Source organism: Elephas maximus, chromosome 3 (genome assembly GCF_024166365.1).
Source record: "Elephas maximus indicus isolate mEleMax1 chromosome 3, mEleMax1 primary haplotype, whole genome shotgun sequence".
Taxonomy (NCBI): domain Eukaryota; kingdom Metazoa; phylum Chordata; class Mammalia; order Proboscidea; family Elephantidae; genus Elephas; species Elephas maximus.
Window position 1 is genome coordinate 163,826,437 of NC_064821.1, and position 144,179 is coordinate 163,970,615.

Consider the following 144,179-nt stretch of genomic DNA (forward strand, 5'->3'; position numbering starts at 1 on the left):
TTCCTTTTTGGTTTTCTATCTCCAGGTCTTTGCACATGTCGTTATAATACTTTACTTTGTCTTCTCGATCTGCCCTTTGAAATCTATTCAGCTCACTTGTTTCATCATTTCTTCCATTCACTTTAGTTACTTGATGTTCAAGAGCAAGTTTTAGAGTCTCTTCTGACATCAATTTTGGTCTTTTTTTTTTTTTAATGACCCCTTGCTTTCTTCATGTATGATATCCTTGATGTCATTCCACAACTCATCTGGTCTTTGGTCATTAGTGTTCAACATGTCAAATCTGTTCTTGAGATGGTCTCTGAATTCAGGTGGGATGTACTCAAGGTCATACTTTGACTCTCATGGACTTGTTCTAATTTTCTTCAGCTTCAACTGGAAGTTGCATATGAGCAATTCATGGTCTGTTCCACAGTCTGCCCCTGGCCTTGTTCTGACTGATGGTACTGAGGTTTTTGTCTTTCCACAAATGTAGTTGATTTGATTCCTATGTATTCCATCTGGTGAGGTCCACGTATGTAGTTGCTGTTTATGTTGTTGAGAAAAGGTATTTGCAATGAAGAAATCTTGGTCTTGCAAAATTCTTTCATGCTATCTCTGGCATCATTTCTATCACCAAGGCTATATATTCCAACTGCCAATCCTTCTTTGTTTCCAACTTTTGCATTCCAATCACCAGTAATTATCAACGCATCCTGACTGTATGTTCAATCAATTTCAGACTGCAGAAGTTGTCTGTCAGTTTGTCGTACTGTGGAGGCTTTCGTGTTGATGTGATGCTGGGAGCTATGCCACTGGTATTCAAATATCAGCAGGGTCACCAATGGCAGACAGGTTTCAGCTGAGCTTCCAGACTCCTCCATGTGTATGTCATGTCTGACCTTGGATTAGGCAATTGTTTCTTATATTTGACACCAATGACAATGTAATAGGACAAAGACTTTGATCTTTCCCACAAGTAATAAAACAAATAACAACAAAAATCTCCAGCAGGTAGACACAGCAGAAACATGTGCAGGTGGACAGAACGCAACAGCAGAGACTGATGAAGAAAAGTAGCCTGAGAGGAGTAAGATAGGAAAATTTACTCTTTTGAGCTCCACTCCCTCCACTATCACCCCCTTCTTGGTGCTGTGATTTTGCAAACTCACTGGAGAAACTTATATATGGAGACAAAAAAAATTAAAAACTATGATGCTTCCAAGGATACCATCAGGAAAATGAAAAGACAACCCTCAGAATGGTGTAAAATATTTGCAACTTATGTATTTGATAAAGGACTTGTATCTACAATATATAAAGAACTCTAACAGCTCAACAATAAGAAGTCAACTAAATTTAAAAATGGGCAAAGGACTTGAATAGATATTTCTCCAAAGAAAATTTCCCAATAAGCACATCAAAAGATGCTCAGCATCATTAGACATCAAGGAAATGCATATCAAAACCACAATGAGATACTACTTCACACCCAGTAGGATGGCTGTAATCAAAAAGATATTAACAAATGTTGGCAAGGATATGGAGAAATTAGAACTCTCATGCACTGCTGATGGGATTATAAAATGTTGCAGCCAGTTTGGAAATAGAGTAAAGAATAAAGTAACAAAGTGAACAAAGAACTGTTCTAGTCAGGCAGTTCCTCAGAAAGTTAAACATTAAGTCACCACGTGACTAAGCAATTCTACTTACAGGTATATACCCAAGAGAAATGAAAACATGTATCCAAACAAAAATTTACATCCAAACATTCATATCAGCATTATTCATAATAGCCAAAAGATGGTAACAGGCCAAATATCCATTAACTGATAAATGAGTAAATGAAATGTGATATATCCATATAAACCCAACCAAACCCGCCGTTGTCGAGTCGATTCCAACTCATAGTGACCCTATAGGACAAGGTAGAACTGCCCCATATAGTGCAATATTATTTTGCCATAGAACGAATGAAATAGTAATACATGCTACAACATAAATAAATCTTGAAAACGTACAAAGTGAAAGAAGCCAGACACAAAAGTCCACATAGTGTGTGATTTCCCTTGTATGAAATGTCCAGAAGAGGCAAATCCAAAGAGGCAGACTGGATTAGTGATTGTCAGGGCTTGGGGGATCTGGAATGGGGAGTAATTTTTAATGCTATGGGGTTTCTTTCTGTGGTGATGAAGATGTTCTGAAATTAGATAGTTGTAATGGTTGCAAAAAGGAGCCTTGGTGGCGCAGTGGTTAAGTGCTTAGCTGCTAAAGGAAAGGTTGGTGGTTTGAACCCACCAGCTATTCCATGGGAGAAAGATGTGGCAGTCTGCTTTCATGGAGATTACAGCCTTGGAAACCCTATGGGCAGTCTACTCTGTCCATAGGGTCCCTATGAATTGGAATCAACTCGTTGGCAACAGGTTTGGTTTGTTATTTTTAATGGTTACAAAACTTTGCGAATATACTAAGCATTAATGAATTGTATGTTTTAAGAGTGTGAATTTTATGGAATGTGAATCATATCCCAATAAAGCTGTTTTTAAATGCAGGGTGTTGTTGCTTATATCATAAATATCATCTTCTGTGCCCCTTCAAGCTATCTTCCAGCCTTGGCATCAAAATCTATACTTTATAGGAGTCTAGAAGTTTGCTTTCAAGGAGCTTCAATCTCAGCCCCATCTAATTTGGACTGTGGACAATTTATCTCACTTCTCTGAGTCTCACCATCCTTTTCAGAAATTACACATGACCCTGGCCCTACATGCTTCACAGAGATGCAAGTGACAGAGAATAATATCCTGCAAAAGAGAATGTTTACCAAATTATAAGCACCACACAAATATTAGTCTTTGTGACTGGGGTCTCCAGACCTTACTGTCAGGATGTATGGGTTGTGAGGGGAGATATTCCCAGCATGCCAGAAGGCTTTAGTCACAAAATCTTATGGAAGAACTGCTGGATTTTAAGTCTTATAGATGTTGCTTTCTGCTGCCTGGGGCCAATGGTGATATTCTCCAGTACCCTAGAGTTGTCTGTTATTATTGTTTATTTAGATTATCTTCCTTTTAAGGATTTTCGCTTGTCTGACCTACTGTTTGGAAACCCTGCAGGCATAGTGGGTAAGTGCTATGGCTGCCAACTAAAAGGTCGGCAGTTCAAATCCACCAGGTGCTCCTTAGAAACTCTGTGGGGGCAGTTCTACTCTGTCCTATGAGTCAGAATTGACTGAACAGCAATGAGTTTTAATGGGTAGCCTATGTTCTGCCTTTTTGTTTTTGTTTATTTTGGTGTTTAAAGGCATTGTTTATTATAGCAGGGCATTCTTGAGTTTTGGTGAAATGTTGATACTTATGGATTAAAGGTTTACCCAACAGTGATGTCTGTCTTCATAGAAGCAGCACAGCGCACAGCATACCTATTGATGTCAGTCACCTTATTGTTGTTAGGTGGTGTCAAGTCAAGTTTCTTACTCATAGTGACCCTATATACAACAGAAAAAGCACTGCCCAGTCCTGCACCATCTTTACAATCCTTGCTATGTTTGGGCCCATTGTTGCAGCCACTGTGTCATTCCTTCTCGTTGAGGGTCTTCCTCTTCTTCTCTGACCCTCTATTTACGAAGCATGATGTCCTTCTCCAGGGACTAGTCCCTCCTGATAACACATCCAAAGTATGGAGATGTAGGCTCTCCATCCTTGCTTCTAAGAAGCATTCTAGCTGTACTTCTTCCAAGACCTGGATTTAAATTCTAGTTCTATTATTTCTTAGCTGTGAGACCTTAGGCAAATTACTTTAATTAATTCTCTGAGCCTTAGTTTCTCCATCTGTAAAATAGAGATTTCCAACTTTCGTAGGGTTGCTATGAGGATGAAAAGAGACAACGCATCTTAAATGTTAAGCATAGGGCCCAGCACAGAGTAAGAAGTTAATAAATCTAGCTATTGTTACTGGACCTGGACAATGAGTGATCAAAGTTAGGTTTACAGTTTAAGGAAGAGGTGGCAGAGCTGGCTTTGTGCAAACCGAAAGGAAGGGGAGCTGACAGTTATGAATTGCTTACTTAGTGCCAAGTACTTTCCCATATGCTTTATCACTTGATCGTCACAAACCTCAAATGCAGGTATTAATCCATATTGCACGTGAAAAAATGGAGCCTCAGAGAGATAAAATAATTTGTCTAAGGTCACTCAAGTGATTTGTTTTCCATTGGAGGGTGATACCTAGGTCTGAATGATTCCCAAGTCCAGGGCCCTTCTTTTATTTTGTGCGGCCTCAGCCCATGGGCCCTGGTGGTCTTGCTTTTCCTTCTCTTCATCTTGCTTTCCATTGTCCCCATAAATATACAAGTCTGCCCTTTGCCGAGTGATTTCATCTGTCAAGTTCCTTTCCTCCCCTCCACTCCCTTCCAACTCCAGCCAGCCTGTGTATGCATGGCTCCAGTTTCCACTGCTTCAGGCAGAGCTGGACCCCCATGTGATGGAATACCAAGGGTCTCCCTTACCTTATTCATTTTTGAAGTCAGGTCAAAGGTCACCTGTAGCCTTCTCTAAATCCTCTAGAAAGAATTAGTTCTTCTTTTCTTTGTTCTCCCGTAGTACCTCATCCTGACCTCTTATGTACTTACCATTATATTTAGATTATATGTTTGTCTGTCTGTCTTCCAAGCTGAGTATTTATATCTTTCCCATCTCCGAATCTCCAACTCAATTAAAAATTATTTAATTCAGAGCTTCTTAACATTTTCATGCGTATATCCATTTGACAGTTTGATTAAACCCATGGGACCTTCTCATTTTTAAATACATAGTTAATAAAAAACAAACAAATTTGGATATAATAGTATATTGATTATGTGTTAACATATTAAGTAACAAGATCTAGTTGTTGGTCTAATGACTGCCATGATTTTGAAGTAATGATGAGCAGAAATAATCTCCATAAGATCCATAATTTTAATATAATAAACATAATAGTATTAAAATATCTGTGATTTTTATGATGACAAATTCACATTTATTGTGAACACTACTGTGGTTTGTTTCTTACTCTCTTCGTTGAAAGGAATGTGAAATTTCACTTTCAGTTATTAAAAATAAAGACATAATATTTTTCTTATCTAAATTCCCATCCCATGAATTCTGTCTGAAGACCCTAGGTTGAGAATCCTGGATTTAATGAATCATCTGAAAGTCTAAGGTGATCAAGACTACCCTCTCTCCCTTCCTTGTGCTTCCATAATGCTTGTAGCTATACTTGCTACACTGAATTAAAAACACTGATACTTATGTGTCTTTCTTATCCCCTAGACTGTGAACACCTTAAAGGGGAGGAATTGTCTTATTTATCTTTGTTGCCCAACAGAGTACCTGGCATAGGGCAGGTCCTTGGTAAATGGTTGTGGAACTATAGTGAATGACTGATAAGGTTTACTTTATTATTGAATGACAAAAGGTTCAGCACTGCAGCAGTGGATTTCCTTGTACATCTACAGCCTATGTCCTTCAAGGAGCATCACAGAGCAGCCTCTCTTTAAGGTACTCCTGACTTTTCCTGGCCCCATTGCTTTCTCTTCTAAGTAAGTCCCACTATGTTAGGACTCACTTTAGCACTTAATTAAGAACCAAAGTATTCTCTTCCCAATTTATTCCATGTTTACAATTATTTTCTTCCTAACTCTGTTATAAAGGCTTGAAGATGGAGAATGGCTTATAGACTCTCAGGGTAGGAAGTATGTCCATTCAATTAATAATTATAAAGAAAATGTATGCAATGATATATACACCAAACTATATTCACCTCACAGCAGCAGGATTATGGGGATGAGGAAGTTTTATTTAACATATTTGTGGATTATTTGAAATTGTTGCAATAAGCATATAATTCACACACTGAGTGCTTACTATGTGTTAAACTTTGTGTTAAATATGGGTCTTACCCTCAGGGAGCTCAGAGGTCAGTGGGAGATACTGACAGACAAAAGGCAATTACATCATATATGAGGAATGTTATGGGAGATGGCGTATAGAGCACTATGGTAACACATAAGAGGGATAACTTATCTAGTCTTGAGAGGGTGGGTGGGCCAGAACAGACTTCCAGGAGTAAGTCATGTCTAATCTGGGGCTTGAAAGATGAATAAGAATTAGTCAAATGAGGGATTTGGTGGCTTGGAGAGAGGTGGGATAGAAGTGCTTCTGGTTGAGGGAACAGCGTGTGCAAAATTAAGCAAAAGGTCCCAGGCCCAAGGATGGATTCTGACAAACATTTAAAGAATAATTAATACCAATTCTTCAAAAGTTTTTCACAAATAGAAAATGAGGGACCACTTCCCAACTCATTCTAACCTTACCTTGTTAACAAAACCAGACAAAGACATACAGGAAAATTTCTGGCCAATATCTCATTAATATAGACAAAAAAATCTTTATAATATAAAAGGGATTATACATCATGTGTAAGTGGGCTTTATCCCAGGAATACAAGATTGGTTTGACATCAAAAATCATTTAATGTAATAGAATACAATGTAATTAGTGTAATCTAATATCAATAAGGGGCCAAAACCATATGATTATCTCATTAGATGCCTAAAAACTATTTCACAAATACAACATCTCTTCATGATAAAAAAAGCTAATAAACTAAGAAAAGCAGAAAACTTTCTTAATCTGATACAGGCCCTTGTCTTAGTTACCTAATGCTACTGTAACACAAATGCCACAAATGGGTTGCTTTAAAGAACAGAAATTTATTTTCTCACACTTCTGGAGACTGGAAGGCCAAACCAGGGTTTCGGCCATGTCGATTCCTTCCTCGTTGGTAGCCCTAGGCATTACTTGGTTCCTTGACAATCTTCACATGCCATCTGTCTTCTCCCATGTGTTCATTTCTCTTTCTCTAATCTGCTCTTTTTATAACTTAGAAGTGAATGGATTTAGAACTCATCCTACCTGGGTATGATCTAATTAACATAACAAAAAACCAAACCCTATTTCCAAACAAGATTACATCCACAAGTACAGGGGTTGGGACTCCAACACATATTTCTGAGGGACACAATTCAATCCATAATAGTCATCTATGGAAAACCCGCAGCTAATATAATTTGTAACGGTGAAAGACTGTTTCCCCCTAAGATAAAGAACAAGATAAGGATGTCTGCTCTTGCCACTGCTATCAACATTGTACTGGAAGTTCTAGCCAGAGCAATTAGAAAAAAGAAATAAATAAAAGGCATCTGGATTGGAAAGGAAGAGGTAAAAGCATCTGTTTGCAGATGACATGATCTTTTATGTGGAAAACCCTGAGGAATTCACACACAAAGACATTTTTTTAGAACTAATAAATGAGTTCAGCAAAGTTATAGATATGAGATCAATACACAAAAATCAACTGTATTTCTATAACTAGGATTGGATTGAATTACCTAAATATGAAATTAAGAAAACAATTCCACTTACAATAGCATCAAAAAGAATACAATACTTAGGAATAAATTTAACAAAAGTGCAAGACTTGTACACTGAAAACTACAAAATATCATTGAAAGAAATTAAAGACCTAAACAAGTGGAAAGGCATCACAGGTTCATGGATGGAAACATTTAATATTGGCAGTGTTCCCAATGTCCCCCAAAAGGCAGCAATCTCACTTAAAATCCAAATGCCTTTTTTTTTTTTTTTTTGCAGAAAATGACAACCTTATCTTAAAATTCATAGAGAAATGCAAGGGAAATGCAATCTTGAAAGAAAAGAACAGACTTGGAGGACTCATGCTTCCTGATTTCCAAACTTACTACAAAAATGCAGTAATCAAGACAGTGTGGTGCTGTCATAAGGATGAAAATATAGATAAATGGAATAGAATAGAGAGTTCAGAAATCATCCTTTACATTTGTGGTCAATTGATTTTTGACAGGGCTGTCAAGACAATCCAATGGTGTAAGGAATAGTCTTTTCAACAAATAGTTCTGGGACAACTGAATATCTACAAGCAAAAAAATGAAATTGCGGACCCCTACCTCAGATCACATAAAAAAAATTACCTTTAAAAAGGGATCATAGACCTAAATGTGAGAGCTAAAACTATAAAACTCTAGAAGAAAATAAAAGCATAAATCACTGTGACCAAATGAAGTACAGCAGTTACTTCCTGAAATGGTTGAACATCGACGAATTCTTTTTGTTATAGTGACTGTGTATTCCTTCCATATTCTTTTGATGCTTCTCGTGTCATTTAATATATAATATATAGTGCAATTATATGTTATATATAAGATATATATTATGTTATATATTACATGACACAGGAATTAAATATGTAAGCTAGGCAAATTTACAGACAGAACATAGCTTAGTGGTTGCATAGCGTTGAAGAAAGGGGAGTGAATGCTAAAGGGTATAAGGTTTGCTTTGGAGGTGATGAAAACATTCTGAAATTGAATGTGCTGATGGGTGTGGAACTCTGCAACTACACTACAAACCACACAATCATACACTTTAAATGGGTGGACTCTATGGTATAGGAGCCCTGGTGGCAAAGTGGTTAAGAGCTCAGCTACTAACCAAAATGTAGGCAGTTTGAACCCACCAGCCACTCCTTGGAAACCCTGTATGGCAGTTCTTCTCTGTCCTATAGGGTAGCTATGAGTTGGAATCAACTCGATGGCAATGGGTTTGGGTATGGTATATGAACTATATACCAATAAAGCTTTTTTTTTTTTTTTTTTTGAGTTAAATAAGAACATGTAGCTTATTCAAGGAATTGAAGGAAGTCTCGCATGATTGGGCATTGAACATCAGGGAAAGGCTGTTGAGAGATGAATGAAGTTGGAGAGGTAGGTAGATTCAGAACTTGAAGGACTTTGCTAAGCATACTAGGGAGTTTTGGTTTGATTCTGAGGGTTTAGAGAAAGTCATCAAAAGGTTTTACGTAGAGGGATGACATGTTCAGATTCACAGTTTAAAAAGGTCTCTAAGGATGTGGGAAAGACAGGTCTGGGAAAAGCCAGCCTGGAGGTGTGTTGGAGGACGTTGTAAGAGTCCAGGTAAGAGATGATGGTGGGAGGGATCAAGGTGGTGACAGTGGAAGCAGAACTATTACAGGGACTAAGGGGAATGAGGGGAACAAAGGCTCAGTTTTAGCAAGAAAGAGTAGTTGAAGGTGTTGAGTTTCAGGTGCAGTCTAAGTAGGCTAATTGGCAGTGTTAACACAGATCTAAAGACGAAGAGAGAGAACCAGGATCTCGGCAGTGAGCTAACTCCTTGACAGACAGAGCAGAGCTTTGGAGGAAGGGCCGAATAAGGAACAGAGACAGGAAATGTTCCTATCTGAAGATGGCCATATTATCACCCTCAAGATGGTTCTTTGAGGAGTTTGGTGTTGAAGGAATAGTCACAAAGAAGAGAAAAAAAGGGCTTTTTGTGATTTACAGATTTCATTTCAAGTGTTGGCTCCAAATTTCATGACCTTTCTTTAGAACTTGGCTTGCTTCCTTTCCAGCCTTTGAATCCTCCCCTTTATTTCCTTTGTTTTCTTTGAATCTCTCTCCATTTTTTCAACAACCACTGAAGATGGCTAAGAACCTCTTATGGGGAAAGTGTATGAGTATTTAATCTGGAGAGGAGAGCCTGGGAAACTGAGCCCCATGTTCTTCCCAGCAGGTTCTTGGAGTGCTCAACTCAAGTGACTCCTCAAAATGCTTCCAGGTTCACTGACGATGGTTCATTTAAAAAGAAACATCCATTTCATGACTTTCTCTAGGAGCCTGTTACTTCACTCAGTGTTAAGGGACTGAGATTTAGAATGGATAGTGCCATTTTGTGTGTGTGTGTGTGTGTGTGGTAAAAATATATATAATAAAATATTGATCAATTCAACAATATTTACATGTATAATTCAATGGCATTCATTGCATTCATAATGCTGTAAACCATTACTATTAGACTTTTCCAAATTATTCCATAGTTATTAATGAAAACTCCCTGCTGCCTAAGCAATGATTCCCCTTTTCTCCTCCCCTCCACCCCTATTTACTACTAATGAGCTTTGGTCTCTATACATTTGCCTGTTTTATATAAGTGGGATCATACAGTATTTTTTGTTTTGTGACTGATTTATTTCACTCAGCATAATGTTTTCAAGGTTCGTCCACGTTGTAGCATATGTCAGGACTTAATTTCACTTTGTGGCTGAGTAATTTTCCATTGTTCATATATACTGTATTTTGTTTATTCATTCATCCATTGATGGGCATTTAGGTTGTTTCCACCTTTAGGCTATTGTGAATAGTGCTGCAATGAACACTGGTGTACAGATTCCTATTTCTCTTCCTGCTTTCAATTCCTTTGGGTATATACCTATGGATGGAATTTCTGGGTCATATGGTAGTTTTATGTTTACTGTATTTTTTGCAAATAACACACCCATGTAAATAATGCGCCCACATACATAACATGCATACTATGCCTAAGAAAATAATGTACAAGGGGGTTGCATGGTTGGCAAAAAATGTATAATGTGCACGTTACATGCGTAAAGATAAGGTAACTTTTTGAGGACCCAGGAAACTGTTTTCCACAGTGGTTGTACCATTTTGCATTCCCACCAACAATGAACAAGGGCTCCAATTTCTCCACATCCTTGCCAACACCTGTTATTTTCTGTTTTTTGCTTGTTTGTTTTTAAATTATAGCTATTTAAGTGGGGGTGAGGTGGTACCTCATTGTAGTTTTGATTTGCATCTTCCGAATGACTATGAGTGAGAACAGACTCAACAGCGGTGGGTTTGGTTTTTTTAGTTTCATGACTAATTGATAGTGCAATTCTTAACATAAATCTTTTCAAAAGCACTTTTGAAACTGTTTGGCAGTATCTGCTAAGCTGAACACATTTCCCATGACCCAGCAATTCCACTCCTAGGTATATACCCAACAGAAATGTGTACATATATTCACCAGAAGACACGTGCTAGGATATTCATAGCTTTACTATTGATGTTGTTGTTAGGTGCCAAAGAGGTGGTTCCTACTCATAGGTACCCTGGGTACAACAGAACAAAACACTTCCTGGTCCTGCGCCATCTTCACAATTGTTGCTATGTTCGAGCCGATTGCTGCAGCCACTGTGTCAATCCATCTTATTGAAGGTCTTCCTCCTTTTCACTGACCCTCTACTTTACGAAGCATGATGTCCTTCTCCAGGGACTGGTCCCTGCTGCCTGATAACATGTCCAAAGTATTTGAGATGAAGTCTCACTATCCTAGCTTCTAAGGAGCATTCTGGCTGTACCACTTCCAAGGCAGATTTGTTCGTTCTTCTGATAGTCCATAGAACATTCAATATTCTTCACCAACGCCAAAATTCAAAGGCATCAATTCTTCTTTGGTCTTCCTTATTCATTGTTCAGCTTTCACACGCATATGAGGTGATTGAAAATATAAAGGCTTGGATCAGGAGCACCTTAGTCCCCAAAGTGATATTTTTGCTTTTTAACACTTTAAAGAGGCCTTTTACAGCAGATTTGCCCAATGCAATATGTCGTTTGATTTCCTGACTGCTGCTTCCATGGGCATTGATTGTGGATTCAAGTAAAATGAAATCCTTGACAACTTCATTATTTTCTCCATTTATCATGATGTTGCTTATTGGTCCGGTTGTGAGGATTTTATTTTCTTTATGTTGAGGTATAATCCATACTGAAGGCTGTATAGTCTTTGCTCTTCATTATGAAGCAATTCAAGTCCTCTTCATTTTCAGCAAGCAAGGTTGTGCCATCTGCATAACGCAGGTTGTTAATGAGTCTTCTTCTAATCCTAATTCCCCATTCTTCTTCATCAGGTTTTGGATTATCTGCTTAACATACGGATTGAATAAGTACGGTGAAAGGATACATCCCTGATGCACACGTTTTCTGATTTTAAACCACACATTATCCCCTTGTTCTGTGCAAAAGACTGTCTCTTGGTCTATGTTTAGGCTCCAAATGAGCACAGCTAATTGTTTTGAAATTCCAGTTCTTTGCAATGTTAACCACAATTTGTTATGATCCACACAGTCGAATGCCTTTGCAACATCAGTAAAACACAGGTAAACATCTTTCTGGTATTCTCTGCTTTCAGCCAAGATCCATCTGACATCAGCAATGATATCCCTTGTTCTACATCCTCTTCTGAATCCAGCTTGAATTTCTGGCAGTTCCCTGTCAATGTACCGCTACAACTGTTTTTAAATTATCTTAGCAAAATTTTACTTGCGTGTGATATTAGTGATATTGTTCAACAATTTCCACATTCTGTTGGATCACCTTTCTTCAAAATAGGCACAAATTTAGATCTCTTCCTGTCATTGGCCAGATAGCCAACTATTGATAATAACCCAAATATCCATTGACAGTCGAATGGATAAATAGATGGTGGAATCGTCATACAATGAAGTGCTATGCAACAATGAGAATGAACCACCTATAAACACACACAAAAGGTGGAATCATTTCACACACGTAATGTTCAGTGAAAGACACCAGACACAGAAGGGTTCTTACCATAAGAATCCTGAAGGGAACTTCTGGGTGTTGGCAATGTTCTACTTCTGGTCTGGGCTCTGATACCCTGGGTATGTGCTGCTTGTGAAAATTCAGTAAGCTGTATGATATGTGTGCTTTCCTTTATGTTTATTATTCTTCAACAAACATTTTTAAAAATTGGGAAAACCTCTAATTTTTTAAAAATTAGGTTGACTAAGATGTTTGCTGTTATCTAATGAAGCGTATTGATTTCATTGGCAGACTCTAAAGGGAGTTAGAACAGTGCCAACTTATTCTGATGAACCCAAACCCACTGCCCTGGCATAAATTCTGATTCATAGCAACCTCATAGGGTTTCCAAGGCTGTAAATCTCTATGGAAGCTGACTGCCACGTCTTTCTCCTGCGGAGCTGCTGGTGGTTTCAAATCCCGATCTTTTGGTTAGCAGACGATCACTTTAACCACTGTGCCATCAGGGCTCCTTTTATTCTGATTACCGCCCGAATATTTTGGCACAAATGTGTGCTTCCGTTCTTACCAAGGACAGGGCGGTAGGAGCAGTCAGTCCCAGGTGTCGGCAGTAAGGGGATACATTGTCTGCAGGGAATTTACAAAAAAAATTAACTAAAAGTTGGTTTGCTTTTCATTATTGTCATGCACTGGCAATTTTAAATGATGTTGGGAATGAAATATTTCCTCTATACCCCACACCCCCCTAGTAAATAATCTGCCAATCTAAGTTCTAAACAATTGCTGAGGCTACTACTGAGCTGGGCTTGGCCGCTCCCACTGTCCCTCCCTGAGTAGTTCAATAATGGAAATAATCAATATGATTTAGTAGTTGTGCTCATTGTATCAGATACTGGGCATGGTCCTTTTTTGTATATTATCTTATCTAAATAAGATAATATCTGTGTGGGTTAGGTATTATTGTTCCCATTTTAAAGATGAGAAAACCGAGGCCCAAGAAGGTTAAGTGACTTGCCCAAATTCACTCAGGTAGTGCAGATAAGAGTGAGGATGTAAATCCGAGCCTTCTAACTCACACTGAACTTTCCTACTAAACTCATTGTGGTAGAGTTGATTCCAACTCAGCGACCCTGGAGGACAGAGTAGAACTAAAAGTAGAACTAAGCTCTACTAACTCTTGGAACTGACTGGCACGTAGAGGGTCCTTGATATGTATTTGCCGAACGAATGAATGAATGAATGAGCAAGTGGATCAAAGAATCAATCACTGCTTTAGTCATTTCAAGGAGTTGATTGAAACTTCCCTGAGTTGATTCAGGCAAGAAGACTTTCCTTCTGTCCAAGGCAACTAACAACAATAACTTCAAAAACATCAAAGTCAAGAAACAGAAAGAAAGGCTGAGTTGCTGCAACAAACTAAGGAGTCTAAAGAGACATGGCAAGTGAAAGCAAAGTGTGATTGAATCTTGGACTAGGGGAAATAGCTAAAAAGGACGTTATTTGGACAATAGCTGAAATTTGAAAATGGATTCTAGAGTAGATAACAGTATTGCATCCATGTTAAATTTTCCAATTCTGATATAATACTATGGTCATGTAAGAAAATGTCATTGGTCATAGGGAATTACACACTTGAAAAACTCAGAAGAGCTGAATAAACATATAGACCCAGAAAAACAAAAACAAAAACTTTCCATCTGTCTCTTTATTTCAAATTTTAAGGGTAATCCCTTTGGAAAGCATGGCTACCATTTTCTCTGCTCATTGCTTCCTGTACATCATTGAATTTCACTAATTTGAATCTTATTTTAAGTAGGTTTTATTATCCCCATTTTACAGATGGGGAAACTTCAGCCTCAGCGCTCAGCGATGAAGCAATGGTCACAAAGCTAGTAAGTAGGTAAGTGTGCAGAGTTTAACTATGGTAAAAAAAAAAAAAAAAAAAAAAAACCCTGGGCTTTGGAGTATGAAAAAGCAGGCTTGGCTCTTTTTCTTGCTAGCGGTGTGAACCTGATAAAGGTCATAACATTTCTGGGCCTCAGTCTTATCACCCATAAAATACTCATCATAATAGTGTCTACCTCAGAGATTATAAACTCAAATGTCTGCAGGTTCCAGGTGTAGGGAGCTCTACACTGCTGTCAAGCAGAGTCTTGGCACTCTCCCAAGGTGCCACTGAGGGGTACACTATGGGGGTTGGAGGCTGTGCTGGACTCTACTCTTTGGGCCATGATCACTCACTTACTCATTCATTTTGTGTTTCTAGAGCACCCATGATGATCTAGCATGATGCTAAACTCAAGAGATGTAAAGACAAATAGTGCTCAGGCCCTTTCTGCTCTTGAGGGAGACAAACATGGAAACAACCAATGAAGACATAGCATCATATCATGGCATCTTCAAGTTGTAGAAATCTCATCTCAGCAATTCTAAGGTCAAAGAGGCTATTTGGGAGCTCAAGTAGCACATCTTCTGTCATTAAGTAAGACAACACCAAAACCGTTTCAGCCAGGTGAGGAGCTCTGTTTCAGTAAAATCCAAGAGAAAGTGTATTTTATGATATTGCTCTGAAATTCATTGGGCATTTAAAGACACTCATGGTCTGAGAGTCGGGTCATTTAGCCAGTGAACAAACCCATGAACACAACATCATTGCCCACAGTTGTCATTACCATCAGTAGGCCTTTATGTGTCTGATGGATCACAGGGCAGTACCAGGTATGGGCCCACTCCTGTCCTGGAAAGGTTTGTAGTGTAAGTAGTGTAAGATACACAAATCTATATGAACACACACCTAACGACCAGAATAAAAATATCGACCAAACAATATCCTTCTGGGGTCTCTTCCCTGATCACTTATGTCATGGAGGGTTTAATCTTAGAAAATTGGGAGATACTCAGGTTTGTCATGCATAAACTTGTTTAGTTTATCGTAAGGTAGTCACGGCAAGGCACACAACGAAGAACTCACAACATCCATTTAGAACTCGAGAGTCAGAATTAATAATTACAATTACAATGGTAGTTCAATGGTTAGAGTTCAAATCTTTAGACTTGAGCCTTTTACTTTTAATGAGAGATCTCAGGAAGAAAGCTTTACCACAACTCGAACTTGGCAGAAGTCTCTCGTAGCTAGGGTTCAAGGTCAGCAGCCTCAGGCAGTCTCAGCAGTTTCTTGGTGTTTGCTGCTGCCTTCTCTCAGGGTTGAGTAGGAATGTAGGGTTTATATGTGAATTTGTCACCTTAGCAGGGACAGACTACCCAATAAGCAAGGTATACACAGGCTTACTTGTGCTTACTTACTAATCTGTAGTGCACAATTTCACATGGGTAACCCAAACAAACCCATTGCCATCGAGTCAATTCCAACTCATAGTGACCTAATAGGACAGAGTAGAACTGCCCCATAGGGTTTCCAAAGAGCAGCTGATGGATTTGAACTGCCAAACTTTTGCTTAGCAGCCAAGCTTCTTAACCACTGTGTCACCAAGAGTAAAGGGGACCCATTTGAAATTGTACACTATAGATTAGAAAGTAATCCTGTGTATACTTAGCTTACTGGTTAATCTGCTCCTGCGTCTTGGCTCCATATGTCAAGGGCCAGTGTGATGTCAAAGACCAGTATGTTATGAGTTTTCTCCCAGGTTAGAGATTAGCGGAAAGAGGCATCTTTTCTTCAAGATTAGAAATTGGGGAGGTTGTTTAGAGTAATGTCTCAAGGCTAGTTTACAACAGGGCTTCAAATTGGTTCATTCTAGTATGAACCCCTGCTAAGAATTTCATTTCTACCCCAGATATGCTGAATCAGAATCTATGTTTTAACAAGATCCCTATGTGATCATATGTATAATAAATTTTGAGAATCACTGCTCTACTAGTGGTCCTCAGAGTTGGTCACTAACCAGCAGCATTAGCACCTCCTGGAAACTTGTGAGAAATGCAAATTCTCAGCAGGGATTAGAACCCGAATGAACTGGTTAGAAGCCCTGGATACAAAGATTAACCATGTTACATTTTCTTTGTCATAGTGTGTCAGGTCAAAGTCAATTTAACTTAAAGGTTGTTTACGTTCTTTACATGTTTCACAAGCTTCTATGTTTTTATGTCTAATTTCAGAAACTTTCTAAACAGCTTTCTCATGACTTACAGATTTCTAATGGCTTACAGTTAATGTTAGAGAACCTCATGAAGGTAGATACATTTCTAAGTTCTTATCATGAGTGCTTATACACGTGTATTTTGAAAGTGTCTTCAATAGCGTCTTATACCTTGTGGGATTTGAGATCATTATAGAAACATATGGAGCAAGTTAGAATTTCTAATACCTACTAGACCTCTCCGGTCACCTCCCTCCCTCTTTTTCTGACTCAGCCCTCACCTCTATCCCACTCACCCTCCTTCAGGAGAGCATGCTCTAGGAACCCTCTCACCCAGTGTTCTGAATGGACATGTACGTGTCAGTATGCTTATCCTCAACTCCCCTGAATGAACACCTCAGGCTTTTTGTGGACACAGACCATATTTTGTGCCTCCAGCTGCTCATTGGTGTATGTACTTGGTTGTTTGGGGGACATTTGCCTTTATTTGGATGAGTGGGAGCAGAGGAAGGAGAATAGGTAAGTAGTAGTGATTAACACCCATCTTGTTCCAGAAATGACTCTGGTGGAGGGTATTAAAAAAATAAATTAGTATGGGCTAAAAGTTGTTATTGTTAGCTGCCATCAAGTGGACTCTGATTCACGGTGACCTTATGTACAGCAAAACCAAAGGAGGCCCGGTTCTGTATCATCCTCACAATCACTGGCGTATTTGAGTCCATTGTTGTGGCTAGCGTGTCAATCTATCTGCCAAGGTTCTCCCTTTCCTCATTGGCCCTCTACTTCACCAAGTATGAGGTCCTCCTCCAGCAACTGATCCCTCCTGAGCACGTGTCTGAAGCAAGTGAGTTGGAAAATAGAAAGAAGGAAGCCAAAAACTCAAAGAAGAAATTAGTCTACAGAGCCGATAGTCTACACGAACAATGGCGTCACCTATCTTGAGACCAGAAGGACTAGATGGTGCACATTTACCACTACGGACTATTCCAATCAGGGACTCAATAGATGATCCCAGATAGAATGGAAGAAAAATGTAGAACAAAACTGAAATTCCAAAAAAAATTTCAGACTTATTGGACTGGTAGAGACTAGATGAACCCCTGAGACTATCGCCCTGAGATACTTTTTAAACTTGGAACTCAAACCACTCCCAGAGATTGCCTTTTAGCCAAATGACAGATTGACCCATAAAATAAATAATACACCTGTGAGTACTGTGCTCCTCAAAATAATCATCTAGATGAGACCAAATGGCAAACATTTACCCTAGACCAAAGATGAGAATGCAAGTGGGGATGTGGAAGCTAGATTAATGGAAACAGAATAACCACGATGGAAATAACGAGAATGCTGATGTATTGTAGAATGTAACCAATGTCATTGAACAGTATGTATAGAAATTATTAAATAAGAGCCTAATTTCCTGTGTAAACTTCACCAAAAACACACACACAAAATATTTTTTTTTTAAAAAAAGACAAAAACAAAAGCCAATGTTCTGTCATCATCTACAGGTTTTTCATTGGCTAAGTTTTAGAAGTAGGTCACAGGCCTTTCTTCCTAGTCTGCCTTAGTCTAGAAGCTCCACTGAAACCTGTCCACCATGGGTGACTCTGCTGGTATTTGAAATACCGTTGGTATAGCTTCTAGCATCATAACAACATGCAGGCCACCATAGTATGACAAACTGACAGGTGGTGGCCTAATAAGTGGGGAGAAATAAATAAGAAAATCAAAGGTTGTGGGCCAGGTGGGGTAGGAATCAGGCAAAAAAAAAAAAAAAAGCCACATTCTATAATGACCTCTCACTTACTCAGTAAATAAATGTATGTGAATATAAAGGTGGGGATTTCAACCTAGGGGTATTCCAGATACTTGGACCCTGATTCTTGCCCTCCCAGGGTTCACTAAGTTGTCTGGCTCAGTCCCCAATAGTCTTGCTTGGGTGGGAGATGAAGGTGGAGAGATGTCACCCTCTCCTTCCTAGTGATCTTGTCTCCTTCCACACCTCACTCTCCCCACACACACACCCACCTTTTTTCTCCAATGCTGGTCTGGCTTCTTTCCAGCTAAATGTGTTTTTGGAGCAGAGACTGAAAGATCAGCCATAGTGGAGTGGTGACACTAGGCCTCCTCTCACTTGCCCAGGAAAGCCTCAGAGAAAAGAAGGTTTTGAGGAGATGACACATTTATTGTGTTTTTGGTGAAAGTTTATGCAGGAAACCATAGGGTTTCTAAGCTTGTAATCTTTACGGAGGCAGACTATCAGGTCTTTTCTCCTGCAGAGAAGCTGGTGGGTTCAACCACCTACCTTTTGGTTAGCAGCCAAGAGCTTAACCACACTGCACCACCAGGGCTCTGTAGAAGAAGAAACATACATGGCAGAGAATAGGAAAGCAGAAGACTGGTCAGGCGACTTGGGAGAAGAGTTAGAGGTGAGCGAGGGACAGAAAGCACCAAGCCAATGGGGGAACAGGTGAAACCCTTGAAAAAAAAAAACAAAAACCCTTGAAGCAGAGGAGAACTCCAGGGCATAATCTGGAGTGTTGTAGAGAGACTGAGGCTGGCTTGGCACAATGAGGGCTGCTGGTCAACGTGCCATCACTGGTTTTAGGGTGAGAATGCCAGAAAAGGGCAGGAAGGGGCTTGGTTATTCAGAGAGGACTAGTAACCAGTTGCCAGGGAGTCAGCTCCAACTCATGGCAACCCTGTGTGTGTCAGAGTAGAACTGTGCTCCATAAGGTTCTCAATGGTTGATTTCTCGGAGGTAGATCGACAGGCCTTTCTTCCAGGGCGACTCTGGGTGGACTTGAACCTCCAGCCTTTCAGCTAGCAGCTGAGAGTGTTAACCATATGCACCACAAAAAATGAGGGCAAATCCTTGTGGAGGCGGTGGCAGGGGAAGTTGATCTTACCTAGATCAAATATGACTTTAGTCAAGATAAGCAGAGCAAAGCATTCAGATTCATGGGTGTGGATATTCATCAAGAACAAGTAGAGACTCCATGCCTTGTGTACTGAAGAGGCCAGCCCTGTTCTAGGCATAGTGTCACCTACAGAAAGGCTGTGTTAATTTCATGAGGCTTTTGTACAAAAGATTACAGGAGGTCTCTGTAGAATTTAGCAGTCTCATATACTGTTGTTGTTAACTAAATCCTCTAGACTTATATGGGAGCCTTCTACCTCCTGAAGAAAAGCCACCTTCTCGTTAAGGTTCATAATGCCCTTGACCCTGATCTACATTAAGACAATTCAAAGGGTGACCAAGAAACAGTTGAGTCAAAGGGAAGGATCCAGAGAGTTTGCCAACTCTCTTTCTTGTCCCTCTTCACCCAGATGAATACTGCCTATGTTGTCACTACACTGCAGGCAAACCAAGGATTTGTTTCTTTTTCAATCAATGACAAGGAATTTCCAGATTGGGGATCGCCCATGTTTTTGGCTAAGTCACTGTGTAATACTGAATGTAAGATACCTCAAAGCTTAACTGTTTGAGAGAAAGGAGTGAGTCCAATATGAGGATGGGAAGAGACACAGGAGGAGAATGAGGTAGATTATAAATTCAGGCATGACAATGGAACTGGGAACTACTCCAGACCTTCTCACTCAGAGTTCCTACCATACTCCATCACTTGTCAAGCTCTTACACTCGAAGAATCATTCCTCATATGATTTGGAATTTGGATGTTTATGGGAGCGCTTTGGGCATGCATTATGCTTTCCGGAAGGCTGTACCGAAATGTTGGAGCTACCAGTGGGACACAAAAATTTGTGGCTATCTTGGAAGGTGGTTGGTGGTGGGCGGCAGTCTGGTAGCTGATGCTTATGGGTTGGAGGTTAAAGAGAAGAACTTCAGAGACAGAAAACTCTGCATTTCTCTCTGCATATAGGTTGCTCAGGAGGGTGGATTACCATACAGTGTCCTGGACCCTGGTGTGTATATAAGCAGGAAAAAAACATGAAGGCATGAAAGCATGCGTTATGCCTCTTCAATTTTCCTTTTGATTAAACCTCTAGTCTTGGGAATACACACAGCAGATTCTCAGACCCCAGAGATACCCATAACTGAATTCTACATGGTAAAGATGAGCCGTTCTTAACAAGTGCTGTGGTTTGAGGGCTAGAGATTGGGGTTCATTCAACACATGTAGATAAGAAAAAGGGACCAACTTCCAGGTGTCCTTCTCACTACAAAATTGCACTTGCCAGCACAGTCTCTAAGAGTTCTGGTAATTGTCGCATTTTTTTCCACCATGAGTGAGGAAAACTGATGTACTGATATATTGGAAACAGGCCTGTGAGGTAATTTGCAAAGCCTCAGAATCAGGGAAGCTATAAACACAGGCTTTTTCAGTCCTTGGTTACAACATGTTTGTGACTCAGCCTCCTGCCAGTGTGGATTTGCATCTTCCTTTTGTTTTTGGCTTAACCTAGGGAATTGGAGGGCTTGGAGACTTCTGCCAGAACACCTAGGGCATGTTAAGGGTTCCTGCATGGGACAGAAGTGTGGGTGAATTACCACCACCCACAAAATAAAGGGACCACTCTCGCACTGTTCAAGAAAACACTTCCTTCTTAAAGAACTCAACTGTCACCTGGTAAATAGGGCCAAGGGGAGTCTCTCTAGGGTTCTAAGCCCTAAAGAAAGAGTTCCCAAGGGCTCCCATGGCCTCAGGCTGTATGTACATCCCTAACCCCAGCCAGTTTTATGCAGCTGGTCATGGGGGGAGCGAGGTGAGAGAATATAGATGGATCAGTATTTTTAACTATTGGGAAAAAACAAATCAAAACCCGACACCTGAAAGTCTAAAAAACCCAGACCCAGAAGACCTATAGCTGATTAAATCTTGCCTATTCATTCACTACCTTTAAGATCGTCTTATGTAAATTGCTGACCAGTAGCTTTCTACAAGTCTGAATGTTGAGCTGCTTAGTAGATCATCTCTGAACTTGCCCTTTCCCCTCCTTGTATGGAGACCTTTGGTGTGGTGGTAAACCTTTTGGAGCCTTCTGACTGCCAAATCCCACTTCCATAGAGTCCAAATCTGTCTATATGAACCTCTCTCACCAAAGACTCTTCAAAGTCATTAATAACTAACCTGTTGCCATAGAGTCAATTCTGACTCATGGCGACTCCATGTGTTACGGGATAGAACTGCTCCATAGGGTTTCCTTGGCTGCAATCTTAATGGAAGTGGATTGCCATGCTTTTCTTCTGTGGTGCCACTAGGTGAATTCAAACCGCCAACCTTTAAGCTAGTAGTTGAGCACAAACTGTTTGCATCACCCAGGGACCTCATTAATAACAAGTCAAAAACCTCACCTATTGCTATCGAGTCAATTCCGACTCAGAGCAATCCTACAGACAGAGTAGAACTGCCTGCAAGGGTTTCCAAGGAGCAGCTGGTGGATTCAAAACGCTGACCTTTTAGTTAGCAGCCAAATATTTAACCACTGCAATAATAACAAGGTAGCGTTTATTCAGCAGTTACTTATGCCAGTCTCTGTGCTTTCTGTAGAGTAGGTGATTTGATTCTTCATCATAAATAGACTAATCAATAAATAGCTAGTATTATTTCTGTTTTACAAACGAGGCCAAATAATTTGCCAAAGATCCCAACACTTGTAGATGGTGGAGCCAGGACTCCAGTCCAGGTCTGCTCAATTCTGAATCCCATGCCCACATCCTCTATACCTCTACAACTTCTCCCTCCAAACCAAGCATACAGTACTTCTGTGACGCCAGCAGAGAAAGTGGTTCATTTATTCATCCAATATTTATTGAGCATCTGCTGGGATATAGGCCATGTTCTAGGCCAGGGATTGTCAAAGTTGTTCTGTAAAGGGCCAGACAGTAAACATCTTAGGCTTTGTGGGCCAGATGGTCAGTCACAAGTACTCAACTCTGTCGTAGCAGCCACAGACAGTATGTAAATAAACAAGCATAGTTGTGTCCCAATAAAACTTTATCTACCAAAGCAGGCTGTGGGCTGCTCTAGGCAACGGGTCTATAACCAGTTAACCAGTTGCCACCGAGTTGACTCCATGTGTATCAGAGTAGAAGTGTGCTCCAAAAAGGTTTTTTTTTTTTTAATATTTTATTGTGTTTAAGGTGAGAGTTTACATGGCAAATTAGGTTCCCATTTAACAATTTCTGCCCTACTTATTTGGTGATACTGGTTACATTTTTCACACTGTATCATCATTCTCATTCATTTTGTTCTGGTTGTATCATTTCTGGTACTCTAGCTTCCCTGCCCCCTTACATTCTTCCCTTTGCTTTAGAGTAATTGTTGACCATTTGGTCTCCTAGAGTTGATTTTTTATTTTTTTAAAACCATAAGTTTTTATATAGCAGTGAACAACAATGAAAAAAACAACAAACAAACAAACAATAAAAAACCCTGCCTTGTAGAGTTTACATTCTAGAAAACAATCATATTTCCTAGACTGTTTATCATGCAGAAATGGTCATAGACTCTTGGAGTTGCTGAGACCTTAGCGGTGATCTAACTGAATAATCTCCTGCCAGGGCAGGTCCCCCTTCCCAGCCTCCTGACTAGCCCTTTATGTCTCTGCCCCTTACATCAACTATACATTCTGTGTGAACAGATCCAGTGTCACGGGAACTCACCAAGCCCTCAGAGGACACTTTCTATGGCAGGACAATAATCCTGGTAACACTGTCCTTCCTTATCTCTATTCCTGTCAGTTTGAGCCACTGGTGCTAAGTGTGTCCTCTTGGACAATGCTCCTCAAACTTTAGCACAACAGAATCTCCTGGGAAACTTGTTGAAACGCAGTTTGCTGGCCCCACACTGAGAGCTTCTGGTTGAGTGGGTCTGGATCGAGTTTCCAACTCTAATAAGTTCCCAGGTGATGCTGATGCTGCTGGTCTAGTACGAGAAATAGCTTAGATGGCAAGCTCTGTCGCCACCACTCAGGCCGAATAACTAGGAACAATGCAGGTAGCCACCAAGACAGCCTCTGCATTTACGTGTAAACACTGAGAAATGGTGTAACGGGTTCTCAGGGCCAAAGGGAGAGAACTGCTGAGACCATGAGAGGAAGTGGAAAAAAGCATTGGAACAGCAGTCAGGAAGACTGGATCCCATCCCCTCATCTGCTGTGTATCCTTGGGCAAGTCATTTCCCTCTCTGGGCCTCAGCTTTCTCATCAGCAACATGAGAGTTGGCTGAGGCCTCTTTTCTTCTGGCGGTGGCAATTCTAATTTTCTTTAGCAGGTAGGAAAGTCTCAACAGATATCCCTTCCAGGGATATCCTAAAAAGTCACAACAAATTCGTTGCCATCAAGTTAATTCTGACTCACAATGACCCTACGGGACAGATTGGAACTGCCTCAAAGGGTTTCCAAGGATTGGCTGGTAGATTCAAGCTGCCAACCTTGTGGTTAGCAGCCAAGCTCTTAACCACTATACCACTAGGACTCCAGGGCTATCCTCCAAAAGCCAAACCAAACCCACTGCTGTTGAGGCAATTCTGACTCATAGTGACTCTATTTTAGGGAACACTTAATCCAGATTTCTCTGCTCTTTGAGCAGTCTATAAGATCTGCCCCTATGTCAGCTATGCATTCAATTCTATTATTTTCTCTAAAAAGTTGTTTGCAATCATTGACTTTGTACTAGAGTCTGATGCTTTACCTGTGACCTCCACCAGCTTGCATCAATCAAGTTCCTTTCCTTTGCTCCAGGTCAGTGAGCAGAACGTTGCTTTGGGACCTCAGATAAGTGGTTTGTAAACCCGAGACGCTAAGCCAGACCTCTCTCCTTCTCTTCCTGCCACTTGGCCCTGGGAGGTAACACTGCTGGTTCCAGGACTTCTGTGGGACCAGTGGCAGGCAGTGCTGGGGCCACCCAGGTGGCTTAAGAGCTTACTTCCACCCTGGAGTCCAGGTCTCAGCCACAGAGAAACAACTCCCTGGTTGGTGGCACATGGACCTCTGGAAGGTGCCAACTCAACGGCAACAAATGGAAATGACAATACCTGTCATCTATCCCTTTATCTGATCAAGCAGCTCAGCAGCCCCTGAGTTTAAGTAGCAACCACAAAACAAACACCGCTGAGGGCTGTTAGCAAGGTTTCTTTAGCACAGCGGAACGTGATATCCAAATTCTGGGCGATGTTGTCACATGGGTCCGTTTCCCTTCCTGTGAAAAGCTGCTCATGACTGTTTCCATAAAGAGAGTGAATCTGGCATAAGGAGTGTGGGCAAACAGGGCCGTTAGGTGGGTCAGCACAAGTGTTGGTCCTTGCGAGTTTGTGTAGCAGGAATCTATAGAGCGACTGAGTCAGGAGCTGGCAGCAGGAAGCTCGTTTCATTGGAAAATAAAACTGGTAAGAGAGGAGAAAGCACCGCTTAGATCAGCAGCCATTTTGTTATGCTCAGTTCACGTAACAATTATTTACTCTTTCTAAACTGCCCATAATTATTTCCAGAAAAGGCAGTAACTCTTAGTCAAGTATTCAAGTTCTGGAGTTAGACTACCATGGGGTTTTATCTTAGCTCTGCCATTTACTCATGGTATGCCCTTGGCCAAGTTTCTTAATCTCTCCCAGCGTCTGTTTTCTCTTTGTAAATGGGATGGCCACCACCTGTCTGTTTGTCATGTTGTAGTAGCTTTCGTGTCGCTGTGATTGCAGGACCAGGCAACGTTTCATTCTGTTATACTTAAGACCCCATGAGTCAGTGCCGAATCGATGGCAACTAACAACAACAAATGGAAATGACAGTACCTACCTCCTCAGAGCCGAGGGTAAAGGGAGCAAATACACCAATGTTGTTTAACGTGTTGGTGTTAATATTATTTACACAAGTTGTTCCAAAACATTAACGCGATTGTCTAACACGTCATAGAGAAATGTGGTGTGATCGAGTTAGAAACTACAGGGGAGGTGTTCCAATTATTTCTTACAAAATACCTGATGAGATGTGAAAGATGTATTTGCTAAATTGCCTTCCTTTAAAAAATTAGCAAACCTTTATTCTCTCTGGGTAACCTATAGTGCTTCTAGAAGTGTTTAACACACATGAAGTTTAGAATCTATAGAAAATATTTACGCAGAAGGCATCTCAAGTGTTATATATTTAGCATGACCTGCAGAGAGAGCAGTTACCTGCCCGAAGTCACACAGCAGGTGAATAGCAGAGCAGGGATTAGATGCTGTCCCGTCCCCCTGTGGCTGCCTCTTGTGCCCATGTTTTCACTGTTGCTTCACACCCTGCCTCAGCTGATCTCCAGAGCCAGAGCCGTGTTGTTGAAACCAGTCAGACTGTTGGTGCCAAAGACACAGTGACCTTCATGCTTCAGAGGCCAGGGGAGAGCAGAGAGGGGTAAGGGGTGGAGGTAGAATAGGAAGTAGCTCAAGAAAGTAGAGTAGCGGGTCTGAAGCTTTTCCCAACTCAACCTCACACACACCCCCCATTCCTTACCCCTGACCCAGCCTCCGCCCATAGCACCTGTTTGTAAGGTACAGATGTCTCAGGACCTCAGACTTCCGACTGGTCCGATCCATGTACTGTATGCCTTCCCTTTATGGGAGAACTAAATCCCCACATAATTGCCAGAAAACCACGTCAAGGGCAGCCACAAAGCTGTCGTTGACTCTATGCCTTTTGCCTCTTTGGCCTTGAAACTTTTGACTCTATCCTGATCAGCTGTTCCTTTTCCCCCTCCAGGGTGGTCTCCTTCCCAGGAAGCCCATTTGTGCCCACAGATTCTTTGCAGCAGCATCTTCTAGTGCCCCTGGCATCTTCTAACTCTCCCTCAGCTCCCCCTGGGCATTCCCTCGGAAGGGATAGAAAGTTCACCATAGGTGAAGCTGTGTCTTGATTTGGACATCACCAGGCTTTGGGCCCCCTAATGGGCAATGATTTTTTTCCTCTCTACTTCTGCTCCAATTTTGCTTCTTTCTCCAACTCCCTCTTCTCCAATGAGACTAGGTCCTTGAGGGCAAGGACATAGTTTTGTTTGCTTATGTGACTCCTCCAGCTGGCTCAGTGCCTGGCACACGGCAAGTGCTCAGTACGTGAATGAATAAACTACTAAATCCCTTTCTCTTCCAAGACTTGGCCACCTTGCTAGGGCTGCTCTGGCTTTTGGGATGGGCTTGGGGACAGAAGCCAAAACAGCCTGAGGGAGCAAGAGATACTCAAAAAGGGGCTGCTCAATCTGGGAGTGATTTTCTTTTTCTTTTCTTTTCTTTTGGTGCTGGAACCAGTTGCTAGTGGGTGAGCAGCTCTCTTTAGTCAAATATTCAGCTTTGCAATTAGTACTATTCTCTTCTTATGTGAGAATATAAAGTGGCCGTCATCAAAGGATTTAAGAAAGAGGTTTTATCATAACTTTTCAGACAAAGCTATCTTTTTCCCCAACCTCTACCTATGCAACATTTATTGAGAGTCCCCCATGTGAGAGGGGAGCCCTGGTGGTGCAGTAGTTAAGACCCATGGCTGCTAACCAAGAGGTCTGCAGTTCAAATCCATCAGTTGCTCCTTGGAAAGCCTATAAGGCAGTTCTACTCTGTCCGATAGAGTCGCTATGAGTCGGAATCGACTTGGTGACAACAGGTTTTTTGGTTTTTTTTCATATGAGAAGCACTGTGCTCAGGGCTGGGGCCAAAAAGACGAGGGAAGCACAATCCCGCCCTAAGGAACTCTGACATCTGCGCCCTCCCAAACAAATGTAACCCCCCCAGGACACCGCAGATGTGCGTGGGCAGATACGTGCAGAGGGCACTGTGGGAGCCCTGCTGCGGGCACTCGCCTAGCCTTACGAACAGGGAGAGTGGAGGGACCAGACGGCAGGAGCTGGGGCAGGTGTGTGGGGAACTGCTCACTGTTGGCGTTGCTGGAGCATCAAGTGAGAAGCAGGGTGCAGCCGGGAGGGAGGCTGAGAGGTAGACAGGGTGACCTTGGAGATCCTGGGCAGCTACTACAAAACACATGCACTCTTATTTATACTCTGAAATAAAATCAATACGTGCACACAAGAAAATCAAACAGAAAGCTAGGTACTGAAATCTAAAATTATCCCTCCTTGCCTACTTCTCTGCCCCAGTCTTTCTCCCCAAGGAAATTATCAACAGCTTCTAAGGTACTCTTCCAGGAAAAAAAAAAAAAAAAGTGTATACTAGAATATTTGAATATGTATGCATACATGTATTTTATTTCTAGCAGTAATCACATACAATGCTTATTGTTCTGTGTTGGTGTTTTTATTCACCTTATGTATTAGAAATTGTCTTGATTGGTTTTAACATTGCAGAATTCTCTATTGAAAGGGTGTACAGTAATTTGTTTAAATTCTCCCCTGTTGCTTTACATGTGGGTTGTTTGCAGTTTTGGTCTATTACAAACATTGCTGCGATGAAGGTTTTGGTTCACGTGTTCAGTGGACAAATAGTTTTTGAGCACCTGCTGAGTACCAGGCACAGTTCTAGAAACTGGGAACACAGTCATGAAATACATGGCTTTTCTTTTGTGAGGACAGCTGTAAACAGGAGGGAAATTGCTGGATCAAAGAAATGCACATTTTTAGTTCCGACAAAATTTTTTACAGAATATCTGCTGAAATGCCTGCAGACATCTTTACTCCCATCATAGGAATATATAAATGGTTAGTTTTCCCAACTGCGGATTTAATAGCCCCAGGTGTTATTAAACTTTTTGCCCAATCTGATAGGCAAAAAATATGAGCTCTTCTCGCTGCTTTTACTTGCATAATTATGCGTGAAATTAGGTGTCTTTTCTTGCTTATCAGGCACTTGTATTACTTTTTCTGTGAACTACCTGTTCATATCCCCTGGGTGCTTTTCTGTTGACTTGTTGTCTTCTTATAGATTTGTATTTGTTCTCCATAAATTAAGGAAATTGGTCCTTTGTCATACGTGCCACAGGTATCTTTTCTGGGTAATTTTTGTCTTTTGATTTTGTTCATGGTCTTTTTTGCAATGCTTCCTGGTGGAGATAATGTTTAAGTCGAGTCTTGAAGAATAAGTAATAATAGTAATTACTAACTTTTGTCTCGCACTTCCTAAATGCTGGGCACGCTTCTAAGTGCTTCGTATGTATTAACTCATTTCATTTTCACAGCAACCCCAGGAGGTGAAACTGTTATTACCCCCTTTTTAAGATGAAGACGCTGGTACAGAACAGTTAGGTCACTTGCCCAGGGCCTCATAGCTGGTGAGGGGCACAGACAGGAATCAAAGCCATGAACAGCTGTTTGCCAGGTGGCCTGGGAGAGGTAGCAAAGGCATGGGGATGTGAACCAACACAAAATATGAGGGGGATTATAAAACTTCAGCATGTTTGGCACAAAGATAGGCTGCTTCTGGGGAGAGAAGGAAGATGAAGCTAGAAAGATGTTCTTTGGGGCAGATTGTGGTGGGCATTGCATGCCTTGGTAAGAGGTATGTTAGTCATGTCTCCCAAACTGGGCCGGAGTTCAGTTGAACTCAGGGCCCATGTTTAGTTGTTGTTGTCAGCTGCCGTAGGTTCAGCCCCTGATTCATGACAACCCCATGCGCAACAGGATGGAATGCTGCCCAGTCCTTTGCCATCCCCGTGATCAGTTGCAGATTGTTGTGATCCATAGGGTTTTCATTGACTGATTTTTAGTAGTAGATCACCAGGCCTTTATTCCTAGTTCATCTTAGTCTGGAAGCTCCATTGAAACCTGTTCGGCATCATAGCAACAAGTTAGCCTCCACTGACGGGTGGATAGTGGCTATGCATGAGGTGCTTTGGGCGGGAATCATATCCAGGTCTCCTATATGGAAGGAGAGAATTCTACCACCGGGCCACCAATGAAGCCCCTATTATGTAGCACCCTGCAGAGCATGTCCAGGCAAAAGGGAGAAAGTGGAAATCCCTAGTATTATTCCTGTGTGGGGCACGTGTGATATGAGGCAGTTTACAGGCCTTGCTCATGATGCAATAATCCTTAGTGGGCTCACTGATTTGACTCCAAGAGTCCCAGCCATGGTGTGGCCAGGCCCTGTAAACACGGGCCATGTTCCATTCTGTGCAGATGGAAGCTCAGCTTCGTGGATAATTGGCATCAAATATTTCTCTAGGTAGCTGTCTCCAGTTCTGCGATCACATAGCACATATTTCAGGCCACTCTTATCTGCTTTAGGTGTGGACTCTGGGAAGATATGTGTACAAGGTACTTGGGATAACCCAAGTCACATAACCCCAGTATACATGGTTATGAAGATGAGTCTGCTGCCAAAAGATCATGTCATGCCGTTCAGAACAGATCATTAATTTTGAAGTATCTGTCTCCCTGTCACTAACATACTGATATACTTCCTACTTGCAAGTGATACTGAGCAGTGTGTGATTGACGAAAGATTCTGGAATGACCAATTGTGCATTTAATTCCTTTCTAACAGCGCTCTGCTTACCTCCAACTTGGCAGTGCTTATCAACTTTGTCATAAGCCTTCTCATTCTTGAGGCAGGAACTCTAGGACTACTAGAGTTTAGAAGCAGTGTGGTGAGAGAGAAAGAGTCCAGGATGAGAAGCCTAATATTGCAATGTCACCTACTCCTAGGGTTGGCAGAACCCTGCCATTCCCTCCTCCTGCACCTGTGGCAGACATCACCAATCAATCATGCACTCTTGCCTACTGAACCTAGATGCAGCCTCAGATTCCTCCTCAAAATGGTGGCCCTAGGGAGCATCCTCAAGTAATTAGAGTTGGCTCTTGAGATGAAATGTATTTTTCATCCACAGACCTTCTGTTAGCCCAAGGCAGGAACCATTCCCAAAGCCAACTCTTCAGATAGGGATTGGACTGGACTATACGATAGAAGATGATACTGGTGAGGGAGTGAGCTTCTTGGCTCAAGTAGACACATGAGGCTATGTGGGCAGCTCCTGTCTGGAGGGCAGATAAGAAGGCAGAGGGGGATAGAAGCTGGCTGAATGGACATGGAAATAGAGGATGGAGAGAAGGAGCGTGCTGTCTCATTAGGGGGAGAGCAACTAGGAGTATATAGCAAGGTGTATATAAATTTTTGTATGAGATACTGACTAGATTTGTAAACTTTCACTCAAAGCACAATAAAAAAAAAAAAAAGCAGCAGCTTTGGAATCAGGCAAACCTGAGTTGAAATTCTGGCTGTGCAATCCCGAGTACTTTACTCAGCCTCCTGAAGCCTCAGTTTTCATCATCATGACTGTGTGGAAAGGTCAGATAGGGTCAGGGTGCCTTGAAAGCTCCTTGAAAGATACAAAATCCAGCTCCAGGGTCAAGTTTGAGAAGTCTCTTAGAGTCTCTGGACCACTCCCAGTCTCCTCATATGAAAATTAGATGGAAATACTGGGCCATCTCTGAAGTCCCTTCAAGCTCATTCAATGGAACTGGGCATTTCTCTGCCCTCCCCCGCCATTCACTTATCCATTCAATGACTTTTTTCCAGTAACTACTTTAGAAACTCTGGTGGCGTAGTGGTTAAGTGCTACAGCTGCTAACCAAAGGGTCAGCAGCTCAAATCCACCAGGTGCTCCTTGGAAACTCTATGGGGGCAGTTCTACACTGTCCTTCAGGGTCGCTATGAGTCAGAATCGACTCTATGGCACTGGGTTTTACTTTGGGTCAGGCAAGCACTGTTCTAGGGTCTGGAGCAAAGACCCTGACTTCTAAGAGCTTGCATTCTGGCAGGGAGATAGGCAACAAAGAAATCATGTAATGTCAGGAGGTGGAAGTGCCCTGGAGAAAAATAAAAGGGGATGAAAGGAAAGAGAGTGCCCAGGGCAGAATCAGGCTGCTGATTCTGAGGTGAGAAGGGAGCAGAGTGGCCCTGTGGAGAGTCGAAGCTGGAGGTCAGTCCTTTGCCCTATCCCAACAACTATAAGAAGATTGCTCCCACTGCGACTCTTCTTGCCCTCAATCTCCTGGGAAATGGGCTCTTTAGTTCTGAAAGAGCCCCAGGGCAGCCCTGTTAATTCAGGGTTGGACCATAGCTGCACAGAAGAAATATGTCCAGCATTCTTTCCCTGGTTGGGCCTGGGGGCTTTGGTTTACAGTCTCTCTCTAGGTTGCTCTTCAGGGTGGGATGGGTGGGGTGATCCACCTGGCCTCCACCCCTGTAGCCTGGGGACTCTTGCTCAGCAGGCTGAGAGGAAACAGCTCCTGGGCTTGGAAAGAGCAGAGACTCTCTGGGCCTGCTCCATTGTCCCTTTGATCCTGGCATTTACAGCATGTGGCTGTGGTTGGTTACCATGCAGTCCTCAGAATCCCCCTCTGGCAGGAGGGCCAGGTGTCATGATAGGCAGCCTTTCTGAAGCAACCTAGCCATGGAAATCAAAGGAGGAGGAAGGGAGGGGTGGAGGTGAGGGGAGTGGAAAGTGGGAGCGCCTGAGAGAACAGGCAGACAACGGCAGTGGTCAAGGGCTGGGGGCGAGGGCACACTTTGCATTGTGTAGGGAGGAAGGCGTGTGGAGGAACTGATTGTTGCCAGGCAGGAATGCTGGCCCAGCACTGCCCAGTCTTTGCAGGCGGTTGAGAAGTCGGCTGACATTCAGATTGTCAGAAAGCAACCTAAATTTCCAGGCATTTGGCATAAAAAGATGGCTGGCCTCGGGACTGAGTTAAACTCCATTTTAAGAGTCCAACTTTTTTTCTTTCCCTCTTTAGCTTGCTGAATGTTGAAAGATAAGCAAGAAAGCCCATTTAAAATTAGGTATTTGTTGAAGATGGTTGCACAACCTGTTCTAATAGTTAACATTTGAAACAATGTGATTAAGATGTTTATCAAGAATGCTTGTACAGTATGCTCCAGGAGGAAAGTTTAGAATAAGATTACTGATGTTAAGAAAGCCAGTGATCAGGTGACTGACTGCCTTGTGACTGTGGTCAGGAGCCCCTTCCCCGTTTTACTGTATAAAAACCCCTTGTGCCGTCTGAACTTCAGAGCACCTTGTGAGTTCCTCACCGAGTGCTGCCCAATTTGCAAATATCGTTCCCTCAGTAAAACTCTTTGTTTTCACTTTCAACAAACTCAGAGAGTTTACTCTTGGACAAGATGCAGACCCTGACCTAAAGCAGCCAAGACAGGAAGACAGATCAGCAAGAGCTATAAAAGCACTGGTCTTTGTGTCAGCATGCCTCAAATTGCCACCCAGACCACCTGCACTGGCAAGAAACCTCATCATTGTAATGTCCCCATTCAGGCAGGTCCCATCTGGGTGAAGAACAGGATGAGGAAGCCCAGGCTACCGTCTTCCTTCAGCATGACCTCTACACAGTCATGTTGAGAGACACCTCAAGGACATGTCCAGGACTGATAACAGGGATGTCCAAATTCATGACATGGTCACAGGAGAGTCAGCTTCTGAGTAACGAAGACCATCTGCTGCTTCTAGATGTCGAAAGGATCAAAGCTACTGGCACCAGGAAGTACTTCAAGCCTCAAGTGACCTCGAACCCCTTAATAATTTTTTTTTAACCCCAAAACATGACTCAATTTAACAGTTGCTATTGAGTTGATTCTGACTCATGGTGGCACGAGGTGTGTCAGAGTAGAATTGCACCCCATAGGGTTTTCAGTGGCTGATTTTTTGAAAGGTGATTGCCATGCCTTTCTTTTGAGGCACTTCTGGGTGGACCAGAACCTCCAACCTTTCAGTTAGTAGCCGAGTGAGTTAACCATTTGCACTATCCAGGGACTCCTGGATTAATAAAACACATCCGTAGGCTGCAATGGGCTGCTACTGTGAACTGACATTTCTGCAGGAACCAAATCTGAAAGTGAGGTCTGCTAGGCTGCAGTCTTTGGCCTCAGCTAGCCCTGGAAAGCACTGGGAAGCAAGGTGAAATGGATTGAATAGTGTCCCCTCAAAATCCAGACCAGTAAAATAATACACCACAACCAAGTGGGATTTATACCAGGTATGCAGGAATGGTTCAACATTAGAAAAACAATCAAAGTAACCCATCACATGAATAAAACAAAAGAACAGAACCACATAATCTTATAAACTGATGCAGAAAAGGCATTTGACAAAGTCCAACACCCGTTCATGATAAAAACTCTCAGCAAAATAGCAATAGAAGGAAAACACCTCAACATAATAAAGGGCATTTATACAAAGCCACCAGCCAACATCATCCTAAATGGAGAGAGTCTGAAAGCATTCCCCTTGAGAACGGGAACCAGGCAAGGATGCCCTTTATCACCACTCTTATTCAACATTGTGCTGGAGGTCCAAGCCAGAGCAATTAGGCTAGATAAAGAAATAAAGTGCAACCAGATTGGTGAGGAAGAGTAAAAGTACCTCTATTTGCAGATGATATGATCCTATACGCAGAAAACCCTGAAGAAGCCTCAGGAAAACTACTGGAACTAATAGAAGAGTTCAGCAAAGTATCAGGATACAAGATAAACATAAATCATTTGGATTCCTCTACACCAACAAAGAACATCAAAGAGGAAATCACTAAATCAATACCATTTACAATAGCCCCAAAGAAGATAAAATACTTAGAAATAAATCTAACCAGGGACATAAAAGACCTATACAAAGAAAACTACAAGACACTACTGTAAGAAACCAAAAGAGACCTACGTAAATGGAAAACATACCTTGAACATGGATAGGAAGACTCAACATTGTGACAATGTCTATTCTACCCAAAGCGATCTATAGATACAATGCAATCCCGATCCAAATTCCAAAGACATTTTTTAAGGAGATGGTGAAACAAATCACCAACTTCATATGGAAAGAGAAGAAGCCCCGGGAAAGTAAAGCATTACTGAAAAAGGAGAACGAAGTGGAAGGTCTCACACTACCTGATTTTAGAACCTATTATACCGCCACAGTAGGCAAAACAGCCTGGTATTGGTACAACAACAGATACACAGACCAATGGAACAGAATTGAGAATCCAGACATAAATTCATCCACATATGAGCAGCTGATATTTGACAAAGGCCCAAAGTCTGTTAAATGGGGAAAAGACAGTCTCTTTAACAAATAGTGCTAGCAAAATGGGATATCCATCTGCAAAAAAACTGAAACAAGACCCATAACTCACACCATGCACAAAAACTAAGTAAAATGGATCAAAGACCTAAATATAAAATCTAAAATGATAACAATGATGGAAGAAAAAATAGCAACAATGCTAGGAGCCGTAATACATGGCATAAACAGTATACAAAACATTACTAACAATGCACAAACACCAGAAGAGAAACTAGATAACTGGGAGCTCCTAAAAATCAAACACTTATGCTCATCCAAAGACTTCACCAAAAGAGTAAAAAGACAACCTACAGACTGGGAAAAAGTTTTGACTCTGACAAATCTGATCAGTGTCTAATCTGTAAAATCTGCAAGATTTTAGAAAAACGCCTCAACAATAAAAAGACAAATAACCCAGTTAAAAAATGGGCAAAAGATATGAACAGGCACTTCACCAAAGAAGACATTCATGTAGCTAACGGATACATGAGGAAATGCTCACGATCATTAGCCATTAGAGAAATGCAAATCAAAACTAAAATGAGATACCATCTCACCCCAACGAGGCTGGCATTAAGGCAAAAAACACAAAATAGTAATTGTTGCAGAGGCTGTGGAGAGACTGGAACACTTATACACTGCTGGTAGGAATGTAAAGTGGTACAACCACTTTGAAAATCAATTTGGTGCTTCCTTAAAAGGCTAAAAATAGAACTACCATACAATTCAGCAATCCCACTCCTTGGAATATATCCTAGAGAAATAAGAGCCTTCACACAAACAGATATGCACACCTATAATCTATGCACGCCTATATTCATTGCAGCACTGTTTACAACAGCAAAAAGATAGAAACAACCAAGGCACCCATCAATGGATGAATGGATAAACAAATTATTGTATACTCACACAGTGGAATACTATGCAATGATATAGAACAAGGATGAATCAGTGAAACATCTCATAACATGGAGGAATCTGGAAGGCATTATGCTGAGTAAAATTAGTCAGTTGCAAAAGGATAGATATTGTACGAAACCATTATTAAAAGAACTCAAGAAAAGGTTTAAACACAGAAGAAAATATTCTTTGGTGGTTAGGAGGGTGGGGAGGGAGGGAGATGGATAGTCACTAATTAGATAAATTCTATGTGAAAGGAAGGACAAGACACAGTACAGGGGAAGTCAGCATAACTGGACTAAACTCAAAGCTAAGAAGTTTCCCAAATATAACCAAACACTTCGAGGGACAGAGTGGCAGGGGCGGGGGTATGGAGACCATGGTTTCAGGGGACATCTATATCAATTGGCATAACAAAGTATATTAAGAAAACACTGTGCATCCCACCTTTGTGAGTGGTGTCTGGGGTCTTAAAAGCTAGCAAGCAGCCATCTAAGGTGCATTAATTGGTCTCAACCTACCTGGAGCAAAGGAGAATGAAGGACACCAAAGGCGCAAGGAAAATATGAGCCCAGGAGACAGAAAGGGACATATAAACCAGAGACTCCATCAGCCTGAGACCAAAAGAACTAGATGGTGCCTTGCTACCACCAATGACTGCCCTGACAGGGAACACAACAGAGAATCCCTGATGGAGCAGGAGAAAAGTGGGATACAGACCTCGAATTCATGTAAAAAGTCCAGACTTACTGGTCTGACTGAGACTGGAGGGACCCCAGAGGTTATGGCACCCGGACTCTCTGTTAGACCCAGAATAAAACCATTCCTGAAGCCAACTCTTCAGACAAAGATTAGACTGGATTGTAAGACAGAAAATGATACTGATGAGGAGTGTGCTTCTTAGCTCAGGTAGACACAGGAGACTATGTGGGCAGGTCCTGTCTGGAGATGAGATGAGAAGGCAGAGGGGGACAGAAGCTGGATGAATGGGCACACGAAAAACAGGGTGGAGAGAAGTGTGCTGTCATGTTGTAGGGAGAGCAACTAGGGTCACATAATAATGTGTTTAGAAGATTTTGTATGAGAAACTTACTTGAATTGTGAACATTCACTTAAAGCACAATTAAAAAAAAAAAATTCAGACCAATGTTTTTGTAGTCCACCTGGAACCTCAGAATGTGAGATTTAGGGTCTTTGCAGATAAATTAAGATAAAGTAATCCAATGATTGGTAGCCTTGAAAGAAGAGGACACTCAGACACATAGAGGAAGACAGCCACGTGAAGACAGAGGCAGAGACTGGTGTGGTACAGCTATAAACCAAGGAATGCCAAGGATTGCCAACAACAACCAGAAATTAGGAAGAGGCAAGGAAGGATTCCCCCCTAGAAACTTCAGAGGGAGCATGGCCCCACTGACGTCTTGATTTCAGACTTCTGGCCTCCAGAACTGCGAGAGAATCAATTTCTGCTGTTTTCACCCACCCAGTCTATGGTGATTTGTTCTAGCAGCCCAAGGTACCCAACACCCAAGGAAAAACTGTTTTGTGTTATCAGTCTCGTTTATAGTTATCTCTGTATTTTCACCACGCCTTTCCTCTTGGGGTGGAGCCCTGGCAGTGCAGTGGTTAAGCATTTGGCTGCTAACTAAAAAGTTGGCAGTTCGAATTCATCACCCGCTACTTGGAAATCCTATGGGGCAATTCTACTCAGTCCTGTAGTGTCGCTATGAGTCAGAATCGACTCGATGGCAACAGATTTTGTTTTGTTTTGTTTTGTTTTTACCTCTTGGGAAGCATTGGGATGTGGAGGGTAAGAGCCACCCAGACTGGATTTGAATCCTACCTTTGCAACCCACCAGCTCTATGGGCTTGGCCACATCATCCTGAGCCTTTGTTTCCCCATCTGTATGGGCCTCCAACTCAGGGTGATCCCATGTGTGTCAGTAGAACCATGCTCCATAGGGTTTTCAATGGCTGATTCTTTGGAGGCAGTTTGCCAGGCCTTCCTTCCAAGGCACCTCTGGGTGGGCTCAAATCTCCAGCGTTTTGGTTAGCAGCCAAGCATGTTAAACATTTGCACCACCCAGGATCTTTGCGTGGGGCCCTGTTAAGAGTAAATAAGGGACCACAGTAAACCTCTTGTGTGAACCTGGCATGGTGTGGGTCCTTGGTAAATGCTAGCTACCTTTCCTCCCAGGTGCCCAGGCTTCCCCTTAGCTGACCCGAGCATTACACTGAGTATTGAGCGTTGTCTTCTTCAGACTCTAACGTCCGTGTCAACAAGGTGCTCTTCCTCCCTGCCCCACCCATATCTAGCATCCTAGTGCCCTGCACTAAGCTAGCAACACTCTAGAACCCATGACAGGAGATGGGCCGGAGGACAGGAGGCTGCAGCTCTAGAGGTGGGCAGTGCAGGGTCACCATGTCAACGCACTCTATAGAAACAGATTCCTCTGAAGCTGGGTATCATGGGAGCCCTGGGGTTGCCTGGAAAGTGTGGAGGAGCGGGGACACGAAGGAAGGGAGAGAAAACATCTTCCTTTGATAATATAATTACCCAAGTTTTTATGGCTGGAAAAAGCATTGAGTGTGTGTGTGTGTGTGTGTGTTGATGACTAGAAAGTCTGGCATAGGGGATTTTCAGAACCTGAATCTGTTTCTATGAAAAACCTTTGCAGGGGAAGAGGTGGAAGAGTACCCGACTCCATCCTAGTATCAACGCTTGTAAGTTATTTGTTAGTTGCCGCAGAATCGGTGACTCATGGCTACCTTGAGTATAATAGAACAAAACGTTGCCAGGTCCTATGCCATTTTTGTGATTGTTGGTATTTGTGAGTCCATTGTTGTGGACACAGTTTATCACTGACAGTATTTCGTTGTGATCTATGAGGTTTTTATTGGCTGATTTTTAGATCACCAGGCCTTTCTTCCTAGTCTTTCTTAGTCTGGAAGCTCTGATGAAGCCTGTCCACCTAGTGACTCTGCTAGTATATGAAATACCAGTAGCATTAGCTTCCATACACAATACACAAGCCACCACAGTATGACAAACTGACAGGTGGGTGGTGGTACCAAGGGTTACCGAGAGAGAAAGAAGGAACAAGAATTATGGTTTCCCAATGATGGATTCTCAATGCAAGACCTTGGCCTCGAGAACCTGCTGACAACAGGGGAGGAAGGCAGATTGCATAGCTCTCCCCTGTAGCAAGCCGGCTGCAGACAGCCGTCACAAAGCCTTCAGAGGGGGCCAACTGCAGGCACCTGCCAGCAAGGACGTTAAAGTCCCAGGCAACCTGACATGAAGGACTATGGTCATTCATTCTAAAAAAATGCCACCAAGGTGATAAAATCACAAATAGCCAAAATGAGGGAGAAGAAGAGAATGCACCAGGTCCTCATCTGAGCCAGTGAGGCTCCTGAGGGAGTCCCACAGAGCTGGAGGTGAGAGCTGGTCCAGGCAGTGGGCAGGAGACACCAAAGAGGACAAAACGCAGACGTGGAAGAGGACTTGGCCCAGGAACCAGGAAAGAAAGGGGAACTAGCATTAACTGAGCATCTGCTTCATAACAGGGATTTTTTGTTGAAGTGTTTTATATTTATTCAGCACTTATGATGCACCAGGAACCATTCTAAGTAGTTTACATTTATTATCTCCTTTAGTTCCTGTGGAAACCCTAGTGGTGTAGTGGCTAAGTGCTACAGCTGCTAACCAAATGGTCGGCAGTTCAAGTCTGCCAGGTGCTCTTGGAAACTTTATGGGGCAGTTCTACTCTGTCCTATAGGGTCTCTATGAGTTGGAATTGTCTCGACGGCAATGGGTTCGGTTTTTTTTTTTTTTTTTTTTAATTTCTATCAGTTCTGTGAGGCAGGTAAGGTAATTACCGATAATGAAATTAAAGCGCAGGTGAATTTAACAACTAATAAATAGCTAATAAATAACAGAGCCAGTGCTTAACAAATATTAGATGAAAGAATGACAAGCTTTTCTCCTTTCCTTTTGAGATATTTAACGAAGTTGATAGATCCATGGACATGATTAGTAGTTTGGCACAGAATTTGACAAAATCTCTCCTAAACCCTTACAGAAAAAGTGGACAACTGAAGGTGGAGAGTTAGTATGGTTGGTGGGATTTGTTAACAAATTAGTAAGTCCATAAAAAGGCCTCCAGTAACATTTTGTTAACTTACCCCTGTTTTGTCCTTCATTCTTATCTCTGACTTGGACAAACACATGCTTGTCAAATATCAGGATGTTTAGAACGACAAGTGAGAATCCCGAAGAATGGATGGAACAGTAAACCAAAATGTGCAGGTGAAATTGAACTAGGATAAAGGTAAAGTCTTGCCCCCAAGACTCTAAAAATTGACTGCCCTCTTGTAACATGGGGATTGAAGCAACAGAAGCCAGGATAAAGATCTTAGTTCATCCTGAGTTGTTGGTGGAATGTGATTTGTTAAGGCTTGAATGTAGTCTGAGGTTGTGTTGACAGACGTTTAGTGGCCAGAGCAAGAAGGTCCATTGTGTTTCTTATTGGAGCCAGTTGAGTTTTAAGGGCATTTTGAGAGGGACACCCAGCATGCTCAGAGAAAGGCGTTTAGTAAAATCTCTGCACCCCATTTCACATTCAGAATATAAGAAGGTGCTAGGGTTGCTTTTCTTAGAAGCTAAAGCCTTACGAGGTACAGGATAGCTGTCTAAAAACATCTGAAGAACTTACTCAAACAACTCTGAGAGGCCAAAGTAAGATCCAGGGGTAAAAAAATTATAGGGTGGCAAATCTTCATAGTGCAGAGGTTTACCACAAGGATCTTGTCCTCGAAAGATCTGAGTTTGAATGAGTTCTTTAATTTCTCTTAGCCTTGATTTCCCAGTAGAGTAGGGCAATGGTAGTAACTCCTTTCACATGAATGTTATGAAAAGACATTGAAATAATGCCGGAGAAATGCATAGCCCAGTGCCTGTCACATGCAGGTAGGTGTTGTTGAGTCGGTTCTGACTCCCAGCGACCCTATGCACAGCAGAACGAAACGTTGCCCGGTCCTGCACCATCTTCATAGTCGTTGCTATCCTTGGGCCCATTGTTGCAGCCACTGTGTCAATCCATCTTGTAGAAGGTCTTCTTGTTTTTCACTGACCCTCTACTTTACCAAGCATGATGTTCTTCCCAGGGACTGATTTTTCCTGATAACGTGTCGGAAGTATGTGAAGCGATATCTCTCCATTCTTGCTTCTAAAGAGCATTCTGGCTATACTTCTTCTGAGACAGATTTTTTTTTTTTTTTGGTAGTCTCCTTTTTTTTCATTGTACTTTAGATGGAGGTTTATAGAACAAACTAGCTTCTTATTAAACAATTAGTATACATATTGTTCTGTGACACTAGTTACCAACTCTACGACATGTCAACACTCTCCGTTCTCGACCTTGAGTTCCCTATTACCAGCTTTCCAGTCCCCTCCTGCCTTCTAGTCCTTGCCCCTGGACTAGTATGCCTCTTTAGTCTTGTTTTGTTTTATGGGCCTGTCTAATCTTTGGCTGAAGGGTGAACCTCAGGAGTGACTTCATTACAGAGCTAAGGATATGCGGGGCCGTACTCTCCAGGTTTCTCCAGTCTCTGTCAGGCCAGTAAGTCTGGTCTTTTTTTTTGTGAGTTAGAATTTTGTTCTACATTTTTCTCTACCTGTCTGGGACCCTCTATTGTGATTCCTGTCAGAACAGTCAGTGGTGGAAATGGGGCACCATCTAGTTGTGCTGGACTTCATCAGGTGGATGCTGTGGTAGTTGTGGTCCTTTAGTCCTTTGGATTAATCTTTCTTTTGTGTCTTTGGTTTTCTTCATTCTCCTTTGCTCCTGATGGGGTGAGACCACTAGTGTCTTAGGTGACCACTCACAAGCTTTTAAGACCCTAGACGCTACTCACCAAAGTAGAATGTAGAACGTTTTCTTTATAAACTATGTTATGCCAATTGAGCTAGATATTCCTGAGAACATGGTCCCCACAGCCTTCAGCCCAGTAATTCAGTCCCTCAGGGAGTTTGGATGTGTCTATGGAGCCTCCATGACCTTGCCCAAGAGATTTTTTTTTGTTGTCGTTCTTCTGGCGGTCTATGGTATATTCAATATTCCTCAGCAACACCATAATTTAAAGGCATAAATTCTTCTTAGGTCTTCCTTATCCATTGTCCAGCTTTTGCATTCATATGAGGCAATTGTAAATGGCATGGCTTGGGCCAGGCACACCTTAGTCCTCAAAGTGACATCCTTGCTTTTAAACAAAAGAACCACTTAATATGTTAGTATTTATTTTACTTTATAATGACTTTCAGATGCTTAATAAACCACCCATTGCTGTTGAGTGACCCCATGTGTGTCAGAGTAGAACTGTGCTCCATAGGGTTCTCAGTGGCTGATGTTCCAGAAGGAGATCACCAGGCCTTTCTTCTGGGGCACCCCTGGGTGGACTCGAACTCCCAACCTTGATTAGCAGCCAAGCACGCTAACTATTTGCACCACCCAGCGACTCCAGAGATGCTTAAAAGTGTAAGAGATTGCTTTCTAAAGCAGGGAGCAAGCTTCTTATCACTGATAATTTCTAAGGGTAAAACAGAGACGGTGTTGGGAAGATTCCTTCACTGGGTTGGGAGTTGAGCCGTGGCCTCCAATATCTCAGCTATTAAATGGTTCTATAATTCTACATATCCACTTACCATTGCCAAATATGAAGACATCTCAATGTTCTCCTAATCATTGCCAGGGATTCAAAAACCAGTGGAGCCATGGCATCTCCCAGGAAGACTTCCCTGGAATGTCTCCCCAGGTACTGGCACACCAATCTTATTTAAGGACATTGTAGGTAGAAACCTGCTGTCTTTGCCTATAGCCCCCATCTCCCGGTAGCAGCATTCCCCTTTCATTTCGAGGAACCCTCACCCTTCATCTCAGTTCATATGCTTTGGGTGAGTCTGATTCCACCTCCCAGATCCAGAGGCTGGCACAGGACCCAGGCTTGGAGAGTGTATTCCCTTTCTCTGGTCATGTTCAGGGACGTGTATGAGTCTACGTGAACTCAACAAAAGTCTCAGGTTATGCTGAAGCTACTGTGAAGGAGATGTTTGCTTTCTCCTCAAGTTGCTAATGTTACAGGTAGAATGTAAGCCTGGAGCTTTGGGTGACCTTCTTTGAGAAAGAAGCCAAAAAAGAGGAAAAGTGGATTTGAGAGAGAGAGAAAAACACATTCCTAACAGCATTCTTTTAACAACTAAATCCAACTATTCCTGAAATTTTTGTGTACTTTCAAGCTGTTACATGCCTTCAAGTTGATTTTTGACTGGTAGAACTGTTCCATAGGGTTTCTTAGACTGTATTATTTATGGGAGCAGATCGCCAAGTCTTTCTCCCACAGAGCCACTGGGTGGGTTTGAACTGCCAGCCTTTCAGTTAGTGGCTGAGAGCTTAACCATACAAGTTTCTCTCTCCCTCTCTTTGTTTTTGGTCAAGTCAGTTTAAGCTGAGTACGTGTCCCTCATAACCCAAAGACTAATTACCAAACAAACATCCAACATTCTCTCTTTTTAGGAGGATGAAAAAAATTGCAAATTCCTTTGAGCAATTCCAGTTGAAAAAATAGCCCACATATCCTTCCTGAGTGCTTCATTTTCAGAACTGCCCTAGCGCTGCATTGAAATCAATCTAAAAAAAACCATTAAAAAAAAAAAAAAAAACTCATTGCCATCGAGTCGATTCAGATTCATAGCAACCCTATAGGACAGAATAGAACTGCCCCATAGAGTTTCCAAGGAGTGCCTGGTGGATTTGAACTGCTGACCTTTTGGTTAGCAGCCTAACTCTTAACCACTGCGCCACCAGGGTAGTCAATATATTGCACTGCTAGTTCTTTGTACATCTATATATAGTATAAACTCCTTGAGGGCAGGGTTATGTTTAATTCATCTTTATGTCTCTAATGTTTAGCATGGCGTTGTTGTTGTTAGGTGCTGCCGAGTTGATTTCCACTCATAGCGACCTTGTAGGACAGAGTAGAACTGCCCCACAGGGTTTCCAAGGAGCAGCTGGTGGATTTGAACTGCCAACCTTTGGCTCAGTACCTGAACTCTTAACCACTGTGCCACCAGGACTCTGTTTAGCAAGGCAGTTAGTTCATAGACAAAGTTCAATAAATTCTAAAGGTAGGAAGGAAGGAAGGAAAGGAGAAATGGAAGGAAGGAGGAAGAAAACCAAAAGGTCTCCGTGGACTGAGGGTTCTCGGCTGCAGGAAGCTCTTTAACACAGAAACTGGGTGCTTATAGTTTGTCAGAGCCTTAACGTATCAGCCCAGAGGCTGTCTTTTGACTGCTGGGGTGTCATGAGAGCCTGGCGACACAGGGCTGGGGATTTGTCTGGTAGACGGTGAAAGTAAGGGTGTGAAAGACAAAAGAAAACAACCACCAAAACCTAAAGAAATCCAACATGGGGCTTCCTACAGATTCCTGCTACAGACATTTCTGAGGAGTATCTCAGGAATATGAGTTTTAGGAGGGCTGGATGATGAGAGACGCTAATAAAAAAAGCTAATAAAAATTTAAAATTACAGGAAAAGTCAAAACTCGTATTGTAGTCTAAGGCATGCTTGATCCTGTCCTTTGGCTCTTTGCTGTCTTTCTTAACATTCCTTCCTGGACCAAGGTCTTAGAGCATAAACTGGACCTGTGCTGGGAAAAGGGAGGATGAAGGAAAGGAAAAGAGAAACTCTTATTTTGCTGAAAGCTTATTTGCTTTGCAGTTGATGTTAGTGAAGAGGCTTTCTAGAACTTTGGTTTGAGGGCTCAAGATTCACCTTGGCGATTGTTGCACAATACGATGAACTTAATTAATGTTACTGAATTGTACACATAAAAAATGTTGAAATGGCAAATTTTTGTTATGTGTATATATATATATATACTTATTATGATTATTTTTAAAAAAGGGAAGGAGAGAAATGACTGGATAAATGTGATAGAAATACAAAAGAAAAAAAAGAAGAATTCACATTGGGATGCTGGCAAAGGATACCACCAATTCCTCCCCCCTCCCTTTCCCAAACTCCAGTATACATGCCACCCCTTCCGTCAAGAGCTGAAGTCTATTTCCTCTCCCCTGGAACCCCTGCTGACCTGTGACTTACTTTGACCAATAGAATGCAGCAGAAGTGATGCTAGGCCAGTTTTGAGCCTAGCCTTCAAAGAGGACTGGCACCTTTCACATTCTTCCTTTGGAAACTGGCTGTCATATAAGTAGCCTGACTACCCTAAGACCACATGCTGTGAGGAAGCCCAAGCTAGCCATGCAGAGAGAAGCCATGTAGAGGAACTGGCATTAAATGAAGCTTTCTTGAACCTTCCAGCTCAGCCTAGTTGCCAGATGAATGCAGCTCATGTGTGACTGTAGCCAATGCCATATGGAAGAACTGCCCAGGTCTTCTACAGAAGAATTTCTAAATTCCTGGCCCACTGAGTCATGAGAAACAATAAATCATTATTTTGTGGCAGATTGTATTTTCCAAAGATGGGTGCGACAGTATCTACTATCACACTTGTTCTTCTGCAATGTAACCTTGTTACCTTGCCTCTGCATCATCCAGACATGGAGTCTCCCCTTTGCTTACAAATAGGACTTAGTAGAAGTGACATCCTGAGACTTCTGAGATTATTTCATAAGGTACCTCAGAGCTTTCACCTGGTTCTCTTGAACTCTGTCACTCTTAGAATGTGCTGTCTTGAAACTCAGACACCATGCTTTGAGAATACATGTAGGCGCTCCATCTGACAACCCCAGCTGAGTTCCCAGCCAGCATCAGATGCCAGCGGTGTGAGTGAGCCATTTTGGATATCTAGCCTGGTCAAACCTTCAGATGACTACAGTCCCAGCCAACATCCAATTGCAATGACATGGGAGACACCTAGTGAGAGCTACTCAGCCAAGCCCAGTCAACCCATAGAATCATGACAGATAATAATGAATTTGTTTTATTATAGCTAGCTGCAATAGATTACTAAAACACATTGAACAATGGAAACTCTGAGAAAATCCCAGCAAGTATTGTAAACACCTCCACCCCCAGAGTTAATGCCCACTTTGTTTCAGAGCTTCTCGGTGTCTCTAGCTGAGATACAGTGACTATAAATACAGCCATGTGAATAATACGAGTCCTGAACAACACATTCCGTCTAGGGTCAACAACCAAGTCATAGGCAGATGTCTTTCTAACCTCCTTGCCCATTTTTTTCCCCTCATCAGTAGTTAAGATGAAAGAGCATCTTAAATTTCAAAGAATTTCCTTTATTCTCCCTCATCTAATTCGCCTCCCTCTTATTCACCAAATCTGTATCTACACACATTCAATACAGTTTGTAGTAATAAGGGGATCCTGTTCTAATGTCACATCAATCCTTTTCATCTTGCTTCAAGGGAGGAATTCAACCAGGGAAGCTCTTTTGTTCCTTGGAGCAGCTGCTCTTTATAATGAAGTTACTGATTAGGCAGTAGCTATAAAATGAAAATGTATGTACCCACGGATTTAGAAATCCTACAGACAAGCATTCGCTCTATGGACGCTCACAAGTTTGCTAAGGTATCTGTACAAGGTTGTTAATTGCAGCATTTTTGTAATGGGAGGGAGGGGGAAGAAACAAATTGTGCATCAATAGGGTACTGGTTGAGTAAATCATGATACTTCCAATGATGAGATCTATGAAGCCAGATGTTTTTTTAAAAGAAAAAGAAGAGAGAGAGTGAATCTCTATGAGGGGCTGTGGAGAGAGCTCCAGGGTATATTATGGAGTGGAAACAAGGCTGCAGCCACGTAGCCTCTCTCCAGTAGGTAGAGTTCACACTGTGTACTTGGGAACCTTGTCCCTCCTCAGGGCACCAGAAAGTACAACTCGGTTAATGTCCCATGGAGCTGGCCAGTGCCGAGCCTGTTTTGGTATATTAAGAATATTTATGGACAAACGGACATGTGGGCATATGTGTAAACATTTTTCCTCAGGGGAAGAAACAAACAAACAAAAAACAGTTAAAAATGGTGCCTTGGGGAAGAGGATGAGGAGGAAGGTGAGGACTTTGGCATTTCACTTTGTAGATACACGTTTTCTAATTAAGCATTTTTCTTCCTTAAATGTCTACAGATATTAAAAAACCAAAAACCCAGATATTGCCTTAGGGGCAAAGGAGCGGAGATTATGGGCCACTGTTTCTTATATTCTTTACATTTCTCTGTAGTGATTTTTCAAACCCTAATGTGTGAAAGTTTTTTGTTTTGTTTTTAGGAAGCCACTAAGCTTTAGCACACACCCAGCAGAATTTCTGAAGATGATTCAAGTTACGCACTTTTTTTTCAAGCAGTGCATAACATTTCTCATGTTGCAACACTCCCTTCTGCTATACACTTGTTTCTACTTGTGGCCCTGAAAACCTGGCACGTGCAGGGTTTTGTTTCCAGCACAGTTAGTGGAATCTGGGTTTGGGGTGGCAGGTGGGTAACAGCTCCCGCAGAGAGCCACTGCTCGCCCACCCCCTTGGCCAGTCCCGGGCAGGAGGCCCAGGCTACCAGACTACTGCATGCCAGTTCTTAGAGCTTGTTTGGAATAAGAAGGAGATGAGTCAGCAGATCTGCCTGGTGCCAGCCTGCTGCTTTGCCTGGCTTCAACCTCCCGGCTTTGGTAATAAATGGGAAGGTAGAGTCAGAACTACCTCTTGGGTCTGGAAAAGGCCTCGTTCCCTTTGGTTGCCTGGGGAGACAGGCTGACCGGCCAAGGGGGAGCTATGCTGCAGGAGGGGCTTGCAGACTCTGAACCAAGGGCTTCCTGTCAGCACTGTGGGTAGTGGCGAGTGCATGGGATAAAGCCTGAGGAGCCCCGATGCTCCTATCTGACACAGCTTACAGCCAAGGGTAGCTCCTGCTATGTCCCCTCCATCCCTGGTTGACAATAATGTCTTCCCTCATATTTTTCAGGAACACCCTCTTTTCTCTTTCCGCTGCCTGTTCTTGGCTAGGGCCCCAAACTCTCAAAAGCCAAAAGACTAGAAGAATTAAACAATAATTCAGGTGAATTAGTGAAGTGGGAGACTTCTTTCCTGCCATTCCAGAATCACTATCTCTTTTCAGCATCTTTTCCTAATGGTTGATCTAGCTGAAGGATGCTGCTATGAGCTGATTATCATTACAACAAAAAAATATGTGTTGTAATGATAATCCCACTTGGGAATGCTTTTTCTTTGTTATATTAATGAGATGGTATTAGTGTAGGGCGTGTCTTAAGTCAATCTTTTTTGAGATATAACCCCCCCCCCAAAAAAAAATTGCTTCCAAGTCAGTTCCCACTCACAGTGATCCTTTAGGATGGAGTAGAACTGCCCCATAGGGTTTCCAAGCAGCAGCTGGTGGATTCGAACTGCTGGCTGTTTGATTAGCAGCTGAGCTTTTAACCACTATGCCAAAGAGACAAAACAAGCAAGCAAGAGAGCAGAGATGAGAGAAGATAGATGCCATGCCACATGAAGATCACCAGGAAGCCAAGGAATAAGGATCTTCCCCCAGAGCCCACAGAGAGAGAAAGCCTTCCTCTAGAGCTAGTACCCTCAATTTGGACTTCTAGCCCCCTAAACTGTGAGAAAATCAATTTCTGTTTGTTGAAGCCAATCCACTTGTGGTATTACTGTTATAGCAGCATTAGATAACTAAGACAGACTCCAACCTCTCAAACCTTGTACACACACTTCAATGCTCTTATCACCTCTTCTAAGGAGCCCTCGTAGTGAAACGGTTAAGTGTTCGGCTACTAAGTGAAAGGTTGGCGGTTTGAACCCACCTAGTGGCTCCAGGGGAGAAAGATCTGGCAACCTACTTCTGTAAAGGTTATAGCCTTGAAAACCCTATGGGGCAGTTCTATTCCATCACATGGTGTTGCTGTGAGTCAGGATCACCTCAATGGCACCTAACAACAATATCACTTGTCTTCTGACCAGTTTACTCTCCATTCCTGGCTCTTCATGAATCTATGGATGAACCGATTGGAATGAACTCTTCATTCCAGTGTCTCATGTGCTCTGTTTGGCTTGCTGTTCCTGTTGACTAAGGAAAATGCTGTCTTATCGCTGTTGTCATGGGTTGGCCTTCTGAGTGACCTGAGGGCCTCCATGATATTTCATTTCTTTCTGTGGTTTCTCTTACCTTGAATTGGAGTTGCTCTTTTTCAGAAACGAAGTGTTTTTATTGTCCTTCAAGGGAGAAAGTCCTAAAGACTTCAAACATCCAGAGTTCCCTTGGCTTTAAGAGAAGAACAATAAAGAACAGTACAACTCAACAGATGGTTCTATACCAACAGCAGCTGCTGTCTGGGGACTCTCCACTTTAGAAGAGAACAGTCCTCCTGGTTAAGAGACTGCAGGTGAGTCCATCAGGTATGTGATGAAGACAATTTTATTGACTGAGGTCTGTCAGGCACTGTGCTAGGCACTAGAAGAAATTGAATCTTATGTGTTTCTCCCAACAATTCTGAGTGGTAAACATTTTTGTTCCTTTTTTCAGAGGAAGGTATTTGGAAGCTTGGAGGAGTTGGGTAACTTGCCAGGGTCACACAGCTTAGTGCTCCAGTCTCTTTCCTTGTGAAACCTCCACTGCCTCTTTCTGGGTGAATGAGGTTGACACCACAGACTAAAGAAGTTGAGTAACCGACTCCGAAGTTAGTGTATTGGCCAGACTGAATGCTCAGATAGGCCCAATCTGCCACCCTAGCCTTGTGGTTCACTCGCAGTGGGAGCTTTGTGCCAATGTGGCAGAAACACGGCAACAGCAAGTAAATACGTTTCCTCTCCAATCCTCATTTCTGTGAAAGGCTATCAAATAGGATTGAAAAGAAAATTGAAGGAAGCTGCAAAGCCCTTCCCAAGACTTCAAAATTCAGGGTTCTTAAGCCAAAGGCTCTGCTCACAGGTCCCCCTCTTCCCCTGCTCCCATTTTGGCAGATTTAATTGATGGAAGACCTCTATCCTTCAGGGCTACCAGGGTCCCTGGTCTCAGAGCCTTTTCCTACTCACGACAGTGTAACTGAAGAGCTTCCCAGGGGCTACAGTTCCCTGAAACACCTTCCTTTGGGTCATGACGAGGCAGCTGTTGCATATAGAAAAGCAGTTTGCAAGCCTGGCTGTTCGCCCCATGGTGTCCATGACAAGGCTAAAATGGAGCTTCCTGGGCCCCAGCTCTGGCCAAACCATTATAAAAATCAATTTTGAAGTAGAATTAATTTTCAATTATTCATATACTAATAGTTCCATTTAGATTCTTTTCCTCCTCCTTTCCCTCTCTCTCTACCTCTCTTTGCCAGCTGTCTTTTGGCTCTTCTCATTAATACACCCACCAGAGCAGGAACAGGGAGAGTACATGAGATCAGTTGATGTCAGGACCTATTAGCAATTATGGTAAAGGATTTATTGTAGAAGAAGGCTGGGCAGAGTATGTATTTCCCCCATCTTGCTAATGTTGTTCCTGCTTACCATGGGCAATAGATAACTGCCTTGAATTCTCTGAGCCCCTCTGATTGCTAAATCTTGCCAGGAGAAGAAATTAAAACCAGAAAACTGGTTGCCATCAAGCTGATTCTGACTCATGGCAATCCCATGTGTGTCACAGTAGAACTGCTCCATAGGGTTTTCAATGCATGTGATCTTTCAGGTGAGCCCCAGTGGCACAGTGTTTAAGAGCTCGGCTGCTAACCAAAAGGTTGGAAGTTCAAATCTTCCAGGCACTCCTTGGAAACCCTATGGGGCAGTTCTATTCTGTCCTATAGGGTTGCTATCAGTCGGCATCAATTCGATGGCAGTAGATTTGGTTTGGGTTGGTGATCCTTCAGAATTAGATCACCAGGCCTTTCTTCTCCTAGGAGGTACTGGATGGTGCAAACAGTTAACGCCTTTTTTTAAGGCCCCTCTGGGTGGGCCCACACCTCCAACCTTTCAGTTAGTAGCTGTCTTAGGCTGGTAAATGAACGATTTCTTGAATAATTTATAAGGATCAGCATAAACCTGGTTCCTACAAGGCAAAGGCTAAAGACATCTTGAATGTCCAACTTTTCTGAACTGCTGTCCCACTCCATCATCTCTAACATCACCTACTCCTCTTCCCCTCAATACTCTCCCTCATGTCTTTGGGTTCTATAATTTGCTGCAAGGTCTCACAGAACTCATCAGCCATATCTCAATGAAATGGCTCAAGTGGTTGTGGAGGCTGGCAAGTGCCAAATCTATGGGTCAGGCATCAGGCTGGAAGCTTCTCTTGAACCACATTGCTGCAGGGGGCTGACCCTAAACCAGCAGGTCAGAAGACAGGCTGCTGGCTCACAAGGCTGTGGAAACTGGAAAATCAGGTCAGATGATAGGCTGCTGGCTCAAGGGCCTGCAGTAGCTGGCAAATCCCAGAATGGGCAGGTCAGACAGCAGGCTGATGGCTCAGGCTCCAAGAACCAGAGATCAGACTACCATGAACTGGCTGCAGGATCCAGAGCAAGAGAAAGTGAACAAGCAAGAACTAGCACAAGAGTGAGAGAGAGAGAGAGAACTTCCCCAGAGGATTCATAGGGATTTGATTCAGACCACACACTCAAGGAAATCCCCCCTACTTGAGAAGACGGTGACTTGAGTCATACCCTTTAATAAGGTGGTGGCTTAAGATACATCCCTAATCCTGCCTTGTTAACACAATCATAGGCATAGAGGCTAGGATTTACAACACATCACAAAATAGAGGATAATTATATCAGATCACAAAATGAAGGACAACCATACAATAGTTGCAATTATGGCCTAGTCAAGTGGACACATAACCCCAACCATCACAGGTTTCATACACTTTATTTGCATAGTCCCACTCAGTCATTGTGTGTGAATCACAAAGACTATGGCTAGAAGGGCTATATTAAGTAATTCATCACGGGGTTCTCTAGAGAAGCAAAACCAGTTTAAAATACACACACACACACACACACACACACGCACAGAGATAGAGATTTATCTCAAGGAAATGGCTCACCTGGTTGTAGAGGCTGGCAAGTCCTAAGTCTATGGGTCAGGCATCAGGCTGGAGGCTTCTCCTGTCTCATGTAGTACAGGGGCTGATGAATCCAAGAACATCAGGCAATATGGCAGGCCACTGGTTCAAGTCCCAAGAACCAGAGATCAGATGATGAGAAGCCAGATGCAGGATCCAGTGTGACAAAAGCCAGGACGTCCATACATATTGGATGCAGGCCACACCACTGAAGAAAATCCTCTTACAACTGATTGGCTGATCACATCAGATCACGTCATGTTGATGATTACATTATATCACGAAATGGAGGATAATTACATTACTACATAACTGCCAAACTACCTCATTCCATAACTGCCAAACTACATCATTCCATAACTGCCATGTGACCGAGAATCATGGCCCAGCCAAGTTGACACACAACCTCAACCATCACAGTAGCCAAGTGTATTAACTCTGCCCCATCCAGGGACTCCTAGGACAGGAAATAGAAGTGCTGACACCCATACAGGCAGAGCCCACAGGGTCCCAGGCTGAAAGGAGCTCAGTTGAGAAGTCAGGCACCACCACACAGTCCTATCTTGCAGACTTATGATGTGTGGTATACTTACCTGGAATCTTTAAAGGATCAGGTCTTATGGTTGATGGAAGAAAATGAGTTTTGAGGTAAATAAAACACTCAGAGTAGTCCTCTCTTGAATGGTTGGAGTTTTATGCTCCCAAATCAAATAATTAGCGAATAAAATAGATAAACTTATTTTTAAAAATCTAATTTTCACACTGCAGCAACAGTCACCTCTTCCCTAGCAAACAAGAAAACTTTCAAGGCTTAAGGTGGGTTGACTACCAGCTTCAAGAGTAAAAAAGGATACCATAAGGCTCCTTTGCGTTAATAGTATTAAAGCTAACTTCTCTTAATAGGTAACTGGATACATTAAAAAAAAAAACAACATAGCCAGGTGCTATTTTAACTGATACGTGTGAATTGTTGTTGCTGTTGTTGTTATGTGCCATCGAGTCGATTCTGACTCATAGCGACCCTATGCACAACAGAACGAAACACTGCCCGGTCCTGCGCCATCCTTACAATTATTGTTATGCTTGAGCTCATTGTTGCAGCCACTGTGTCAACCCACCTCGTTGAGGGTCTTCCTCTTTTCCGCTGACCCTGTACTCTGCCAAGCACAATGTCCTTCTCCAGGGACTGATCCCTCCTGACAACATATCCAAAGTATATAAGACGCAGTCTCGCCATCCTCGCCTCTAAGGAGCATTCTGGCCACACTTCTTCCAAGATAGATTTGTTCGTTCTTTTGGCAGTCCATGGTATATTCAATATTCTTCGCCAACACCACAATTCAAAGGAGTCAACTCTTCTTCCGTCTTCCTTATTCCTTGCCCAGCTTTCAAATGCATATAATGCGATTGAAAATACCATGGCTTGGGTCAGGCGCACCTTAGTCTTCAGGGTGACATCTTTGCTCTTCAACACTTTGAAGAGGTCCTTTGCAGCAGATTTGCCCAATGCAATGCGTCTTTTGACTTCTTGACTGCTGCTTCCACGGCTGTTGATTGTGGATCCAAGTAAAATCAAATCCTTGACAAATTCAATTTTTTCTCCGTTTATCATGATGTTGCTTATTGGTCCAGTTGTGAGGATTTTTGTTTTCTTTATGTTGAGGTGCAATCCATACTGAAGGCTGTGGTCTTTGATCTTTATTAGTAAGCACTTCAAGTTCTCTTCACCTTCAGCAAGCAAGGTTGTGTTGTTAATGAGTCTTCCTCCAATCCTGATGCCCCGTTCTTCTTCATATAGTCCAGTTTCTCAGATTATTTGTTCAGCATACAGATTAAACAGGTATGGTAAAAGGATACAACACTGACGCAAACCTTTCCTGACTTTAAAACAATCAGTATCCCCTTGATCTGTCCGAACAACTGCCTCTTGATCTAAGTAAAGGTTCCTCATGAGCACAATTAAGTGTTCTGGAATTCCCATTCTTCGCAGTTTTATCCATAGTTTGTTATGATCCACACAGTCAAATGCCTTTGCATAGTCAATAAAACACAGGTAAACATCCTTCTGGTATTCTCTGCTTCCAGGCAGGATCCATCTGACATCAGCAATGATATCCCTGGTTCCACATCCTCTTCTGAAACCGGCCTGAATTTCTGGCAGTTCCCTGTCAATATACTGCTTCAGCCGTTTTTGAATGATCTTCAGTAAAATTTTGCTTGCGTGTGATATTAATGATATTGTTCTATAATTTCCACATTCAGTTGGATCACCTTTCTTGGGAATAGGCATAAATATGGATCTCTTCCAGTCAGTTGGCCAGGAAGCTGTCTTCCACATTTCTTGGCCTAGATGAGTGAGCACCTCCAGCACTGCATCTGTTTGTTGAAACATCTCAATTGATATTCCATCAATTCCTGGAGCCTTGTTTTTCGCCAATCCCTTCAGAGCAGCTTGGACTTCTTCCTTCGGTACCATCGGTTCCTAATCATATGCCGCCTCTTGAAATGGTTGAACATCGACTAATTCTTTTTGGCATAATGACTCTGTGTATTCCTTCCATCTTCTTTTGATGCTTCCTGCGTCGTTTAATATTTTCCCCATGGAATCCTTCACTATTGCAACTCAAGGCTTGAATTTTTTCTTCAGTTCTTTCAGCTTGAGAAATGCCGAGTGTGTTCTTCCCTTTTTGTTTTCCATCTCCAGGTCTTTGCACACGTCATTATGATACTTTACTTTGTCTTCTCGAGAGGCCCTTTGAAATCTTCAGTTCTTTTACTTCATCAATTCTTCCTTTTGCTTTAGCTGCTCGATGCTCAAGAGCAAGTTTCAGAGTCTCCTCTGACATCCGTCTTGGTCTTTTCTTTCTTTCCTGTCTTTTCAGTGACCTCTTGCTTTCTTCATGGATGATGTCCTTGATGTCATTCCACAACTCGTCTGGTCTTTGGTCACTAGTGTTTGATGCGTCAAATCTATGCTTGAGATGGTCTCTAAATTCAGGTGGGATATACTCAAGGTCATATTTTGGCTCTTGTGGACTTGCTCTGATTTTCTTCAGTTTCAGCTTGAACTTGCTTATGAGCAATTGATTGTCTGTTCCACAGTCGGCCCCTGGCCTTGTTCTGACTGATGATATTGAGCTTTTCCATTGTCTCTTTCCACAGATGTAGTCAATTTGATTTCTGTGTGTTCCATCTGGTAAGGGCCATGTGTATAGTCGCCATTTATGTTGGTGAAAGAAGGTATTTGCAACGAAGAAGTTGTTGGTCTTGCAAAATTCTATCATTTGATCTCTGGCATTTTTTCTATCACCAAGGCCATATTTTCCAACTACTGATCCTTCTTTGTTTCCAACTTTTGCATTCCAATCGCCAGTAATTATCAATGCATCTTGATTGCATGTTCGGTCAGTTTCAGACTGCAGCAGCTGATAAAAATCTACTATTTCTTCATCTCTGGCCCTAGTGGTTGGTGCGTAAATTTGAATAATAGCCGTATTAAGGGGACTTCCTTGTAGGCGTATGGATGTCATCCGATCACTGATAGTGTAGTACTTCAGGATAGATCTTGAAATGTTCTTTTTGATGATGAATGCAACACCATTCCTCTTCGAGTTGTCATTCCCAGCATAGTACACTATATGATTGTCCAATTCAAAATGGCCAATACCAGTCCATTTCAGCTCACTAATGCCTAGGATATCAATGTTTATACGTTCCGTTTCATTTTTGACAATTTCCAATTTTCCTAGATTCATACTTCATACATTCCAGGTTCTGATTATTAATGGATGTTTGCAGCTGTTTCTTCTCATTTTGAGCTGTGCCACATAAGCAAATGAAGGTCCCGAAAGCTTTACTCCATCCACGTCATTAAGGTCGACTCTACTCTGAGGAGGTAGCTCTTCCCCAGTCATCTTTTGAGTGCCTTCCAACCTGGGGGGCTCATCTTCCAGCACTGTATCAGACAATGTTCCGCTGCTATTCATAAGGTTTTCACTGGCTAATGCTTTTCAGAAGTAGACTGCCGGGTCCTTCTTCCCAGTCTGTCTTAGTCTGGAAGCTCAGCTGAAACCTGTCCTCCATGGGTGACCCTGCTGGTATCTGAATACCGGTGGCATAGCTTCCAGCATCACAGCAACACACAAGCCCCCACAGTATGACAAACTAACAGACACGTGGGGGCTTGCAGTTGTAGAGGTTGTAAAGTCCCAAGTGCATGGGTCACGAGTCAGGCTGGTTGGCAGCTTCTCCTGACTCACATAGCTGGAGGGGTTGATGAACCCAAGATTGGCAGGTCAGACAGTAGGCTCCTGGATCAAGTCCCAGGAACCAGAGTTCAGATGATGATGAGCTGGATGCAGGATCCTTACTCCTTACTCCTACATTTCTAGCCTGAGGGCTCTTCTTCTCCACTAGACCATCCACTCTACTTAGCAGTGAGTTGTGTGTAATGCAAGGCTCCTGCGTTTGTTCTTTCAGTTGCTAGGTCTTGTATTGCTATTTAACCTTTTCAGTGAATGCCTTATCTCCCCAAAGGGAGCAAGACTCTCTTGGGAAGGCACTGTGTCATGCTTTACGTATTTTAATTTGTAACTGTTCCCAGCATGGTACCGGGCACCCAACCAGTTAAAACAAGTTGCCATTGAGTCACTTCCGACTCATTGCTACACTGTAGTGTTAGAGTAGAACGGTGCTTCATAGAGTTTTCAATGTCTGATTTTTCAGAAATAGATCTCCAGGGTTTCTTCTGAGGTGACTCTAAGTGGACTTGAACTGCCAACATTTTGGTTAGTAGCCAAGTGCAGTAACAGTTTGCACCTCCCAGAGACAACTGGGCACATAAAAACAAAACCAAACCCATTGCTATTGAGTAGATTCTGACTCATAGCAACCCTATAGGACAGAGTAAGATTGCCCCATAGGGTTTCCAAGGAGCTCCTGTTGGATTCAAACTGCTGATCTTTTGGTTAGCAGCCATAGCTCTTAACCACTGAGCCACCAGGGCTCCACTGGGCACATAGTAAGCCCATAATACCGGTTTTCTGATTATTTAGTTGATTGACTTTAGGGGTAGAAACCATGTGGAGGATACTTACATTATATCTCTCATGGAATTTAACACAGCACCAGGCATATAGTAGCTACTCAATAAAATTCTTGTTGATTGTTTGGGTGTCAGAAATTCTGGAAGAAAGAAAGAATGGGTCCAATATTTATGGAGCATCTATTATACACTTTACATATAATACCTAATTTCAACTTCGCAATAACTCTGTGAAGTAGATGTTTTCCCTGGTTTACACATAGCCCAAGGTCACACAGCTGATGAATGTTGAAACTAGGGTTTCTGTGCATGACGAGGCAGTGTGGTGAAGGGGCCACAGGTGCCCAAGGGTGTTAGTCTCGGACAATAAAGGCTCATCCTTGGGGACACCCAGAGGTAGTCATGTGGTGGGAAGACCAAGGCTTTAGAATCAGACAGGCCTGGTCCGGGCTCTAGGAACAACTGAAAATTAGGACTGGGTGTCTCAGTCAGCAGTCCCCAGGAATGGGCCCATAGGGTGTTCCTGTCCCTAGACCCTGGACCTAGTTGTGCTACCAGGATCCACCTGGACTAAGCCTTTTGACAGCAACCACATCAGCCCATTTCTTTCCAGTTTTTCCTGGACCTGAGCTGGTTCCAGTGGGATAAATCTGCATCTGAAGAGAGAGATAGCATGCCCTCAAGTCTGTAAGAACTCTGGGGAGTGGGCAAGACAAGAGACAGCAGGATTAAAGATTTAACAAAGAAAGCATTCTTTAATGTGGGACAATACCAGCAGGTTGGTTTTTGTAGCATTTGTAGAGTGGGAATTGTTTAGCTTGGGAACAAGAGAGTTGATATTGATCCTAAACTTCTACAAACAATTCAAGCTGCTAGTCTGCAGGTCTTGTGGGAGACTAAAATTTCCAGACCAGGCCATCCTGCCAGGCTCTGTTCAAAGACTCCAGTGCATGCCTGCTCCCTGTGTCAGATCTTCAAAAACTCTCTTCATGGGAGGCTGATAGGTGAGACAGACTCCTACAGCAAGTGGGTGTGGGAGGGAGCTAGAAGACAGTGCCTTACCCCAAGCCCCGCCCCACCCTGCCCAGCACGGCCTGCATGCCTGAGCACACACACAGCTGCCCATTTTGCCTGGAAGAGAGAGACTTGTGGTGTCTTTGGGCTGCAAGAGAAGGGCAGCCAGACTGGGCTACACAGGTCCCTTCTTGTCTCATTTTTAGGAGGCTGGGCTCAGCGCCTGGGGCCTCATCTCCCCTCTGCTGAGTATAGTGAAGGAAGCCTCCCAGGGGCAGGTGCTGTATCTGCCTTGTTCACTCATGCCTGGACATACCGGTAAAAAACCAAACCTGTTGCTGTCAAGATGATTCCGACTCATAGCGACCCTATAGGACAGAGTAGAACTGCCCCAAAGGGTTTCCAAGGAGCGCCTGGTAGATTTGAACTGCCAGCCTTTTTTGGTTAGCAGTCATAGCTCCTAACCACTCTACCACCAGGGTTTCCTGCCTGCATATAGTAGATGCTCAATAAATATTGGTCAAATAAATGAATTAGCAACCTTTCAAGTATGTCTATAAAGCCGCCTCTCTCTGCTGTGGCTGGTCTGGTGTCTGGGAAGCATGGATGATAGAGGAGGGGTGGGAGCAGTGAATCTACTAAATAGGTTGTATGCTCATAAAGTCTTAGAGTGTTGGGTATGGATGGGCTTTTACAGCCTTCCTCACCTTACAGATGAGGAAACCAGGCCTGTGGAGATGATGGGACTCCTTAGATCCTCCACATGCCCTCCTCACTCCCCCTCTTAAATAGCCTTAATTACTCCCCATGGCCTACGAAGTCCTAACTCCTTAGTTTGGTACTTAAGGGCCCCCCATACCCTTCCCTGACCTAACTCTCCCATCTCAATTCTCCCTACACCGTAACGCCCTCTCCCTCTGTCCAATATTTTTGGTACTTCTAGAGCTTGTTGAAGGACTTCTGGTGGTGCAGTGTTTAAAGTGATCCACTGCTAACCAAAAGGTTCCTGGCTTGAAACCACCAGCAGCTCTTCAGGAGAAAGATGTGGCAGTCTGGCTCCATAGAGATTTACAGCCTTGGAAGCCCAATGGGGTGACTATGAACTAGAACCGACTTGACAGCAGCGGGTTTGGTTTAGTACTTGATTCATCCACCTCTATTGCCCTTTCTCCTCTTCCCTTCCTCATTTGAGAAACTTCTTCTCATTTGGAACACCAGAGTCATTGCCTCTTCTGAGAAGTCTTCCTGGGTTGACCCCAGGTGGGCTTAGGGGTGACCTGCCCTTGAGCCTCAGAGCTTCCCTGTGTTACTTACATCACATGTAATTGTCAGGTATTTGTGTAACTTGACTTTTTCCCTTTCTTTACTGGGAGATCTATCAGAACAGGGATCTTACCTTCACCCCTTGCGTGCTGTCTGTTGCCACATAGTAGAAGCTCAAGAAATGTTATTGAATGATAACAACCCCAAACCCATTGCTGTGCAGTCAATTCTGACTCCTGGAGACCCCACGTGTTACAGAGCAGAACTGCACTTCATGAGGTTTTCTTGGCTGTAATCTTTACAGAAGCAGATTGTCAGGACATTCTTCCACTGTGCCTCTGTTTGAACCCCCAACCTTTCGATTGGTAGTCAAGCACAAGCCATTTGTGCCACCCAGGGACCTCTGAATGATAATAGTTACTATTTATTTAAACCAAGCACTTTTTAAAATGTTTTACTTGCATTAATCCATTTAATCCTTAAAACAACAACCCTATGAAGTAGATTACTATTGTATCTATTACTTTTTGATATTTATTATTATAATCATCATAGCCATCTCATTTTCTAGGAGAGGAAATAAAGGGACAAGCCCGTAAGTGGCAGAGCCAGGGGGGAATGAGGCAGTCTGGTCCAGAGTGTGCCAATGTACTTACCTCACCGATCTCTTCCTGCCGAAGGACTCTCGTGCCACGCTTATTCCTTCCTTAGGAATGTTCTCCCTCTTTACTACCTTTTAAAATTGTTACTGTCTTTCCAGACTCAGTCACATTTTCCCATGACATTCTCTTTGTCCTCTGGCCAAACAACTGTTCTTAAACTCCACAGCATTAACATTGGCATGTAACTAACTACATATTCTTCATTTCTCTGGTTTCATAAAATCACCTTCTTTCTGACTCAAAGCAGCTATGTGCGCCTCCGGGCAAGAGTCTGTGTCTAATGTTCTTTTTGCCTTCCCTCCCTTGTGCCCAGCAGACTGTTAGGGCCACTGTAGGTGGTCAGTAAGTATGGACTGATATTTCAAATGATGAAACCTAGAAATTCCTATGTGTCTTTGCAAATGATTGTCGCTATTTGCTATCATCATAATGACAACACCAGCTTTCCTCTAGTTCAAGATGTGTGTGTGGTTCCAATCTCGAGGTACACAGACAGCAGATGGGGTTTGGGCATATTTTGGTGTCATACAAGGACAATTGCCCCTGGTCTGCAGATCAGACTTTATTTGCAGATGTCTGAATAACTGGCCTTACTTCTTCCCATTCTTCCTTTGATTTCCTCTCTTGACTGCTGAAGAGGGGAGTCAGTTCAATATAAAACAGCTGTTGAGCTGAACTAAGACGAGATTAGAGAACTTAAAGGAGTGTCCAGGAAAGAGACCCAAGGATCAGCTGGGGAATGGGAACACATGTGCCACCTCTGGTTCTCTGGAGACATCCTTAAAGACCTGGCAACTCCACTGGACCCTTACCACAGCCTGTCTGAAGGAGTTTATTGGAAGCTCATTGAATGAGAGTCAAGAGACCACTTACTATGTATGACTTGGGCAACTCAATCTCTCTGAGTATTAGTTTTCCTGACTGCAAATTGGAAATAATAATGTGGAGCCTACCTACTTCATGGGTGGTTGTTGTGTGGATTAAATGAGAAAAGTATGAGAATACTCTGGGGATCTCAAGTCACTGTATCTATTCATCATTCATTCACTAATTCATTCATTCAATAATTACTTCTTGAGCACTCACTATGTGCTGAGGAATGGCTGAGTGGTGCAAATGGTTAACATGGTTGGCTGCTAACTGAAAGGCTGGTGGTTCAAGTCCACCCAGAAGCACCTTGGAGGAAAAGCCTAGCTATCTACTCCCAAAAAGCCAGCCACTGAAAACTCTATGGAGTATAGTTCTACTCCGACACATTGGGGTCACTGTGAGTCAGAATTGACTTGATGGCAACTGGTTCGCTATGTACCAGGCACTGTGTTAGGCGATGGGGATACAATGGAAGGCATTGTACCAACGAATGTAGTTCCTGCTCTCATAAAGCCTGTAGTTAGGTGGGAGAAAAAAACGGCTTTAATGAAATAATGACACTTGTTGCTATTGTTAAGTGCCGTTGAGTCAAATCTGATTCGTAGTGACCCCATCTGTCAGAGTAGTATTGCCCCACAGCTTTTTAAGACTGTAATCTTTATAAGGGAAATCCTGGTGGTACAGTGGTTAAGAGCTATGGCTGCTAACCAAAAGGTCGGCAGTTCGAATCCACCAGGCGCTCATTGGAAACTCTATAGGGCAGTTCTACTCTGTCCTATAAGGTCTCTCTGAGTTGGAATCGACTCAACAGCAATGGGTTTGGTTTTGTTTGGTTTAATCTTTATGACAGCAGATCACGAGGTCATTTTCCCTTGGAGCCACTGGGTGGGTTTGAACCGCCAACCTTTCAGTTAACAGCCAAGCTTAACTGTTGAACCACCAGGGCTCCTAAGAATCATTAACCAAAACCAAACCAAATCCATTGCCATCGAGTCAATTCCTGTTCATAGCGACTCTATAGAACAGAATAGAACTTCCCCACAGTGTTTCCAAGGCTGTAAATCTTTATGGAGACAGACTTCCATATCTTAATTGGCCCTAATTAGAGACAGGTAGATACATACGAAGTCTATGTTGACTGGTTTGTTTTCCCCTGAAGGCCTCCACTTTAGGCCTTCCTTTTAGTTTTTTCACTGAGCCAACAGATTTTCCTTTTTGCTTAAGCGAACCAAAGGGTTGGCAGTTCAAATCCACCAGGTGCTCCTTGGAAACTCTATGGGGCAGTTCTACTCTGTCCTACAGGGTCGCTATGAGTTGGAATCGACTCGACGGCACTGGGGTTTTTGTACTGTGAGTTAGGTTTATGTCACTTACAGCCATCACATCCTGACTAATACAGGTCCCTACAACCACTTCTCTTCATCATTCCTGGCTGTTTGGTAAACACGGGATCTGGGAGAAGAGGGCAGGAGGGTGGAATTATGACTTGTTTTTGGTGGAAACATTAGGCAACATTACCTGCTCTAAGAGTGGACACTGAATGCCCTCTCCTCTTTCCCATCCTTCACGTTCATCTGCATGCTTTTTGTTAGTGTCTGCGGCACGTATGATGCATAAAACCCACACATCGGCAACCATTTTCAAAACATTCGTTTCTCATGAAACAGGATGGTTAATCACGTCAATACAAATAATTTTGGCTGCATAATAAAGGCTCACACTTGCAATTACTCCGTCATTACTAAACCGCATAGAGTCGGGGTTAGGGTTTGGGCTCTGCAGTTAAACTATCTGGGTTTGAATCCTGCCCCTGCAACTGCCTGCCTCTGTGACATGAGACTCACTACTTGGCTTCTCTGTGCCTTAACTTCCTTATTGAGAAATGACGAGAGTGAACAAGACTTTCTTCACAGGTCGTTGTGAGGATTCAACGAACTAACACATGTAAAGGCTTAGAACGGTACCCAACGCACTTGGGGCTCAATAAATACTAGCTAATAATTTTTAATAAATATTAGCTATTATTATGTGGGTTTAAATGTGCTTTCCATAGCAGTCTCTACCTTGAATTTCCCCAGCCTAATCACCTTTAACCCACACACCCACGTCAGGAAATCTTGTTTGTCACTGTACTTGCCATGTCCCCTGCTAATGAATACTGTTTTCCCACTAATCTATCTACCTCCCTTCTGCTAGAACTGAGGCCTCCCTGACACATCCCCTATTTCTGCCAGTTCAGTGCCCTCTCTTTTTCATTTGCTCCTCAGTCTCTGGGAAGCCCCTTTGTATATTCTCACATCACCAGTCTGAGCCTTTCTCATTGTGTATGGCTCCCCACAAAACTGTGGGTCCCTGAAAACCACAGAGAAACTTCAGACACATCAGTGCCCCCCAGTGCCCAGCACACACGATCATGAGCACTGTGTCTATGTGCCAGGCACTAACTAGATGATTATACAACTCATTCAATTCTTACTCAACCTCCTGAACCTGGGTTCCCTCACTTGTAAGTTGGGAGTGATTTCATTCCTTCCGGTTACCATTGGGTAGACTCCAACTCATGGCAATCCATGTGTGTTAGAAGAGAACTGTGCTCTGTAGGGTTTTCACTGGCTGAGTTTTCGGAAGTAGATCACCAGGCCTTTCTTCCAAGGCAGCTCTGGATGGACTTGAACCTCCAACCTTTCGGTTAGCAGCCAAGCACGTTAGCAGTTTTCACCACCTGGGGACTCCAAGATACTTACCTAACTCATTCAAGTCTTACTCAACCTCCTGAACTTTGGTTTCCTCACTTGTAAACTGGGGATAATAACACCCACTTAATTGGGTGGCTAGGAAAATTGAAGGTGATGATATGTGCAAAGCCGAGCTTAAATGCTCAATAGCATTTACTATTGTAATTATCATTATTATCTATGTCTGGAGAGAAAATGAATGAAAGGTCTATAATTTCTCTCTCACACATGCATACACACATGTGCGCGTGCACGCACGCACACACACACACATACACCCCTTGTTTCATCCCAGACTCTGGAAGGTGAGGCCAGGACTCAGCCAGTGAAGCTGACTACCAGCCCTAGTGTGAGATGATGAGAACGTCTCTCTAGTGCCTGCCCTGGTTAGAAGAATGCTGTTTCTGGTTTGCCCCAACCCCCTCCACATTTCCCCATAATTTTCTTTTAACCCTGGCCCTGGGGCACCTCTCTGATGAAAGACAGGCTTCAGAGGCAAAGTTTCCAAATGCAGCCCCAAGAAAGAGAGCGGAGTTTTGACAGAGGGAACACAGTCCCAGTACCCCATCCTTTAACCCATTTACTCATCAGAATTACCCTATTAGTGCCTTAGCGGAAACCCTGGTGGTGTGGTGGTTAAGTGCTACGGCTACTGACCAAGAGGTCGGCAGTTCAGATCTTCCAGGCGCTCCATGGAATCTCTATCAGGCAGTTCTACTCTGTCCTATAGGGTCACTCGACGGCAGTGGGTTTATTAGTGCCTTAATTTCACAGGTGCGAACCTGAAAGGTTAAGCAGTCTGCACGAGGGCACACAGCTGTCGAGCTGGGATTTGAGCTAGGCCCTACACCATGTAGGTGTGCAGAGCTGCTGTTGTCTGTATCAACATCCACACCTACCACCTGAGTCCGAGGTGGGAACACTCTGATTTTCTCAAAGCAATTCAGCCCTGGGCTCTGTCAACCCCACCTCCGCCCCGCTGCCAGGGCCCTGCTGGGCTGGATGAGTAAGAAACAAAACATACTGCATTTATTATTTAACGAAGTACTCAGGTGCACCTCTTGTGGCATTGGGTGCTGTTTATGATTACAATAAAACTTGTAGTTTCAGCATGGGAGAGTTTATGAGCTTCCTTGGACTCCTATGTGCCAGCTGATGTCTCTTCAAGGAGGACCTGCTTGCAGGTAGGGCCATAAAAATGATGCATTTGTCTTGGCTTTGCCTGATCGTTGTCCAAACAGCAGTGGGTAACAGAACTTCCCCCTGCAGTGGCTGGGCGGGGTCACTTGTATACTCTGTTTGGTGCAGAGGGCCAGATGGGGAGATAAGGTAGGGAGGGCTTCCAGGATGCCAGGATCGAAGTCGGAGAGGACTGGTCCCATCTGCCCTGGCCCTGGAGAGCCAGCCAGTCTGTTCTACTTGAGTCTTTTTCCCAGACCAGGGTATCATAACTGCACCCTGAGGGATTATCGAAGCCAATCAACATGCAGCCCTCACAGAGAGGTGCTGGGAACCTTTTAAAGGTGAACACACATTTATGCCTGTGTTTGCCTCCCAGTCACAGAATAGCTGTGCTCCACTGTTCCCCTGCCTGTTCCCCTCTCAACTTATTTCAAAAGTGAGTGTCACTGTTGTGACCTTGGTACCAAGGGTCCAGAGGTTGGCCATGTGAAAGCTGTGCCCTGAGGAGGGTTGGAAGAGGGACCAGGAGTGGCTGGCAGCCTAGCTTTCAACAACCACCATGCAGAATGAGTGAGCATGGAGGAAGAGCTTGGGCTCTGACTGGAGGGGAGCCCAGGAGCAACCGGTCTTGGTGCTGAAGGAACCTTTATGGATGGGGTCCACAGTTGATTTGACTTGGACCAAAATCGTGCAAATATCCTAATCCATGAGCTTGAAGATAAGATGGGGAAATGGAAAGCTCTGTGGGCATTGGGGAGGCAGAGGTGTTCATGGTAGGCTTCTGCAAGAGCAAGGAAGGGCAGGACGGACTATGTGGCTGGCTATGAAAGTGTAAGGGGTGTGAGGAAGGGATTGGCCAGAGTTTTGACTCATCAATAAATTATCTAGTATGTGGTTGAAAGCACAGACTCTGGCCTCAGACAGCTTGGGCTCGAGTCTCAGCTTTACCACTTACTATGTGAGCTTGTGTGTGTCACTTACCTCCTGTAGCTCTCAGTGTTTAATCTATAAAGAGGGAATATAGCAGTTCTTGTTGTAAAGCACTGTACATACTTGTGCACTGCACACTACTTGGCCTAGAGGCAGCATTCAATAAGTGTTAGCTATTATTAATGACTTTCAACCTAGGGCAGATAAAAAACAAATGGCTCCCACTGTGTGTAAGGCTAAATTTTACACACACACACACACACATAAATATGTATATAAATAAGTATATATGTGTGTGTGTGTATATATATATATATGTTATTGTTATTAGTTGCTGTCAAGTAGGCTTTGACTCATGGCGACCCATGAGAGAACGACCCTATGAGGCCATGACAAAATGAAATGTTGCCAAGTCTTGCACCATCCTCATAATCATTCATATGTTTGAGTACACTGATGTGGCCACTGTGTCAATCCATCTCAATTGAGGGTTTCCCTTGCCTCTGCTGGTCCTCACTTTACCAAACATGATGTCCTTCTCTAGCCATTGGTCCCTCATTATGACATGTCCAAAGCAAGTTGAAGTCTCAGATAATATTCTATAACCGATGGGGTTTTCATTGGTTAATTTTTGAAGGCAGATCACCAGACCTTTCTTTCTAGTCTGTCTCAGTCTGGAAACATGTTCACCATGGGTGACCCTGGTATATGAAATACTAATGGCATAGCTCCCATCATCATAGCAATCCGTAAGGAACCACAGTACAACAAGCTGACAGGCAGGTGGTGGATGTATACGTATATACATATTCCTTATGACAGCTAGCCAGGCAGCTACTATCCTCCTCATGATACAAACAAGGAAAAAAGTAATGGCATTTCAGATGGAGGATTGGCCCTGCCACTTCACCAAAGGAAGGTGAACTACTGCAAAAAAATGGTAAGTTCATGTCCCTTGGAACTGGCTTAGAGTCTGACACCAACTTGCTTTAGAAAATATGTTGTTGTTAGTTGCCTTTGAGTCAATTTTTGACTCATAGCGACCCTATGTGACAGAGTAGAACTGTCCCATAGGGTTTCCTGGGCAGTGTTATAGAAGCAGATTGCCAGGTCTTTCTCCCTCAGAACCACTGGGTGGGTTCGAATTGCCAGGCTTTTGGTTAGCGCCAAGTGCTTAAGTGTTGTGCCACCAGTGCTCCTTCTTAGAAAGTATAGCAGGATTCATAGTTTAGAAGAGTACTCCCAGATGGATCAAATGGAGTAGAATTGAACTGGTTTCTCATTTCTGGGGCTTCCTCCATCTCATTAACAGGACCACACTGGGGTACCCTAATCTCCAGACAAGCTTCTTGCTGCACCTCCCGGGGCTCCCAAGCACACCCACCCTCCTGGGAGTTCTGCGGGAGGCAGCTTGTAGCAGGGACTAATGGCACATGGGATGGGCTGGACTGGGACATGAAGTGAGAACAACCACTTCACAGGAATAAAGAAAAAGGCACCTGGATCCTGCTTGCAAGATGCCCTCACAAAGGCTTGGGCTTCTTCACGTCTAGGCCTGATTTTGGACTTGGTGACCATGTCACATCTTAGTCTTGGAAGGGACTTAAAAACCAAAAAACAAAACAAAAAACAGTTGTTGTGGAGTTGACCCCAACTCATGGCAACCCCGTGTGTGTCAGAGTGGAATTGTGCTCCGTAAGGTTCTCAGTGGATGAGTTTTTGGAAGTATATTGCCAGGTCTTTCTTCCGAAGTGCTTCTGGGTGGACTTGAACCCCCAATTTTTCTGTTAGCAGCCAAGCCCATTAACCATTTGCACCATCCAGGGACTCCTGACCAATTAGTGTAGCACATGATTTTACTGATGGCTCGGAGAAGGAAGGTGCCTTGCCCAGTGTTACACAGCGAGTGAGTGACAAAGTCACTTTCAGTGCAGTGTTATTTCTGCCTCAGAATATGGCTTCCAAACAGCTCATTTTTCAGGTCCCTGCTGTAAGGCATTGTCTTGGCCCCAGAGCTTGAGGCTCTTTGGACAGGAACCAAGGCCTCATGAAGGAGCAGGAGAGGGTGCCCCCCAGAGCCTGGGGGATGGGCTCACCCTGCAAGTGAATCATCCTATTCTCTTCAGTGGCACCGAATGGAACTGGAGCACTAACATGGTGAGTGTGCTATCTAAACCAGCCCTGAATATTAACTGGCAGCTTAGATGGAGCTAAAAATAACTGGCTAATCACCACCAGGAAGAATTAACAAGAGCTCTGTTTTCTGAAGAAAGGAAAATGTCTTAATATTCCATCTCTCTAGTAGCTGGGATCAAGCTGGGACCTCAGTCTCCTCCCGGCTTCTCTAGGTAATTAGGCAGCAGAGGCACTGACACTTAGAGGCTCTGGAGAGGAGGAGCCTACCTCCAGCCCTCTGGAGGATAAACCCAATAAGGTTATATGGGGTGAGGTAAGTTGAAAAACAGTGAACACAAAAACACAGTGTGACAGGAGACAGGTTTTAAAGAATAAAACAGTTGTCCAAGTTTACACTCCTTCTCCTTTGAGGAAGTAAAATCTTTAATTAAAAGGGGAACAATATCGTTTTATTCTGCTCTGCAAACCCTCTGAACGTTTTCCCTCACCTAATGCTATTGTTATTGTTAGACGCCATTGAGTTGATTTTGACTCACAGCAATTCCACGAGACAGAGTAGGACTGCCCCATAGGGTTTTCTAGGCTGTAATCTTTACCGGAGCAGATCGCCAGGGCTTTTCTCCCGCAGAGCTGCTGAGTGCGTAGGAACCGGCAGCCATTTCGTGAGCTGTGGAGCACTTAACCATTGCATCACCAAGACTCCTTTCACAAAACGCTTGGGGAGCCTAATTCTAAAAGCATTGTGAGGTCCATGCCCTGGGGACCCAATTATCTTCTTTAGACAGGGACCAAGGTGGACCAAACACTGTGACAGGGCAGAGCATGCCAACAAAACCACGACCAGATTGATTTGCTCATGTAACCTCGAATAGTGAGAATAGAGAGCAATGATTGCAATGTGAAAGAAGGTGGGTCAAGACACACACACACACACACACACATACACACAAAGTATTTTTTGTAGAAGGCAGGCTATTACTCCAGGAGCTTACTTCTCCCAAACGGTATAAATAAACAAATAAATATTGGTTTAAAAGATTCCTGAAGGACAGATGCATTATTAGAATCCGCCAGTGAGGAGCTGTGGGGGAGCACAGCCTTGAGCCATTCAATTCAGCATCCTGGCTCTCAGCCTGCTCATAATGCTTCTCCCAGGCTGTGCTCAGTGAGGGCAGGCCCTGTGCCTGCTGGAATGTAAGGATAAAAGGCAGAGTGCTGTAAGGAAAAGACTGCCAATTAAAAAAAAAGGATACAGATTTTGGAAGCAGAAGATGCTTTCAAGTCCTGCCCCACAAACTCTTAGCTGGATGTCCTTGATAGTTTACCTTAGCTCTCTGGGCCTTTGTGTATTTTCTCACCTGCAGATAAGGAGGTGGGAGGCGCACTGCTTAAGAGCTCGGCTGCTAATCAAAAGGTCAGCAGTTGGAATCCACCAGGCGCTCCTTGGAAACCTTATGGTGCAGTTCTTCTCTGTCCTATAGGGTCAGTATGAGTTGGAATTGACTTGACGGCAAGGGGTTTGGTGTGTAGTGAGAATCAAATAACCTTGTTATTTTTGGGTGCTGTCAAGTCATTTTCGACTCACCGACCCCATGTCACAGAGTCAAACTGCCTCATACTGTTTTCTAGGTCATAATCTTTATGGCAGCAGATCCCTAGGTCTTTCTCCCAAGGAGCCACTGGGCAGGTTTGAACCACCAACCCTTCAGTTAGCAGCTGAGCGCTTAACTGTTGTGCCACCAGGGCTCCTTCCAAATAACCTAACACAAGTAAAAACACTTCCTTCATTCCAAGTGCAGTACAGAATGTCAATGGTTGTTATGCTATGGTAAGAGACAGGCATGAACTGGCAAGGTTTGGGCAATCTTTCTGATTCACAGATTAAGACAAAGAAGCATTTAAATGTTCAGCATTCACACCCACTTCCATTACTGTCCTTTTGGACTAGGAGGGACCTCGTCATTTCGTCATCCCACTTCTCCTGCTGTTTATTCTGGCCCTGGGACTCTAATGGCTGGGCCATTACTGCCATGGCCTGTGGGAAGGGTGCAGTTGGTGAGGCATTCCTGGAAGTCATTGAGTCTCCCTTTGTATTGTTTTCCCACAGCCAGAGAGGCTCCCTCCTTGCCCTGAGTCAGACTTGAAGCCCCAGGGAGAAGGAAGCAGCCTTAGTGTGAGAAGAAAGAACTTCAGAGGATCTTGCCTGGGGCCCTAGGAAAGCTCAGATCTGGAGTTACAAAAAACCCATTGATCTGGCTTTTTATTTTTATTTTGGTTTTTATCTTAAATTATTTGAAATTTCTAGACAGCATGATGGTATTGAAAGAGAAAGGAGAAATCAGAAAAGCAGGTTAGAATCGCGGCTGTGTCATTTAGCAAAGAAGCCAGTTGCTACGGAGTCGAGTCTAACTCATGACGACCCCATGTGTGTCAGGGTAGGACTGTGCTCCATAGGTTTTCGGTGGCTGATTTTTCAAAAGTAGATCACCAGGCCTTCCTTCTAAGGTACCTCTGGGTGAACTCAAACCTCCAACCTTTTGGTTAGCAACTGAGTTAACTGTTTGCACAACCCAGGGATTCCTGTCACTTATTAGTTGTATGAGATTAGCCAACCATTTAACCACTTTGAGCTTCATCTGGTAATAGAGGAGAAAGAGGCCTTCCTGGTTGCCTCGCAGGGCTTCTGTGAAGTTCATTTGAGATAACATGTGGGAAACAGAGTTCCCTCATTCAAATGTGAGGTTAATTCATTTTTTAAAATAATTTATTTTATTTTTGTTGTTATTTAGAATATACACAGCAAAATATACACCATTTCAACAGCTTCTACACGTACAATTCAGTGACATTGATTACATTTTCTGAGTTGTGCAACCATTCTTACCCTCCTTTTGTGAGTTCCTCCCCCATTAGCAGAAACTTGTTGCCCACTAAGGTTACGATCTAATCTTTCGAGTTGCTATTGTCAATTTGATCGCGTATAGATGGTTCTTAAAAGAGCATGATACTCAAGGCAGACATTCTTTACTAGTTAAGCTAAAATATTTTTTGGTGTTAATTCGTTACTTAAGCAGTTAGATTGTTGTTGTTGTTAAGTGCCATTGAGTCAGTTCTGACACATAGTGACCCTATGTTCAACAGAACGAAATACTGGCTGGTCCCGCACCATTCCCACAATCGTTGTTATGTTTGAGCCCATTGTTGCAGCCACTGTGCCAGTCCGTCTCGTTCAGTGTCTTCCTCTCTATCTCTGACCCTCTACTTTACCAAGCATAAAGTCCTTCTTCAGGGACTGGTCTCTCCTGATAACATATCCAAAGTACCTGAGATGAAGGCTCTCCACCATTGCTTCCCAGGAGCACTCTGGCTGTATTTCTTCCAAGACACATTTGTTCGTTTTGCTGGCAGTCCACGGTATATTCAGTATTCTTTGCCAACACCATAATGCAAAGCCATCAATTCTTCTTTCATCTTCCTTATTCATTGTCCAGCTTTCATGTGCATATGAGGCAATTGAAAATATCATGGCCTGGGTTGGGCACACCTTAGACCTCAAAATGACATCTTTGCTTTTTAACACTTTAAAGAGGTCTTTGCAGCAGATTTGCCCAATGGAATGTGTCTTTTGAATTCTTGACTGCTGCTTCCCTGGGTATTGGTTGTGGATCCAAGTAAAATGAAATAAATCCTTGACAACTTCAATCTTTTCTTCATTTATCATGACGTTGCTTATTGGTCCAGTTGTGAGGATTTTTGTTTTCTTTATGTTGCTCTGTGATCCCTACTGAAGGCTGTGGTCTTTGATCTTCATTAGTAAGTGCTTCAAGTCCTCTCCACTTTCAATAAGCAGGGTTGTGTCATCTGCATATCACAGGTTGTTAATGTGTCTTCCTCCAATCCTGATGCCACATTCTTCTTCGTATAGTCCAGCTTCTTGGTTTATTTGCTCAACATACAGATTGAATAAGTATGGTGAAAGGATGCAACCCTGACATCCACCTTTCTTGATTTTAAACCATGCAGTACCCCCTTGCTCTGTTCAAACAATGGCCTCTTAGTCTATGTACGGGTTCCTCATGAGCACAATTAAATGTCCTGGAATACCCATTCTTTGCAATGCTGTCCATAATTTGTTATAATCCACACAGTCGGATGATTTTCATAGTCAATAAAACACAGGAAAACATCTTTCTGGTATTCTCTGCTTCCAGCCAAGATCCATCTGACATCAGCAATGATATCCCTCATTCCACATCCTCTTCCAAATCTGGGTTGAATTTCTGGCAGTTTCCAGTTGATGTACTGCTGCAACCAATTTTGAATGATCTTCAGATACCGCCCCCCCGCCACACACACAAAAATCAAACCCATTGCCATCAAGGCAACACCTGACTCACGGCAACCCCATGTGATGCAGAGTAGACCTGTGCTTCATAGGGTTTTCATGGTTATGACCTTTCAGAAGCAGATTGCCAGGCCTTTCTTCTGTGGCACTGCAGGCTGGGTTTGAACCACTAACCTTTAGGTTAGTAGTTGAGCACAGATGGCTATTAATAATAAGCACAATATCTTTCCTTTTTCTTTCTTGATCACTTTCTTCCAATGTGCTTCCAGTGTGCCTTCCAATGGACTTGAACCTCCAGTCTTTCAGTTAGCCGCCAAGCTTGCTAACCATTTGCACCACCCAGGGACTCCTTTGGGAATGCACAGGAAGAGCTTTGGTGGCTGCCTGTACCAAGTGTGAAGGAGAAAAGGAGCCAAATAAGAAGGGAAAGTCGGTGGGGTGCACTTAGGTTACAGGGAAGCTGAGCCAGATTGTTAAAAACCCTCTCCCAGGACCACCAACTGCCCCTAGCCCTTTCCTTTTTCTTTTCCTGCTTTCCTAGAAAGCAAGTCTGCACTTGGCATTTTTCTCTGTTAGTAGCACCCCAGTTGTCTAGTCTTCAAATTATGTGTCAAGGGCCAAATAGCGCCAGGCCTATGCTCTACAGTGCATGCTCAACCTGGGCCCCTTAATTCCAGGGCCGCTGTGCAAGAGGTGGGGAGGGAGAGCATGCCAGAGGTAATGAGGAGCCACTGTAGGCACTGAAGGAAGGGTGTATCTTACTGAAAATGGTGTTTGAGCTAATGGTTTAAACCCCACCAAAAAATCATACTTAAAGAACTGGATAGATTTGTTTGGCTTACTAAATTAATTCAATTTGTCAAGGACAAAAATGCAGTTTTGAAGAGGCGATATAAAGCTGCTGGGAGCTGGTGGAAAAGATTAATGGTAAATGGTAATGGGTTCAAGAAGGGAAGATATCTTAAAGAGTCCATGGGAGTTAACTGCTATACCTGTGTTTAGAAACACGTAATTTTAGAGCAAGACAGATCTTCAAAAACATGGAAGGTATGGTAGAAAGAAAGGATCCTGACTGAGAGTCAGGGCACCTTAGTAGCCTGGGTACGAGTACCAACTCTACCACTAACTTGCTCTGGGACTTTAGTCCACTCACTCTCTCTGGGTTCAGATGGGCCAGCTCCACATTATGGTCCTCTACAGTCACTAACACTCTATCAGCCTAGCCAATTAACATGTAAACCAAACATGAACACATCACCTATTTTGTTAAGAGTGAATTGGTGGGTTTACAAAAAAGAAAGTAGAAAGCATTAATGTGTGTTGCTCAAACAAGGTACAGATAACTCTGGGAGTGCTCAGCAGTGCCCCAAGGGGTACAAGGAGCCACAGGACAAACATGGGCATCTTCCTGGAGTGTCAATGGTATTTGCTATTAAGGGGTGTGATGGTTAATGGTATGTGTGAACTTGGCTAGGCTGTTATTCTTAGTGGTTTGGCAGACACTATGTAATCATCTCCCATTTTGTGGTCTGACGTGAGCAGCCATTCAGTTGGAAAAGGAGTTTCCTGGGGGTGTGGCCTATATTCATGATATAAGAATGAATGTTCCAGCAAACCTCACTCGCTCTGGATCTTGGATTTGTCTTGTTATCCTCTGACCTCCAGTTCTTGGGACATGAGATGCCTTCAGCCTGCTGCCTGACCTGCAGATTTCGGGTTCATCAGCGCCTGCAACCACGTGAGTCAGGAGAAGCTTCCAATCTGCCACCTGACCCATGGATTTGGAACTTGTCAGTCTCCACAACTGTGTGAGCCACTTCCTGGGAATAAATCTCTCTCTTCAGTATGGATCACACCTCAACATAAAGAAAACAAAAATCCTCACAACTGGACCAAAAAGCGACATCATGATAAATGGAAAAAAGATTGATGTTGTCAAGGATTTCATTTTACTTGGATTCACAATCAACACCCATGGAAACAGCAGTCAAAAAATCAAAAGATACTTTGCATTGGGCAAATCTGCTGAAGACTAAGATATGCCTGACCCAAGTCATGGTGTTTTCAGTCGCCTCATATGCATGCAAAAGCTGGACAATGAATAAGGATGACTGAAGAAGAATTGATGCTTTTGAATTGTGGTGTTGGGGAGGAATATTGAACATACCCTGGACTGCCAGAAAAACAGACAAGTCTGTCTTGGAAGAAGTACAGTCGAAATGATCCTTAGGAGCAAGAATGGCAAGACTACATCTCACATACTTTGGACCTGTTGTCAGGAAGGACCAGTCCCTGGAGAAGGACATCGAGCTTGGTAAAGTAGATGGTCAGCAAAAAACAGGAAGACCCTCAATGAAATGGATTGACACAGTGGCTACAACAATGGGCTCAAGCATAGCAACAATTGTGAGGATGGCTCAGGACTGGGCAGAGTTTCATTCTGTTGTATATAGGGTCGCTAGAAGTCAGAACTGACCCACACCTGAATCGCCATTTTCTCCAGCCTCTGAGACTGAGGGATCCTTCCTGCTAGTAATGCCAACACTCTCCTGGGCTCTTCAACTCACCAATTTCTGCTTTCTAGGTGCCTCTCCACGAATTATTCCTCCTCACTCACCTGTATCCTCAATCTCTTCCTCTTTACTTGCTTGTCCCCCATAGCCTATAAACATAACTAAGTGTCTTCTCCAAGGCACAGATCTCCCCTCATTGCTAAAACCTCCTCTCTCTTTAGTCTTTTACTCGAGCTTCTGAGTTACACTGACTCTTGCCACCATTACGTGTCTCACTCCTCAAATCACTGCTGCCAGTAGTAGGTAGAGAAAGCAGATGTTTCGCGCACCAGAAGAACAAACATATTGTGAAGAAAAAAATAAGGATTGTATGTGTGTGAAACCCTGGTGGCATCGTGATTAAGAGCTACAGCTGCTAACCAAAAGGTCAGCAGTTCAAATCCACCAGGCGCTCCTTGGAAACTCTATGGGGCAGTTCTACTCTGTTCTATAGGGTCGCTATGAGTCGGAATCGACTCGACGGCAATGGGTTGGGTTTGGTTTTGGTTTTGGTTTTGTATATGTATGTGCGTATGTAGGTATGTATGTACATGAATATATATGTGTATTCAAATGTGTTTAAATTTATTAATTTAAATAATTAAAATTGTGTTGAGCCTTATTATAGTTATGTTACCATTTAGCATTGATTTCATTTTGAATTACACATGGGGAGGACAACAATTTTTTTTTAGTGCTCAGGGCCTCTACAGGTCTGAATTTTGCCCTGGAAATCAGGACTTCAGACCCACCACCCTCTGACACCATTCTCACCAGGGCTATCAAGTGAACTAACCAGTAACAAGTTGCTGTGGAGTAGAACTCTGCTCCATAGGGTTTTCAGTGGTTGATTTTTCTGAAGTAGGTTGCCAGGTCCTTGTTCTTTGTCTACCTCTGGGTGGACTCAATTCTCCATTTTTTGGTTAGCAGCTAAGAACATTAACCATTTGCACGGCCCAGGGACTCCTTCAGTGAACTACTATTTGTAAGGTCCAATGGATGTTTAGGCCTTTTCTTGGACTCCTCTGCTACGTTGACACTTTTGTCCATTCTCCCCTTAAAGCTCTCTGCCTTTGTGGCTTCTGTGATTTGGCACTTGCCTTGGCTCTCCGCTGATCTCTTTGACCATTTCTTCTCTGACTCCTTATGGCTCTTTCCCAAGTCCATCCATCAAACATACTGTTTCACAGTGTCCTGTGCCTGGCCCACTGCTCTGCTCTCTTGGCTCACTGTCTTTGGACCACCTTCTCCGTCCTCATGGTTTTAACTACCACCTATTAGAGCTGGCTTGGAAGATAACCAGCATCTGTAAACTCTTGAGAGTTTGCTTTCTTGAGTTCTGGGTTACTTCTTTCTTGACTTTGGGTCCTCTAGGATACAGGGCCTCTTTTTGCCTTGACAGACTAAAGCATTAGCTGTTCTCAAAAGTGTCCTTCTACTTAGGGGACACAGCCTTTCTCTTTGCCCTGTAAGGTGCTTTCTTTTCCCAGAGGACTTGGCCTTGGCTATGAGAAGCCTCTGGAAGGGTAATTTGCTACAGGAGTTTAAATAAATAAACCACCTGGGGCAGTGCTGTGCCCAAGGCTGGAAAGACTCCCTCATGTTCAGGAATCTACCCACTAAAGAGCCCTACTTCTTGTAAGTGGCATCTTAAGGGGCAGAAACAGGAACATCCCACCAATAGGAGGAGGACAGAGTTTGTCCAAGATTTTGCAGTCAGAACTGGTCTAAAGAGAGAATCTTTTAGGCAATCTTTTAGCAGTTGAGGGGAAGGAAAATGCGAAGCTTCTACCCTGCTTATCCAGGCCTCTGGTCTCTCCCTGGTCTGACTCAACCCCTGCCTCTGTCATGCAAGAGGATCAAGGTGGGCAACTGTAGGATGGTGTTGGGGGTGGGGAGAAAACTGTAGGACAGTGGGGGGGCAACTGTAGGGCAGTGTGTGTGTGTGAAGCAGCTGTAGGATAGTGTGTGTGGGACAGCTGTAGGACAGTGCATGTGGGGGGCAACTGTTGGACAGTGTGTGAGGGGCAACTGTGGGGCACTGAGGGGTGGTCCTGGGGCACTGGGGGTGACAGTGGGGCACTGGGGGTGACAAAGGGGCACTAGAAGTGATGCTGGGATACTGGGGGACAACACTGGCAGCCTGAGTCAGGCCTTCTCCTGCTTATGTTCAGCTTACTCTAACATGTTTTTGAAGGCCTGCTTTATACAGGCACTGTGCGAGGTACAAGAATGCAAGCATGCATTAAGACTCAGTTGTTGCCCTTGGGAAAATCCCAGAGAGGTGGAAGAACTAGATAATAAGTAATCTCTGCAGAGAGTGGTAAGTGTTCCATGTGAAGTAAACTCAGGATTGCACAGTACCTGGGAGCAGCATCTATTTCAGGCATATATATAGATAAAACAACAAAACCCATTGCTGCCCAGTCGATTCTGACTCATAGCGACCCTATAGGACAGAGTAGAACTGTCCCCGTAGGGTTTCCAAGGAGCGCCTGGTGGATTCGAACTGCTGACCTTTTGGTTAGCAGCTGTAGCTCTTAACCAATGGGCCATCAGGATTTCTATTTAGAGGCTCCAGATCAGAATGTTGCAGGCCAAGGGGACCCACTCAGCATGGACAGAGATCCAGAGGAGAGAATCAACATGCTATGTGTGAGTTACCAAAAGAAATTCGGTGCTGCCCAAGGGTAAGGGGGGCAAGAAAGGAATGGCAGGAGACGCGGCATCCTAAAAGGATGTTATTGACTTCTTAGCCACAAGGTTACTTTCTTGCTATCCTTTTCCATTGCAACCTCTTTGTTAAAAGATATGGGCTTGAAAGGTGGCGGAGTGTAGGGGGAGGGAAGAGTTCTTTCCCAGGCCTGCCACCTGAGTCCCCGGTCACTGCCACAGCAGGGCCTTTTGTTTGTTTTTTCTTTGGCTCTCAGTGTTCTCTGTGTGTGTGTGTTTGTGTGTGTGTGTGCTTTAAGTGAAAGTTTACAAATCCAGTCAGTCTCTCATACAAAACTTATGTACACCTTGCTATGTACTCCTAGCTGCTTTCCTCCTAATGAGACAGCACACGCCTCCTCTCCACCCTGTATTCCCTGTGTCCGTTCAGTCAGCTCCTGTCCCCTCTACCTTCTCATCTCCCCTCCACACAGGAGCTGCCCACATAGTCTCGTGTGTCTGTTTAAGCCAAGAAACTCAATCCTCACATGTATCATTTTTTGTCTTATAGTCCAGTCCAATCCCTATCTGAAGAGTTGGCTTCGGGAATGGTTCCAGTCTTGGGCTAACAGAGGGTCTGGGGACCATGACCTCTGGGGACCTGCTAGTTTCAGTCCAGCAGGGCCTTTTGAACAGAGGACGGCACCTTCCAGGAGCTCAGAGGAGCAGGTTGACCATGCACCAGAATGTGAAGCCCTGTGATAGGCGCCATCGAGAAGTGGGCACGGAGGGTTGACTGAGGCACAGAAGAGGCGCATGGCTCCACAGAAGGTCAGAAGGGCATTCTCATGTCCTTCTGAACTTCTGGCCTACCAAGGAAGTATAAAACTATTTACCTTCCCTCCCTTGACTGCCGCTCCTCTCAAGAACATTGGTTTTTTTATCTTCTGGGTGTAAAAGTGTTGGAACATTCTGTCCTGGCAGGAAGTCTTTTCTTGGAGGAAGTTCAGGGAGAGCAGCACTTTCTGGCCTGGAGCAAACTGAACCTGAGCGGGATGTTGTCTCAGTCTGGGTACTTTCTGGTTGCTACTGCCTTTGGAGGGAGGCTGGATCGCTGGAAATCATGGAGAGAATCAGCCATCACTGATCCTGAAGGGCTGGTAAAGTCTTGCCTGGGCTTGACAAAACCGATTATTTAAGATTTAGTTGTTATTTGCAGGTTCTTACTTAAAAAAAAAAAAAATCTTAGCTCATCGTATTTCTTCACACAGGTGTTTAAAACCATAAATATGTTGCCTGATTAAAAAGAAAGAAATCACACCACTGGGCGTGTTGGTCTTAATTTGTCTTCCTTCTGGGTGTTATGGTAGAACTTTCTAGGCATGCCAGGGATGGGGGACTAGATCCCAGAAAGGGTACCTTAACACCTGGCCATGGCTCCCTCCAATATTCAGAATAAAATTCAAACTCCTGGGCATTGCCTATTGCCTGTTTTTCATTTTCAATGAAAAAAAAAAAAAAAAGTTATCCAAAACTTTTTTTGGATAAACAATGGGCCAACTGTTTATTTCACACCTTTGTGGATGGAATGAAACAAATCACCAGAGTTTACCTGTTTAAAATGAGAACTTGTGGCTTGAAGCTCTGCTTTGGCCTTTCCCTTCCATTCATGCCTCTGCTCACCGCTGACTCTGATTCCTGCTTGCCCAGCGGTTGGCCCCATAGAACGCTACTATTGAGGGTACCAGTAGCAGTACCAGCTGCCGTTATGTCAACTCTGACGCATGGCAACCCCACGTGTGGCAGAGTAGAACTACGATCCATGGGGTTTTCAATGGCTGGTTTTTTGAAAGTAGATCACCAGACCTTTCTTACAAGGTACCTCTGGGTAGACTCCAACCTCCAACATTTTGTTTAGCAGATGAGCACTTAAACGTTTGCACCAACCTAGGGACTCCAGCTGTTGAGGATGCAATCTAAGTATTCCGCAAATGTAAATAGAAATGTATCCTTACTGTTTGCTTCTTAAATGTACCAAGGCTTTTTTTTTTTTTCTTTTGACTGATGGTCAGCACATCTGGCATTTTAGACTGTCCTGCTACAACTGTCCTTTGTTACAACTGGTGTGGACTTGATTTTGTTATGACCTTGTGAAATGCCCTTGCAATCATTCTCACTTTAAAAGCTGGCTAGTTTCATAAGAGTCTTTTTCCTTACTGTATGACCCCTCTCTGAACCAGCATACTCTTTTATCACCTTGCTGGTTTCTTTGCTAGTAAGATAATACATTTTGACCTGTGCTTAAGATCAATTTGTCTAAGAAATTGAGGGTTCTAACATCACCTTATTCTTTGGGCACTGGGCTACAAGGGTTTTCTTGGCCTCCTCCTCTCCTGTTCCTCTCCCCTCAGGATTTCCAAGTGCATGGAGGACTACCGATACTTCTTTAGTCCCACGCCCCACCCCAGCTTCAAAGTTTTTATTTTTTAACCTGGTTAACTGGTGGGAACTCCTAATTAGGAAACCCTGGTGACATAGTGGTTAAGTGCTACAGCTGCTAACCAAATGGTCTGCAGTTTGAATCCACCACGCGCTCCTTGGAAACTCTATGGGGCAGTTCTACTCTGTCCTCTGGGGTCACTATGAGTCGGAATCGACTCGACGGCACTGGGTTTTTGAACTCCCAATTAGGGCAGTGGTAGAATTCTTGCCTTCCATGCAGGAGACCCAAGTTGAACTCCCAGCCAATGTACCTTAATTTCAGCCACCATCTGTCTGTCAGTGGAGGCTTGCGTGTTGCTATAATGCTGAACAAGTTTCAATGGAGCTTCCAGACTAAGAGGGACTAGAAAGAAAGGCCTGGTGATCTACTTCCAAAGATCAACCAGTGAACACTCTGTGGATCACAACTGTCTGATCTTGTTGTGCTTGGCGTTGCCATGAGTCAGGGCCGACTCAACAGCTAACAACAACAACTCCTATTTGTCTTTCAAGACTCAGCTCAAATCCACCTCTTTTTGAGAAGCCTTTCCTAACTGACTCTGCCACCCCTCCTTACTCTTTACTCTCTCTGCTCGAGGTTTTGGGCCCCTCATTAGGGCTCTCATAGTCACCTTGTTTATATCTATCATTGATATCATAAGAAAAATACATTTTTTTAAACTTTCTTAGCTTCCTAAGTTAATTGTAAAGTGCATGAGATGTTATTTCTACCTAATATTTATTTGAATGTTTATTATCAATAGAAGAGCTTTATAGAAATTATCTCATTAAATTTTTACAATTGCACTGTAGTAGGCACTATTGTTGCCTACCAAGCAACCAGCATCTTTCTTCATAGCTGGCAGAGCCCCAGTGTTTGTTGTGTGTCTACTATTCTTCCTAGTAACTCAAGAAAAGGTATATCCCGATGAGACAAATTACTGTGTGTTCTCACTTCCCTAAGAGTGATTGGTTTCAGCAAGGACACGAAATAAAATTCTCACCAAGAAATGTGAAAATAACTCTGATGGATAGGGAGAAGAGAGGTACTCCTCTCTTCTGAATGTTGTTGTTTCTGGATGCCATGAACTTTGGCATCCATTTTGTAACTAGGAGAGGAGCTAGCCTGAGAACAAGGAGATGTAAAGAAAATGTCAGAACCAAGAATGGAAAGTAATTGAATCCTTGGTTGTGTAATTAATTACTGAGGTAATCAACCCAGAAGTCTCAAGACTACTTTTTAATGTGAGAAGATATATATGCCTTATTGTTTTAAGTTAAATTACTTGGAGCCAAAAGCATCCTAATCATTGCAAAATTCATTAGAACATTCTATTATTATTTCTTTTTCACAAATGTGGTAATTGAAGCTCAAGGAGACTTACCCAAAATCAACTGCTTGTAAAAGATTAATCTGGCTCCAGGATTTTTAAGGACCACACATGGCTCACTGTCTGAGAATGGGACCCAATCTTATTCATTATTTTTATGATTTCTTCTAGCATAGTGTCTAGAATATAATAGGTGCCCAATAAATGTTTTTTTGAATATGTGAATGCTTATGTGATCTCAATAATTATAGATGTTCTTCCCTTAATATTACTGAACAGACCAATGTTCTGGGTAATGAATCCCCTGAAAAGGAATAGAAAAATATATTCCATTTGGATCCACAAAATAATTGTGTCGAGTACTCTGAAGAAGGAAGTATTTAAAATATAGAAACAATGTAATGATATTACAAACTAATAGAAATGTAGATAAAAATAATCCCTCAACTCCTCTCCATTCTAAAATAATTGCCGTTCCTGAGAATTGCCTTGCAGTTCATATGCATACTAGACAGCTTGGTAGATGCATAAAAAGCACTTGATAAAATGTGATAGTCATTCATAATTTTAAGACTATCTTGGCAAACTAGAAAAAGAACACTTCCTTAAACTTATAAAGTGTATTCACTAAAAAACAACTACAAATATCTAACTTAACATTGAAAAATTTTAATTATTTCCCTTAAACTCAGGATCAAGATCATCACGGAGTCACTGCTTCTATTCAATATTATACTGGAAAGTCTAGCTAGTGGATTGATAAAAAAAATATGTAAAAGTTGAAAAGACAAGAAAGGAAGAAAAAAAGGTATTATATTCACAATAAAAGAAAAAGCCAGGAGAATCTACAGAAAAGCTATTAGCACTAATTAAAAAAAAAAAAAAGTTTCTCAAAGTTGCTAGATATAAGATCAATATACAAATACAAATTGCATTCCAACATATCTGCAACAATTAGAAAATGTAGTAAAAAATGCCATTTCCAATAACAACAAACCCTATTAGGTTTCGAGCAATAAAACCCATAAAAAGATCTCTATTGAGAAGATCTTTAAGGAGAAAATTACTAGAGTTTATTGACAAACATATGAATTGACCTAAATTATCATAAGATTTCCAATTTCCTCGAGTTATACTACAGATTCAACATGAAGAACAAAGAAACTTGACTTACCAGATGTCAATACTTGATATAAAGCTATAATAATTAAAACTTTAGAAGTATGGGGTAGACTAATTCTTCTCAAACATTCATGTGCATAAGAATCACTAAGGATCCTGTTAAATGCAGATTCTGATTCAGAAATTCTGAGTTGTCCCTTGAGATCATACATACGTAACAAACTACCAGATGATGCTGATACTACTGGTCCATGGGGCACACTTTGAGAAGCAAGGAAGTAAATAATTAAAGGAACAGAATAGAGAGTCCAGCAACAAACCCATGCATTTATAAAAACTTGCTGTGTGATAAAGGTGGCATAGCAGATTAGTAGGGAAAGTAGACTACTTAATAAATTGGGCTGACCTAATTTGTTATCCATATGACAAAAAAAAAAAAGATTCCTATTTTACCTTATATATGAAGATTAATTTTAGGTGTATTAAAAAACTAAATGCAAAAAGCAAAAGCTTAGAAATTCTAGAAGAAAATATAGAAAGTATCTTTTTAAAATAATATTTTGTGTTTTTGGTAAAGGTTTACACAGCAGTTTAGGTTCCAATTCAACAATTTTTGCACAGGTTGTTCAGTGATGTTCATTATATTCTTCACAATGCATGAACATTCTCATTATTTTCATTCTGCTTGTTCTGTTTCCATTAATCTAGTTTCCCTGCCTGGTTCATTCTCGTCTTTGTTTTAAAGTAATTGTTAACTGTTTGACCTCACATAAGTGATTTTTTTTAAAGGAGCACAATACTTAAAAGTGATATTTATTATTTTTTGAGCCAATTTGTTATTTAGCTACAAGATGACCTCAGGAATCAGTTTCAGTTCAAAGCTTGAAGAGTATCTCAGGGAGTCCTCTGGTCTCAACCAGTCCAGTAGACCTTTTTTTTTGGAATTTGAGGTCTGTTCTACATTTTTTTCCCATTCTATCAGGGTCCATTTATTGTGGCCCTGATTAGAACAGTTGGCAGTTGTAGCTGGGCACCATCTAGTTCTTCTGGTCTCAGGGTCAATGAGACTGTGATTCACAAAAACTATTTGTCCTGTAGACTAGTTTCTTCTTTGAGCCTTTAGTTTTCTTCTTTCTCTTTTGCTCTGGATGAGTAGAGACCAATAGTTGTATCTTATATGGCCACCTGCAAGCTTTTAAGACCCCAGACACTACTCACCAAAATAGGATGTAGGACATAACTTTATGAACTATATTATGCCAATTGACCAAGATGTTCCACAAAACTATGGTCCTAATCCTTCAAACCGAAAAATCCAATCCTGCAAGGTGTTTGGTTATGTCTAAGAAGTATCCATAACTGTGCCCCCATGTGCTTTATTGTGTATATGAATATATGTGCATACAGTTACATAGATGTATATACATATGCAAAACCTATATATAGGCATATGTCATACCTATACACATATATGGAGCCCTGGTGGTGCAGTGTTGAAGAGCTTGGCTGCTAACCAAAATGTCAGCAGTTCAGATCCACTAACCACTCCTTGGAAACCCTATGGGGCAGTTCTACTCTGTCCTATAGGGTTGCTGTGAGTTGAAATTGACTCAACAACAACAGGGTGGACAGATGGATACACGCATTTGCCTAACAAACCCATATTTGCCTACATACATAAATATATACCCACACGTATATTTTTTGGTTGTTTTTGCTATTGTTTCGAAGTTATATATGCCATAGCAACTACCAACAGGCCTTTTTTTCTTGTGTACTTTTTAGTGACATTATCTTCCTCAAGCTGTGTACACTTCACCCTCATTTGATGTTGTCTTTTCCGTCACCAAAAATGACAAATGTCTACTATATAAAGAGTGAATCCCCTCCACCCTGAGCCCTGGTAATCACTAGTGAACATTAGTTTCTGTGTATTTACTTGTTCATGGCATTTCATCAAGTGAGAACATACAATATTTGTTTTTTTGATTGCCTTATTTCACTCAACATAATGTCCTCCAAGTTCATCTCTGTTTCAAGATGTTTTCAGAACCCATTTCCCTTTATTGTTGAGTAATATTCCATTGCATGTATGTACCACATTTTACTTATGCATTCATCCATTGCTGGGCACTTAGGCTGTTTTCACATTTTTGCTATTGTGAACAGTGCTGTGATGAACATCAGTGTACATATATCTGTTCATATCACTTCTATTAGATCCCTAAGGTATATACCTAGTAGTGAAATTGATGAGTCATATGGCAGCTGCAAAAGACCTCTTTAAAGTGTTAAAAAGAAAGATGTCACCTTGAAGACTAAGGTGCTCCTGACTCAAGCCATGGTGTTTTCAGTCACCTCATATGCATGTGAAAGCTGGACAATGCATAAGGAAGACAGAAGAAGAATTGATGCCTTTGAAGTGTGGTATTGGTGAAGAACACTGAATATACCATGGATTGCCAAAAGAATGGACAAATCTGTCTTGAAAGAAGTACAACCAGAATCTCTTTGAAGCAAGGGTGGCAAGACTACGTCTCACATATTTTGGACAAGATATCAGGAGGAATCGGTCCCTAGAGAAGGACATCACTCTTCACAGAGGGTCGGTGAAAAAGAGAAAGACCCTCATTGAAATGAATTGACACAATGGCTGCAACAATGGGCTCAAGCATAGCAATGATTGTGAGGATGGCACAGGACCAGGCAGTGTTTTTTTCTACTGTACATAGGGATCACTATGGGTTGGAGCTGACTTGAAGACACCTAACAATAACAACAACATGGCAGCTCTACCTCTAGGTTTTTGAGGAACTGCCAGATTGCTTTCCACAGCTTCTGTACCATTTTGCATTCCTACCAGCAATGGATAAAGGGTTACAAATTACTCTATACCCCCTCCAAGACTAGTTACTCTATATTCCCTCCAAGACTAGTTATTTCTGTTTTTTTTTAATCTTGGCCATCTTAGTGGGAGTGAGATGGTATCCCAGTGTGATTTTGATAGAGAATATGATTTTGACCCTGGGGTAAGGAAAGACTTCTAATAAAACACAAAAAGCAGTAATCACAAAAATGAAGGTTGATAAACTGACAAATTAAAAGTTTCCATATTTGGTAGGCCCCCACTCATCTGTCAGTTTATCATACTATGGTGGCTGTGAAGAAAAATGAAGTGTAAGGATTGAAGGAAGACTCATTAACAGTCTGCAATACGCAGGTGACACAGCTTGCTTGCTGAAAGCGAAGAGGACTTGAAGCACTTAATGATGAAGATCAAACACTACAACCTTCAGTATAGATTACATCTCAACATAAAGAAAACAAAAATTTTCATACAGCAGGACCGGTAAGCAACATCATGATGAATAGAGAAATACTGAAGTTGTCAAGAATCTCGTTTTACTTGGATCCACAATCAATACCCATGGAAGCAGCAGTCAAGAAATCAGACAAGGAGGTGGAGCCAACATGGTGCTATAGACAGAAGCACCATGCTATCCTCCATAGCAAAGACCTGAAAAACTAAGCAAAACAGAGACAAACGTCAATCCTGGAGCCCTAAGCATCAAATGAAGAGATAAAGAATTCATCCAAGCAGCAAATGGAATAAGAAACTGACAGAGAACAGAGATCAAGGAGAGATACATGTGGAGGTCCCCTATCAGCTAATACAGCAAGGGTTCACCATCTTGGACTCCTGTCAGAGATCAGCAGATGGGGAGTATGGAAATGTAGATTCACAGAGCTCCCAGCAGGAGACAGAGCACCCGGTAACCAGTGATATATGTGTTCCCACCCTCCATCCTTCCCCCTACTCTACCTCCGCCACATCCTAGCTGGCTGTGGTAGTTCAGCCGGCCAGGAAGAGCAGGGTCCGTGCCACTTGAATTCACCGCACCCACATCGGAGTTAGGTGGACAGGGAGTACAGGAAAGCAGCTTCATGGAGCTCCCAGCAGGAGATGGAACACCTGGTAACCAGCGATATACACTTTCCCACTCCCCATCCTTCTCACCCCTGCTTCATACCTGGCTGCAATCACTTGGCCAGCCAGGAAGTACAGGGTCCATGCAGCTTGGATTTGCGTTGCCCCACATTGGAGATCGGTGGACAAGGAGTATGGGACAGCAGCTTCACTGAGCGCCCAGCGGGAGACAGAGCACCTGCTTCCTTAGCACTTTTGTTTTTTTGTTTGTTTTTGACTCCTGTTTCTCTCTCCTCTTTCCCACACCCATCTTAGCTCCACACATCACAACCTCCCCCTAAAACTGCCTACCTGCACCATGCACTGAACATCACACTACCCAGCAGCACAGGCACGGCATACCAGAACCTGCCCTGCACTGATTCCCAGCCCTCCCTGTCAGCCCTAGTATGTGCCACAGTCAACTCATCCCAGCCTCTCCCCTTCAGCTGGACCTGCCCTGATGCACCATAGCTGAACTACTGGCCCTGCCCATTGGATGAGGAGGTTAAAATTATCATGCCCACAGAGGAGCAAACAACAAAGAATGTACAGCCTGCCTGCTCAGACATAACCAGATAAAACAAAAAAGCAGGACAAAACAAATAAATCTGCAAAAAATAAATGAAGAAAATTATTATCAATGTCCCAAAGACAACAGACAATATCAAAACATATTAAATAAAACAGGACAGGATGGTTCCAGTAGGCATCCAAAATAAAACACCAGATGACTTTCCAGTAGAAGAAAAGGCAGTAGAACTACCTGATTGGGAATTCAGATCTCTAGTATTCAGAGCTATCCAAAAGTTGAAACAAAAATGAGGAAAAAACAGACAAATTCGTGGAAAAGGCAGACAATTTCATGGAAAATACAGACCAAAAAAATGAAAAAATTCAGGAAAATAATGTGGGAACAAAATGTCAAAATAAATTAACAACTAGAAATCATACAAAAACAACAATTAGAAATCCAAAAGATAAACATGATTTCAGAAATCGACAGTGTCATAGAAAGACTGAGGAGCAGGTTTGAAACAACGGAAGACGGGATCAGTGAAGTTGAAGACAAAAACACTTGGATACAACCCTGTTTGAGGAAAAAGCATAAGAAAGAATGAATAAAAATGAAGGAACCCTGAGAATTATGTGGGATACAATCAAAAGCAAAAATTCGTGAGTAATTGGAACTCCAGAACAGGAGGAGAAAACAGAAACACAAAGAGGATCACTAAAGAATTGCTAACAGAAAACTTCTCTAATATCTTGAAAGATGAAAAGCTGACCAACCAAGAAGCTCAATGAACCCCATATAGGATAGACCCCAGAAGGAAATCACCAAGGTTTATCATAATCATTCACTAAAACCAAAGAAAAAGAAAGAACCTGACAGCAGCTGGAGAAAAATGAAAAGTAACATACAGAGGAGAAACAATAAGACTAGGCTCTGATTATTTGGCAGAAACCATGCAGGCAAGAAGGTAATGGAATTACATATATAAAACCTTAAAAGAAAAAAAATTGCCAAGCAAGAATAATAAAAAACCCAGTGCTGTCGAGTCAGTTCCAACTCAAAGCAACCCTATTATATGCTGCAAAACTCTCATTCAAATATGATGATGAAATTAGGACATTTCCAGATTAACAGAAATTAAGGGAATACGTAAAAACCAAACCAAACTTATTAAAGGGAGTCCTTCAGTCTGAGAACAAACAACATCAGATGACAGCCTGAATCTAGGATACAAAATTGTACCAGCCATATACCAACCTAGGAAATGAACTCTTAGGGACTATCCAAAACCAAAAGAATTAAAACAGGAAAGCAGAGAGGTTAATAAAAGAGGGAATAAATGGTGTAGGTCTAGAACTTTCTAATGGAGAGGAAGGCAAGGTAATACCAAATCATAATAGACTGGTTCAAACTTAGGAAAATAAGGGCAAATTTCAAGGTAGCCACAAAGAAAGTTAACAAACCTACTCACCTAAATAAAGAAGAAAAACATAAAGTCTCAGTAAAAACGAAATCTACAAAAACAAAAGAAATGAAAAAGAAATCTACAAGCAAAAAGAATTCAGCACAGGAGAGTAAAAGGAACAAAGAAAACGTCAGCACCACAAAAAAAAAGCACTACAAAATGACAGCAATACACTCACATCTATCAATAATTACACTGAATGTAAATGGCATAAAAAGACAGAGAGTGACAGAATGGATTGAAAAAACAAGATCCATCAGTATGCTGTCTACAAAGAGACACACCTTAGGAACAAAGACATAAATTTATTAAAAACAAAGGATGGAAAAAAATGTATCAAGCAAACAGCTACCAAAAAAGAGCAGGAGTGGCAATACTAATCTCAGATAAAATAGACTTTAAAGCAAAATCCACCATAAAAGACAAAGAAGGGTAGTATGTAATGATTAAAGGGACAATCCATCAGGAAGACATACCCATAATAAACATCTATGCACCCAATGACAGGGCTCCAAAATATATAAAACTAACTCTAACAGCACTGAAAAGAGAACTTGACAGTTCCACAGTAATAGTAGGAGACTTTTAACACACCACTCTCGACAAAGGACAGAACATCTAGAAAGAAACTCAGTAAAGATACAGAAGAGCTAAAGGGCACAATTGGCCAACTTGACCTCCCAGACATATATAGAACACTCCACCCAATATCTGGTAAGTACACATGCTTTTCCAATGTACATGGAACATTCTCCAGAATAGACCACATCTTAGGCCACAGAGCAACAAAATCCAAAACACTAAGATAATACAAAGTATCTTTCCTGACCACTATGGCATCAAGGTAGAAATTAACAACAGGAAAAGCAAGAAAAAAAAAAAAATCAATTACATGGAAACTGAACAACACCCTGCTTTAAAACCACTGGGTAATAGAAGAATTCAGAGATGGAATAAAAAAATTCCTAGAATCAAAAGAGAGTGAAAACATATCATCCCAAAACCTTTGGGACATAGCAAAGGCAGATCTCAGTGGTCAATTTTTATAGCAATAGATGCACATATCAAAAAAGAAGAAAAGGAGGTAGGGCTAGGATGGTGGAGAAGTCAGACTCTTCTGGTGATCCCTTTTACAACAAAGACCTGAAAAAACAAGTGAAACGATTATATTTATGACAAGCTAGGAGCCCTGAACATCAAAGGCAAAGTTAGAAAACAGGCTGAGCAGCAGGAGGAGGGAGAGATGGTTCAGAAGCAGAGAGGAGTTGCCGGACCTGAGATGCCAGGAACACTCAGGCACCATTCCTGGGAGCCACTGTGGTGGGCCAGTAGTAGCGCTTGGGTGCAGTTTCCTCAGGAAGAAACTGCCAGCTGCACAGCCTACTCACACCTCCGGAACCAGAGGAGAACAGCACTCTCAGCAAAAGCTAAGTACTTGCATATATTTTACCATGTGCCCAGCCCCCAGGCCAGCTTCGGTGGCTGTCAATTTCCCTGGGCCTGAGATAGGCCCTGCTGGGCATTCTGAGGCATTCTCCCAGCCTTGGAGAAGGAATAAATTCGCAACTGAGGGAAAAGATAATCTGCCAGCTCCACTAAGCTGGGGAGCTCAGGACAGAAGTGGCTCCTGTCCAGGCATAAATGGTCTGTGGAAACCACGCTCAAAAATGGCTGGGTTATAGAAGATATCAAGGATGAAATAAAGAAATTCATAGAATCCAATGAGAATGAAAACACTTCTTATCAGAACCTTTGGGACACAGCGGAAGCAGTGCTCGGAGGTCAATTTATATAAATAAATGCACACATACAAAAAGAAGAAAGGGCCAAAATAAAAGAATCATCCCTACAACCTGAACAAATAGAAAGACAGCAACAAAAGAAACCATCAGGCACCAGAAGAAAGTAAATAATAAAAATTAGAGCTGAAATAAATGAAATTAAAAAAAAGAGAAAAAAAGAAAAACACAATTGAAACAAGTCCAAAACTGGTTCTTAGAAAAAATTAACAAAATTTATAAACCATTGGCCAAACTGACAAAAGAAAAACAGGAGAGGAAGCAAATAACCCAAATAAGAAGTGAGATGGGCAATGTTACAACAGACCCAACTGAAATTAAAAGAATAATATCAGATTACTACAAAAAATTGTACTGTAACAAATTTGAAAACCTAGAAGAAATGGATAAATTCCTAGAAACACACTACCTACCTAAACTAACACAAACAGAGGTAGAACAACTAAATAAATCCATAACAAAAGAAGAGATTGAAAAGGTAATTTAAAAACTCCCAAAGAAAAAAGCCATGGCCCAGGAGGCTTCACCAAACTCTCAGAGAAGAGTTAACACCACTACTACTAAAGGTATTTCAGAGCATAGAAAAGAATGGAATACTCCCAAACTCATTCTATGAAGCCAGCATATCCCTGATACCAAAACCAGACACAGACACCACAAAAAAAAGAAAATTACAGACCTATATCCCTCATGAACTCAGATGCAACAATCTTAACAAAATTCTAGCCAACAGAATTCAACAGCGTATCAAAAAAATAATTCACCATTACCAAGTGGGATTCATACCAGGTATGCAGGGATGGTTCAACATTAGAAAAACAATTAATGTAATCCATCATATAAATAAAACAAAAGACAAAAATCACATGATCTTATCAATTGATACAGAAAAGGCATTTGACAAAGTTCAAAACCCATTCATGATAAAAACTCTCAGCAAAATAGAAATAGAAGGAAAATTCCTCAGCATAATAAAGGGCATTTATACAAAGGCAACAGCCAACATCATCCTAAACGGAGAGAGGTTGAAACCATTCCCAAGGAGAACAGGAACCAGACAAGTATGACCTTTACCACCATTCTTATTCAACACTGCGCTGGAGGTCCTAGCCAGAGCAATCAGGCTAGATAAACAAATAAAGGGCATCCAGATTGGTAAGGAAGAAGTAAAAGTATCTCTATTTGCAGATGACATGATCTTATACGTAGAAAACCCTAAAGAACCCTCAAGAAAACTACTGAAACTAATAGAAGAGTTCAGCAGAGTATCAGGATACAAGATAAACACACAAAAATCATTTGGATTCCTCTACATCAACAAAAAGACCAGCGAAGAGTAAATCACCAGATCAATACCATGTACAGTAGCCCCCAAGAAGATAAAATACTTAGGAATAAATCTTACCGGAGATATAAAAGACCTACACAGAGAAACTACAAGACACTACTGGAAGAAACCAAAAGAGACCTACATAAGTGGAAAAACATACCTTGCTCACGGATAGGAGACTTAACATTGTAAAAATGTCTATTCTACCCAAAGCAATCTATAGATACAATGCAATTCCGATCCAAATTCCAAAGACATTTTTTAATGAGAAGGAGAAACAAATCACCAACTTCATATGGAAGGGAAAGAGGCCCCAGATAAGTAAAGCATTACTGAGAAAGAGGAACAAAGTGGGAGGCCTCACTCTACCTGATTTTAGAACCTATTATACCACCACAGTAGTCAAAACAGCCTGGTACTGGTACAACAACAGATACATAGACCAATGGAACAGAATTGAGTATCCAGACATGAATCCATCCACATATGAGCAGCTGATATTTGATAAAGGCCCAAAGTCAGTTAAATGGGGAAAAGAAAGCCTGTTTAACAAATGGTGCTGGCATAACTGGATATCTAACTGCAAAAAACTGAAACAAGACCCATACCTCATTCCATGCACAAAAACGAACTCAAAATGGATCAAAGGCCTGAACATAAAATCTAAAATGATAAAGATCATGGAAGAAAAAATAGAGACAATGCGAGGAGCCCTAATACAGGGCATAAACAACATACGAAACTACTAACAATGCACAAACACCAGAAGAGAAACTAGATAACTGAGAGCTCCTACAAATTGAATGCCTTTGCTGAACCAAAGACTTCACCAAAAGAGTAAAAAGGTTACCTATAGACTGGGAAGAAATTTTTAGCTATGACATTTCCAATCAGTGTCTGATCTCTAAAATCTACATGATACTGCAAAATCTCAACAACGATAACACAATTAAAAAATGGGTGAAGCATATGAACAGGCACTTCACCGAAGAAGACATTCAAGACAGGAGGAAATGCTCACAATCATCAGCCATTACAGAAATGCAAATCAAAACTAAAATGAGATTCCAACAAGGCTGACATTAATCCAAAAAAGACGAAATAATAAATGTTGGAGAGTTTGTGGAGACACTGAAAGACTTATACACTGCTAGCAGGAATGTAAAATGGTACAACCACTTTGGAAATCAACTTGGCTTCTGCAAAAATCTAGAAATAGTACTACCATAAGATCCAGCAATCTCACTCCTTGGAATATATCCTAGATAAATAAGAGCCTTTACATGAACAGATATATCCACACCCATGTTCATTGCAGCACTGTTTACAATATCAAAAAGGTGGAAGCAACCAAGGCGCCCATCAACAGATGAATGTATAAATAGATTATGGTGTATTCATACAACAGAATAATACACATCGATAAAGAACAGTGATGAATTTGTGAAACATTTCATGACATGGAGGAATCTGGAAGGCATTATGCTGAGTGAAATTAATCAGTTGCAAAAGGACAAATATTGTATGAGACCACTGTTATAAGAACTCGAGAAATAGTTTAAACAGAGAAGAAAATATTCTTTGATGTTTACAAGAGGGGGGAGGTAAGGAGGGAGAGGGGTATTTGCTAATTAGATATTACACAAGAACTAGTTTAGTTGAAGGGAAAGACAACACACAATACAAGAGAGGTCAGCACAACTGGACTAAACCAAAAGCAAAGAAGTTTCCTAAGTAAGCTGAAAGCTTCAAAGGCCAGTATAGCAGGGGCAGGGGTTTGGTGACCATGGTTTCAGGGGACATCTAAGTCAATTGGCATAATAAAATCTATTAAGAAAACATTCTGCATCACACTTTAGAGAGTTGTGTCTGGGGTCTTAAACACTAAAGAGCAGCCATCTAAGATGCATCAATTGGTCTTAACCCACCTGGAGCAAAGGAGAATGAAGAACACCAAAGACACAAGGTAATTATGAGCCCTAGAGATAGAAAGGGGCACATAAACCAGGGAGTACAACATCCTGAGACCAGAAGAACTAGATGGTGCCCAGCTACAAGTGATGACTGCCCTGACAGGGAACACAACAGAAAACCCCTGAGGGAACAGGGGAGCAGTGGAATGCGGATCTCAAATTCTCATAAAAAGACTGGATTTAATGGTCTGACTGAGACTAGAAGGACCCTGGAGGTCATGGTCCCCAGACCTTCTGTTCGCCTAAGACAGGAACCATTCCCAAAGCCAACTCCTCAAACAGTGATTGGCCTGGACTGTGGGATAGAAAATGCTACTGGTGAGGAGTGAGCTTCTTGGATCAAGTAGACACATGAGACTATGACAGCAGCTCCTGTCTGGAGGGGAGATGAGAGGACAGAGGGAGTCAGAAGCTGACCAAATGGACATGAAAATAGGGAGTGGAGAGGAGGGTGCTGTATCATTAGGGGGAGAGCAACTAGGACTATATAGCAAGGTGTATATAAATTTTTGTATGAGAGACTGACCTGATTTGTAAACTTTCTTTTAAATCACAATAAAAATTAAAAAAGAAGAAGAAAAGGACAAAATCAAAGCATTAGCCACACAACTCAAACAAATAGAAAGGGAACAGCAAAAAAAGCCCACAGACACTGGAAGAAAGGAAATAATTAAGATCAGAGCAGAAATAAATGAAATAGATAATAGAAAAACAATAAAAAGAATCAACAAAACCAAAAGTTAGTTCTTTGAAAGAGATGTAAAAGACCTATATGAAGAAAACTACAAAACACTACTGCAAGAAACCAAAAGAGATCTACATAAATGGAAAAATACACCATGCTCATGGGTAGGCAGACTCAACATTGTAAAAATGACAATTCTACCCAAAGCAATTTGCAAATACAATGCAATTCCTATCCAAATACCAACAACATTCTTTAAAGAGATGGAAAAAGTAATCATTAACTTTATATGAAAGGGAAAAAGTCCTAAATAAATAAAGTAGTACTGAATAAAAAGAATAAAGTAGGACTCACACTACCTGACCTCAGTACCTACTATACAGCTAGGGTAGTCAAAACAGCCTGGTTCTGGTACAAAGACAGATACTTTGATCAATGGAATAAAATTGAGAACCCAGATGTAAATCTATCCACCTACAGTCACCTGATCTCCAACAAGGGCCCGAAGTACATCAAATGGAGAAAAGACAATCTTTTTAACAAATGGTGGTGGCAAAACAAGTCCCTCTGCAAAAAAATGAAACATACCTCACGCCATATACAAAAACTAATTCAAAATGGATCGAAGACCTACATATGAAGCCCAAAACCATGAAGTTCATAGAAGAGAAAATAGGATCAATGCTAGAGGCTCTAATAATGACATTCACAACATACAAGCCATAACCAAGAACACACAAACTCCAGAGGATAAGCTAGATAACTGGGATCTTCTAAAAATTCAACGCTTATCCTCAACAAAAGACTTCACCAGACTACACACTGGAAAAAATTAATTGGCCATAACAAATCAGGCAAAATTCTAATCTCTAAAATATACAAAAAAATGCAATGCCTCTATAACAAAAAGACAAATAATCCAACTTGAAAATGGGCAAAGGAAATGAACAGACACTTCACCAAAGAAGGCATTCAAGCAGCCAACAGACACATGAGGAAATGTTCACGACACCTAGCCATTAGAGAAATGCAGATCAAAACTACAGAGAGATACCATCTCACCTAGCATTACTGGCAAGAATCAAAAAACAGGAAATAACAAATGTTGGAGAGGCTGCGGGAAGATCGGAAATCTTATGCACTGCTAGTGGGAATGCAAAATGATACAACCATTTTGGAAAATGATATGATGCTTCCTTAAAAAGGTAGAAATAGAAATACCATATATGACCCAGCAATCCTACTCCTAGGAATATATCCTAGACAAATAAGGGTCATCACGTGAATAGACATATGCACACCCATGTTCATTACAGCATTGTTCACAATAGCAAAAATATGGAAACAACCCATATACCCATCAACAAATGAATGGATAAGCAAACTATGGTACACACACACGATGGAGTATTACAAAATGATAAAAAACAATGATGAATCTGTAAAGCATCTCATAACATGGACGAATCTGGAGGGCATTATGCTGAGTGAAATAAGTCAATCACGAAATGACAAATATTGTATGAGACCACTAATGTAAAACTCATGAAAAAGTTTACACACAAAAAGAAACAATCTTGGATGGTTACAAGGGAGGAGAGGGGTGGGGATGGAAAAACACTAAATAGACAACAGATAAGTGGTAACTTTGGTGAAGGATAAGGAAGTATACAATACGGGGGAAGCTAGTACAACTTGTACAAGGTAAGGTCACAGAAGCTCCATAGACACATCCTAACTCCCTGAGATACCTAATTGCTGGGCCGAGGGCTGTCGGGGCCATGGTCTCTAGGAACATCTGGCTCAATTGGCATAACATTGTTTATAAGGAGTAGCGTCTGGGGTCTTAAAAGCCTATGAGCAGCCATCTAATATACTGCGCTGATCTCACCCTTTCAGGAACAAGGGAGAATGAAGAAAACTAAAGATACAAGGGAAAGATTAGTTTAAAGGACTAGTGGACCACATCTACCATGGCCTCCTCCAGACTGAGTTCAACTAGATGGTGTCTGGCTACTACCACTGACTGCTCTGACAGGAATCACAATAGAGGGCCCTGGACAGAGCTGGAGAAAAATGTTGAACAAAATTCTAACTCACAAAAAAGACCAGATTTACTGGCCTGAGAGAGACTGGAGAAACCCCAAGAGTATGGCCCTCGGACACCCTTTTAGCTCAGTAATGAAGTTACTCCCGAGATTCACCCTTCAGCCAAAGATTAGACAGGCCCATAAAACAAAACAAGACTAAAGGGGCACAACAGCCAAGGGACAAGGACTAGAAAGCAGGAGGGGACAGGAAACCTGGTAATAGGGAACCCAAGGTCAAGAAGGGAGAGTGTTGACATGTCGTTGGGTTGTTAACCAATGTCATAAAACGATATGTGTACTAACTGTTTAATGAGAAATTAGTTTGTTCTATAAACCTTCATCTAAACTACAATAAAAAAAAATTAAAGAAAAGAAATGAATTACCTGTTGCACTGGACAAATCTGCTGCAAAAGACCTCTTTAAAGTGTTTAAAAGCAAAGATGACACCTGGAGGGCTAAGATGCACCTGACTCAAGCCATGGTATTTTCAGTTGCCTCATATGCATATGAAAGCTGGATAATGAATAAGGAAGACCAAAGAAGAATCGATGCCTTTGAATTACGGTGTTGGCAAAGAATATTGAATATACCGTGGACTCCCAGGAAAACAAATCTATCTCGGAAGAAGTACGGCCAGAATGCTCCTTAGAAGGGAGGATGGTGAGACTTCGTCTTATACACTTTGGGCATGTTATCATAAGGGATCAGTCCCTGGAGAAGAACATCATGCTTGGTAAAACAGACAGTCAGCAAAAAAGAGGAAGACCCTCAAGAGATGGATTGACACAGTGGCTCCAACAATGGGCTCAAGCATAGCAACAATTGTGAGGATGGTGCAGGACCGGCAGTGTTTTGTTCTGTTGTATATAGGATCTCTATGAGCCTGAGCAGACTTGCCAGCACATAACAACAACACATTTGGTAGGTAGAATAATGACCCCCCAAATCATCCATTTCCCAATTCCAGAAACCTGTGAATATGTTACCTTTTATGGCAAAAAAGGACTTTGCAAATGTGATTAAGAATCTTGAGATGGGGAAGTTATCCTGAATTATCTGGGTGATACCTAAATATAATCACAAGAGTCCTTGAAAGATGGAAGCAGAAATGTCAGAATGAGAGAGAGACTGAAGATGTTATGCTGCTGGCTTTGAAGATGGAGAAAGCAGCCACAAACCAAGGAATGTAGGTGGCTTCTGGAAGCTAAGTAGAACTCCATTTTATGTATGTATGTTCCATAGGGTTTTCAAAGGCCGATTTTTCTCTCTCTTTTTTTTTTTGGAAGTAGATAGGCCTTTCTTCTTAGGCACCTCTGGGTGAACTCAAACCTCCAACCAAACCTCCAAGCGGGTTAACCATTTGCACCTCTCAGGGGCTTTGTATGGACATATGCCCTCTTTTCTTTCAGGTAAATTCATAGAAGAGGGATGGCTGGATCAGATGGTAGGTGTGTGTTGAACTTTTTGAGAAATTGCCAAAGTGGTTACACCATTTACATTCTTAGCAGTAGTCTTCAGTGGGTTTTAAGAATAAGATGGTAATAATCTGGGGGGGTAGGATGGGGATGGCACTTGTTAGCCATTCAGATTTTCAGTCCACTCCCCTGGAAAATCTGATTGAGAGGGTCAGGGGTGTGGGGGCTGGAATCTGAGTGTGTAACAGGTGACATGGGTGATTTCCAGAGCAGGTGAGTTGTGAAACAATTCTAGGAGATAAATTCTTTACAGAACCAGGTTTATGGGCCCGTCAGGATTTGGTTCCTGTCTCAGTCCCCAGCCATCTCCTGCTTCGGCCTTATTAAACTATGCACAGTTCTTTGTCTGTTACAGTCTCTCATTCACCCAGATGTAATTTGCAGATGTAATTAGTTAAGGATCTCAAGATGAGGTCATCCTGGATTTAGGGTGGGCCCTAAATCCAATGACAAAACAACATAAACAAAAAAATGAACCCTTTACCATTAAGTCGATTCCGACTCATAGCAACCTTAGATATCAGAGTAGAACTGCCCCATAGTGTTTCCAAGGTGGTAGATTTGAACTGCTGACCTTTTTGGTTAGCTGCTGAGTTCTTAACAACTGTGCCACCAGGGCTCCAGTCCAGTGACTGGCGTCCTTGTAAGAGAAAGTTAGAGGGAGACAAGGTTAGAGACACAGCAGAGAAGGCCATGTGAAGACAGAGACAGAGATTAGAGTTATGCATCCATAAGCCAAGGAATACCTGGAGCCATCAGAAGCTGGAAGATGCAAAGAAGGATTCTCCCCTAGACCCTTTGGAGGGAGCATGGCCCTGCCAACACTTTGATTTCATACTTCTGGCTTCCAGGACAGTGAGAGAATAAATGTCTGTTGCTTTAAGGCACCTGGTTGTGGGGAGCTCAGGACAGAAGCAGCTCCTGTCCAGGCATAAACAGTCTGTGGACTTTGAGTACCTTTCCCCTCTGCATGGACCTATGTGGGCCTATTTCAGGAGAATAGGCCCCTGTTGGCAGGCTACAACTGTTTTATCTCTGTGGTGGAGAGGTGGGTATTTGATGTTTGACACCACTTTGCCTATTAAACAGGGTCTTCACCTACCCACATCAGGGGCCTAAGGACTAGTGACTCCACTCAGATCACCCAGCCGCCCGCGACAGGGGTCCAAGGATAACTGGTACCTCCCAGTCCTTACAACCAAAAACATTGGGTGCCATGGTCCATCTGCAAAACCCACCCACCTGCATGATCTAGGGAACAGAGACATGCTTTCCTCAGAGACACTTGGGGGATGATTCTCAGCCCCCTGCCTTGTTCAGAGTGTGACCCCCTGCTGCAACCAGATACCAGTACCTACACCAATCACTCCTGCCCCTCTAAGACCGTAGGATAAAGACTGTACCACACACTTGATGATCAGCTACCTGGACACCTGAGGTGAATTCGTACAAGAAAAGTGAATGGAGTCCTAGACTGATATACCTGATAACAGATCTAGCCATGTGGGGACAGGACGTCAGAGCTCCAAAGGTGAAAATAATCAAGCTAGCTCACTCAAGCAACCCATTTGGGCATATCAAAACAAAGTGAGAAGCTACAATACAGTAAGCAAACATAAAATAAACTAATACAATAACTTCTAGATGGCTCGGAGACAACAGTCAATATCAAGTCACATAAAAGAACAGATCATGATCGCCTCAACAAGCTCTCAAAACAAAGAATCAAGGGACCTTCCAGGTGAAAGTGCCTTCCTGGAATTACCAGAGGCAGAATACAAAAGATTAATATACAGAACCCTTCAAGACATCAGGAAGGAAATCAGGCAATATGCAGAATGAGCCAAGGAACACACAGATAAAGCAGTTGAAGAAATTAAAAAGATTATTCAGGAACATAATGAAAAATCTAATAAGCTAGAAAAATGCATAGACAGCAATCAGAAATTCAGAAGATTAACAATAAAATTACAGAATTAGACTACTCAATAGAAAGTCAGAGGAGCAGAACTGAGCAAGTGGAAGGCAGACTTCGTGAACTTGAAGATAAAGCACTTGGCACCAATATATTTGAAGAAAAATCAGATAAAAGAATTTAAAAAAATGAAGAAACCTTAAGAATCATATGGGACTCTATCAACAGAAATAACCTACAAGTGATTGGAATACCAGAATAGGGAGCGATAACAGAAAATACAGAGAGAATTGTTGAAGATTTGTTGGCAGAAAACTTCCTTGATATCGTGAAAGATGAGAAGACATCTATCCAAGATGCTCATCGAACTCCACATAAGGTAGATTTTAAAAGAAAGTCACCAAGACATATTATAATCAAACTTGCCAAAACCAAAGAAAAAGAGAGAATTTTAAGAGCAGCTAGGGATAAATGGGAAGTCACCTACAAGAGTCAATAAGAATAAGCTTGGACTACTCGGCAGAAACCATGCAGGCAAGAAGGCAATGGGATGACTTATATAAAAAATGAAAGGAAAAAAATTACCAGCCAAGAATCATATATCCAGCAAAACTGTCTCTCAAATATGAAGGTGAAATTAGGACATTTCCAGATAAACAGAAGTTTAGGGAATTTATAAAAACCAAACCAAAACTAGAAGAAATACTAAAGGGAGTTCTTTGGTTAGAAAATTAATAATATCAGGTATCGACCCAAGATTAAGCCACCTGGTTGTGATGATTTGTTATAGCAGCCCTAGCAGAATCCACTCAGCAAAGATTTTTGTGCTGGGTATGCAGGATTCAGAGATTAAAAACGTGTGAATTCCACTCTCAAGTTGAAAAATAGACTTACAGAGGACAATTATATTAAATTAAACATTTTTGCTAAAATTGGGTGTATTTAGTAAAGAGAGTGATTGCAAAAGCCTGACTGAAGGAGGCAGGCCCTGCCCTGTGCTCTCCTCTCTCCCCCTCCTATCCCCTTCTCTTCTGGGGTTCCTTTTCCACTGTTCCCTATCTCACTGAACATCATCCTCATTGCAAGAATGCACAGGCCAGAAAGCTAGGAGTCACTCTTACATCCTCTCCCACCCAATCTGTCACCAAAACCAGATTTATTTTATTTCCTTAATATTTCTAAAAAATCTGCACTTCTCTCTACCTCCATAGACTCCACCAAGGTTCAAGTTCCCATCGTCTCTAGGCTGGGCAATTCACTTCTAACTGGTCTACCCACATTCACTCTGCTTCCCTTCCAATCTGTTCTTCCCTCTGCAGTGGGAATCAGCCAACCAAAACAGAAATTTGGTCTCATTACCCCACTGATTAAACCCTCCTATGGATTTGTGTGGCTCTTAGGACAAAGGGTAAACTTCACAACCCGGCCTAAAAGGCCCAAATGTCCAGCCTCTGCTGGCTGTCAGACTCCCTGTGTTCTCTGTGCTCCAGCCACACCAGTTTGATGTCATTCCTTTGGAATCCTGACTCCTTTGACCACTGGGCATTTCAGGAACTATTCTTTCTGCATAAAATAACTGTTTCTCTCTCCTTCACTCCTACTGCCTCAGCCATCATTCCCTACGGAGCCCACTTTGACTTCGGGCCCAGCTCTCACCTTATATTTTAATGCCTGAAAGCATTGTGAGCCCTTCAGTCCCAATTGCACTTTTACATTCACCTGTGTTATTAGAGTCCCTGAGTGGTGTAAATGGTTAAGTGCTTGGCTGCTAACCAAAAGGCTGGAGGTTTGAATCTACCCAGGGGCACCTAAGAAGAAAGACCTGGTGACCTACTACAAAAAATCAGCCGTTGAAACATAGTTCCACTCTGACACTGACACTCATGGGGTCACCATGAGTTGGAGTTGACTTGATGGCAACTGGCACTGATGTAATTTCCACCATTCAGCTTTCAGTTTGTCGTACTGTGGTGGCTTGTACGTAGTTGTGATGCTGAAAGCTATGCCTCCTGTTATTTCAAATAAGGGTTGCCTATGGTTTTTTTTTATGGTAGACAGGTTTCAGCGAAGCTTCCAGATTCAGACAGACTAGGATAAAAGACCTGGGAGTCTACTTCTGAAAAAACTCACCACTGAAAACCTTATGAATATCAGTGGAACATTGTCTGATATAGTGCTGGAAGTTGAGCCGCTTAGGTTGGAAGGCACTCCAAATACGACTGGGGAAGAGCTGCCTCCTCAAAGTAGAGTCAGCCCTAATAATATATATGGAGTAAAGCTTTCAGGACTTTCATTTGCTGTTTCAACTCAAAATGAGAAGAAACAGTTGAAAATTTCCATTAATAACTGGAACGTGGAATATACAAAGTATGAATCTAGGAAAACTGGAAGTTATCAAAAATGAAATGGAATGCATAAAGATCGATATTCTAGGCATTAGTGAGCGAAAATGAACTGGCATTGACTAGCTTGAGAAGACAAAGTAAAGTATTATAATGAAATATGAAAAGACCTGGAGTTAGAAAACCAAAAGGGAAGAATGGGCTCAGCATTTCTCAAGCTGAAAGGACTGAAGAAAAAAATTCAGGCCTCAAGTTGCAATTTTGAAGGACTCTATAGGCAAACATTGAACAGCACAGGATGTATCAAAAGAAGATGGAAGAAATATGCAGATTCACTGTACCAAAAAGAATTGGTTGACTTTCAAGTATTTTAGGAGGTAGCATATGATGAAGAACCGATGGTATTGAAGGAAGAAGTCCAAGCTGCACTGAAGGCATTGGTGAAAAACAAACCTCCAGGAACTAACAGAATACCAACTGAGATGTTTCAACAAATGAATGCAATGTTGGAGGTGCTCAGTCATCTGTGCCAAGAAATTTGGAAGATAGCTACCTGGCCAACTGACTGGAAGAGATCCATATTTGTGTCCATTCCAAAGAAAGGTGATCCAACAGAATGCAGAAATTATCAAACAATATTATTAATATAACTTGCAAGTAAAATTTTGCAGAAGATAATTCAAAAACAGTTGCAGCAGTACACTGACAGCAAACTGCCAGAAATTCAAGCCAGATTCAGAAGAGATTGTGGAACAGGGGATATCATTGCTGATGTCAGATGGATTTTGGCTAAAAGCAGAGAATACTAGAAAGATGTTTACCTGTGTCTTATTGACTATGCGAAGGCATTGGATTGTGTAAATCAAAACAAATTATGGATAACATTGTGAAGAATGGGAATTCCAGGACACTTAATTGGGCTCTTGTGGAATCTGTGTATAGACCAAGAGACAGTGGTTCAAATAGAACGAGGGGATACTACATGGTTCAAAATCAGGAAGATGTGAGTCAGAGTTGTATCCTTTCACCATACTTATTTAATCCATATGTGGAGCAAATAATCTGAGAAGCTGGACTATATGAAGAAGAATGTGTCATCAGGATTGGAGGAAGACTCGTTAACAACTTGCATTATGCAGATGACACAACCTTCCTTGCTGAAAGTGAAGAGGACTTGAAGCACTTACTGATGGATATCAAAGACTACAGCCTTCAGTATAGATTATACCTCAACATAAAACAAAACTAGTCACAACTGGACCATTAAGCAACATCATGATAAATGGAGAAAATATTGACGTTGTCAAGGATTTCATTTTACTTGGATCCGCAATCTACACCCATGGAAGCAGTAGTCAAGAAATCAAACAAACTGTTGCATCGGGCAAATCTGCTACAAAAGACCTCTTTAAAGTGTTGAAAGCAAAGATGTCACTTTGAGGACTAAGGTGTGCCTGACCGAAGCCATGATTTTTTCAGTCACCTCATGTGCATATGAAAGCTGGGCAATGAATAGGGAAGACTGAAGTAGAATTGATGCCTTTGAATTACGGTGTTAGCAAAGAAAGCTCAATATACCATGGACTGCCAGAGGCATGAACAAGTATGTCTCAGAAGAATTACAGCTAGAATTCTCCTTAGAAGCTAGGATGGCAAGACTTTGTCTCATTTATTTTGGACATGTTATAAGGAAGGACCAGTCTCTGGAGAAGGACATCATGTTTGGTAAGGTACAGGGTCAGTGAAAAAAAGGAAGACCCTCAACAAGATGGATTGACACAGTGGCTGCAACAATGGGCTCAAACACAGCAACTATTGTGAGGATGGCTAAGGGCCAGGCAGTGTTTCGTTCTATCATACGTAGGGTCACCACGAGTCAGAACTGACTTGACTGAACTTATCAACGACAATTGATGTAGTTATTGGATTAATGCCTGCTTCCTATACTAGCCTGTAAGCTTCTTGGGTGCAGGGACTGACCGTTTTTATTCACTTTTGTGTCTTTAATGCACAGTCTTTTGCCTGGGACATAGTAGCTAGCTAAACCAAAAACCAAATCCATTGCTGTGGAGTAGATTCAACTCGTACTGACCTTGTAAGGACAGAGTAGAACTGCCTCACAGGGTTTCCAATTCTGTGATCTTTACAGAAGCAGGCTGCCCCATCTACTTGACCCATATTTGCTGCATTAATGAGCAAATAGCGACACTCTTCACCGTAGTCAAAAACTGGAGACAACGTACCAGGAACAAGTTAAATAGATTATGGTCTGCCCATCCATGTAATACCATGCAACTCTTTAAAAGAACGAGGGAGCACTGTATTTACTCATGTGGAAGGTTGGCTATGATAGAATTCTGAGTAAGAAATGATAACAAGAAAAGCAAGTTGCATAACAATTCTTAGCATAAACCATTTTATGAAATCTGGGCACAGACGAAGGTGTGGAGGGACAATGCCAAACTGTTAACAATGCTGCAAGTGGGACTGTGAGTAAGGGAAGACAATTGCACCTATTACTTAATACAATTCTGCATTTTTGGCATTTTTTTTCTTTTTACAAGTACATATTATGTTTGTAATTTGAAAACTGTTTTTAAAAATGCAAGGAAGACAACGAGGAAAGGCACATTCCCTGACACACACTACCACCCTCCTTTTCTGACCTTGAGCCCCATAAGTGCTTGACTCTACCCACCCAGCTGTAGTCCTGTGCCCCTGCCCTATGGTCTGTATCACTGCCCTGCCATCTGTACCCCTGTCCTGTCATCTGTGCTCTTGCCCTGTCTGTGCCCTTGCCCTCTCGCCTATGCCTCTGTCCTTTCACATATGTCCTTGCCCTCTCACCTGTGCCCCTGTCCTTTCACCAGTGCTCCTGCCCTTTCACCTAAGCTCCTTCCCTCTCATTTGTGCCCCTGGTCTCTCACCTAAGACTCTTTCCTCTCACCTGCACCCCTGCCCTCTCACCTGTGTCCTTGCCCTCTCACCTGTGTCTCTGCACTCTTACCTGTGCCCCTCTCTGCCCTCTCACCACCTCACTGAGGTGTATGGTTCTTCCTTGAGATTCAGGAAGGGTGAGGCTGTTGGGGCTCCAGTTTGCCTGAAGTCAATTCATATTTGTGACTTGGCCTCCCACCCAACTGCAATGTAAGCTCTTTGAAGAGGCAAGGAAATAACATATTCAGAAATTAAACTTCTAACACATGGCAGGCATGTCTACATAATTTATCCCATCTAATCCTCACAAGAACCATGTGAACAGATATTTATATCTCCATTTTACAGAAAACTAAGGCAGGGAGATTGTCACCTGCCTGATGTCTCTCTCACAGACAGAATACCAATAGTGCTCCGACTGCCTCCCAGCTCCACGCTTTCTTTGATGGCACTGGGGGAGCGGCCGAACCGTACCATCCCATGTGTTTGCTAGCAAGCTCCTCCAAGATAAATGCTGGATAAATGTTTGGGTAATGATAAAACCATTTATCCGTGAAATAGTCTTCATGCTCATTTTCTTTTAAAGCTTCCTCTCCCCAAAGCTGAAAATAGGATTGGGAATCTGCTATGTTTGACCTATTTTCACCTGTTAGAATAATTTATCAAATTAGAGAACTGAGAAGCTCCTGAAGCGAAGGGGAGCCAAACCAGGCAATCTCATGGAAGGGGGTGGCAGGAAGGTACCAGTAAAGGTATGGGGTCCTGGGAACAGTAGAGCAGGAGGGCAGAAAGTGGCTCAAAAGTCAAGGTGGAAGACCGAAGATGAACTCCAGCTCTTTCACAGCAGAGTGGAAAGAGCCCCAGACTTCATGGAGGAAACCTGGATTTAGACTCTAGCTTTCTGTTCACCCACTAGGAAAGCTGGGACAAACTGGTTTTACCACCTGCGCTGTGGTTCTTCCTCTGAAAACTGTAAAATGCTGTTAACCTCACTGTTGTTGTTGTTGTTAGTTTCCCTCGAGTTGGTTCTGACTCATGGTGACCCTATGGAAGCAAAGAAGAACTGCTCCAAGGGGTTTTTTAAGACTGTGACCTTTCAGAAGCAGATCGCCAGACCTTTCTTCTGTGGTGCCCCTGGGTGGGTTCGAACCAACAACTTTTCACCTAACCATTTGTACCACCAGGGTCTTCTACCAACCTCACTAGGGTGGTAAGATTAATTTTAATAAGACAATGCATGTGAATGCTACTTGTAAAGAACTAGACAAGTAAGTATTTACAACTTTCCAAATGGACACTCTACTGAAATAATGTTGTCTTCTTTACTTTGGATTCAAAATTCTTGGCCTGAAATATGGGCTTTTACTAAACTGCTTTAAATATTTTAGAGGCAGGAAACATCTTCCCCTTCCCTCCTCTCCTAGGACCTGGAATGGTGCCTTACACAAACAGGTGCTCAGAGAATGTCTGCTGGATGAATGATGAATGAATGAGTGAATTTAGCTGAAAACTACTTGTTATGGATTGAATTGTGTCCCCTCCCTCCAAAATATGTGTTGTAAATTCTAACCCCTGTACTGTGGTCTGGAAGCCCTGGTGGTGCAGTGGTTAAGTGCCATGGCTGCTAACCAAAAGGTTGGCTGTTGAAATCCACTAGGCACTCCTTGGAAACTCTACAGGAGAGTTCTACTCTGTTCTATATGGTCACTAAGAGTTGAAATCGACTCGACGGCAATGGGTTTTGGTTATACCTGTGGTTATAATCCCATATGGGAATGGGTTTTCTTTGTTATGTTAATGTGGCAGTATTAGTATAGAGTCAGGTGTGTCTTTAGCAGATTACTTTTGAAATATGAAAACAGCAGATCAGGCGCAGAAGAACCAAGCAGAGATGGGGGAAGATAGTTGCCTTACTACATGAAGATTGCCAAGGAACCCAGGATAGAAGCTGAAAAGGCACAAGGGCCTTGCACCAGAATGGACAGAGAGAGAGCACCTTCCCTTAGAGCTGACATACTGAATTCAGACTTCTGGCCTCTTAAACTGTGAGAAAATAGATTTCTGTTTGTTAAAGCCACCCACTTGTGATATTTCTGTTACAGCAGCACTGGGTAACTAAGACATTGCTCAAGCCATGACTCTGTCCAGTTATTACTACCTGTGCTCTGACCCACCTCCCAGGCCTCCCTCATAGCCCAACCAGCAGTAGCGGCTGAGGATCATTGTAATAGGTAGGGAGGAGCTATTAGGAATGGGGCAAACTAGGCTAAGAGACTCTAGTTTAGCTGCAGGGGGAAGGGAGCCCCTGAACCAAAGACCTGGGGTTGGAGCGGGAATAATCAACTGTAAGGCTAAGCCTAGGGAAGCATGTATGGTGATTGGATCATAAATGAAAAGAAATGTAAAGCTATCAGACAAAAGCAAAAGCAACAAAAAAAAATAATGGATCTTCATCAAATCACTCTTTTAAAAACACGCATGCACAGACGCACACACACACACCCAAATTGTACCTCCAGTCGCTTCTAGTTGGTGACATGCTTAAGGAGCATAAGATTGTATTTAGTGTTTAACCCATCGACGTCGAGTCCATTCTGACTCACAGCGAAGTTATAGGACAGAGTAGAACTGCCCCGTAGTGTTTCCAAGGAGCGCCTGGTGGGTTTCAACTGCTGACCTGTGGTTAGCAGCCATAGCTCTTAACCACTATGCCACCAGGTGTTTGGGAGTTTAGAATAAAAAGTTTCTGTTTTGTTACTGTGTTCTTTCTCCAGTTCCCAGTAAACACGATGCTACCGTTTCCATCTGTAGCCTCACCTTCTGCTGCTGGTCTCGATTACTTTTGGCAGCAAAAGCACTGCTCAGGGTCAAAATAAGAGAGTGATTTGGTACTAGCAGAAGAAACTTGAGAGATGGATTCTTGTCTTGGATTGAACGGTGGCCCAAAATGATATGTCCACGTCCTAATCCCCAGAACCTGCTCATGTTACCTTATTTGGAAAAGGGGTCTTTGCACAGCTCGACTGAAATTAAGTTACGGGATCTGGAGATGAAGAGACTATCCTCAATTATTTGGTTGTGCCCTTAATCTGACACCAAGTGTCATTAAAAGAAAAAGGTACAAGGAGGGTTGAGACAGACACACAGAGGAGAAGGTGGTGTGAAGGCAAACATAGATCAGAGTGATGTGGCCAAAAGCCACCAAGCGCTAGAAGAGAGGCATGAAATGGATTCTCCCCTAGAGTCTCAGGAGGGAGTTTGGCCCTGCTGACACCTTGATTTTTGATCTCGAGAACTTAGAGAGAATAAATTCTCTTGTTTTAAGCCACCAAATGTGTAGCGATTTGTTGTAGCAGCCCTATATTTGCTCAAATGTTCAATGGGAACAATTTCACATAAACCCCCATTTAAAAAAAAAAAAAAATGAAACCCATTGCCGTCCAGTTGATTTAGACTCATAGGGACCCTGTAAGACAGAGTGGACCTGCCCAATAGGGTTTCCAAGGAGCGGCTGGTGGATTCAAACTGCTGACCTTTTGTTTAGCAGCCGAGCTCTTAACCACTGCGCCACCATGGCTCCTTCACATAAACCCCCAAACCTAAACCCAAATACCAGTAGTGAAAAGCCTCCCATGGCAGCCTTAGCCAGCTTCTCTTTAGTGTCATTTATATTTGCCCAGGGTCCCCCAGACTCCTTGATTCCATTATAAGAGCTTTTGCCCCTTTCATTTTATTTCAAGTCTTGGAAAATATTCCCCAGAAGACACACTCAGCTGAGTGCCCCATCCTTCCTCTACCTCTTAAGGATGTTCAGCACAATGTCTTATCTGCCCATGCTTAAGGGCTCTAGCACTCCAGGAAAGTCCTAAGATGTGCCTAAGATCCTCGCAATGAGGATATGCTGGGAGTTTTGGGAGGCTAGCTGCTGCCTTTGTAACATGGCACTTGTCACACAGTGCTCCACCACTATTACATGCCAGACAATCGCATGCCAAATGATTAAATCTAGCGTATATCCCCACTCCACCATCCATCTGTCAGTCTGTCATACTGTAGTGGCTTGTATGTTGCTATGATGTTGGAAATTATGCCACTAGTATTTCAAATACCGGCAGGGTTATCCATGTTGGACTGGTTTCGGTGGGGCTTCCAGACTAAGGCCAGGAAAAAAGATTTGGTGATCTACTTCTGAAAATTAAAAAAAATTAGCCAGTGAAAACTCTATGGATCGTAATAGAACATTGTCTGATATAGTGCTGGAAAATGAGCTCCCTAGGTTGGAAGGCACTCAAAATACACAGCGGCCACAACAATGGACTCAAGCATACCGATGATTGTGAATATGGCACAGGACAGCACAACATTTTGTTCTGTTGTACATAGAGTTGCCCTGAGTGGGAGCCTACTCGATAGCAACTAACAACACACCCTCTAACAGACCCACCAGGGCAAAACTGAACGGGATGAAACTGTTTTCTGATTTCTTCCACATCTCCTTCTAAAACTCCCATAGCCCTAGGCACCCAGGGCCTGTGTGCTGCTCTGAGCTTCCCCCTGCTACGATCCCCTTCTCTCTGCAGGACCCATTCTGCTGCTCCTCTCACCCCACCCACAAAATGAACCTGTTTTTTGCCCTGTTGTCCCAGAGCTTTCTAAAATGCTGACAAACAATGATAAGTAATGTGTTAATTAGGCCAGCTCAGGAATTTGACAAATTTCTCATGATGGAAACCACATGGAGAAATATGGGTTGGACAGTGTACCCTTGGGTGAATTCATAGTTGGCTGAAAGCCAATACCCAGCAAAAAAAAATCCTGGCCTTCTGAAAGGAGGTTACTTGTCCTTGGCCCAATCCTATTCAACATTTTTAAACAATCATTTGAATAAAGACAAGGAAGGAGAGCTTATCTGATTTGCAAAAGATCCAACTCTGAGCAATGTAGAAAATGTATTTGTTGACATATTGAGTGTCTTTTAAAACATGAAATAATGCACCATAATAAATAAATCAGAATCAATGTAACTTCTTTCATTTAGTTTCAGAAAATAAACCACAAAAGTAAGATAGTTTAGTAGCATTTCATGAGAAGGAAGAATTAGTGGTTTTAGTTTATTTTCAGCTCAACACAAATCAACAGTCTGTAAATAATTAAACCAAAAAAGATGTAAACTTAGGTTGCATTTCTAGAATAGAATGTACAGAGTCCAGATCAAGGGTGGTGATAGTTCTGGAATGTTCTGCACAGTCATGTGTCCAATCACTGCAGCCAAGGGATTGAGTACTCAGATTGGCCAGGCCTGGGTCACTTTGTATCTGCACTGATAGTTCTGGTAAGTTCTGCAATTTTGAGTATGGTCCTGAATATGATGATTGAAGAGAGACATTGACTCTTTGGAAGGTACCCAGATAGAGAAGAGGGTTGATGAAAAGTTTAAAAGCCTTGACACCAGAGCAAAGTTGATTTTTTGTCTAGAGAAGAAAAGGAACCATGTAATCTGTCTTCACATAACTGAAGAACCCTCCACTTAGAAGACAGCGGGGTAGGGACCGGCATTGAAATCCTGTGTATCTTCAGAAAGTGAAACAAAAACTAAGACAAAGTCCAAAAGGATCAAATTTAAGTTTATTTCTAAAAATAAGAGGTGTACAGTAATAGGGTGGCCTGCCTTGTGAGGAGATGCAGCTCCCATCCTTGGAAATATTCAAGTAAATCCCACCCCGGTTATCCCCAGGGTGGGTTAGACAGGACTCACTGGCTGATTGTGCTCCTCTCCCACCTTCACCATGTTTGTGCCTTCCTTTATAAGCCACAGGACTGGTCAAAAAGAATTACTTTTCCAAACAAAGGATGGCCATTCTTTGGTTTAGAAATGTCTCAAGTGGCATTGTCCCTGGCTTGAGTCTCTAAACAAGCTGTCAAGTCCATTTGAAGGGAGTCTCTTAGATAATACCTTAATTGTATATAGTATTTTATTAGGATTATTTTGGTTTCAGGTCACAAACACCTAAATCACCTTAAGGAAAAAAGAGGAGTTATTAATCCGTGTTACTCAGGAGGACAGAGGTAGAAGTAGCCTCAAACGCAATCAATCACAGCCTCTCTCTCCATCTCTCCGTTCCCCTTCTTCCATTCAGAACCCAGGGCCCAAACTGCGCTAGGCTAACTTCATCCCAGCTGGTAATCCAGAGAGAAAAGAGAGGGCCCAAAACTCTTCTAAGGGAAGAGCTCTGATTGGCTCAGCCTGGGTCATGTGTCTAATCACTGTGGCCAACGGATCAGGTACTATGCTGGATAGACCTGGGTCACTTTCTCACCATTTTGACTCAGCAGAGGGGACTATGATTAGCCACAAAACTGAAATCACACGAATAGGTCATGATGGAAGTTTCCATGCAAATCAAACAGCCATGCATTACTGTGTTTAACAGTTTATGGAGCATACACATGATCCTATTTGATTCTCACTAGAACCCTAAGAGGAATGTAGAGCACACATGCTTTTTCTCCCCTATATGATGCTGCTTCATATCACAGAGGCAGTTGGTTGTGCTTAGACGGAACACCTAGAATTTTGTAAACAGTATTGTTATCGGAAGATTGTTATATATTCATTAGAGTTTTCTTTTATTGTCAGCTGATCCACCGCCCTTGCACACTGTCAGCTCCTGCTACTTCAACTCAGCTACTGAGAGCAGGAAGCTCCCTTCTGAGTTTTCTAGTAGCAGGTCCCTGAGGAGCAGCCCACCATCATACAAAAAAGTCGGTCTACCTGGTATGGTACAAAGAGTTAACACACTTGGCTGCTAACTGAAAGGTTGGAGGTTTGAGTCCACTGAGAGCTACCTCAGAAGAATGTCCTGGTGATCTATTCCAAAAAATCAGCCATTGAAAACCCTATGGAGCCCAGCTGTACTCTGACACACATGGGGTCTCCATGAGTCGGAACCGACTCAACGGCCTTGTGAGGAGGTGAAGCTCCCAGTAGCAAAGCAGTGACTGGACCCTCTGAGGGACTCACTATCTGAAACACAGGCCCCCCTTCCCCAAACCATCTTCTGACTCCCCTCGCTATCAATAAAGTAAGGCACACTATTAGAAAAATTAGGCAGGTGTTATTTCAAGCAAAAGTGCAACTGGCAACAGGTCATTTACTCATTCATACATTCATTTTATTTATTCTTTCGTTTATCCATGCATTCATTCATTTGCATAGCAAAATTGTATCAAGCACCAGTGATTAGGCAAAGTAGCTTTAACAAAGAGGTCCCAAAATAGAGTGGTTTAAGAAAAACAGAAAATTATTTCTCTCTCACGTAAATTGTCCTTGGAAGGACAACTCTTGAGTTGGTTGGACTGGGCTTAAGAGATGGATATGATTCTGAAGATGGAATTGGGGTGTGGACAGCAGGGAGCTTTGCTATGAATGGTTACTTAAGAACCCAGGTTCCTTCCACCTTGTTGCTCTGCCATTCCCAGGTATGGTTTCTGTCTACTACAGTTGCTTTCCAGTCAATGGAAGGGGGAAAGAGCAAAGTTGACAAGCTACACAGAGAGCTTCACCTCGCTTCTGCTCTCACTCAATCAACTAGAGCCTCACAGGGCCATGTCTAGCTTTCGAGGAAACTGTGAAATATAGCTGGAGCTGGGCAACTATGTACTCAGCCAAAGCTTACTAAAAAGAAGAAGGGGAGAATAGGTGAGAGTATAGGGGACAATAGCAATCTCTGTCACAATCTGCTATACATAAAGCAGTGTACTAGGTAAGATGAAAATTGCCTGGGTCCTGCTCTCAAGTTCCTAGCAAACTACTAGGAAAGAAATGCCTTGTTTCATTGCCACGATATAATATAATATGGAAGAAGTGTCAGGCAAATGGGGCTAAAAGCTTTAACAGTTTAGAGGAAGGGTGGATGACTTGAAATTAGGAAGATCAGAGTAGACTTCCTGAACAGGTAGTATTTGAGCTGGTTGGCCTGGACTTAGAAGATGAATATGATTCTGAAAATGGAAATGGGGTTAGGACGGCAAGCAGAGAAAAGAGCAGTTACATCTGTAAACCAAAGAGAAGATTTTCAGGTGTCAAGTGAGGGATTCTTCTGCTCCTCCTGCCCTGACAACACCATGCACACCAAATCTGTCATCATTTCTGTACCCATCTGCACTAGCATCCAAAAGTCACCAAGCCTCAGCATCCCCCTAGGTCTTGGAAGACACAAAAGCATGCAGATGTCCTGAATGCTTTTTAACTGTGGTTAAACAGCTCTCTCTAGAGTCATCCTTGCGCCCCTCAGAGTGAGAGAGACAGCACAGACCAGGGACACGGGCCAGGCTGTGAGTCACAGTGGGTATCCTCGGGTCTAACAACTCCTCATCCACAGCCTTGTTCAGAGCTTTGCCACTTACAGAGCATGATGACCTATAGAATTGTATTCAATCCCAATTCAGAGGGACTGGCAAAATAAGACATCAGATATGAAATGCTCTGAAAAATCAGGAGTGCTGTTGAATGGAAAACATCATTACTGTAACACTAAAATCTTATTATTTCAATCACCATTGCTTCAGAATCTGTGGTAATTTGCACAAGGGTCCAGGCTGAAAAATTATCTTTATGCTCAACATAACTAAAAGGATTTGCTAAGCAAATTAGCAATGTGGCCAAGATTGCTGGGAGACATTTATAACCTACAGAGCACAAGTGTTTTCAGTGACAATTGTAGCACTATTGTAGAAATATTGGACTTCAACTACTTTTGAACAATGCTCTTTTGATTAAAGTAGTTCTGGTGAGAATTCTTAAAACTTTGTCACTGATCAGTTTGAGCTTCTGAATATTCTCAAGAATAAGAAAATTGCTTAGCAAATTAGTTTGAGACCTCACAGGGAGAATTTAAGCATTTAAGAAAAGGCTGGACAACCATTTGGCCAGGTTGTTGAAGAGGAGACGCGGGCAATAGATTGCAGGTTGGACTGATTTGGGCAAAGAAAACGCTTCCTACTGCTTTTCTCTAAAATCTACCAGATGAAAGCAGTGATTCTGGCTGAAGTGAGGGTGTTTCCTCTTGATTTCTCACCTCTACTCCAACTCCTCTCAGTGGTCCTTGGCCACCTCAGTTCACAGGTCCTGAAGTACACAGTCTGGAAACTTGGCGACTTGTAAAACCCCTTTGAATTCTAAGTGTCTATAAGCTTATGGAGAACCACAATAATAGCTGCTGACATTTATTCAGAGTTTATTCAGTGGCAGGCCTATGCTAAATGCCTGGTTTTGCAGATGAGGAAACTGAGGCTCAGGGGGTTTAAGTAACTTGCCCAAGTCATTCTCAAAGTAAGTGGTGGAGCGAGGACTTGGCTCCAGTCTCCCAGATATAAAGTATACACTTTTGCAATCAGAAATTTGGGATCAGATATTTGGGATGAATATAGAGCCAACTGAACAATTTATGGAGCTTAGATTTGGTTATTTTTTCTGAGGGTCATTCATTCATCGGTCACTTATTAAGCCCTATTCTGTGCCACCACCACTTGTCATTCAGGTTGTCGTACTGTGGTGGCTTGTGTGTTGCTTTGATATTGGAAGCTTTTCTGCCAGTATTTCAAGTACCAGTGGGGTTACTCATTGTAGACAGTTTTCAGTGGAGCTTCCAGACTAAGACAGACTAGGAGAAGGCCTGGAAGCCTTCTGAGAAAATTGGCCAGTGAAAACCTTACAAATAGCAGTGGAACATTGTCTGATACAGTGCCAGATGAACCCCTCGGGTTGGAAGGCACTCAAAAGATGACTGGGAAAGAGCTGCCTCCTCAAAGTGGAGTGGGCCTTAATGACATAGATGGAGTCAAGCTTTTGGGACCTTCATTTGCTGATGTGGCACGACTCAAAATGAAAAGAAACAGCTGCAAACATCCATTGACAATCAGAGCCTAGAACATATGAAGTATGAATCAAGGAAAGTTGGAAATAGTCAAAAATGAAATGGAACACATTAACATCGATATCCTAGACGTTAGTGACCTGAATGGACCAGTATTGACCATTTTGAATCCGAGAATCATACGGTCTACTATGACAGGAATGACAAATTGAAGAGGAACGACGTTGCGTTCATCGTCAAAAAGAACATTTCAAGAGCTATCTTGAAGTACAATGCTGTCAGTGATAGGATAATATCCATATGCCTACAAGGAAGACCAGTTAATATGACTATTATTCAGATTTACACATGAACCACTAAGGCCAAAGATGAAACTGAAGATTTTTACCAACTTCTGCAGTCTAAAATTGATCAAACATGTGGTTAAGATGCATTGATAATTACTAGCTATTGGAATGTGAAAGTTGGGAACAAAGAATAAGGATTGGTATTTGGAAAATATGACTTTGGTGATAGAAACAACACTGGAGATTGCATGACAGAATTTTGTAAGACCAATGACTTCTTCATTGCAAATACATTTTTTCAACAACATAAATGGCAGCTAACATGGACCTCGCCGGATAAAATACATAGGAAACAAATGGACATCTGTGGAAAGACACTATGGAAAAGCTCAATATCATCAGCCAGAACAAGGCCAGCGGCCGGCTGAAGAACAGACCATCAATTGCTCATAATAAGCAAGTTCAAATTCAAGTTGAAGAAATTAGAACAAGTTCATGAGAGTCAAAATATGACCTTTAGTATATTCCACCTGAATTTAGAGACCATCTCAAGAATAGATTTGACACATTGAACTCTTATCACCAAAGACCAGACAAGTTGTGTAATGACATCAAGGACATCATACATGAGGAAAGCGAGAGGTCAGTAAAAAATTAGGAAAGAAAGAAAAGACCAAAACGAATGTCAGAAAAGACTCTGAAATTTGGTCTTGAACTTAGAGTAGCTAAAGTGAAAGGAAGAAATGAGGAAGTAAAAGAGCTGAATGGAAGACTTCAAAGGGAAACACAAGAAGACAAAGTAAAGTATTATAACGAAATGTACAAAGACCTGGCATTAGGAAACCGAAAGGTAAGAATACACTTGGCATTTCTCAAGCTGAAAAAACTGAAGAAAAAATTCAAGCCTCGAGTTGCAATATTGAAGGTTTCTGCAGGGAAAATATTAAATGACACAAGAAACATCAAAAGAAAATGGAAGGAATACAGAGTCACTGTGCCAAAAAGAGTTTAGAGTCGCTGTGCCAAAACGAGTTTATCAGCGTTCGACCATTTTAGGAGATAGGAAATGATCAAGAACTGATGGTACTGCAGGAAGAAGTCCAAGCTACGCTGAAGGTATTGGCAAAAAACAAGGCTCCAGGAATTGATGAAATACCAATTGAGATATTTCAACAAATAGATACCGCCCTGGAGGTGCTTGCCTGTCTATGCCAAGAAATTTGGAAGATAGCTACCTGGCCAACTGACTGGAAGAGATCCATATTTGTACCCATTCCAAAGAAAAGGTGATCCAACAGAATGTGGAAATTATCAAACAATATTGTTAATATCACACTCAAGTAAAATTTTGCTGAAGATCATTCAAAAGTGGCTACAGCAGCATATTGACAGGGAAATGCCAGAAATCCAAGCCAGATACAGAAGAGGATGTGAAATGAGGGATATCATTTCTAAAGTCAGATAGATCCTGGTTGAAAGCAGAGAATACCAGGAAGATGTTTACCTGTGTTTTATTGACTATGCAAAACCATTTGACTGTGTGGATCATAACAAATTATGGATAACACTAAGAATAGGAATTCCAGAACACTTAATTGTGCTCATGAGGAACACGTACATAGATCAAGAGGCAGTCGTTTGAACAGAATAAGGGGATACTGTGTGGTTTGAAGTCAGGAAAGCTGTGCGTCAGGGTTGTATCCTTTCAGCATACCTATTCAATCTGTATGCTGAACAATAATCTGAAAAGCTGGACTATATGAAGAAGAATGTGGCATCAGGCTTGGAGGAAGACTCATTAACAACCTGCAATATGCAGATGACACAACCTTGTTTGCTGAAAGTGAAGAGGACTTGAAGCACTTACTGATGAAGATCAAAGACCACAGCCTTCAGTATGGATTATACCTCAACATAAAGAAAACAAAATCCTCACAACTGGGCCAATAAGCAACACCATAACAAAATACTGATGTTGTTAACGATTTCATTTTACTTGGATCCACAATCAACACCCATGGAAGCAGTAGTCAAGAATTCAAACAACACATTGTATTGGGCAAGTCTGCTGCGAAAGACCTCTTTAAAGTGTTAAAAAGCAAAACGCTAAATAAAAAAAAAAGGACTAAGGTATGCCCGACTCAAGCCATGGTGTTTTCAATCACCTCACATGAATGTGGAAGTTGGACAATGATTAAGGAAGATCGAAGAATAATCGACACCTTTGAATTATGGTGTTGCCGTAGTATATTGAATATACCATGGGCTGCCAGAAGAACAAATCTGTCTTGGAAGAAGTACAGCCAGAACGCTCATTAGAAGCAAGGATGGTGAGACATTGTCTCACATACTTTGGACATGTCATTAGGAGGGTCCAGTCCCTGGAGAAGGACATCATGCTTGGCAAAGTAGAGGGACAGCAAAAAAGAGGAAGACCCTCAATGAGATAAATTGTCACAGTGGCTGCAACAATGGGCTCAAGCATAACAACAATTGTGAGGATGGTGCAGGACCGGGCAGTGTTTCCTTCTGTCGTACGTAGGGTCGCTGTAAGTCGTAACCAACTTAAAGGGACCTAACAACAACATTCTATGCCAGAGATTCCTTAGGTGGCATGAATGGTTAAGTACTTGACTACAAATGGAAAAGTTGTTGGTTTGTACCCACCCAGAGGCACCTCCGAAGAAATGCCTAGAGATCTGCTTCCAAAAGTTCACAGCTTTGAAAACCCTACAAAGCAGTTCTACTCTGTACACATAAGTTCACCATGAGTTGAAATTGACTCAATGGCAATGCGTAAATGGGTGTGGGTATTCTATGGGAGGCATTGGGCTGAATGTTGGAGATAAAGAAGAAAGACACAACTCCAGTCCCTCAGAGAACAATATTCAAAATATAAAACAACAGCATGTGCGATGACCTGTGTGAACTTATGCAGCCATCTGTAGGTAGTGTTCATTGCTGTGCTCCACAGGAACACAGGATGGAGTGAGCCCTCCTGCTTGAAGGCAGAGGTCAAAAGAGGCTTTGTAAATAAGACTTTCATGTAAGGTTGCACCACCCCCAATGACGTTGCAGTCATCCTACAGAGAGAGAAGATTTGGTTAGAGGAGAAGCGCCCTTGTGAGTGGTCATCAGGCTACCACTGCAGCCTCAAGCTCCCTGGGCTCTCTGCTCTCCCTGTTTGCATTTAGAAAGCAGAACATGATTGCTTGGATGATTCTGAGGCTGTTTTTTCACCTAGGATGCCCTCTCATTTCAATGCAGAGACATTCTATTTGTGGTCAAACTCCTACTAAAATATCCAGGATCCTGTCTACCCGGACAGTGTTTGGTTGTACATAAGCAGCCTCAGCAACTAGTCTTTTTTGTTATTGATGTTGTAAATATATCTGTCACACAACTTCTGCCAATGCAGCTTTTACAGGTATACAACTTATTGACAGCACTTACAATAATTGGTTGTGCAACAGTACCCTTAATCAGTGCAATTTTCTCATCATCGTAAACCGAAACTTAGTCCTCCCCATAAGCAATAACCCTTTTTTTCTCCTTACCTCCTACCCCTGGTACCCGCTAATAAACTTTGGTCTCTATGCATTTGTCTGTTCTTGTCCTTTTGTGATTGACTTATTTCACTCAGCATAATGTCTTCAAGCTCCATCTGTATTGTAGTGTGTATCATGACTTTATTTTTCTTACTGGATGAGTAGTTCCATTGTATGCTTGTATGTATGTACCACATTTTGTTTATCCATTCATCCATTGAGGGGCATTTAGGTTGTTTCCCCTTCTTTGGCTATTGTGAAGAGTGCTGAAATGAACACTGGTATACAAGTATCTATTTGAATCTCTGCTTTCAAGTCTTTTGGGTATATACCTAGAAGTGGAATTGCTGGGTCTTATGGTAGTTCTATTTTTACTTTTTTTGAGGAACTGCCGCAGTTTTCCACAATGGTTGTATAATTTTGTATTCCCACCAGCAGTAAATAAGGGTTCCAATTTCGTCAACATTTATTTTCTTTTTTTTTAAATCTTAGCCATTTTGATGGGCATGAAATTGTATCTCATTGTGGTTTTGATTTGCATCTCTCTGATGGCTAATGACATTAAGCATCTTTTCAAGTGTTCTGTGACCATTTGAATGTCCTCTTTGATAAAGCATTCCCTCTTCAAGTCCAAGTACTCACCGTCTTTCCTCTCTGGCCTTCTCTCAAATGCTTTGAGTTTTAAGAAACAAGATTTCACTAAGGCTGCCTCAAGAAACTGGCTTATTCGCATGTGTGTGTTTGGCTGGAAAGGCAACCGAACTTTCGTGGGAACCCAGGGACGACTGTATACTTGGGCTCCACAAGGCCAGAAGGGGAGCTAAGAGTTCCATAGGGACTCACGACAGCTCTAAAGTCTACTCTCTCTCTCCATCCTTTTGGCCCCAGGAACTCTTCCGTTTAGCATCAGTATGAGACTCCGTAAAGACACATCATCAGAAAAGACCAATCGCTAGAGAAGGACATCCTGTTTGGTAAAGTAGAGGGTCTGCGAAAACCAGGGAAGCCCCTCAGTGAGATGATTGGCCACAATAGCTGCAACAATGGACTCCAATATGGCGCACGACAGGGCAACACTGTTACGTAAGGCCACCGTGAGTTAGCTGCACAGCAGCTAACAACAACAACATGAAGACTCGCCTACCTGTATCACTAATAGGAATGCTGCTGTTAGGTTCTGTCAAGTTGATTTCGACTCATAGCTATCCCTGTGACAGAGTAGAATTGCCCCATAGGGCTTTCTTAGCTGCAATCTTTACAGAAGCAGGTTGCCAGGTCTTTATCCCACAGAGCAGCTGGGTGGGCTTGAACTGCCAACCCTTTAGTTAGCAACCAATTGCTTTACCTTTGCACCATCAGGGCTGCTAGAGATATCTGTAGGTTGATGCTGCCACATGCCTTCTGTAACATCAGGACCCCTGCAACCTCCACAGCCTGCTTGCCAGCCTACTACCTGTGGCCTTTTTTTTTTTTCTTCTTTTTCAGCTTCTCTTTCCACTTCCAAACCCACCAGCCCTCTCTCCATCATGTCCAGTTCAAATTCCTGTTTGGCCAGTGTTTTCTCGCAATGTCATTTGCCCACTGCTGGTTCAGGCAGCCCTAGCCAGATGGCCACACATTCTCCTTCACAGTCCCAGCACAGTTACTCCTGCTGAAGGAACATCCCATAGTAGATGGCTTTGGGTTGGTTCCATCACCCTTACCTCCCATCTGCCTACCCCTAAACTCTTTGAGAAGAAAACTGGAGGCATTGGTGGCATTAGAAGGATTGTCCTGTCCAGGTAGGAATCCTGCTTTCAGGACAATCATAGACTCTCAGGGTAGACAGGAAGGACCTTAAAGTCACCAAGTTCAAAGTCCCTGGGAGGCTTAGGTTCCTTGTACTACAGCTTGGCCAAGGAATCATCCTGCTTCTTTTTAAATATCTCCTGTAATAAGGAGCCTGCTGCCTCCTAAGGCTGTCCTTTCCATTCTAGTCAGCTCTGACTGTTAGTGAAGCTCTCCTATTGAGCTTGAATCTGGCTCCCTGGAGCCTCACCCATTAGTCCTATTCTAATCTTCCAGGTTCTAAAGGGCAAGTGCCCTTCCTTTTAAATATTGTGCCCTCTTAAGTAGAAGGTCCCTGGGTGGCACAAACCTTTGTACTCAACTACTAACCTAAAGGTTGATGATTTGAGCCCACCCAGTGCTACCATGGAAGAAATGCCTCGTGATCTGCTCCTGTAAAGATCACAGCCAAGAAAACCCTATGATGCACAGTTCTACTCTGTAACACATGGGGTCACCATGAGTCGGAATCAACTCGATGGCAATGGGTTTGGTTTTGGCTTTTAGGTAAAAGAAGACAATTTCTTGCATTTTCCCTTCAAGAACTAAATGTCCCCAGGTCCTACAAGCAATATGATTTCTTCTTTTTTTATTGTGCTTTAAGTGAGTTTAACAGTTCAAGTAGTTTCTCATACAAAAACTTACACACACTTTGTTATGTGACCCTGGTTGCTCTCCCTGTAACGTGACAGCATACTCCTCCTCTCCACCCTGTATTTCCCGTGTCCATTCAACCAGCTCCTGTCCCCCCTCTGCCTTCTCATCTTGCTTTCTGACAAGCGCTGCCCACATAGTCTCATGTGTCTACTTGAGCTAAGAAAACCACTCCTCACCAGTATCATTTTATGACTTATAGTCCAGTCTAATCTTTGTCTGAAGAGTTGGTTTTGGGAATGGCGTTAGTTTTGGGCTAACAGAGAGCCTGGGGGGCCATGTCCTCTGGGGTCCCTCCAGTCTCAGTCAGACCATTAACTCTGGTCTTTTTATTAGAATTTGAGTTCTGCATCCCACTTTTTTCCTGCTCCATCAGGGATTCTCTGTTGTGCTCCCTATATATGACTTATTTTTGAGTCATCTTAGTACCCTGATCATTCTCCCTTGAACGTGGTCCCATTAGCCTGAGTTCCTTTCAAGAGGTAGCACCAGAAGAGACGGCAGTTGTCCCGGTGTGGACTGACAAGTTCCCAGTCGAGTGTGGTTAGGCCAGCTTCCATTCCAGATTTCTGATTAAGTTGTTTGACTTATACTTTATTCAAAGCAGAGGTTCCATGGTCTCCGGTGATGGTACTGGTTAGCACATCGTCACCAGCAATTCTTCTGTTTTCAGAGTGAGCGTATTGTTACAACTTAATCAGGCTAAGACCACCATGGGAAACCCATAGTCTGAGAAAAAAAAAAACAAAAAAAAAACACCCAGATTTATTGACTTGATGCAGCAAGGGAGGACACTTCAGGCAACAGAGGGAGGAGGGATGCGTCCTCTGTAAGCTTTGGATTCCCACTGAAGGATGCTGAGGAGGATCTAAGGGGAGCGGGGACCGGTTCTGGACTAGTTGCTGTTTCTGTGGTGGGATTAGGAGAAGCAGGGAGGGACTGAGTGATGCTAAACTGTCAGTTTAGCAATCAGGTATCCTTGGTAAGAGATGAGTTTGGCCAAGCGGGTCTGGAGGCGTTGTTAGTAGGAAAGCAATAGTCATTCATTTTACAGCTGCTGAGTGACCTTGGGAGAAAAAATGCCTTTGGCTAACTTTGCAGCTGGCTTTATCTGTGTTTGCCCTCCCAGTCTGATTAATTGTAAGACTGCATTTTTTTCTTTTTCAATTTCAGTTGGGTTTCATTCTTCCAGTCCTGGACAAATGTTTACTCTTTCAGTGACTTTGTGAATTTGAAGGACTCTAGGAGGCTGGGATGGTATTGAGGTATTCTCCACATTCTGTCATGCACTTACAAGGTAGCTACAGATGAGATGCCCGTGTGAATCACACAACCCAGTGTGGCTTCTTGTACTGCCACTTTTCTTTTTACTCAGACTGCTGTCATTCTAGTTCAGGCTCTCACTTGGACTATTGCTGCAATCTCCAAGTGCCTCCAGACCACTCATATGAGCTCCAGCTCTGTTCATTCAACTCTTTGCTAGACAGGTCCACTGGAATGTCCAACCCAAAACCAGGGCCAGCTGCCACTGAGTCGATTCTGACTCATGGGGACCTTACGCACGTCAAAGTAGAATCATTTGTACCACCCAGGAGCTTCTTGGGATGTCTAACAGTTCCCTCAAATTCAGCACACTCAAACCCAACTCTTTTGTCTCTGCACCCATTCTTTGATTGTTTGCTCCCACCTTACGGTTCATATCTGGGTGCATTACACCACCATCCACCCAATCATTCAAGCGAGACAGCCAGGTGTCATCCTCAACCAATACCCCTTCCAACTGGCTACTGTATGTTGTCAGTTCTTCCTCCTAAATATCTTTCACACCTGCCTCTCCTCTGCCTCTTGGGTCCTTTCATCTTTTGCTTGGATTAGGGTAAAGCCTTCTAACCAATCACCCCATCTCCAGTCTATTCTCCCTCTAATCCATGAATGTCCAGAGGGAAATTTAAAAAATGAAAATTTGATCCTTGTCCTCCCTACGTAACATTCTTTAATAGCTTCGCATAACCAGATCGAAGTCTGAAATACCTTGTACAGCACACAAGGCTTTCTTTTTTTTTTTTTTTTTTAATCTCACTGGGCCTGTTTCTTCGACCTTGCTTCCTATAGTGTCTTCCTTTGAACTTTATCATCCAGCCGTAGAGAACCACCAGCAGCTCTCTTGACTGGCTGACCTTCATTCCACCATATCTTTGTACAGGCTGTTTCCACTGCCTGGCATGTCAGAAATAGTAACAACAAGGATACTGTTACCACTTATTGATCACATACCTAAGGTACTGTTATGGATTGAATTGTTTTCCAAAAAAATATGTGTCATAAATCCTAACCCCTATACCTGTGGTTTGGAAACCCTGGTGGAGCAGTGGATAAGAGCTATCTATGGCTGCAAACCAAGAGGTCGGCAGTTTGAATTCACCAGGTGCGCCTTGGAAACCATAGGGGGCATTTCTACTCTCTCCTATAGGGTTGCTCTGAGTCAGGATTGACTAGACTGCTATGGGTATGTTTGGTTTTTTTGTATACCTGTGGTTATAATTCCATTTGCGAATGGGTTTTCTTTGTTATGTTAATGAGACAGTATTTGTGTACCAAAAAACCAAAACCAAACCCGGTGCTGTAAAGTCAATTCCGACTCATAGCGACACTATAGGACAGAGTAGAACTGCCCCGTAGATTTTCCAAGGAGGGCCTGGTGGATTCGAACTGCCGACCCTTTGGTTAGCAGCTGTAGCACCAGGGTTTCCTGTATTTTTGTATGGTGTATTTTAATTCAATCTCTTTTGAGATATAAAAGAGATTAAACAAACAAGTGAGCAAGCAGAGATGGGGAAGAGCAATGCCAAGCCACATAAAGATCTCTCAGGAGCAGAAGCTCAAAAGAGACAAGGACCTTCCTCCAAAACCGACACAGAGAAAAAACCTTCCCCTTTATGCCGGCACCCTGAATTCGGACTTAGAGCCTCCTAACTGTGAGAGAATAAATTTCTGTTTGTTACAGCCACCCACTTGTGGTATTTCTGTTATAGCGGCACTACATAATTAAGACAGGCACTGTGTAAATGAATTTATACTTGCTATCATAACAATTCTATAAAATAGGTATCAATGTTATATCATTATCCCCATTTTACGGATAAAGAAACTGAGACTTAAAAAAGTTAAAAGACTTACCCAAGGTCACAAACCTGGGATATGAACCCAGGTTTCCAATGAGATAGGTAATATTGCATCCTCTCCTGATGAAAAACCCCACCATGCCCTAAAACTCAACTGCCACATCCCTTCATCCCTGAGCACTTCCTTGACCACTCTTTCATAAGCAGCGATTGTATCTTGTACGTTATTGTAATTCCATCATATACTGGGCATATGGCTGGTGCCTGCCCAGTCATCACAGCCCTTGCTGTCTAAGCAGCGGTGCTGTAGTCCGTGGGCCCTACCTACCAAACTAGGCAGTGGCTGATTGAACATGGAATGGACACCGGATCCCAAAGGGCTAGTCCATAGGCTTGGAATGCAGCCCCAATGTATATGTTTACATATCTAAACTGAGAGCTCATGGGGGCTGTGGTGGCCCTGGAAGGTTTCACTGGGTTCTCCTTCACAAGAACCCACTGCAGGAAATACAGCTGCCTGACAGCCCCCGCTGTTGCCTTTTGGATTCACCTTCGTGTTCACATTTCTCCCAGTCTCTCCTCAGGCAATGAGCACCGGGGTGGGGTGGCGGGGTTACTAGAGCTGGTCCATTCCTGCCTCATGTGGGACACCTCCAACAGGCAACCTTCACTTGGGAGGCTCTCTGTTGGCCTGGCTGAGACTTTCTCAGAACTGCTCCGTGGTCTAAGGCTCTTACTTCCCCCTCTCCTTTCACAGGGGTCAGATTTACATCACGATCTGAAGGCTCTCTCCATGTCTTCCTGCTTCTTCCTTCTTTATCTTTCATAGTCATCTCTCCCAATAAATTTCCTTCACATCAAATCCTGTTTGGGTGTCTGCTTCTGGGTGGACCTGAAATGACATAAGGGAAGAAACTATCTTTTATATACTTGATACTTAGTACCTGGCCTAGCAAGTATTCAATAAATGTTTGCTGAATGCATGAAGGAGTGAGCAATCTCTCTGACTGAAGTTATTTCTCCCCAATCTATTTCTATACCACTTTCAGATGAGCCTCCCTAGAACATGACTTTGTGCATGTGACTGCCTTTCCTCCCCTATAGAAAAAAAGCAGGCTTGGCTTTTATAATCAAAGAAAGACATAACGGTTTTTGTTTTTGTTGTTTTTTTTTTAATGTAGTAATGTATCAATGAGATGGATTGACACAGTGGCTGCAACAGTGGGCTCAAGCATAACAACTGCTGTGAGGATGGTGCAGGGCAGGGCAGTGTTTCATTCTGTTGTACATAGGGCTGCTATTAGTAGAAACCCACTGGAGGGTACCTAGCTACAACAACGATGTATCACAGTGATATGAATAGTGTGGGACCTAATCTCTAATTGCATTGCATTAAAAAAAGAAAAAGGAGAAATTCAAAATGGCAGATGACTTTTGACCATTTAGTAGTGAAAATAGGTTTAAAGGTGTTTTCAGAAAACAGGAAATTTACTAGAGTGAAAGCACTTTTGTTCCCCTCCTTCCTTCCATCTCCCTTAAGATTCCTTTTGGAGTTCTATGTCCCTTACCTGAGTTTCCCATATTGTTTTGCCCCAGAAAAGTTCAGAAACCTTGTCCACTCACTGAGGAGCCAGTTCCCCCCCCCCCCCCATTAATCTTTAATTCGAGGCTCAATGTCTTCCATATTGCCCACCGCCTTCCATATTTTCTGTTGGCCACTTCATATGGGTAGAATCAGCGATGCCACATTGCACAACTCCAAGGGACACATTCACATCAGAACCTCTGAGAATGGCAGCTCCTTGAGTCTCAGACACCCTGTGTGGATTCTCTTTCCCAGAACAGTCCTTCGAAAAACTTCCTTCTCCACCAGACTCTACACCTTGGAACCAACCCAAGACAATTCCTATGTGATCAGATGCATTATGCCTTCCCTGGCAAATTTCCTTGAAAAAAGACTGTTCATGTGGTGTTTCTGGCACAACAGTCCAAGAAAGGGTTATAATAAGCACCATCCTGAAGCCTTAAATACAGCCCTTGGTTCTGCAAATGCCATAATGACAGGCTGGTGTTCTCAGTACTAGGAAATTTTGTGGGCACCGGAGCTCAGAAATGTACTAGGAATGGGCTTTATTCTTATTTATGTCTGGGATCCAAGGAGAAAATGGGGGGTTCTGAGTGCCAGTTCACACAGCAATCTCATGGAGGTGGAGAGGGGAATCTCCTCAAGTGTGTTTCTGGGCTGAGAAGATGAGCAGAATATACCCTTGGGGGTCCCTCAAGGCACACTGGGCTATGGAGGTTACCGAAGCCCAGCATCAGAATTGTGTTTTAGTAAATTAGTGGCCAAAGCAGAGGTAGGGGCGAGGCCCAGACAGATGGAATGGAGTCTCCTTGCACACTGTGCTCAGAGAAATGCCTGTGGTTGCTGCTGAAATTGGAGACATAACGGGCTCAAATGATGTCACGGGGTTACTGAGGGGTCACCACCTTAGAGTCATGAAACAGTGAATGTTAAGTTTCTGTGCACCTCCACCCCACTCCATCCCCACCCTGCCTTCCAGCATTCTCTCTGGGTAGCTGAATCAGCCCTACCTAGCCATGCCTGAAGCCAGCTCCAATACTGGTTTTAAATCCATTCCAATGGAATATTTACTGAAGTGAAAGTGCAAATGTTTCTGAGGAATTCAAGTGAAAATATACATTTTCGAAGCCTCTTATTTTTGATCGGAAAGGAGAGGCCCAGTTAAAGGATTTCTGTTGTTTTTTTGTAAATCACGCCTTGTTTGTAAAGTCGGCTTTTTCATATGTTGAGTCCCTTAAAACCTGGATAAAACTGTATTTTCCTAAGGACTTCTGGTCAAAACTTTGGATTCCTTGTGAGATACTTTACCTTTGAGGGTTTTTGCAGAGGGAGGCACAAAGTGGGACGTTGGGTTTGGGATTAACACTGGCGGGGAGTCTGGCTGTCTGGGGGGCACTGGTACCAGGCTGGACAATGGGGTGGGGTGCAGTTGCCCAGTTCCTGAGGTGTCCCTGTTAGGACTGGAATGGCCACAGTTTCCCGGAGCACCGCCCCTCCCCCACTGGGCAGCAAGACTTGAAACTGGATTCCGAGAAGTTGCTGAGGACTGAACTGGGCTTCCTGGCTTCCCCAGAGGTGTGGTCAGGGGGAGAAGAGGCAAAGGAATCTTTCCCCTGAACAAATTCTCCACAAGTGGCACCTTCACAACCATTTTAAAAAGGTGACACAGGGGCATGGTGGTTGTTCAGAGTAGGATGAAAATTCGCTACGGGAAGCAAAGGGAGACTTAGGGTCGTCGGTTTGATCAGTTAGCAATTGGCACGTTAAAGGTCGAACAGCGAGACACTCAGGGAAGATGGTGCCTTTTGAGGTGCTTGTAGCCCCCCCCAGTCAGAGTCCCAGGCTGCATCCTCTGGCCTGGCCCCACTCGCAGCCCCTCACCCGCATGTTAGAACCTGGCTGTGTTTCTCCCACACCACCCAGGGGTGCAGCATTCTAGACCCTGGTGCTGGGTGCAGGAACACAGGCTGCCAGAGCCCTCTGGACATCTACCTGTCTGGTGATCCCACCAGCAACCACTGACCCTCACTTGTCTTTGTTCCCCGTCTTAGCCACTGGTCAGGCCCTGGAATGAGGAGAGCCTGGGGGAGGGCAAGAACAAGCTGAGCAACAACTTTCTCTCTTAGTAGAAGAGGGAGCCCACCAGGGGACAGGACATGGGGGCTTTACCACACCTGTGCTTGGGTGGATTTCCTCATACACGTCACAGGCCAAACCACAGAGGGACTCGGGGTACGTCTGGATGTCTGACCTAAGGTGTGGAGGAGGTTTTAAAGTCACAAGTCCTGGGTTAATGGCAGAGCTGTTCATCATATGTGAAGACCAATTTAATCTGCTAAATAAAAATAGGAGTGAATAAAAAACCTTTGGGATTTGCCCAACATTGCAAATAGCTCAAATTATAGCTGCAGAAAAGTCTCCACAATGTTTTTTCCTCCTTTTTCACACTGGCAAGGGCTCTCTTCCTGTCTGCTCCCAGGCTGCTGTCCTTTCTTTGCCTTTGTTTTATGCAGTGAGTTGCCACGCCCTCTGAAAGCTCAGGGGACATTCTTCCATTGTCAGAGCCATCCACTCAAGATTTTATTCTTCTAGCGATGAGTCACCATCGCCACCTTGTCCCTGGGCTTCCTGCAGAGTCTGGTAAGGAAAAGGAGAGGAGGGGCACCAGGCCAGCTCATGGGTTCCTGGAGGGCCTGACAGGGATGGATGGCTCCTGGTTCATGAGCCTGTGGGTGACATAACATGGATGAGCCTTGAAAACATAATCCCGAGTGAAATAAGTCAGACACAAAAGGACAAATATTGCATAAGCCCACTTATACGACATATCTGGAATAGGCAAATGTAGAGAAACTGAAGTTTACTGGTGATTACCAGGGCCTGAGGGGAAGGGAAATGGGGACTTAACTGTATAAGAGGTGCTGAGTTTCTGTTCGAACCTCAAAAATGGATAGTGGTGATTGTAGTACAACATGGTGAGTGCAATTAAAGTCCCTATACTGCACACTTAAAAAAGTAATGAGAATGGTTAAAAAAAAAATGTGTAGAATGGCAAGCTTTGTGCTGTATATATTTTACCACAATAAAATTAAAAAATACGTTTTTAAAAAAGGATCCCTGCGTGGTGCAATATGCACTCGACGGTTTCCTTTTGCTTTTTGTTTTTGCTAACCTGAAGGAGCCCTGGTAGTGCAGTAGTTAAGAGCTCGGCTGTTAACCAAAAGGTTGGCAGTTCCAATCCACCAGCCCCTCCTTGGAAACCCTATGGGGCAGCTCTGCTCTGTCCTATAGGATTGCTATGAATTGGAATTGACAGCAAAGAGTTTGATTGGGAAAGTTTGGCAGTTCTAACCTACCTGGTGACACTCTGGAAGAAAGGCTTGGTGATCTGCTTCTGTGAAGACTACAGCCAAGAAAACCCTATGGAGCAGTTCTACTCTGTAACACATGAGGTCACCATGAGTCAGAACCAACTTGACAGCATTCTGTTTATTTTATTTTTTAGGGGGGTGGGGAAGATGGAGCAGAGAAGCCATGCCTCCAGAGGGTTGAGGTGGTCACACATATGGGGCTGCACAGTCCCCAGGTGTTCTCCAAGGATGGTGTCACTAACACGGCATGGGCTTTGGGCTCCAACAGTCTTAGCTTCGAAGTCCAGACCACTGTTCCTAGCACCCTGTGCAGCCCTTTTTAATCTTTGTTTCCTTTTCTATATAATGGGGATCCCAGTCTAATTTATACATTATCTTGAGGACTAAAGGAGCCCTTAAGCGCTCGGCTGCTAACCAAAGGGTTACAGGTTTGAACTCACCCAGTGGCTCCATGGCAGAAAAACCTGGGGATCTTTTCCCATAAAGATTATAGCCTAGAAAACACTATGGGGCAGTTCTACTCTGTCACATGGGCAGCTATGAGGCAACAACCAAAGACATAATGTATATAAACACCTAAATCAGGGTCTAGCCCAAAATAGGAGCTTGTAATATATTAGAATTCCCTCTTCCCTCTCATAACTTCCTTCTCTCTGCCTCCTAATAGTAGAGCAACAGTCACGACACAATGATAGCATCCTCAGGCTTGGCAAAGTGTCCAGCCATCTCACAAGGCAGGCTGCCATGCACAAAAAGGAAATATTTCTCTTGGAAGCAGGAACCATCACGAGAAGATTTGGAGACGAACGAACACATGTCCCCGTACCGAGGGGGACCTCACCACGCTCATTTGTTTGATTCGAACACTGTGTTTGGCAACAACATATTCTTTAATTCTCACATTTCAGACGTGTGGCAAGAATTCGAACCCCGTTTTAGAAGCAGCCCTCATCATCATTCAGCTCCATGATCGTCATTCAATATTTATTGTGTTTGGTGCCTTCTCCCAGACACTATATATTTACTTCAGTCTGGAAAAATGAAGGCTGAGAGGGGCTGCATGAGCCGTCAGGAAAATCCCAACAGGGACAACGGCTGGGGGGAGCGTGTCCTTGTTTGCACAGTTCCAGCTGTACTGGTTTAGGGAGGGATTGGAAAGATTTGTGGAAAAGGGCTTTTAGGTTAATAAATGAAAGGAAATGCTATTTTGTTTCCAGCAAGTAATAAATGCACAGAACTCATTATCCGAGAGGGGGTGAGTGTGAGCATAAAAACTACCTCAAAAGAAGTTTCAGGTAAATTCATGGTTGGCTGATCTCTGCGTGTGGTGCCCTGTGACATTCTGAATTTGCCACCAGGAAGAATGCCTGGCATTTTGCATGACCTTGAGCAAAGAACTCCGAGTCCCTCGGACCTTATGTTCTAGCCCATGTAGCAATTCATGTACCTGTGGGATTGCCCTTGTGGATTTCTTAGATTTGTGATTTTTCAATGTTGCTAATCTGAATTGAAGGAGCCCTGGTAGTGCAATGGTTAACCACTCAGCTGCTAACCTAAAGGTTGGCGGTTTGAACTCTCCCAGCGGCTCCATGGGAGAAAAGACCTGGTGACCTCCTCCTGTAAAGATTAAACCAAAACAAAAAAGCCTATTGCCATCAAGTCAATTCTGACTCATAGCAACCCTATAAAGACAGAGTAGAACTGCCCCATAGGGTTTCCAAAGAGTGGCTGGTAGATTTGAACTGCTGACCTTTCGGTTAGCAGCCAAGCTCTTAACTCAGAAAATCCTGTGGGGGCAGTTCTACTCTGTCACATGAGGTTGCTATGAGTCGAAACCGACTCAATGGCACATAACAACTGAATTGGGGGGCAGGAAGCAATACTGAGAAAGGACTTTTCAATAGTGGGGTAAGAACCTCCAGGCACATACTGGACAACAATTTTTTTTTTTACCTGTGTAAAATTCCAAATTTTAAGACAGCAGCAGTCTTACAAGAGCAGAGAGTATTTGCATTGAGGGGGAGTTGCTGGACCATCCCATCTACTGCAGCTTCTGCCCTGAATGGTTTCATGCAATAGCAATTAGATTCAGAAACGGAAACAGTGACCCACCAAAAATGCAGTTGCTGAGCTATGTATCTTTGAGGCAAAAAACTCCAGGTACTTAAGGACCAAACATTTATTTATATAACAAATTTTTTTGAGCACCAACTCTGAGCCATGTGCTTAGGATACAAGAATGAAAAAGCCAAAATACCTGCCTTCCCAGAGTTTAGCCAGTAGGGATAAAAGGCAAACAGTTCCAATATTGTAGGTGCTATGGAAACAGGGAAAGCAGAGGGTCCACCTCCACCAGCAGAAGTCAGGATGTGAAGGACAGCCAGGCGTTCCAAGGTGGAGATGAAGGGAAAGGGAGGGCTTCAGACAGACAGGAGGGGAGTCTGGAAAGACAAGGGTGAATCATTGAGGGAGGTGGTCTAGGCTAAGGACCTGGGTGTTGATTCTGTAGGGAAAGCTGAGAAAAGGTATGCTCAGATTCAACTTTTAGGGAGATCTTCATGGCGATGGACTTGATGAGGGTGAGACTAGACACAAGATAATGAGTGAGGTGACTATTAAAATATTCAGGGGAGAAACGACTAAGGACTAAAGCAAAGCACTGGGGTTGAAGATGATGGTACAGACTTGAGGTTAAGACCTCAAGGTAGGAGATTTGAGGTAGGACATATAAGAAGGTAGGACCAATAGAGAAGCCTATGAGAAAGGAAGAAGAGAGGGAGAGATAAGGTTTGACTTCCTGTTTTCTTCAAGTAGACAGAGGGACCACTCGCTGTATGATAACTGAGTGTTAAAGAAAGAGGCGATGGAGAAAACAATGATTAGTCTTTTGAGGCGATGGAGAAAACAATGATTAGTCTTTTGATCTGTTTCACTTGAGTTTTGTATGAGGAAGCCAAACACAGATACCCATTCAGCCATATATTCAGGTCCAAGTTGAGGCTGGGAATCCCAGGCCCCAGAGACATCAGCAGATTAAGATGAACGCTTGAAGAGGGAGAGCCTAAAACAAGAACAGAAGAATAAATTGGAATGCCAATGCTTCAGATATGGGCAAAGGAAAATGAGGCCATCAAGGACAGCAAGCATGAAGGTAGGAGATGAGAGTCTTATCAGAAAACAGAGGAAAAATGACTTTATAAGAAAGAGGAAGTGTTAGACAATGTCAAATGATGTAGAGGTCAAAGAAGCCATTAGATCTGGCACCTAGGTAATTACTGCTCACCATGTCAAAGAAGATTCTGTGGGGAGATGTGTTAGAAGCCTGAAGGCACTGGGTCAAGGACTGAGTGCGAAGCAGGAAGTGGTGGCAGATCATAGACTATTCCATCCAGAAACTCAGCCAGGAAGGGAAGGGAAGAGCTTGGAGGGTGGGCAAATGAAAACTAAACCCATTGTTGTTGAGTTGATTACTACTCGTGGTGACCCCATGTGTTACAGGATAAACTGTGCTCCACAGGGTTTTCTTGGCTGTAATCTTCTTTACAGAGCACATTTCCAGGCCTCTCTTTCTGCTGGGCATGGGAAGAAGGGTGTTTGAACTGCCAACCTTAGTTTAGTAGTACAACAAAACCACTTGTGCCATCCAAGGACCTTGGTGGGTGGGCAGAGGAGAAAAATTCAGTGCCTGTGCCTAGGGAGGATTTAAGGTAGAGAAGAATCGAACATATTTATTTGCCCAGGAGTTTGTAAAGAGGATTTAGGACAGAGAAAGCAATTGATGGAGCAAGCATGTAGAGAATCCTGAGGCCTCAGCTCAGAGGTCACCTTGTAAAAACAGCATGGGGGCAGTGTCTGACCTCCTCTAACTTCACAAGGGAAAAGGAAAATCAAGATCAATAGTCCAAGGCTGATTCCTATGAGGTGGGGGTCAGATATGCCTCCTCTCTCCACCATCTTTACCAACTCTGATACCAACCATCTCTCCCACAGCACTCTACTTCTCTGCTGGGTTTGATAATTCATTGCCGTGGCCACACAGAACTCACAGACAATATTCACAATTATAGGGTTTACTAGGAAAATAACTCATACTTATAGTGACCTTATAGGACAGGGTAGAACTGCCTGGAGGATTTGAACTGCTGACCTTTTGGTTAGCAGCCATAGTAAATACTCAAGGATACAGTTCTTACATCAGGACAGCCTCTTCCCAGCCATGCTCACAGGCATACCTCTCCCTGGCCCTAGGCCTCTGTCCAAAGGCACTCAGCTTTCTCCCTCCATGGGCCAAGAAGCCCACCATGCCATCTCCTCCTGCTGGGTCTCTGCTGCTGGGTCTCACCATCTTCATGGTTACAGCTCACTCTCTGTCTCCTGGGTCCATGAGCTTCTCAGAGCAAGGATCCCAGGTCCAAAGGACATGCTAGCTTCTGACTCTGCTTCCTTGGTGGTGGTGGGATTCTCTCTTTCTCACCTCTGGGTTGGCTCATTTCAAGTCCTGCAGGATGGCAAACTGAATAATCCCATTGGTGTGCCACAATTACACATTTGCATAGTCCCACCCAATCTCCTGAGTGGGAGTTACAAGACCATGGCTAGAAAGGCCACACAAAAGTGACCCATCACCCCTCACACATGCTCCATCTTCCCTCCCTGCTCTGCATCCCTGCTGACTTGGACGACTCACCTAACATTTTTCACACACTGCTTTACATTACAGTGGTTTGAGTGCATATCTTGTCTCCTATAATCAATTTCTAAGCTCCTTTAAGGTAGGAACTCTATCTTAAACATTTTTGTTGTGATCCAGGGTTATTTTTTTTTTTAATAGAACCAAGTTTCCTAGTATTTCATAGTATTTTTTTCTTAATTGAGGAACAACTTACATGCAATAAAAGACACAAAAAGTATACAATTGGATGAATTTTTTTTTTTTGTATACACCTGTGAAACCACTACCCCATGTCAGAAAATATTTCTAGCACACTAAAAGGCTCTCTCAAGGCCCACCCAGTCCTTATCCCACCCCAAAGTAACCACCATTCTGACCCTCTATCACTTAGGTTTGCCTGTTCTTGGCCTTCTTATAAATGGGATTTTATCTGGCTTCTTTCACTCAACATTATGTCTCTTGTTGTGTGCAATGGTTAGTAAGTTCCTTTTTATTTCTATGAAGTAGATATATCACAGTTTTTCTATCCATTTCACTATTGATAGGTACTAGAGTTTTTCCAGGAGCTCTGGTGGTACAGTGGTTAAGGGTTTGGCTGCTAACCAAAACATCAGTGGTTTGAACCCATCTGTGGCTCTGAAGGAGAAAAGACCTGGCAACCTACTCCCATAAAGATTACATCCTAGAAAATCCTATGGGGCAGTTCTTCTCGGTCATATAGGGTTGCTATGAGTCAGAATTGACTTGACCACACACAGCAACAACAGAATTTTTCCAGTTCGGAGCTATCACAAATAGCCCTTAATATTCTTGTACGAGTACTTTGGGGACATAGTACTCCTTTCTGTTGGGAACATACTCATGAACATTATTGCAGGATCATAGAGTATACATTTGTTCAGCTTTAGTAAAAAGCAACTGCTGTTGAGTCAATTCCAACCCATGGAAACCCCATTTGTTTCAGAGTAGAACTGTGCTCCATAGGATTTTCAACAGCTGATTTTTTAGAAGCAGATTATCAGATCTTTCTTCCAAGGTGCCTCTAGATGGACTCGAACTTCCAACCTTTCAGTTAGCAGCGGAGCGTGTTGACTATTTGTACCACTCAGGGACAACCTCGGAAACCCCTGTGGAGCAGTAGATAAGAGGTACGGCTGCTAACCAAAAGGTCGGTAGTTCAAATCCTCTAGTCACTCCTTGGAAACTCTACGGGGCAGTTCTACTCTATCCTACGGGGTCGCTCTGAGTCAGACTTGACAGCAACGGGTTTGGTTTGGTGGGTTAGGGACAACCTCAACTTTAATAGACACTGTTAAAATGTGTCAACTTTCAAGTGCTCTGGCTTTACGGTATTTTTTAATAAAATGCAACTCTATGAGGAATGCTTAAAACCACTGCTTTCAAGAACCCTCAGCACTTCACAAGTATCTGTTGATATACTAACAATTGCTGTGTAAATAACACGTCATGCTTCTATCCACTAAGACCTCTGTTAAATAACCTCTTGTTGGCTTAGTATGAGTAAAGGCACTTTCTGGTATATAAAATATTGATTTTCTTAAAAAACAATTTCATAACTTATGAGTGTCACCAATTTAATAAGGCTTTCCGGTCTTACTTTCAGATTTGTGAGATTTTATTTTAATACTCAGTTTTAGATCTGATTTTTCCTGGGAACTGGCAGAATTGCCTTATCATAACAACATGACGTGTGCCTTTTGGATGTCCTAGGCATCAGCATTAATTCAATTATTTATTCATTCACTCACTCTACAAATATGTATTGAGCAGCCACTCTGTGCCAGGCACCATACTAGGCACCGGGCAGGTACCCCATTGCCGTCAAGTCCATATTGACTCATAGCCACTCTACGGAGCAGAATAGAACTGCCCCATGGTGTTTCCAAGGCTGTAATCTTTATGGAAGCAGACTGCCACATCTTTCTCCCACACAGCAACTGGTGGGTTCGAACTGCCATATAAAGAATAATCAGACATGAATTCTGCCCCCAAAGAACTTAGACTAGGAGAAGATGTGGACACAAAGAACTATAGAATAGAGCAGAAAGTTTCAAGTCTCACACTTGATTGAAAGTGTTTGTAGCAGGGCAGCTGGATACCAGGTTAGGTAGAACTTCAGCAAAGAAGCTGCCATTTAAATGGTCAGTTGTTTTCTGTTGGGTAGAGGCAGCAGGTCACTTGAGGGCAGATCTCTTCTTCTCAAATGACTTGCCTGTTCCCTCAGTGTAAGCTACCCCATTACCTGGGGGGAGGTAGTGGAGTGACAGGAACTTTTCTGGGCTTGACCAAGACTGCTCTTCCAAATACCCATAGGGTAAATTGGGCCAAATTGCCTAAAGTCAAGGAGCCTCTTGAAAACTGGACTCTGACGTGTTTACAGTCTTTCCGATTATTGACATGGTCCAGTATGATGTCGGTTGGTAGGAAAGAGCCCAAGGATCCCAAAAGGAACTCACTGAGGTCAATGCTAGGCCCAGATGGTTGATATGGGAAAGCTGATTCTGGCACAGCGAGCGACTGAGATCAGAAGCCTCTGTGGACCCAACACACCAATACACAGGATCTTCTCTGGGGACAGTGGCTACTTTTGTGAGTGTGATCTTGCAGTCTAAGCATAGAGCATCCCTTGCTGAACATAACTCTGGAGGGAGTGAGACTTTAGACCCTTCACAAGCCACTGGACCTTGGGCAGGTTTCTGATCTTCCTAGCATTGAACCAAGAGGCCTTTCATGGTCCAAAAGGCTAAGTGGGGGCCAGTTTTGAACAGCGATGCCATACGGAAGTGACAGAAACAACAAAAGCCAAACTCTGGCGTCTGCTAGTGAATTCCTCAGATATCCAGATCTCTTTTCTCTTGATGTAGGACTGGCCTCTGAGGCTTGAGTAAGCTCCTGGAGTTCTTGGACAATTTGGTTAAGGGTTTAAGATAAGAGTTTCCTTCTAATACAGACAGACTTGTTAGTTGCCATCAAGTAGGCTTCAACTTATGGAGACCTCACATATAACAAACAGAATGAAATGTTACCAGGTCCTGCACCATCTTCATGATCATTGCTATACTTGAGTCCACTGGTATAACCACTGTGTATTTTGAGTGTCTTCCAATCAAGCCTGCTCATCTTCCAGCATTGAACAATATTCTGTTGTGATCCATAGGTTTGTACGGTTTTTTTTTTTTTAAATAATTTATTTTATTTGTTGTTGTTGTTGTTGAGAATATATGCAGCAAAACATACACCAATTCAACAGTTTCTACATGAACAATTCAGTGAGATTGATTACATTTTTTGAGTTGTGCAAGCGTTCTCTTCCTTCTCTTCTAAGTTGCTTCTCCTCCATTAACATAAACTCACTGGCCACTAAGATTCCTATCTAATCATTCAAGTGTTGTTGTTAATTTGATCCCATATAGCTAGATCTTAAAAGAACGTACTGCTCAGGGCAGACATTCTTTACTAGTTGAGCTGAACTATTGTTTGGTTTTAAGAAGACTTCAAGGGATATTTCTGGTTTAAGGTTTAAAGATTATTTCAGGGCAATAGTTTTCTGGGGGATTCATAGGTTTTCATTGGCTAATTTTTGCAACTACATTGCCAGGCCTTCCTTTCTAGTCTGTCTTAATCCGGAAGCTCTGCTAAAACCTGTACACTATGGGTGACCCTGCTGGAATTTCAAATACCAGTGGCATAGCTTCCAGCATCACATCAACATGCAAGCCACCACAGCAGGACAAACAGATTGGTGGTGGAAACACAGAAGTTGGTTTGAGCTATTACTGTGAGCATTTTAAAGCTGAGTTCTAATTCACACCTCAAGCTACTGAAGAGTTTTATACTTGCAGGCTGTAGCAGATGTTCTTGGTTATTGTAGCAAATTCTGTGAGTTTTCATCCCATATTCCGCCCAGACCTTTTACTATTTTTTGTGCATGCCTGCTCCTTTGGTCTCCCTATGGGAAAATTGCCAAGAAAACTGAACTGCCCTGTATATTCTGCTTCAAATTTCATCTTGGTCTACTTTAACTTTTAGTGATAGGTGATAGCAGTATACTTCTCGGGGGTGAAATAAGCTGATCTAGACAGCAAGCAAAACTAGAGAGCAGCACATGGTGACAAATATGGGCCAAGCTCACCTGGCCATTATGTCCATGGCTTAAAAAGACAATGCAGTGACTCTGGACATCTCAGAGATGAAAACCCCCAGTATGTCTGTCTCTTTCCTGGTGTTCTTCCCATCTGGGCTGTTACCCTCTATAGTTGGTGTACAGCATCATTCTGGAATCTTTTTTCTCCATTCTCTTGGGAATACCTTTCACTTTTCTCCTGTGTTGAAATTTCTTTTCCTATTATAGCTTTCCCTTATGAAAGTTTGCAGGAGAAGTAAAGTTTTGAGACTTACATATCCGAAAATTTTTTATTCTACTCTCGTATTTGATTGATAGCTTGGGCATAGAACTCTAGTTGGAGAACATTTTCTTTCAGAATTTTGAATATATTGCTCCATTTTCTTTTTGCTTCCAATGATGCTGTTGAAAAGCCCTAAAGCCATTCTGATTTCTGATTCTTTGTATGTGACTTTTTTCTACCTCTGGAATCTTGTAGACTCTATTTTCCTCAATTTGTAAAAAAAATTCCAATGAGTGCCTTAATGTGGACCTATTTTTGCCCATTGTGTTGGGTATTTGGGTAAACTCTTTGAAGCTGGAAACATTTGTCTTTCATTTCTGAGAAGTTTTCTGGAATAATCTCATTTATGATTGCCTTCTTTCTCTCTTCTCTCTCTCTCTGAAACTCATATTATTTAGATACTGGACTTGTTGGGCTGGTCTAATTTTTTTTTCTCTCTCTCTTTGTTTTTTTGTTCTACTTTCTGGGAGATTTGCTATTGAGTTTTTCATTCCTGCTATCATACTTTTAATTTCCAAGAATTCCATTTTGGCCTGTGTATGGTCCTTTTTTCTTTCACCCTGTTCTCCTTTCTTGGATGCAGGATCTTTTCTTTTGTCTGATTGGAAGCTCTTATGTTGGTTAGAAACTCTGGGCAAGTGAGTGGAGCTTTGACTTTGTGCCGCAATGCAGAATGGCCTGTCTATTTGTTGGGGAACCTCCCATGTCAGTATTCTTAAGTCTGTTCTTTTCTAGGCACTGTAAGTGCTTGAAAGAGTGCCTAGCACATGGCAAGTGCTCAATACATGTTAGGTATTATTATTATTATAGAAATTATCTACAAATAAGATATATATATACGTGTGTGTGTGTGTATATATATATACATATACCAATGGACTAATCCCAAAGCCCATATCCTTGCTAGGATCTTCACACAGATTTACAAAGTTACTAATATTCTCAGGTATTTGGACACAGGTGTTAAACGGCAGTTTTGGTGCTTCATGGTTGGTGGGCAGGTAGTAGGGAAAATGAATGGAAGGAAGAAGCTTGGGACTGAAATAAAAGAAAGTGGGGATGCAGCTGTTTGAGAGACAGTAAGTGGATAGAGGAATCCCTGGATGGTGTAGATAGTTAATATTCTTGGCTGCTAATTGAAAGGTTGGCAGCTTGAATCCAACCAGGGGCACCTCAGAAAAAGGGTCTGGTGATCTAACTCCAAAAAATCAGCCATTGAAACCATATGGAACACAGTTCTACTCTGACACATACAAGTGTGGCATGAGTCTGAGCTAACTCGCTGGCAACTGGTTTGGTTTTGGCTAGAAGAGCTGCCAAATGATCATGATGGTTTCCAGAGAACTCTAGTGGTTTTCTTATTAGTCCAGTGTCTAAACAGTCTCCATCTTTGCATTTCTAGTGGAATGGGTTTTGGCACACTTGGGGGCAGATTCGTTAATTAGCTCCACAACTCCTCCAGCAGCCATCCATTTTTGGGGTGATGGCACCAGAAGACCAACTCTGCCAGGGGAGAAAAGGAATATTCCATTAATCTGGCTGTGGGTTATTAAGCCACTTTTTCTTCCTGTCACAAACAGAGTGTGAATAACACTGTGTTCTCTCCCACCCTCCCTCTCTGCCTCCTCTTTCCTTTCCGCAGCCTGGGGAGGGCATTGAGACTAGCAAAGCCTCACTGTTCTCAACCCTTGTCAGTGCTGGTCTGTCTGGTCCTTGATGATGGGAGAGTACCCTTTTCCTTCTTCAGTAGATGTCAGTCCCCAGTCACCTGGGAGTTTCCTCCAGAAACCTGACCAGCAGCTTACGCAGCGCTGGGTGCTGGGCCACTGGCCAGAGTGGTTGATTCCTCCTGGGAGATGTTGTAGCCTTTGGCAGGGGATCAGCTCTTCGAATCATTGATTTGAACTGCTCAGCATCTTTGTCTCAGCCCCCTTTGTGCCTCTGCCTCTCTCAATTTGATTCTAATAACTTTATTGGCACAAGGAGATGGAGAAAGCATTGCCAAAGTCAATACTTCAAGCTTCGGCAACCAGACTGATTTTTTTTTTTTTTTTTTGCTGTTGTTTTAGAGTGGATGAAAATTGCATAGGCTCATGTTTTACTTTATCTTTGGATTATTGTCTGGTTGATAGCTCATATTAGAAGGTGTGATCCAGAAAATTTCTCTCAGTTATGTGGCCTCATTATTTTCTGTTTCTTCTAGGTTTACTCTTCTTTGTTTCCATGTCTTTTACACGCCATTTTTTAATGAAGGGGGAAAAAAAAAGAGCCATTGTGCTGGGATCTTAAAAACAAATGATGTCTATTTTCTAGAGTAGGCAAAAACTGGGGCAGGCTAGTAAAGAACTGTTCAAATGTGGTTACCCACCCACCCAAGACAAGTAATAATATAATTCTGTAAGTTAGATAGGAAAGATACCTGGGAGGTTAAGTGTGTGGGTTCCCAGCTCTGCCCCTACTCCCTATGTGACTACTGCTCTCTGTGACTTTGGACAAACTTCCTTATGCCTCAGTTTCCTTGCCTGTAAAATGGGAGTAATGGCAATAGCACCTACCTCTTAGGGTTGTTGTGAGAATTACGTATGATTGCACATGAAGTGCTTAGAAAAATCCTGGTATTTAGTAAAACCTGTTGCCGTTGAGTTGATTCTGACTCATAGCAACCCTATAGAACAGAGTAGAACTGCCCCATACGGTTTCAAACATCAGAACTTTTGGTTAGCAGCTGTAGCTCTTAACAACTATGCCACCAGGGTTTCCCTGTAAGCACTTAACAAATATTATGACTTACAAAGACCTTGATGGTTTTCTTGTTCAAGATCTTCCTTCACAGGTGAGGATACAGAAGGTCAGAGAGCTGACTTGCCCAAAGTCACAGTTTGTTCTCTTGGCAGTCAAGGATGCGAATTGCCTCTATGCTTTTTTGCCCACTTGGTCAATGGCGTGAGTTTTGACTCTGGAAACGCAAGCAAAATTTTTTCAAGGGATTCCTCTCTACCTAAACATCCAGTGAATAATCCCTCGCCAAGTATGTTGGGAATTTTATTATCTCCTAATCACTGGACTTCAATGAGTGTAGATATACTGGTATCGTCAGTATCTAATTATTAACGGTGCTTTTAGCTTGCACAGTGCCAGGGTGATATGGGGCATAAAGGTCCACATTTTGGAGGCAGATAAACTTGGTTTAAATCTTGATTAAACTTTTACATGCTGTGTGACCTCAGGCCAATGACTTAACCTCACTTAGCCCCAAGTTGCTCAAGAGTAAATAAGGGTAATAATGACACCACCTGTAATGGATTGAATTGTGTCCCCCAGAAATGTGTGCCAACTTGGTTAGGCCACTATTCCTAGTATTGTGTGGTTGTCCTCCATTTTGTGATTGTAATTTTATATTAAAGAGGATTACGGTGGGATTGTAACACCATCCTCACCCAGGTCACATCCCTTATCCAACATAAAGGGAGTTTCCCTGGGTTGTGGCCTGCACCACCTTTTATCTCTCAAGAGATAAAAAGGAAAGGGAAGCAAGCAGTGGGGAGGACCTCATACCACCAAGAAAGCAGCACCAGGAGAAGAGCAAGTCCATTGGACCTGGGGTCCCTGCACCTGAGAAGTTCCTCCACCAGGGGAAGATTGATGACAAGGAACCTTCCTCCGGAGCCAACAGAGAAAGCTGTCCCCTGGAGCTGACACCCTGAATTTGGAGTTGTAACCTACTAGACTGTGAGAGAATAAATTTCTCTTTGTTAAAGCCATCCACTTGTGGTATTTCTGTTATAGTAGCATTAGATGACTAAGACATCATACTTTATTGCATTGTCATAAGGATGAAACAAAATAATATATGAAGAGCTTAGCCTGCTACCTGGCACAGAGTAACATTTAAACATGGAAACTAGTACAGCTTTTACACCACCCATTTGTCAGTTTGTTGTACTGTGGTGGCTTGCATGTTGTTATGATGTTGGAAGCTATGCCACCAGTATTTCAAATGCCAGCAGGGTCACTCATGGTGGACAGGTTTTAGCAGAGCTTCTAGACTAAGATGGAAGAGAGACCTGGCTATCTACTTCCAAAAATTAGCCAAAGAAAACCTTATGGATCACAAGAGAATATTGTCTGATACAGTGCTGGAGATGGTGTAGCACCGAAATATGTTTCATTCCATTGCCATGAGCCGGTGTGAACTTAAGAGCAGCTAACAACAATAACAACCAAAAAAAAAAAAACCAAACCCACTGCCATCGAGTTGATTCCAACTCATAGCGACCCTATATGACAGAGTACAACTGTCCCTTACAATTTCCAAGGAGCACCTGGTAGATTCAAACTGCTGAACTTTTAGTTAGCAGCCGTAGCACTTAACCACTACGCCACCAAGGTTTCCAACAATAACAACAGTATTATTTTTATACTGATTCTTAGTGCTCTCTTTTACCCATGAACTCATTTTGTCCTCAAGACATCCTTTTGAGAGACAGGAGTGATACTTTTAATCCTATTGTCTCGATGAAGAAACTGATATTTAGAGAGGTGACCTGGAGAGTCACACAACCAGCAAGTGTCAGCAGCAGGACCAGACACAGGCAGGTTTTGTGCCTTCTAAACCAACACTTTCTCCTACACATTTCTATCTCAGGAATGAAGGAAATCTAAAAACATCCTGATAATTGGGGGGAGGAGGGAAGATACAGAAGAAGAACTGGAAAATTGAGTAAAACCAAGGAAAAAAGAACCTAAACTTGTTGCCTTCGAGTTGATTCTGACTCATAGCAGCCCTCTAGGACACAGTAGAACTGCCCCATAGGGTTTCCAAGGAGGAGCTGGTGTATTTGAACTGCCGACCTTTTGGTTAGCAGCTGTAGCTCTCAATTACTGCACCACCAGGGCTCCAGGAAATTAAGTAGGGTCATCATAAAGTCAAAGTTATAATGATGCTTTTAAGTTGGACACATTACATTGAAACACACACACACAAAGCAGAGATGGAAGAAAGGAAGTTCACCACTGCATAAAGAATACAGGCTCCCTGTAGAGAAGAACAAACCAACCAACAATTAGATGCCCTCTTGTAAGTTACAGCCAGGAAAATAATGCAGGTAATTGGACACTTTCTGTTTTTCCCAGATCTAGGGCGAAACCAAAGACTCAGGGAGAGAAATGAGCAGAGGGCAGCTGAGTGAGGGCCCAGATTATAGTTCACAAAGACTGTGCAGGGCTCATGGACATGATTCTGAAGACGAATGTGGTTGTTAAGATAATAATCTGTGTATTTATGTAACATAAACCAGAGAGCCAGAGTGTTTCCTGGGAACTGTTCATTAAGTCTGGAAGCAATCTAGTGAGGCCGTGAAGGCACTCCATTTGGGACACAACTTTCTTCTCCCTCTCTTCTGAAGGCACTATGAATGTAAAAGGGTCTCAAGAGGGGACCTACTGAGGAAAATGGTTTGGTGGTTCCTCAAAAAGTTAAACATAGAATTAACATGTGACCCAGCAATCCCTATCCTAGGTAGATATCCAAAAGAAGAGAGAACAGGAACGCAAACATAAACCAGTACACCAGTGTTCATGGCAACACCACTCACAGTAGCCAAAATGTAGAAACAGCCTAAATATCCATCAATAGATAAAGCGATAAATAAAGTGTGGTAAAACATTCAATACATCCTTACAATCATTGTTATGCTTGAGCTCATTGTTGCAGCCACTGTGTCAACCCACCTTGTTGAGGGTCTTCCTCTTTTCTGCTGACCCTGTACTTTGCCAAGCATGATGTCCTTATTCAGGACAACATGTCCAAAGTATGTAAGACCCAGTCTTGCCATCCTTGCTTCTAAGGAGCATTCTGGCTGTACTTCTTCTAAGACGCATTTGTTCATTCTTTTGGCAGTCCATGGTATATTCAATATTCCTCGCCAACACCCCAGTTCAAAGGCGTCAATTCTTCTTTGGTCTTCCTTATTCATTGTCCAGCTTTCACATGCATATGATGTGACTGAAAGTACCATGGCTTGGATCAGGTGACCTTAGTCTTCAAGGTGACATCTTTGCTCTTCAACACTTTGAAGAGGTCCTTTGCAGCAGATTCACCCAATGCAATGCATCTTTTGATTTCTCGACTGCTGCTTCCACAGCTGTTGATTGTGGATCCAAGTAAAATCAAATCCTTGACAACTTCAATCTTTTCTCCTTTTATCATGATGTTGCTCATTGGTCCAGTTGTGAGGATTTTTGTTTTCTTTATGTTGAGGTGTAATCAGTATTGAAGGCTTTGTGGTCTTTGATCTTCTTTAGTAAGTGCTTCAAGTCCTCTTCACTTTCAGCAAGCAAGGTTGTGTCATCTGTATAACAGAGGTTGTTAATGAGTCTTCCTCCAGCCCTGACGCCCTGTTCTTCTTCATGTAGTCCAGCTTCTCGGATTATTTGCTCAGCAT

General features: G+C 42.6%; 1 long non-coding RNA gene across 4 annotated transcripts; it reads left to right on the top strand.

The window, feature by feature from the left end:
- Positions 1 to 8,890: 8,890 nt before the first annotated feature.
- On the top strand, positions 8,891 to 78,261 carry LOC126073378 (uncharacterized). 4 transcript variants are annotated; one of them, XR_007516729.1, is made up of 5 exons: positions 8,891 to 9,028; positions 14,315 to 14,375; positions 14,742 to 14,987; positions 48,712 to 48,902; positions 77,513 to 78,261. It is a non-coding gene; the product is annotated as an uncharacterized LOC126073378 (long non-coding RNA). The 4 variants fall into 4 exon arrangements; XR_007516727.1 differs by having other exon boundaries at positions 48,740 to 48,902; XR_007516730.1 differs by lacking the exon at positions 48,712 to 48,902.
- Positions 78,262 to 144,179: the final 65,918 nt, after the last annotated feature.